Raw genomic sequence first — 144,179 nt, forward strand, 5'->3', positions numbered from 1 at the left:
TTTCACCATCACAAACTTCATTTTAAGTAGTATAGGTTATATTGCGTAATACTCTCTTCGATTACTTTTGAAAGCATTAAATTGTATATAGTATATATTTCAATGCTTCTTTTTTAGAGATTACTTTAATTTTTTTTTTTTTTTTGAAAGAAAAAGTAAAATTTAGCATATTATTAAAAAAAAATCTTTTCTGTTTTTAAAATATTTCAGATTGCCCAAATCTGGGTAATATGTTTTATTTTATTCAAAGTATGTCTAATATGTAATATAATATTTAAGCTTATATTTTCCATTCTTTTTTCATCTTCAGTCTAAGCGTTACGTATGTCTTATCATACGTAGCACTGTTTCAGCTGAAAACAATGCTAAGAAGAATCTTTTTATTTTTTAGTACTTCTAAAGGTTTTAATGTAGCTTTTCTAAAAAAAACTTACACTTCGATATAATAAAATCAGAAAAGCTTAAAAATATTTTGTGAACAAGTTTTTAGTTCCTGCTCTTCTATTTTGGTCTTCATTTAAATTTCTGCACCCTGTATAAAGTATTACTTAAATTATTGCGTTGATTTTTCAGAATAGATGAAACCTAATGTTAGAAATGAATTAAAATAACTTAACAGTAGTTACTTTTATTAGAAATAAGCTTGAAAGACGACGACTTTTTTAGCCAATTATCTAAGTTGAGTGTGATAAAATATTTATTTACTCATAACTATAATTCACAAACTGTTAAAAAAAATTTATATGCTGGAAAAAGAAAAAAATTAATTATCAGAGTTTACGTCGAAAATATTTTGCCCGGCGAAATCTTTTATAACTTCAAATAGATTCGAAAAACAAGTCCCCATGAAATACTGAAACAAAACAATTGCAATTTCAGATGATAAAAGCTTCAACTGAAACTCAATAAGTTAGTTCTTATTTTGTGGGAGAGAATGTCTTTTCCAATGTTGTTATACAGGTGATTCGTGTCAACAATAATAATGCTTTTGTAAAACAACTGCTATTAAAGCTGCGGATCTAACTAAAAATAATTTATTAGGATGAGAAATATTCCACATTAATTACGGTATATAATACTGGCACTTAGGGTGCATTATCCGTAAAATCCATTTTTGCCATACAATCCATTTCTACCATACAGTCCATTTATAACGTAACTTTTATAGTAATATTTATTTAATTAGAGTGATTCAGCGATTTTGCGGTAATTATTTATGTAAAAATTGCGGCATATCAGATTTTCATTGCGTAACACGTTCCGATGAAAATGGATTTTACGGTAAAATGTATCGGCCCTCTGAGGGCCGGTACTTTTTGCCGTCATTTGATCAAAATCTTTTTGCAATGTAGCTAATTATTTACTTAAGTTCCACATTGTAGCTACATCTTGCTGTACATATCAATCTGTGTTGTCAGTGTAATCATCTATTAACAATTATTTTAAAAAATAATAACTTAAAACGGAAATTTGGAAATAGACCTAAAAAGGAGATAATTGTATTTTTATCAGACCTGAAGTAAAAGAACGAAGAGTGGATTCGCATTCGAAATACGTGAAGTGATTTTTCCATGGTGATAGAGGTTTTTACGTGAATGATGTTTCGATTATTTTAATAAGATGTTGCAAAGAAAGAATTTTTTTCCTCTTTTCAGTTTACACGCTCAAATCATTTTATTTCATTATATTTAGTCTTGCATTTGTTAGTTAGTTTACACCAGAAAACAGTCAAAATTTTGATCGATTATAAATTTTGCTTACAAAAGTTAGGAAAAGTTTTAGCTTGTACTGTCATCAGACATTGAGCCCCATGAGAAATTTGAGCACTGAAGTTGTCGGGAAGGGGTTGAAGTTTTGATTGGCGATCATTACCCTACAAAGTGGTTGGAAAGTAGTTGAAACTTCGATTATAACATTCCATCTTTACTCACACGAAAGTGAATTAATAAAAACTTAGCTAAAAAAAATATTAAAATCGTTAGTAGTTTTCAATTTGTTTACTTGTTTCAAAAATCTCATTTGGGGTATTCAACGTTAATTATAGCAGATCACCACAATAACGTTTGATTTAATATGTATTTCCACGTATTTAAGGGTAAAACTTTTTATGCAAACGATATTTTAAGTTATTAAAACAGACATTAAAATCGTTCTTTCGGAGATTTTAAGAAAAAATTATGATGGTGCAGACGGAAATTCAAATTTATAGCTATAAAATTTTACAAAAAAACTTACTTTCTTTGAAAAAAAATATTTTTATTTCAATATCATCTTCTTCATCTTTAAAATACAGAGATGAGCGAAGTTTGAGTGCCTAAATGTTCTTTTCATATTTAACGTTTTTTGTTCTCTCTCTCTAAAGCTCTCTCAAAACTGCTGTTATTTGTATAATGAAATGAGAAACCAAGGAAAAAAAGGTGACAGTTTAGAAAGTTGTCAAAAATTTACGTGTTTTTATTGAGTAAAATTTAATCCTTTTCTTGTTTTGGAATTCTCAATTTTGATGATCAAAATGCGCCACCCATATCAATTTCACGTAACGAGATAACTTTTTAAGTTTAAATTTTATGCAACAAGCTCTCTAGAGTATTGTTTTTACTAAATTCAGCTACATTTACGCAATAAGTTCATCGAAATTTTCTACAGAAGAGTGCGTATATGTCAGCGATACCGTGGAGGCCATTTACGCTAAATGGTGACCCATTCATTCACCCTCGGAAATTCCGTGGAGTTCGTCATCAATTCATATGGTCATTATGTAATTCCGTAGTGTGCATCCTTTGCCTTGATGATATCGCGTCAGACAAGGGATAAGCAGTCCCAGATTCGAACTAGCCAGTGTCAAACATCATCATCATCACTCTCTCCACATTAATGATCGCGGACAAGGAACACGCATTTCTCCTTCTTCGTCAGAGGGTAGCACTACACTATTTCGTCTCGTTCCACGGTTCACCTTGATTTGACAAACAAATCGTCTGATTTTTCAAACAATGCTAAAGTTCCCACTGAAAATAATTTTTACGAGCATAAAGTTAATTTATGGTCAATGACTATATGAGAAAACTACCTAAAGGCAAATCTGTATTTTTATGGTCATAATAGCATAATGTGTATAAATTTATGTTTATAGTTTTTGACTGGAACATTTTTAAAAAGTTAGCCGCCGTAATCTAGAGGGGAATTTTTTTTGAATTTAACCCATTTGATATTGTTCAGAATAAATTAAAGAGTAATTTTTAATTAGAAACCTGCTCCTCGGGCATTTTAATGGACACCTTATGTTAACCTAAGAACTTATGAATTCAGAAATATTTAGCGTACACTTGTAGAACTTATTTAACAAAAATTAATATCACACCAAAAAAATAATTATTAACAACAGATATATATACTGCGTATTCCTATTTTTCGTCCTTTCAACCGTTACAGTTATGTATGTTAATTTTCGGAATTCTTCAAGCTCTTTTATACTTTAAACTTTATTCAAATAAAATTGTATCGATTTATCTTTTTTAACGATATAAAAGAAGTATTTATTGATCTAAAACTTTTCTATTGTGAGGAGAAGTTAAATTAGAATTCATTTCCTGCAAACAACTTACTTACAAAGAAGGAACAAGAAACTGAAAGAAGATATTTCCTTGAGAAAGGTAATAAAAGTTTCGGGAAAAGCTATCTTGTCCGGAAACTCTTAATTAATGGGTCTGCGGAGAGTATATTTGAATTCCACTTTGCAATTTTCTTTTAACAGAAAGGCTTGTTTGACGAGTTGTGTTTGCTCGGATCCCAGATGTACTTAAACTATGGAAGGGAACAAATATTTTCCATTTACTGTTTAGGCATTAGCTGCTGCATTTTTTTTAATCAAAAAATGTTTTAGTTAAAGTTTCTATATCCATACAAAGCTCAACCTTACAACAACAGCTGCGAAATAGTTTAAAATAAAGATTGCCAAAGAGAATTCCTGAAATCCTGATCAGGAAGAGAGGCTCACTTTTCTCACTCTATGCCAAAATCATATATGCATTCAACCATTCTCACTAGCTTAAGGTCAGCTTACGCCACAGATGCACAAAATAGTGATTAGTTCATTTCGTTTATCTAGTTTGTTTTGTTTTTTTTTTAAAAAGAAAAAAAACATGGTTTATTTGTAAACTTTTTCATTGAAAATTAATTTTTTGGTGAGAAATCTAACATTTCATCTGAACACTCACTAACTATTTATTTGGAATATCATGCTGATTATATAGGGAAATTCTTGTTTTGTCACTTCTCGATAAATTCTGGCACTTAATCAATCACATGCACCTAACAATTCACATAACAGTTTCTTTAGATACAAGATGAAATATCTATATCAATTAAGCTGTTGTTAAATTCGTATGATAACTCAAAATGTATAAAAGCTAAAGATATAACTCTATAACTGGAGCATAGATTTAAATAATGTTTTTTTTTCTACAGATTAAACATTTTTATGAGGTGGTTAAGAAATCGCCACTTTCCGGCCTCATTTAGCTCGGTCGCACTATCGCAAATACGAAACTCCATTGTTGAAAACCATTGTTACACTTTTGACTGGCAAGGTGTTTTTTGGTTATCAACCGCAAAATATTTTTGGATCATTTTGCGATATTTTCCATCCCTTTGCGTAGTGTAGTTCGCATGCAAGGCATGCGTGCATTGTTGCAACATTGTGCTGTCATGGAAATGGCATTGTTACAAAATGTTTAAAAAAAATAGAAGCAAGCAAATCTCAAGAAAAAAGGTTACCTAATTAAAATTCACTAAGCCCGTAGTTTAAATGCCGAAGTAAAAATGCCTGCTAGAAACAAATATACGGGCTAGTATAAGATATTAAAAATCAAAAAATGCATATTTAACCATCATAAACAATTTTAAACATAAATATGCTTGTTCTTATTTGACCAAACGGCATTTCAATTTCAAGACATTTATAGTTATTGAACAATACTAGTAAACATTTTTATGACCAAATATTAATAATGATTATTATTTTAACACCTTTTTATACTTTAAATGAAATATAACAAAGAAACCTATAAAAATAATCAACATTTTTAAAAGAGAGAGGTTGGTCACCAAAAACGACTAGATCTATTATATATATATATATATATGTATATATATATATATATATAGATAGATAGATAGATAGATAGATAGATATACATTATATGTCTGTGTAATGACATTTATGGCCTGAATCAGTTAAGTCTTAAATATTGTGACTTAATAACGAAAGAATAATTTTAACAGCAAAAAAAAATTTCATCTAGGCTTAAAAAGTTAAAGAGAACTCTTTGGCAATCAAAAGTCAATTTCATTTACCGATTAAACTTATATAAATGCAAAGACTAACTTTAATTTTTAACGTGAATATTCATTTACTTGGTTATCCTGTCTTTTAATTCTTGAAATATGACATTATGCTTAGTTATTTTTTAACTTATTTTTTGCTATAAAATGTATAGTTTATTGTTTTAGATCTGCGTTTCTTTTTCCTAGAGAAATTTGTAACAGTTAAAGCCTCATACCATACATCATATCATTAAGAATATCTTGCAAATATGCTCTTCTGTTCTGTTGCTGGAACAATATTATTTTAAATCCATGAAACTATAAAACAAACAACATGCAACTATATGAAACTGTAAGACAACCAGTTTCAACAGTTAATTTCAGTACGGGAAAGCATATCTCGTAAATATGCTGAATCATTGAAACTATAAGACAAATAACGTGCGAAACTATGAGACAACCAGTTTCAACGGTTAATTTCAGTATGGGAAAGCATATCTCGAAAATATGCTGAATCATTGAAACTATAAGACAAATAACGTGCGAAACTATAAGACAACCAGTTTCAACAGTTAATTTCAGTACGGGAAAGCATATCTCGTAAATATGCTGAATCATTGAAACTATAAGACAAATAACGTGCGAAACTATAAGACAACCAGTTTCAACAGTTAATTTCAGTACGGGAAAGCATATCTCGTAAATATGCTGAATCATTGAAACTATAAGACAAATAACGTGCGAAACTATAAGACAACCAGTTTCAACAGTTAATTTCAGTACGGGAAAGCATATCTCGTAAATATGCTGAATCATTGAAACTATAAGACAAATAACGTGCGAAACTATAAGACAACCAGTTTCAACAGTTAATTTCAGTACGGGAAAGCATATCTCGTAAATATGCTGAATCATTGAAACTATAAGACAAATAACGTGCGAAACTATAAGACAACCAGTTTCAACAGTTAATTTCAGTACGGGAAAGCATATCTCGTAAATATGCTGAATCATTAAAACTATAAAACAAATAACGTGCGAAACTATAAGACAACCAGTTTCAACAGTTAATTTCAGTACGGGAAAGCATATCTCGTAAATATGCTGAATCATTGAAACTGTAAGACAAATAACGTGCGAAACTATAAGACAACCAGTTTCAACAGCTAATATCAGTACAGAATGCATATCTTGCAAAATATGGTATTAAGTATTTGCTTTTTCTGAAAACACATTTGAAATATCATTATTTTCCTTGAAAAGTCTTTGATTTTACAGAAGAATCTTAAAAAGAGAAAAAACACTCGATTGAAATGTTTTTGAGTTAAGAAAAAAAAACTCTTTTCATTCCGGGGATTGCTTTGCACTGTCATCTCAAATGACAACTGTCATGAAAACTACTAAAAAAGATTAAGAGATTTTCTGATTTTTGCTAGGTACAAAAAACTAAAATTCAATCTTAAATAAATTGATAAGCGCAGGGCTCAAACAAATCCAATAGCTTTATAAAATGAAAACAGGCACTGAAGAGATATTACTTCACTTCCGTTCAATTTTGAAATGAAAGGAAAACAAAACAAAAAGTAGAATGTATCAAAATGTTTAGACATTTCAAAGCAAGTTTTAAAAAAATGTAGAGAAATTTGTAAATAAATATATATATTATAATATATATTATTGTAAATAAATACATACATAGTTTAAGGATAGGAGGGCAATTGCTTAAAGTATAAAAAAAAATTGAAATCTGATCGTATACAATTTGAAATGCAATTGAGTTGATTGTATGCAATTTGAAATGCAATTGGAATGTGTAGTGATAGGTTTTTTTTATTTATTTTTATAATTTTTAAAAAAATAAATTTCTCTATTTATTTCTAGTTTGTCCCTACTGAATATTTATTTGATTTTGTTAAAATGGATATAGGGGATTAGGTTCGATTTTCCTTTTCAAGATGCATTTCAATATTTGAAAATTAAATTAAGTTGTTTTGAACAAAACAAAGAACAAAAAATTGGTAAACCTAAAACGAAGGGGGAACTGAACACATAGAAGAAATTTTATACATCTCATTTTATAAAAATGCACAATCTAATATTCATATCAGTACATTGGAAAACCATCAGAGTATCATCTTTAAATCAATAGATTTGAAAACCATCAGTATCATCTATAAATTAGCACGTTTGAAAGCCATCATTCTATTTGATTTATGTGAAAGCACATAAAGAAACTTTAAATTGAATCAATTTTAAAAGTTATTTTAATTACATTGTTTTAATTTGATGAGGAAATAGTTCGAATTGATAACACAGGAAAAATGTAATTAGAGTTTGACTGGAGCGATGTAAACAAGTTGCAAAAAGAAGACGAATTCATCCACTTATGTCCTATTTTAGTTAAATGTATGACAAAAAATTAATAATTAATTTCAAAAATTTTCTTACTTTTTAAATTTATTTCTAATACTCCCTTTAAATTTTTTAAAACTCTTTAAGAAATAAATTAAAGTAAATGTTTCATAGTCAATTTTTTACTTTAGATTGAAATCACTACTTGTAAAGGTATAACATTCTACAAAACCATTGTAAAATAAATGTCGCCAAATGTGTTAAATTTGTAACCAATTCATATTCCTTCCATTAGAAATTAAATGGGGCAATGTAGACATGTTTACACTAACCCCAACATCATGTGTCTACACTTATCCCAGGTAGATATCTGTTTGCTCATGCTTAATCCTAGTTAATTGTAGCTCCAATGAGCAAAAGTTATTATCGAAATAGATGAAAAAAGCCGTATAATTTATGACATATCACATTTTTTTTAAATTCTGAAAATAAAAGATTAACGAGAAAATTTAGAAGTCACTTTTGCACCTTAAAAACCTTTTCTTACAAATTTCTATATAAGTATTAACAATGTTATTTTGAAACTGATCTCGGATGTGTATATCAGTGTTGCTAATTTAATCTGTTGATATCTCAGTGAGGAAATTTGACAAGTAAATAAAATAAAAAAGTTATTCAAGATGTCCCCTCTAGCCTCATGTCCACACCAGTCCCCTCTCCCCTATTTATTAGTATCAAAGACAAATTAATGAACCCTTAAGAACAGCATTAGCAGCACTGCTGACACTTTGTTTTTAAAAAAAGAAGAAAACTAAGACTGTGTTTTTAATAGATTTTTTCAATTTTGCTTTTAAAAAAAATTGTTGTATATGCATTTTAACAATTTTGAAATAAAAAAAAATTATAAAATAAAATTAAAATATTTAAAAGAAAATTTTAAAGCTTACAAAAATCATTACTTATAAAATAAATCATTTTGCTTAACAATTCAAAGTATCTATGTATATATTTCTCTTACACGGCGACAAAAGAAAGCCTCATTACAACTCCCCGAATGGCAACGCTAGAAAATCGACCAATGATTGCAGCTAAAATTGTCACATGCCAAATCTAGCTGAGATGGCTCAGCATATAACGCTTTTAAAAACGGAAACTGAAATATCCAGAGAGAGCGTAAGCTAGGCAGAAGTGAGTAGTCTTCGTCGATAGATCACTATTTTAGTATTTTTTCGAAAGCGCTTTTTTCACGAATTTATATATTGCGAATTTATTTGACGATTTTTGATTTATATCACGAATTTATTTGTTTATGCAGGTTTTTTCATTGCAATTCACTTATTTCAATTTCTAATAGACTTAATTATAGCCAAAATTTTAACCTTTTTAAAGAGATATCAGTTTTAGAAATTTTATCTTCAGATTTTATACTATAGCACATTTCTAATAGGTTTAACGAATTACATGTCATTTATTTGAATTCAAATTTATTTTAATGACTTAGTATTTACTAAAAAGATGTAATTTTTTTTTAAAAAAAAAGTTGTTATATGTATTTGAATGCTTGTTTTGAATTCTTAGAATGTTGTGCATTTGCAATGCACCTAAGTTAGTAGCGAGCGAAGCGAGCTTGGTTTGCGAAGAAAACCATATAAGATTGCGTAGCAATTTTCGGGGGTTGGCGAGCTTTAGCGAGCAGGGGGCGCAGTCCACTAGTATTGTTTATTTCTTATTAAAATTATTCTTTTGTCTACTGCAGTGCGTATTTTAATATAGCATAATTTATATGAAACCGTATTTTGCTTTGTTATACTAAATTAAAATTCAGTCATAATTTTAATATTTGTCATAGTGCATCAATTACTCATCAAAGTAGTACCTTTTTATTCGCGCAGAACAGAGTTTTCCATAATGCTTAAAGTGCAAAACTTTTAGGATTTCGCGAACAATTTCAATCGAAATATCAAACTGGCTGTTGATGCTCGTGCAGTGAAGAAAAATTTAAAAAAAAAGGAAAAAATGCAGAAACTCCATTCTGCTTCGGGGTCTTTTTAGCATAGGAGATTGAATTTCTTGATGTCTTGATTCAGCAAAAGAAGAGGTATAGTAAAAAAAATCTATACAGTTTCTTACCTAAGGATGGTACACTTTCAAAAAACCTGTACCGAAATCAGTCTAGTATAGGAAAGAAAGCTTTTTTTTTCTTCCTTTTTTGCCATCTCAAGCTTAGTTTCCTGCTGTACTGGTGACCTAGGGGAAAAGGGATTTTTTTTCCCTATCGAAGAGAGATGAGACAGAAAAACAAACATATCTGGAATTTTTTTTATTTTTATTAAATAAGATATCTTAAGAGGAGTTGAAATGGAGCTAGAAATCTATAGCTATAGCCTGAAGCGGGGACTTAAAACCACGGGAAATAAATAAAAATGCATATTAGTATCGGTTTTGGAAAAATGGAAAATGATATGTTAGCATAGAAAGCGAAAAAAAAGAACATATTTTGAACAGCGCCTCGTGGATTTTTTTATTTTATTTCAAACATATTTTTCTTTTATGAAATTTACAACATTCCTGAAAATGTTTTCTCTTTTTTTCGAAGTTCTTTTCCAAGTATTAAGTTCTATTTCGAATCATTAAAATTCTAAACTTCTACAAAAAAGCTATAAAAATCAAATAAGCTCTTCAGGTTTCATAAAAAAACGAAAATTCTTTAATCATAAACCTATCTTTCAAACCTGTTCAACTCTTTGTAATTCGGTGGAAAGTATGTTTCCAACCAACTTTGCTAGTGTTGATATGTCAACAGGAAGCTACTTAATCACCTTTAAATTGCGTAACCATCTGCCAATAACTTCAAAAAATATATCCAAAAAAAAGGAAAAACAGGAAAAGGCAAATGTGGATAACAGTAAAGGCTGCGTGAGAACAAGAAGCGAATTGGGGTCAAGTCTGTTGTGATTTATGCATTCGTTCATATAATCATTTCTCATCGAGTTTATTTTTAGTAATATACACAGAATTTATAAAATCAGTTATTAATAAGTACAGAAGTTCAAGTTTATAGTCGATTCTTTACAATAGATGAAATTTGGAAAAATTCTATCCACAATTTCACCATGAACAAAATGGTCTTTGAAATCTGATGAATTTTTGGTAACAAATTAAAGTAATTTTTTTTAATATATAAATCAATCTCAGCATCAAAAATATTTTAGCACAACATTACTAGAAAAAAATTACCTTATAAAGGGAAATTTTAGTTTTTAAATTTTTTTAATTCTGATCCTCCTAGTTTTACTCAGTTGCATAGTTTTAAAAGTTATAAATGAGAATAGATAGCATGTTATAAATGAGAATAGATATTGTTTGAAGTACCTACCTATTGTGCGTAGTGTTTTAATAAAAATAGAGCTCCTTTTTTTCAAAAACAAAATAGAAAAAAAATGGTAGCACAAGTGTTTTATATTTCGGATTTATTTCGCAGAAAAAAGATAATTTTGTCTACTACGATCGATTAATAATATTAATATTTATATTTTTTGCACAGGACTTCTTAAAAGCTAAAGTGATCTGTAGCAGGAAAATACTGCTCACTTGTTATAACAAACATAAACATAATACCACTTTTTTGTGCGGATTCTATTCTTAGATATTGAACTCTTTCTGGACGGGCATTTATTGGTTAAGGCTTGTAAAAATATCAACTTCTTTACTTAAACCGGAGGCTCCAATATCCGGCTTGCTTCGCTCTCCAATCCCATATAATTGCCTATCAATCACTTTTTCTCGTCAGACAGATTTTTTTTTTTTTTTTCAAAAACAAAATTTGTTCCATTTTACATACATTTTTAAAATTTTTGTGAAACAAAACATGCATTCCAGGTGGTAAATTGATATTTAAGCAAAGAAAAAACAAAAACGAAATCACAATCAAGAGAATCACAAAGAAATAAAGCGTGAGAGGCGCGGGGGCTCAGGGGATAGAGAGTTCGCCTTCCAATGAGTTGAACCGTATTAGAATCCCAGCGATGGCTGGTCAATACGAATTCTACACCAGGCTTGCACTCACAGTGCTGACGTAAAAATATCCTCAGTGATAGATGGATCGTGGGTTAGACAAAGATGGGTTAGAGTCCTCTTGCCGTTAGGCTAATCGCTAGAGATTTTCGTGGTTTTCCTCTCCGTATAACGCAAATACAGGTTAGTTCCATCAAAAGTCCTCCACGAAGATAAATTTCTTCTAATACTTGATCCAGAAGTTCTCTTGTCTTCTGGATTGAGTTCAAAACTACAAGGCTTTGGAGTTGAACATTAGTAAAACATAAGTAAAACATACGTATTAGTAAAACATAAACCCAAGATTGGGTCGCTGCTCAATGATGGTTATAAAAACAAAATAAAGCGTGTCTGAAAAGCTCAAAACCTGTTTTATCGCCGGAGAAAAGAGGGAGTATTTAAAATGTGATCTCCAAATTTCATCAGGTGTTTCATAAAGTGTTTTTTTTTATTTAATTTTTTTTTTCAGTTATATTTTCTTCAGTGACGATTCGTAGATTTGGACAATGTTTTATTAGTTCCTTGCTTAAATATTAATTTGAGATCCCTTATGTGTTAACTTTTCTCTCATTTTATTAACCAGTATTCCAAATATATATATATATATATATATATATATATATATATATATATATATATATATATATATATATATATATATATATATATATATATATATATATATATATATATATATATATATATATATATATATATATATATATTAAGAATAATGATTACGGAACACTCAGTATTTTATTGCTAATTACGCAATAACTTTTTATTTGTATACTTTTGAATTCAATTTAGAAGAAGGGTATTAAAAAAAGAAACAAACACATACGTGAAGAGTATTTTTTGAGTAAAACAAACAAGCTAAAATACAAATTACATGGCATAATCCTAAAACTATTTGTTTTATCAACTCAAGATTATGACTGCATATTACTCGAGCAAATGTTATATACTTTCAAGTGGCAGTTTAAATAGTGAAAAAAAAGTGTTAAAGAACTAATTATTCCTGTCACATTAATCCCTTTATCAGTAACAATCGTTCTTTTTCACTTATAATATTTTTTTTCACTCTGCAAATGGAAGGTTGCGAAATTTACATTTTCCAATAAGATTAACTAAAAAGTCAGAAAGTAATTTATTCTATCTGTGTGTAAGAATTTAATCATAGAAGGCTTTCTTTACTCAGCGTACATTTAACTGATTAGAATTTTTTTTTTATTTCCGTTAGTTTGAGAATGTAATATCATTGATTAAAAATATTCTAAAAGCATCTAAAAGGAAAATACTTTCAGTTCCAATTAACATTAGATATATTACTTTCTTTAACATATTTTTTTTCATAATTTTGATTTATTGTCTAATTGCTCCCATTTCATTAAACTATTATCCCATTTTAGTTGATGTTCTAAATTAATTTTTAATTTTCATTTTAATATTTTGCCTTTAGAACAAAGTTCTTGTGGTACACTTTATTCTTATTGCTGGTATTTTTTTAGTTGGTTTTTATCCTTTAAATTATGAGAGAAAATCTTGAAATTCGACCAATTTCCGACTTGCGGTGGTGTACTCAAATGTTTACTTTAACTCTATGCTTCTAACAATAAAAATTTCAATGGTTTTATTATTATTATTATTGTCACAAATGAGATTTGTTCTCATTTTAATGCCAAATATAACTTATCGTTTTGATTCCAGAAAACTAAAAACTAAATTCTCGTGGAGCCTGGAGGTTAACGATATTGTCAAAATTGTAGAATTTACTGTCATTCTATCACCACTTTAATTTTCATTTTAATATTTTGTATTAGTAACAAATTTTTTATGGTACGCTCGAAGCAAGACATCATAGTGGTAGCCATGCACTTAGAAGTCTTGTTCCGAGATTTTATATTGGTTTTAACTATAAATCCCTTCTAGAATTATTACGATTAATTTTTGATTTTATAAATCATATCGGGAATGCTGAACTATCTGTTCCTACAAGGGCACGTTTTGCGTTCATTTATAAACTTTGTATTTTTTACTTTGGCTTATTACATGGCTTACAATACTTCAATTATTGTTTTAAATTTATTCGTCGTTGATATTGTGACATTTTCTAACGTGCATCAATCTTTATTAGTTTTAATTTTACTTTCCTGTAATTTTGTAGTGTTTGGTTCTCACGTTTCATCAAACCCTCATCCTAAAACTCCTCCGAGGGTAGATCGGTCACTACCAATCTTATGGTACGCTTTATTCTTATTACTAATACTTTTTTGATTTTATCAACCTTCTTTAGCCTATGTGAAAGTGAAATCTTACAATAAAAAATTCTACTACTTTCTGACTTTCTAGAGCACTCAAATGTTTAATATTAGTCTATATTTCTGGTAATGCAAGCGACATCAATCATTTTCTGTTCGTAAGAAGAGGTATTTTTTCTCATTTTATTGGCAAATCGAACCTATCGACAAACTAAAAAGCTCTATTCTCATTTGGAGCCTTGCGCTTCAATATAGTGTCAGAATTGTAGAATTTAATGTCCTTCTATCACCGTAAGAAATTTATCATCAATCCAAATTTCAACCACTTTTCTGACTAATTATAGTAATAGCAATTTCAACTGGAATATAGCTATTCAATTTTCATTGTAGAGTGTAGCAATTTTCAACTGTAATTGCGACAATACAAATAACATTAATGTCCTTAAAGTTTCAAGCAAAATTTATCGAGAAATAAAATTTAATATTAATCAAAATTTCGACCGCTTTCCGGATCCTAGAGCACTAAAATCTTTACTATAATTCTTCATCTGATGATAAATGTTTTAGCATTTCCTCTTCACAGTAAGCTTAATTTATCGTCATTTTATAATCTAGATTAATTTATTGACAACCAAAGTTCCGACTAACTTAATTTTAAACTTATTCGCGAGACTTGTACTTGATGATGACTCAACTTTCAATGTTGGAGGAGGAGAACTTTGAAGGATGGAGTGTCTCCACTGTTCCCTTAAGGTTGAAATCGATTAAACATTTTGTCTCATTTCAAACGGCATTGATAGAACATCCGAAATCGGGTACCAAAATTCATCCAATACAATTTTGATTAATAACTAAAGCTCATCATGATTTTTTTAAGACGTAACTAAGAATAAAAACAATATTTAAGAGATAAAAATTTAAATACTTGTTTTAAAATCTTTCTTGAAAAAGATATGTAAGACAGCTCTCGAATCTAAATAATAAACGTAATATATTTATTTTAAAAGAAAAAAGTAGTACGAATCCAGTCGCCCAAAGACTCCATTTCCCCATAACAAATCAAAGCCTCTGAGGGTAGTGAATTGGAGATTAATCGTTCTCTGGTTCAGGTCAAAATTACGATCTGTGGATGAAAGATTGTTTTTTTTTTTTCAATGTCCACCTGTGTTAACATCCGTCAATTCAGGCATATACAGGGCGATTTTGTTGGCCTCTCTTTCAGGGGCACCATATTAGGTGGACCAACGTCGCTCCCACAGAGAGGACAGATAGTACAGAGAAGGAAAGAACATCCATGCCTTGCCAGGGATTTGAACCCAGAACCTTTCTGATGCAAGGACAGCTCCCTGCCCCTTACACAGGCCAGTCAGTATGGATGAATGAATGAATGTATGAATGGGTTGGCCCTATAAACGGGTGTGACGTATGGCAAAAGTCGAATTCTTGATCATAGATGGCGCCACTGAAAACAAGAACGATCACACACCCCGCCCCCTGCTTTCATGGCCAGCGACAACAACAACAAGAAAAAAGTTCATTAATGACACTTAAAAAATGAATTCAAGCAAATAAAATTTATAAAGTAGTTTGCTCAAGATTTTCATATTTTGATTCATTTTAAAATACAATTTTGTTTAAGTAAATAAAACGAGTCACGGTTCTTGTTTTAAGACATTAACTTACATCAAAATAGGATTTAAGTGATATAAAGTTATAGTACAAAAATTTTCTTAGAAAAATTATTAAGACACTGAGTTTTCTTGATTTTAACATCAGCGAGAACAAAATGCTTAAAAAACCATTGCCAGATATTTTTAAACGTCTGATAGCAAAACAGAAACAAAATATAACAGCAAAAAAATAAATTATTTGTGAAAAAGTAACATGAAAAAGAATCTGATAGGTTCAAGTCGTATAACTATTTTTAAAAATATATATTCGAAAAGTAAGTAAAAAATATATTCTGAGTACTTAGTGTTCCAGAGACCTAATAAAAATGAAACTGAAGACAGAAATGTTTCACTTTCGCAGTTTTATTGCCTTCTGTTCAAAGGCAATTTCTTTTGACTACATCTGTGTACGGTATGTTCGATACCTTTCTAAGAAAGATACTCCTTTCTGGAAATAGGTTCTAATTTTACTTCTTTTCCTTTAGAAAGTATAAAACTCTCTTTCTTCGCTACATGGAAAAAATTGGAAAAGAAATTGGAACTTCAAAGTGGCGACTTTTCCCAAATTAATATAAAACGTTTAAAAAGTTTCGCAAATTACTTAGCTGAAGGGTCTGATATCAACAATTTATTTCTAGTTTTTCATTCTTTCTTTCGATTGTTTTTTCATGTGATAGATCTTTTCTTTTGATAATTATTGAAAATTTGTTAAAATCTGGAAAATTTTAATAATTATAAATAAATAATTCCATTAACTATCGTTTAAAAATCCAAAATAGTTAACTTTTTATTATATAACCTAAAAGCGTTTTGGTGTCTCAAAGGCACACTTTTATCATCCGTACTAATGGAAGTATACAATATGCGAAATAAAAAAGTGCACACCCTGAATAACTTATGATCCTAATGATCTGATTTCTACGTAGTAGGAATCAATCTTAATGGTTCAAGGGCCAAACTTTAAATATGATTATTAATAAATGCAAACTATATTTTAAATTATGAAATCAGACACAAAAACGTATTTTCTCTGAATCAATATGCCTTTTCCCGGTGAATTCGAATTCTTGGCGAAATAACGGTTGGTAGAGACAATCTGGAAAATAAAATCACAATAATCTGTCAGAAGAGCGGTCAAAAGTTTGGACAACTTAATATTAAATTTACTTTTTGTGTATTTCACCATTTATAGTATATGTTTTGTATTTCCTTCTATCTTGTTCTGTATTTCACCATACAGATGGTATTTTATAATTATTTTATGCAAGTTAATGTTCAGGATGATCCTACATAACAAGCTAATATATTTTTTTCGACACAGTTTTACGATAACCGGTAATAAAGTGCATCCAGGATTATCTGAGGAACTTTTATCTCATATAACTGCTTTAGAATTCACAGATTCGTGATCTTAAGGCATTTAATAATCACTGTGTTAACAAGCAAATAGTATACTGTAAAAAATTCCGGTACTAATTACGTTAAGAACTACAGGCACCCTAAGTGCAGAATACGTAAAATCCATTTTACCGCAATATTCATGTTTATAGTTAGATTTCATACCTTAATATTAAAAGCAATATTTATTTAATTACAGTGATTCAGTGATTTTACAGTAAGCATCACTGTATAAAAATTATGATACATCAGAATTCGTTTTGTTCCATGAAGTTTTACAGTAAAAAATGACTTTAGGATAAAAAGTACCGCACTCAGGGTGCCAGTACTTTTTATTGCAATTTAATCCGGATTTTTTTGCAGTGCATCTAATGATAAAGATAAAAAATAAAATTTTTCTCCTCTTATCCCAAAATAACTTTTTCTTATTGCAAAGATATGGGAAAAAACAAGACCAAATAATTTATCATCTATGCCATTGCGTGTCTAAGTTGAAAAGGTAAAAGAAGTAGACTGACAATAGAGTTGAAATCGTCATGTGCAATGATTTCATAGCCAAATTGTGTGTATAATAAAGAATGTCCATTTTAAAAAATTCACAATCTTTTTAAAAACTTTCTGTGCAGATTTGACGGTTTAAGGCTGTTTTGTTAAAGAAACGGTTGTTCTCTATTTTTCATCACATTCGTAAACGTTTACAATACTTTTTTTCAAATCAATTTACGATTGTTTTCTTCACTTGCTCTTATTTTTCAGAAATTATTTTATGGTTTTGAACATCGATAAATCAAACTGCGATTTGACTTTATTGTCACATTGATAGTATGCCTAATTATTACATTTTTCTAAACATAATTTTTTTGTAAGTTAAGCAGCCAAACGTTTTTATTCGGATGAACCACTATAGCTTTAACGTTTTTGCGCTTAAATATTATTTCAATAAAAATGATTTAAGCGATAAAAATAGTTAAAGATTTTTCTTCATATTGAGACACTTGAGCTGCGGTAGCTTTGAGAACAGAGCTCTCGCTCCTCTAAGAATTGACACAGGTTCAAATCCCATCGTCGATTGGACGAACGAATACTGCTCTCAACACTCGGCAACCACAATGACATAGTTATTTTAAATTTTTTTTTCTTTTTACAGTTTTTCTTACTAATAGTATCTATCTATTTAAAAACAGGCCCCTTTTTTAAAAATATCAGTATGTCCGGGATAGAACCGTTGGTAGGACACTGGGCCCATGTCCAAGCGGTCGTGGGTTCGATCCCCGTCTGCCGAAGACTCTCAGTGTATTAAATGGTGACTGGTGCACGTTAAATTTGTCGGGTCACAAAGCCCTCCGTGTTCCCATAACAAATCATACTTCTGGAGATACTGATCCAGGAGTTTCATTGTCCTATGGGTTGGGTTCAAAATTACAAGGCTACGGAATTGAACATTAATAGTCATAAACCCAAAATTGGGTCGGCTGTTCAACGACGGTTATAAAAGATATATATATATATCAGTATGTTTGAGTGAATTAAACGATTTTATACTGGCACAACAGCTAACATTTTCCCCGTTAATTTAACAATTTTTTTTTACTGCGTAAGCTTGTCAATGTATTCAAGACCCGACCCTAAATGAGAAATACGAGTTCGCCATTGAGAAATAATTCCGAGTGAATCGCCTTACATACTGAAATTCATAGACTTTTAAGACACCTTTTCCCAACGGATGCAGTGTATTATTTATATGTTAAACAAACCCTACCTGATGCTATTCTGTTTCAAGAAAATCCATTTTACCACAGGCCATAAAAACAGACCCCAGTATCAATAATGGTGGAGGAAAAACGTGAACTTCGCGATAGATCTCGCCATTTCGGAAGAAATCGTAGTATTATCGTAAAATTGATTTATCTTATCGTTTGCGTTGCTATTTACGGACAGCTGCTATTGAACTGTGAGAGTGGAACGAATAATAGTTATTTGTGGAAAGTGGAAATTGTAGGTATGAACGCGAATAACGTTGTTTCGCTGTTTTTCTGACACACCTCTAAATTCAGAGGCGGAAAGATATTTAAAAAGTATATATCAAAAGAGTGAAGTTTTTATTAGGCTAAAAAATTGCTCGTATTTTCCTTTTCGAAAAAAAAAACCCCCGAAAAAAAAAACCCTAACCAGATCGCAGCTGCAATCTGGGAAATATAGTCCCCATAATTTGATCAGGACACCCAGTCCAAAGTTTGGACACGCCTTAATGAAAATTTTACTCTTTGCGTATGTCACCAAATCTTGAGAGCTTTTTAAGCGAAATGAAAAATTTTCGAACACAATTATAAAATTCATTTTTCCAAAAGATAATTTCAAATTCCAAAAGATAAGATGTCAAAAATAACTTTTAGTAAATATTTCTCATGTTTTATTAATTTATTTAATAATAGTCGAGATCTTTGAATCGTAAAAAGTATACAGCTTTTCAACATAATTTTAAAGAATGTAATTTTACGTGACAAAATACAAAATTTGAGCAAACTCGATCGAATATTTCCTGAGAAATCGAATTTTAAAAAATACGACATTTTTTAAATTTGATTTCTCAGGACTCAAAAGTGGTACACTGGTATACTGCGAGAGCAAGACCGGGTCGTTTTATTAGTTATAGAAAAAAAAATCATTTATTAAGAAAGTAGTGCATTTCATGACTAACCGAGAATGATATAATGAAAACTAAGCAATAAATATCTTTGTTAAATCTGTCAGTTTCTAGGTCGAGCTTCCCAACAGATCTTCGAATCTTAGCCACCCGGTATTACCCTACCTTCCCATGTATATATATATATATATAAAAACCATGCACATCCATATAATTTTATAAAAGTAGTTTTAAATCTTAAATATAGCAACATATCTTAAATCTTAATACATATCCATAATTCTCAAAATACATTCCTTTTTAATCTTTTATTCATATTCTCTCTCAACACCCCTGAGTTCAAGAACTCGTCTAGCATTTAAAAAAAAATGAAAACTAAATTTAATAACATTTTTCAAATGCTGTTTGTGAGCTAACTTTTGTTTAAAAAATGAAAAACAAAATGCAAATTTATGCAAAATTGGGAATATGTTTGGCAAATTTACATATGATAACAATTTCTTCGACATTCCTTTTTCGGTTTCTATTCTTGTTTTTTCGCACTCTAAAACCAATGCTGACATATGCTGCATAATTTACTTTCCTCTGTTATAAATACCAGCATCCGAAAATAGTTGTGTTTTTGTAGGTGTGGGTGTTATCGTTTCCTCCCGAATATTCATGTAAACTGGAGAGGAAGAAATACTACCAGCAAAAAATTTACTGAATTCAATTGCTCTACAAGTCACGAGAGATGCATATTTACACAAAAAATGTGCAAATAGTGAATATATTTCTCAAAATCAGTATTTATTTCTGTTCAAAATTGTTTGTAAGCATAACTTTACGGAACTAAACTAGAAATTCCAATTTTGTCAGAAAATATTGTTCTTCCCATACAAAAACTTATTCATTTTATTAATACAACTACTTAAAAGAAGAAAAAAATAATTTTGTTTTTGACACAATAAATAAGTTAATAAAAGTTTTTTGGTAAATATTTAAATTTGTCTTGCTGCTTTTAATTGCTCTACAAGTCACGAGAGATGCATATTTACACAAAAATGTGCAAATGGTGAATATATTTCTCAAAACCAGTCTTCATTTTTGTGTAAAATTGTTGGTAAGCATAGCTTTTCTGAACAAGAAATTCCAATTTTGTCAGAAAATATTGTTCTTCCCATACAAAAACTTATTTATTTTATTAATAAAACTAATTAGAAGAAGAAAAAATAATTTTGTTTATGACACAATAAATAAATTAATGAAATTTTTTGATAAATATTTAAATTTTTTCATTGCTTCTTGTATATATTAGGGGGGACCGCAAAGCAATGTCGTTTCGGTGCATTTGATATTTGTTATCAAGATTTTATTTTTAATCAATAATGTATTCACCCTCGTTAGCAGCAACCTCTCAATGGGGGATCGACAAAAATGAATTGATTTGTAAGAATAGCGAATATTTAATACGCCGAAACAACCCCTTAGGAAAATTTGCCATAGGTTTGCCATAAAAAATTGCCATAGGATATTCCTATGGGGTTTTGCCTATGACAAAATTTTGCCATACATGTATGGCAAAATTTTGCCATACGTATATGGCAAAAGTTTACCATAGGCAAAACCCCATAGGAATATCCTATGGCAAATTTTTGCCATACATGTATCGCAAAATTTTGCCATACGCATATGGCAAAATTTTGCCATAGGCAAAACGCCATAGGAATATCCTATGGCATTTTTTCATATGGCAAATTTTTGCCATACGTATATGGCAAAATTTTGCCATAGGCAAAACCACATAGGAATATCCAATGGCATTTTCTATGGCAAATTGTTGCCATACATGTATGGCATAATTTTGCCTTACGTATATAGCAAAAGTGTATGGCAAAATTTTACCATAGGCAAAACTCCATCTCCATAGGAATATGCTATGGCATTTTTTTATATCTCAAATTTTTGCCATAAAACTAAGATGTGCTAGAGTTTATGACGAAATATTTTTCCATAGGCAATGGTACACCTTTGCCATGCAGCATATGGCAACATTTCTGGTTGATATTTTATCATACATCAAAAAATAATTACTTACAAGAATCTTTCGCAATTGATATTAAAAATGCAAAACTTAATAATTGTAGAATAAATAAATATCCAGGAAGCTTTTTATAAAATTTCTTTGATAAACTTCCCCTGTTTTTCTTGCAGAATCCTTTCTGAATGCTGTTCTTATTCAAATAAATTTTAAACAGTTAGTACTAACTGTTAGAAAATGGGTCCGGTGGTCGGAGCGAATGGAAAAAATATTGGTTATGTTGATTAGGAACAAAATATATTGAGTACAGGCAACCAATATTTGTTAAAGCTGTAAGAAACAAGAAAATAGAAAGTGGGTCCGGAGGTCGGAGCGAGTATAAAAAACGTTAATCTGATTGATTGGTATCATAATTAGTTTGATAAGCGTCAGCCTGAAAGACCTAAACCTAAAAGAACCTAACCTAATCTGTCAACCTAAAAGAAAGCGAAGTAAAATAATGGTCCGATGGTCGGAGCGAGTATGAAAATTTTTAAAATTTTGATATGTGATACTAAGCTAAAAATTAAACAGACTACTGAAACAATAAAATATTATGAAAATTCAAAAGATAAAGAGTGGGGCCGGGGGTCGAAGCGGAATTAGTTTAAAATAGACCAAACGGGACAAAAGCCGAATATGTAACGGTGCAACCAGTGGTGGCATGTAAACAAAATTTTATCTATAAAAAAGATGGTATTAGACTATGAAAAGCTAAGAATAGAAAACAGGCTAAATTAGTTGATCCCCTACTAGTGAGGGATTTAAAACTCAGAATATTTATGTTGAGTTGTGTTAAGAACAGTTAGAAAAGAGAACGCAATATAGAAGCATTGGAAAATACAAAACATGTTTAAGACATGATTAAAATTGGTAGAATTAGTAATAGCTATTGACACTTGGTCAGGGATAGTAAATAAAAATTAATTGGGTATAAAGCATCGCTATGACGAAAAAGTTGTAAACTTAAGGAAAGATTGAATTGTTAAAAGCATTTTTGGTAACAGCAGCAGATAATATGGCCAGGGACTGTCCGTTGATGATATTGAAGCAAAATAATTGTTAACCAGTAATCTAGTTAAGTGATGACCCTAAGCTATGTATAAATATGTAACAGAACATTGTACAAATATATGTGGATTCTTAAGAAATATTAGTTGTAAGATAGTAAAGCACAGAGACATGATAAAAAACAATTTAATGGCAAACAAAAATTAAAAAACACAAAATAAAAATATAAAGCCCTAACGTATGTAAGATAATGTAAAAAAGCATTGCAAGAACCAAAGTGGAATTAAAATCAAAAGCTAATGAGAATGTAAACACTGACTTTGATATTGATATATGACAGCAGTAAAAATGAAATTATCATCGTACAAGTTAAAATAATTAAAACATTTTAATTATTAAAGAAATCATGACCTGACTTGATCATAAGCACTTAATGGAAATTAAATGCTGCGTTTTTCATCATGAAGATTGTTTACAAATTGTTATGGGGAATAGAACACCATTAATAATGGAAAAGTATTGTGACTTTAAAAATTTATATAAAATCAGAGGGAAGGGATAAAAAAAAAAGAAAGATGTCGTTTAATTAGAAACAGTTGGGAGAAAGAAATATAAAAATTTTAGATAAAAATATAAACAGCAGGATAATAATTAAAGTGTACAAGGTCAGCGTTAACAAATAGCAAAATAAAACATAGCGAAAACCTATACCCAATCGCGACACATTTTAAAAAGATACAGATAATAAAAGTACCAGATCGCCGAAAATAAAAAACTTAATAAATTCAGATAGATAATCGCATAGGCGTTTGCAATAAAGTGTTTTTGACCAAGAATGTGGTCGAAAAAATATTAAAATAAATCGCCAAAGTTTGCGAAAGATTCCACTTGTAGTGGATGACACGTTAATATGGCGGTCTGATACTCTAAGCCTAAAAGAATGGAACATCGGATTTCAAACACTCAAAAGTGGAAAAATTGGCCACCCGGAGGCCGGAAAAGACTCACCAGGAATGCTTTGTGGGATTACATGTTGAATTTAATTTACTTCGGGGTGAAAAAATGGATATTTATTTCTTTTAGAGGATGTTTTTGAGGACTCCATAGAAGTTGTTGTTTCGTTGGTGGGGATCTAGATCAGCTTTTCTCTATGGTATACTGCCATACAAATCTTTATGCCTACCATTGACCTATGGTATACTGCCATACGATTTTCTATGGTTGCCATAGGCCAATGGTGATGTGCCATACAAATCCTTATGATTACCATTGGTCTATGGTATAATGTCATACAAATCTTTATGGTTACCATTGGCCTATGGTATCTTGCCATACAAATTCCTACGGTAGCCATAGGCTTATGGGGTTGTGCCATACAAATCTCTATGGTAACCATAGGCGTATGGTATCCTGCCGTACAAATTTCTATGGTAGCCATAGGTTGCCATAGACTACCATAGGCTTCTCTATGGCAAATTTTCCTAAGGGACATTTCTTTCCGGTCCCCGTAATATTTACATCACAGTGTGAAGGTTTGAAGAATAAGACGAGTGAATTTCATCTAATAAATTTTTACAGACGCAAAAAAATAGGAACGAAAGCTATGTGTTACTCAGGTAACCCAAACATTGGGACGTCACAAATGTTAATTGTTATCACATCAACTAACAATTGTGACGTATATGACTATTTTATTTGTATTAATGTTTTCCTATATTTTTTTGTGCAAAATAGCATAATTGCTTTATTAATGAATATGATGATGTAGTTGTATACCCTTTAAATAAAAGGTAAAAGCAACCACCTAGACGTATAGTCGACATTAATAAACATTTATTTCGAATAGAGAGGGGGCGAATTGTTAAAACTAAAATATTTGAAGATCCGACCGGCCTGTGTAGGGGGCAGGGAACTCTCCTTGCATCAGAAAGGTACTGGGTTCGATTCCCGGGCAAGGCATGAATGTTCTTTCCTTCTTTGTACTATCTGTCCGCACTGTGGGAGCGATGTTGGCCCAGTTAATATGGTGCCCCTGAAAGAGAAGTTAACAAAATCGCCCTGTAAATTCCTGAATTGACGGATGTTAACACAGGTGGGCATTGGGGAAAAAAATAAAAATAATATTTGAAGAAATGAAATTAACTTTTCAACAAGAAAAAACATTATGAGAAACTAAATAACTATTTTTGATATACGAGTATCTTTCTTTAATTCGCAATAAAATCATTTTATAAACGAAATAAGGATAATTTATTTACGATTTTTGTTAAACGGAACTAATTAACATTAATGATTGTCAAATCTAAGTCTTTTTCATTTTCTTAAACATGATTTATTAACAAAATAATTTCAAAACTAATAAATTTTTCTAAAAAGGTTCAGAAAATATTATTTATTCAAATTGAGCTAGATTGAGAAGCATATTTGGAACAAAGTTCAAAAACATATTTAATTTTAATGAAGATAAAATTAAAATGATTCTTGGATATGCACTGCAATTTTTTTTTTTAAATTATAGTTGAAAGAAAAAAAAGAATTTATAAAATAAGTGTCAAACTTCGAAAATAAATCCCGTGTGTTTAGAAATATTTAAAATTTCAATTTTTAAAAATGAGCAAATATTACGAATGAGCAACTGAAATTTATTAAGAGTAGAGGCTCTAATTCTATTAATTTAGTGTTACCTACTTTAAAATGTACGGCAGTGCAGTGGTTAGAAAAAAAGCATTTGGACTTGATCTACGTGGCGTTTGACACGAAATAAATATTTTTTTCCTTTAAACCCGTGTCTTTATATTGCTTAATTTTATTAGTTTCAACGGATCATTATAAGTAAGATTATAAGCTCTCAGTTATAAAAAAAATGTATAACAAAATCTACAAATAATAATAATAATAAAAGTATAAAATTTACTGAGCAACGCAATGATAAAATGAAATCCTTACTCGAAAAAAAATCAAGGCAAACATTGAATATCACCAGATAAACCAGAATTATTAACATAAATAGCTGGACACTAAAAATGATTCATAATTTTTGTGAGAAGCGGGATTATATTTTTACCAGACTTAGTCAGTGCTTCAAAAAGAAGGAAAAAAAAACTTTGATTAAATCCGGGGGGAAAAAAAACAGATGTTTCTTTTCAGGGGGGTAACACTAGAATTTTGAGGAATTATTGAAAACAAAATTTACTTTTTGTATAAATTTTAAAGAAAACATTAGGAAAGTTCCGTATTTATTGAAAAGTACGAATTGTGCATAATTTGTCGGGGCGACAGTTTATCGTGGACGAAATTCGTCACGGATACAATACGTCGAAGGCGCAGTGATACAAATCGTAGTTGTGACAATTCGTCGAATGAGACTATGCACAACTCAATAGAACGAATAGCGAATAGTTGAAAATTTAAAAGGATTTTTATGATTATTAAGTACTTCTTTTGACTTGTATTTATGTGCACATCTTACATTGCTATGTAAAAGCTTGTAACGTATAGTTTTTGATGTAATTTTTCATGCTGAATTGAGATAAAACAGTAATTGGATAAGAAGAAGTTATAATTACGAAGTTATAATAATATGGTGTACTAGAAGTACAATCTAGATCTTTCACTTGTGTACGCATCTCATATAGCTATACAGAGAAGTGAGATATTGTTGCCTAAGAACGAAAGGAATAAGCTATTTAAATTTAAAATGTTGAACAGTTTTTTTTTTTTTTTTTTTTTTTTTTTGCATAAAAAGTACTATTTTTTGAATTGTACTTATTATAAAGACACTCTTTATAATTTCAAAGCTATTTATTCTATTGACTTGAATTATATCTCATTCCATCCAGCAAAAAAAAATTAATTCGGAAAATTTATTCAGAAATTTATATCGGAAAATGTACCTTACACGTTCTGACAGCCTCTAGATATCAATGTAAAAAGTTACATAAGTACATGTCAATAGAAGGCCCTTTTAAACCATAAAGCACTTTTAACTTTTAAACTATTAATTCTATAAATTGCTCTATAGTCTCATTCGATTCAACGTAAACCACATAGGAAACAATGCCTCACTTGTTTGGATATCAATGTCGGATGCGTGAATAAGCACAAATCCAAGTAAGCACTATTTGTACAAAGAGCCCATATGACTTTTTAACTATTCATCCGATTATCTCGTAATTGGTTTCATTCAATTCAACAGAAACAAAATGCGCCGGAAACAATACCTCGTTCCTCATTTTCCTAAAAGAGCAAGAAACGTACAGGGTAGTTTTCAGGTATCATTTATAATGACAAACAAAGTTTCCTGTTAAAAATAAATAAATACTTTTGATTTTGTTTTTTTTTTTTTGTTTTTTTAAGAAACAGCCTTTTATTGCTCTTGTTGCTGTAGTTCATGGCTCAACTTCCAGAAACATTAATGAAACACCCCTGGAGAGTCCAGGCAACATATTAAAGGGCAGCATAATTTCTAATATTTTGAGAGACTGTAATCAGATCTTATAAATTATTTTTTATTTGAAAAGTTTGAGGCATAATAAATCACTTTCAAATTGCTCAAGCGTTTTGAGAAGATTGTTGTTGTTGTTAATTTACGTCGTATTAGAGCTGCACAATGGGCTATTGACGACGGTCTGGGAAACATCCCTGAGGATGATCCGAAGACATGCTATCACAATTTTGATCCTCTGCGGAGGGGATGGCACCCCCGCTTCGGTAGCCCGACGACCTGCACGCGAAGTCAAGCACTTTACGGTAAAACAGTTTAACCAGGACCAATACCGCACAGCCTCGGTCCTACGCAGACTCATCCAAGTGGTCACTTACCAGCAAGCTGACCTCAGTCAGTAATGCTTAACTTCGGTGATCTGTAGGGAACCGTGTCTTAACGATCAGTCCACTGAGGGACTTCTATTGCTATAATTACTAAACTAAAATGTATTTAATCGAAACCGCAAGATATAGTGCTTGTGACGATGCAACAAGTTGTATCTACAAAAAATTTTTGCCCCGATGAATTGTGCCCACAGTGAATTGAACTCCTTATCTTGGCAAATAGTTCTACTCACAATTAATTGTGTTCGACAAATTGACGCAGAACCCGAATTAATAGATGATAATAAAGTTTTAAAATTATAGGTAGATATATCAGCAAAAAAAAAAAGTCCCGCAGTGGACTGATCGTTAAGACACGGTTCCCTGCAGATCACCGAAGTCAAGCATCCCTGACAACGGTCAGTGGGTGGGTGGGTGACCACTTAGATTAGTCTGCGTAGGGACCGAGGGTGTGTGGTATGGGTCCTCGTTAAACTGTGCAACCGTAAAGTGCTCGACTTCGCGTGCAGGTCGTCGGACTACCGAAGCGGGGGTGCCATCCCCTCTGCAGAGGATCGAAATTGTAATGGCATGTCTTCGGATCATCCTCAGGGATGTTTCCCAGACCGTCGCCAATAGCCCACTGTGTAGCTCTAGTGTGACGTAAATAAGATACCTACCTACCTACCTTTTCCTTCAAAAAGAGCGAAACGTACAAATGAGAATAGTTGAGAATGAGAATAGTCGAGAAGTTTTTAGGTATCATTTATAAGAGTGAACATAACAAAGCTGTCTACCAAAAAATATTTTTGATGTTAATTTTTCAGAAGAAACACCCATTTTATTACTATAATTAATATACTAAGATGCTTTTAATCGCAAACGCAAGTCTTGTGCTTATAACAGATTGTCGCTGAGAGACGTCGCGTCGAGTTTTATAATCGTCGTTGAACAGCCGACCCAATTTTTTTTATTTTGCAACTACTAATTCAACTCCATAGCCTTGTAATTTTGAACCCAAATAAGAAGACAAGAAATCTCCAGGATTAAATATTGATTGAAACTATAGCTTTCGTGGAGGACTTTTTGATCTTACCCGCATTTCCGTTACATGGAGAGTAAAACCACAAAAACCTCCTATGGTTAGCCTGATGGCATCCCACGAGGAGTTGTATGCTACGAATTGACAACGCTCCTAGAAATACCAACCCTGCAGTGCCGTAGCGAGCTTAACTCGCGCCCGGGGCACAATACCTTTTTAGCGCCCCCCCCCTCACTCGAAAACCACCTAATATTATAAGTAAAATATGCTCGCAAAGTAATAAATAAATTAAGTAAAATAAATAAAGTCATAGGCTCAAGCTAGGCATTAAATTTGAGACAAAAAATGTAGTTGAGAAAACAAGACTAAATTTTGAAATGTATATGATCATCTAGAATTAGTTCAAAAGATACCCATTATTTATTTTACATATTTATAAAGAAATATTTTAAAAACACGCAGTTTTAAAATAATAAAAAAGTAAATATTTATTATCTCTAAGGAGATACATATATTTAATAATATCATTATAATACATTAATAAAACTAATTACTATGTATAAATTTTCCGCTTTTGATGAAGCAAATTTATCAATAATATCATTTAAGTTGATCATTTCAAATTTTTCTCTTTCCACACTTAAAAATGCTAAGTCACTTAGGTGATCTTGTCCCATCGTTGATCATAGATATGTCAAAATTAATTTTAATTTGCTGAATGGCCATTCGCAGCTAGCAATTGATACTGAGAGAGTCAGGAGTATTTGAAGTGCCACTCTCAGGTTTGGAAAAACATCTTCTCCATACGGGATTATAAAAGTAAGAGATTCTAATGGAGTTTTAAGTTCAATTTCTTTTCTACTGCGGAGTAACATTTTGCAGTCACATACTTCGATAAAGATGAGTTCTATTCCATTGAAATCTGTATTATAAAATTCCCCCAAATTTTTTAAACAAATTTTCAAGGTCGTTATTAACATTATCCTTGTTTAATAAATTTTCAACGTCTGGTAGAAATCCAAATTTGAAATTAAGGTCACTTAATCGTGTAAATCCTGTATATATTTCTTGTTGGAGATGATCAAGAACGCTTTTCATAACGCGAGAAATTTCACTTTCTGCGGAAAGACTGACATCTCTAGCCAATTCTCCGGGCATTTTGCGGCGTCTTCTTACACGTATTGTTGCATCAATATCCCATTTTTCACAAAGAGACTTCGCTTTTTCTATTGCCTCTTCACAGAGCTTGTCTCGAATTTCGGCTAGTTCAGTCGCTAATGATTCAAGATCATGGAACGCTTCTCTAAAATTCATTCTAGGATCTTGTAATCTGAGCTGCACACGATCATTACTCCCTAAGATTTCATATCAGAAATGAACTGAAGTTATGAAACTAAAAGTTAGTATATTTCGCAACAGAATTGGAGCACCCTGCAAATATTTGGAGATAATATATGTAACCACACAGCGTAGATGCCATAAGGAAGTGCTGACAGACACAGGTCGAGTCAGCCCTGCCATTAGAAAAGACATGTCATTTCTATTATTAATATATTATTACAGTTTGATTAGTGTTCCTCTTTATTTACGAATTAACATTTATTATATTTCACTGGCACTAAATTTAAAATATATTTTCCAGAAATAAATTATAATAAAAATAAAAATTATCCAACGATTTGGTTTTGTTGACCATTTGGCGCCCCTTTGTGAGTAGCGCCCGGGGCATGATGCCCCCTCTTGCTCCCCCCTCGCTACGCCACTGCAACCCTGAACTCCTTGAAGTGTGTGGTCACCTAGTGGGTTGGCGGGTTTAGGGATAGAGACCACTGTATGCGATTGCCCTAGACGTGCACGCTAAAGTTTGGAAACTACATGTAAGACGCGATGCTCGCGTCTACGTGATTGTGACCTTAATAACCAAACCTAACCAAACGATACTTGACGTGAGAGCCCCAATAAAAAAGTTTTAAATGACCGAATGACCCAACAATGCCTGGCCGAAACTGTATGATTGTAGAAGACGCTACTGCCTACGCCTTGTCCTAATCGAGGTGGTCACTTTGAACAATTTTAAATTTTTTTTTTCTCTGTGGTATTGTTTTGAAAATAGACAATACCGACCGGGAAAATATTAGCTAAGATTAAGATTACATTAAATAAAAACTCATTAGTGAGCAACTATTGGGCAAGGAAATAATTAAACCTTAAAATAGTTCAAACTTGCTTGTTTAGTGTGTCCTGTTATGGTTGGGTCCTGATTTCTAATGACGATGTAAGTTTCGTTACTTTTAATAGCGATAGATGGCAGTCACAGAAGTGGGCGTTTCCCAGATCCTGTTGTGCGATGTGTTTTGTTTATGTTTATAATTAAAGAACTTCTGTCACAGATGTTGATTAGATTAATGTGAACTTTTTATTTAATTTTTCCTTTATGTGTCTCCACATTTAAACATACTGTTCAAGTAATTTTTAGAAATTAAATATTTTATTTACAATTGTTTTGTACAACCATCATTAATTCGTATTAGGCTTACTGTGTTTCGGTATTCTTTTACAATCTGACTTAGTATGTAATAACTAATAAAAAAAATATCCTAGCATGTAATAACATTAAAATATGACAATCCCACTTGACACTATTAATTAAATTAATTTGTACAATTTGCTTCAATTATGTGGTGCTTTTATTTTGAAATCTGTATGCATTTGTTTCGTATATGTTCTTGAATGTGTTTCTAAAATTCAGAATGCTGTTTTAAAACATGCTATCATACGTATCGAATTTAATTTTTTTAAAAATTAAATTCGATATGCGATTCAAAATCTGTATGCATTTATTTCGTATATGTTCTGGAATGTGTTTCTAAAATTCAGAGTGCTGTTCAAAAACATTGCTATCATACATATCGAATTTAATTTTTTACAAAATAATTAAGGCTGAAAATTTTTGCATTTATATACAGAAATAGAGCTGCAATATTTGGAAATGATCGTCTCATTTCAAATGTTTAATTATTTAACAGCTCTTTTGCCTAAGTTCTGGTTGGTCCAATATTTTACATAAGCATTATTTGTAAAAACAAAATTTTGACAAAGTATTTCTGGGACAAATTTTAAAAGATTTAATAAAGAATAGTCTAAAATCAATGTCTTACTACTATACTACTCATTATTAGAAATAGTTTTTAAACATATTTGTTAAGTTATAACAATTGTTAACTTATGTTCTGAAAGCGAAATTTGAAAAATTGAAACTAAATTACTTTATACTGAACCATGAGTTTTATAATGCTGATTTTTATTTTTTTAAATTATATTCGAGTCAATTTCATCATTTTTTGAACACTTAGTTTTAAAAATTGAGAACTTTTTTTTGTTTCATTTGTGCTTGTTTTTCAATTTTAACTAAAGCTAAGCATTAACTTAACTAAGCTTCTAATAGACTTTATTCTTTTACTGTCCTTTTCTTCCAGTAAAAAAGTAAATTAAATTGTAAAAAAGTTAAATTAAGATTTTTAGCCTTGAAATCTTTTATTTCGTTTTTTTCTTTTTCAAAAATTTTTTTATGATTTTATAGACTGTTTTATTATGAAATAGCAACTAAAAGGGTTTCTATTAGGCTGTAATGTTTATTTTTTATTGAAAATACATTAGTGGGAAAGCTAAAATGTTTAGCTTTAAAATTTTCTTCCAAAAATTTAAATCAATTTTTATTTTTTCTGTTTTGCTTTTGTATATAATCTTTGTTTTTATAATAGTGCTGTACTTCAAAAACATTTCCGATAGACATCTCTTTTAATGTTTTATGGCTAATTATTTATTATTATTATTTTTTGTAAAATATTATATTAAGCATCTAAGTTTTGTTGTAAGAATTAAGATGATTTTTTTTCTTTTTTTTATTTTTTTATTTTACATTTTTAGTATTTTTTAATAGCTGTTAGTCAGCTCTTTGTATCTTAAATATTTCTAATTATTTTTATTATCAAAAGATTTCTATTCAAGTTATTTTCCCTTTACCCATACTAATAATACTGCTATGTTTTGATTATTTTTCTTAAACTTATTTTGATTTTAAAAATAACACTTAATAAGGATTTTTTAGAAGGAAAAAAAATTCTATTCAGTTGCCGACTATTTGCTATTTGGGCCCATTTTTTCTGGCGAATATTCGGTTTTTATCTATCTGGCAAAAACACTATTTGTTACATCCCTAATTTATATTCAGTCATGCCTATCTGTTTATGTATAGTTTTTCCGAGCTATTGTATTCTTTGCTCTACATTCAACCAATATTAATTCAATTTCTTTTGTCACAAAACAGGTTAGTTTCAAGTTGTTGATTCTCCTGCTATAGCTATTTATATAGCAGTAGCCACAGAATTACATATTTGTTTTCTTAAACTTCTAATAAAACTATTTTAAATAATTTTTCAAATTGCTAAAATGCTAGAACAATATTACTATTATGAAACCCTCTTATTTTAACACCTTTTCCATTAATTTCAGATGGCTTCCAAAATCTGCTGGCTTCTATTAGTGATGTTATTAAGTGTTTCAACATTTGGATTATCAATGTGTTGTATCATAATAGTATCTGTATTCTCTTCAATTACTGGGTAAGATTGTTATTATTTGTGATTACTATGATGTGATGATTTTTAATGGTGATTACAATTTTAGAAAATTTTAAGATCAAATACTGATTGAAAAATCCAATTGTTGAATCAAAATTCTCTAGTTGAATGACTTTTTTGAAACATTAAATTTGTCTTTAACATGTACTACATACTACCTTTATAAGTTGATAAGAAAATTTAAGTAGTAGTTTCATAATAATCTTTACTTACCAGAGATCAGTCCAGGCCAAATTTACTACTGTTTAGCGATACCTTCACAAATTCAACTTTAGGGAAAACGGTAGTTTCACAAAATACTTTTTCTTAAAATTTTAAAGTACCTCTCAGAAAAACCAAGACAGACCCCTGCTTACATGTTTTCACTGATCAGCCTACCTATATGAGTTTAACTATAACCCAAAATTACATGTTGCTATTAAATGAATAATTCCAAGAAACTAAAGCAGTGAAATATTATTTATAAAACTTTAGTGGCTTTACAAATATGTGAATGGAAGAAAAGGTAGAGCTGTTTCAAGCGCTCAAAGATAAGCACCTATTCTCAAGACATGACAGATGATCATACATGGCAACGTTACTTTTAAAAAGTAACGAGTAAAAGTACAAGTAATTTTTAAAAAAGTAACGAGTAAAAAGTAAAAAGTTCGTATTTTAAAAAGTAACGAGTAAAAAGTAAAAGTACAAGTACTAAACAAAAAAAGTAACGATTTAAAAGTACATTTCTAGGAAATTGAAAATTCAAAGTAAACTAAATTTTATTGAATAATATTCTTATGTTCTTTAATGTTTTTGCAAAATTGTTGTTATTTATTTTATTATTTTTAATTTTGAAAGTTATGGACATTAATTTATTTTTTAATTTGGAAGAATATTATAATATAATTTTATAATATAATCGTATAATATAATTTTAAAATCAAATATAATTTTAATATCAAACTTTTTATGGATTTGCGCGAAAATTTTTTTTTATCTATTGATTTTAATTTTTAGTTTATTATTTTTATTTATTTAAATTACCATTGATTTAAAATTGTTTTACTCTATATAAACGCGTTTTAAAAGCACAAACATAAACAAAGCAAACACGGGGTTTCAGATAGCTTTGTGATCTTTGAGCTGGTAAAAAATAATTGAATGTCCAGTATAAGTTGAAACAGAACAGTCTACAGTTTTATTTGTAACAATGGCTAATGCTGAAGTCATGCGAGAAAATCATTTTCTAAACATTAGACTTAGGCACCTAAGCTTAGAGATTTGACTGGGCGTTGTTTGACAAGGTCGGGCATAAACATAATTTCAGTAAAAAATGTACTAGGTAAAAATGTATTTAGTAAAAAATGTATTAAGACATAAATGTATTATTAGTGAGTTCAAAAAGAAAATTGAAAAACGTAATAACAAAATCAAACATTTTTTATTTAAAATGTATTATATAAATGCATAAAACTCGAAAATGAATGAAAATAACTTGCTAATTAATATTTTTATTCAATTTGCAAAATAATTGCATTTCGAAAGTGGTGTCACTGAGTCTGCTGCGAGAATTTCTCAGAACGTGCATAACCACGCTGAATAAGCGCTCCACGGGAGGTCAAGGTATTTAAACACACGAAGTTAGCTGTGAATGCATATATATTGCACATTAATTTTATAAATTTAAAAAACATAAGCATTTTTTCTTCAAATTTAATTTATTTTTTAAATTTTTTTTTAGAAAGATTTTCGAGTTTCAGAAAAAAGTAACGATTTCATTCGACATTTCCGTTACAAATACTTGTACTTTTTCCCTAAAAAAGTAACGAAAGTACAAGTAAAAGTATTAAATTTAAAAAGTAACGAAGTACAAGTAAAAGTACGTACTTTTTACTTGTACCGGCGGTACAAGTAACGAAAGTAAAAGTACTGCCATATATGCAGATGATCCATCAAATCATCCAACTTGCCAAACAGGAATGTCATTCACGCTTGAGAATGAGCATCTGTTTTTGAGCGCTTGGAACGTGTCTACTTTCGTTTCCATCTGTGTATTTTTATATTTTACTTCATTTGAATATTTCCCTATAATGTGAGTGTCAGTGCTGTGATCTCTATCTTATCCTAGGTGGCAAAATATGTTTTGAAAGAAAGCACAGAAACTAAATTCACCAGCAAAATGATTGATTATATTTGGCTGTGCAACTCTCTATGTTAGAGTGTGTCCGTAGATATCTATGTATTGTTAACTATGTGTGTTGTAAATATGCATGTAAATGTTATTAAGAGATAAGCATTTGCTGTAGTTAATATGCAGAAACTATCTATGTTCATTAAAAAAAACATTAATTTACTTCAGTATGATATTTCAGGGTTGTTACGCTACCTGGATAAATGTAAAAACCTGGAAAAGTCAGTAAATTTGTAAATTATAAAAAAGTCTGGGCATTCTACATTTCTGAGCAAAAATCTGGAAATGTCAGATAGTTTGATTTGGCAAATTCCAAGCACGCGATGTTGACATCAAAATTTTTAAGAAAAGAATTTCCTGTTCAGGAACTTCTTTTTTCCATTTTACTTTAAGTAAAATAAAATTTAAAATATAATCTATACATGGCAAACATTTATTCTTTGTGGTTCACTATATGTTTTGTTCACTGCACTGCTAGTGAATTCTGCTACATTAGATTGGAATTTTTTTTAATGTATCTAAAAATTCCGGAAAAGTCATAGAATTTTATTCTTCCAATTGCATAGGAACCTTTATATTTGCTCTAATACCCAAATCAATAGTCTTGTAAAAACTTTTATAATTGTAAAATTTTCAAGTTATGTAAATATTGTATACAAGAATCACAATGCTTCTTGAAAATGTATTTCCCTCACTCAGGATCGTTGTGATGGAAATCAATGATTTTATTTCAAATCTTTGATTTAAATCAATTTGCAAGGACTTATTCATATTTGTTTAAGTCGAATTATAATCTCTCTTTTTTCATTCAACTTCTACAAAGGCTTTAATTTTTGATGCAAAGTTAAAAAATCTAGGATTTGCGAACTGCGTATATATTAATTCCATTAAATGACTAGAATACATTGAAGAGATTTCAGTTTAACCTGTTATGATCAGCAAACTAAAACTGAGAATTTTTTTGAAAATTTGAAATAGCTCTTTATTGTTTTAAATCTGAAGAAAATATTAGGGAGACCTGAAAGTAATGTCATTTCAGTGCATTAAATATTCGTTAGTCTTAAAAGCCAATGTATTTTTTTCGATTCATTTTCGATCCGGCATTGAAAGGTTGTTGCTAACAAGGGTGAATACACTGTTGATTAAAAATAAGATCCTAATAACAAATATCAAATGCATCGAAATGACATTACTTTCTGGTCCACTTATACAATATGTATTCGTCAAAGGTTTGACACTGTAATATATTTAATCATTTATAAAATTTTCATGCCTTATTACTATTGCTTGAAATATTTAAATAAGTAAGTTTTTTAAATCTAGAATTCTCGTTATGACTTATATGGAAAAACTGGTAAAAGTCAAACCAGTTCGCAAATCATCCCTTTCAAGCAGAGGACGTTCCTACAGCCTGTTTGAAGGAATACCAAAAGTAAATATTAATACATTTTAATCATACATGACAGTAGAAGTATCTAATCCTCCAAATAAGTTTGCTTAATCTATTAAAAAAATGAAAAGTGAATATTATTTTATGTGCTGTTTTGTGTTAAACATTTTTAAATTCTAAGATATATGTTTACCTTACTTATCAATTTTGTGATGTATAAGTAAGCTCTGCTTTTCAATTTTAAGATAAGTGAAAATGTTAGCTAAGCTTTTTAATTATGATGTACATGTTAACTTAAACTCATTTTGTTTGGTCTTACTTTATTGTAATTTAAAATAATTGTGTTCATATTTCTTACAATGTTTCTGTTTATGATATTTACATAATGAGTGTTAAAATAACATACTCAATATTTTAATGAAATTATAGCAATTTTTAATCAAAACTAAGTCAGTTAAAATTTCAAGATTATTTATAAATTAAGTGCAAAATTATGTATCATTCAAGTGATAACAATCTTTGTAATTTCTAATTTTATAAGATTTATTTTATTTGGTTATTAGATATACTTCAGCTTTTATTTTAAGTTATGAAATGAAGTTTTCCAATTTATTTTTAGAATGACATTTCATGTAATGTAGTTAAACAAGTAATCTATTTTAATGATAAGGTGTTTTTACAATGATAAATTGTTTTTACGAATCGTAAAACTCAATACAGAACCATTTATCCAGTGTCCAGAAAACCGGGAAATTTTTGCTTGGTTTTCTTGCCATTTTGAATTTAATAGAATAATTGAGTCTTCCTTGAAACTGAAGAGAGTAGATTGAAAGATGGGTGGAATTCTTTTTCGCCGCATGCATAGAGAGAAAAATTCGATATTTCTTTGACCTTGAAGATCTTGCCCTGTAAATAAAATGAATCCAAAATCTCTAAAGTTACTGAATTTATTAAAAGCATTTTAATTTATCTTTTATAAAGTATTTGAATTATTTTTAATGAAGCTGAACTGCAGAATACGCAAGTTTTAACTAAATTGCGATTTAGCAAGACATTGACAGAGTTTATGCTTAAATTTATGAGATTGATTCCCAAATAAATCACCGGCAGATTGATTGCTTGGTAGAATGGAGAAATCTTGACTTTTTTTTTTTTTTGCTTATAATTTTTGAAAACTAAAACAGCATCTTGTATACGAAATCTTATGAAACAAGTGATTTTGTTTATTGCTTCGATTTATGAGGGGGAAATATCATCAAAATACTTGCTTTACTATACTATGCTATACTATATGAATAGCTTTAATAGTGGAGTGAAAACATAGAATTTTTAATATGTATACTAAAATGGCTAAATTAGGGCTATTTTATTCAGTAATGAAGTAGGAACATAATAAAGCTGTGTTGAATTATTTTTCAGCTATCCAGAAAACCATATTCAGACATCCGGGATAGCGATGATCTTGAGCATTCTGAATAATTGGTTCTCTACTGTATATTATTAATAACAGTTTGAATTACTGCCACTAGAAATACTTTCATGTTTTTTAGTTGTAATTAAAACTTATTTACAGAATTGTTATAGAACTTTTAAGAAGAACTTACAGGTTGACGGCACAAAACATTCTTTTTTTCCTTAAATTTTTAGTTGCATGGTTAAAAGCACTATTTGGCAACTGAGATTTTCATGGTGCTGAGCTGTTTTTTCAAATAATTATAATCACAAAAAGTCTATCTAATTACAATTAATACTAATTTCATTTCTTTCAATTGTAATTCAAGTAATGTGAGCATGCAAGAAAACTGTGAGGGTGTGTGGGAAAAAAATAGTTGGTGTCATCTGTTACCTCTTTACCATCAGCCTAAATTATTTTTATTTTTTATTCGTTTATTCTTGAAATCAATAATAAAAATTTAAACTTTTCAACATCCTCACAAGAAAAAGACTCTTTGAGATCAGAAATGAGACAGAATTAAAACATTAAAAATAAAATTTATATTGAAGCAGGGAAAATAATCAGAGAAATTTAATTAAAACAAGCATTATTTTCTTCTTTTCTGAATGCTTGTGGTCACTGTGGGTATATAATTGTCTTTCTTTTTTTCTTCAGATTGCTTATCAAATGAAAGATTCATCTGATCTGCCAAAAGTTGACCAACGACTTACTGGTTCTAAAGAGATTGATGATCAGTTAAGACAGGTATTCATTTTTTACTTTATGTGTTATTCGGTTTTTAGAGGTTCAATGGTTTATTTTTTAAACTTTATGCTCTAACTTATTAAATAAACCTTTTTAAAAAAATGCATTATGATAATGAATCAAATATTTATTTAACAATAAGTTAGGAAAAACTCAAAAAACATTTCCAATTTTTTTTCAAGAATTTGAAAGTTTAATTTTTTTTTTTTTTTAAAGTTATAATTTGAAACATTTGAGAATTAAGTTCAAACTATATCTTGGTAGTGCTACAAATTTAATTATAAATATAAAAGTTTACAAATGTTAAGTTTTTTGTTTAACTTTACAATTTTTATCTGCTGTTAGTTGTATCAAAAAATGCATAAATTATACAGCGATTTATACTTTATAAGAACTCCCTCCAATCACACAATCGACGTGAAAATAAAAATATATAAAGAACATGTTCAGAAGTCGGTTTTACTATTTTTTTTCAAGATAAAAATTTTTGTTTTAAAGATAAAATTAAAAATATTTCTTATGTACAGGGATGAGATTTTTCCACTTTTTAGTGGAAATCCGCCTTTTTCGCTTTTGTCTCTCAAATTTCAGCCTTTTTATCAAAAACTCCAATTTTCAGTTTTTTTATGAATATTCCGTTTTTCTGAAAATTCAGCCGTTGAAGTAAAATAATTATATTTCTTTCCGATTTATAAAGATAAACACAGAAAATTCAAATTATGTAGCTGCCAACCCTTTCACATTTTTAATAATTTTAACTATTTTCTCCACTTTTACGTTCAGAAAATAAGATTTTCCGTATTTTTACCCGCCCGCGAGGTACTTTATATTTTCGTATTTCAGACGTCGCTGCATTTTAATATCAAACAGTGATTTTCTTATTTACCTGATTTAAAAGTTGTTCATTGTGATTCTTATTCATGCAATTATTGCAATTCTTATTTACAAGGTTTATATCGCTGTTTTTTTTTTTTTTAAATCTATGTAGCAATTCGTATTCGTGTGAGTTGAAATCCAATGTCATGCGATTCCTTTATGCGGTTGTAATAACAAGCATTGATTTTCGTATTTACGCATGATTTAAAAATTAGGCTTTGGATTGGTATTCACGGGATTTAGAAATTATGCATTGTGATTCGTATTTACGCGATCTAAAAATTAGGCACCGTGATTTGTATTTTCACATTTTTGAAATTCAATATGGAGTTTCATACTCACGTGATTTCAAAAAAATTGTGATTCATATTCACGCAATTTTAAAATCCTTTATTGCAATTCTTATACGGAGTAAGTTTTTTTTCTTCTTGAATTAGTTACTATGAAGACGCCCGGTGGCTGAGCGGTAACGCTGTCGTGCCACAGGTCCCTCGCCAACCATACAGCCACAGGTTCGATCCTCGGGCCGGACAAGGTTGACTCAGCCTTTCATCCCTTCAGTGGGTCGATAAATGAGTACCAAGCATGCTTGGGAACTAAACACTGAGGGTTCCTCGTTTGGCTAACCACCTGGTCGGAACATCTGCTCCTGCACCCCAGAGCCCAAGGTCAGGAAAACTGAGATGGGCGCAGTAGGCCTTGGCCCTCTTGGGCTGTCGCGCCGCTGAGTTTAGTTTTATATGATACGATATTATATATTATATGATATGATTTATATGATATGATATATTATATATTATATTATATGATAAGATACGATATATTATATGATAAGATACGATATATTATATGATATGATATGATATATTATATTATATTATATGATAAGATACGATATATTATATGATATGATATATTATATTATATGATATATTATATTATATGATATGATATATTATATGATAAATTATACATTATATTATAGGTCTAGATTAGATAATGAACTTGATAATGAAGAATAGATAATAAAGAAAACTGAGATGGGCACAGTAGGCCTTGGCCCTCTATGGGCTGTCGCGCTGCTGAGTTTAGTTTAGTTACTATAAATGTGGCATTTTTTCTATCAACTATTATTGGTATATATATATATATATAGGCTTTACAACATCAGCGAAACTGGATGAAAATATGTTACTGATATTTTTGCTGTAAATCACGTAATAGTATTTATTAAAAAAAATGAAATGTTAATGTATGTTCTCAGTAGTTTAGTGTTCTAAACTAGGCAGTAATAATTGACTCCTTTGTGACTGAAGAAAAATTTCCAGCTTTATCTTTTCACTTTTTACTAAATGTTAAGTGTCGATGTAATTGTTCATCTATTAATAAATTAGTACACAACTAATTTTATATCAACACATAGTTATTTATTATCTTAAATCGTCTGGATTTTATTATGGAATAATTGCACGTACATAAGATTTAGTCCCGTGAAAATTCAGCTTTTTTGCCTTTTGGCCAATCTCATCCCTGTATGTAGTAAACATAATAAAAGAAATAGCTGTTCTTAATGCCAAAACATATATTAGAACTATTCCAATTCATTCCAATTCATATTTATTAAAATTAAATCTATGAAATCAACCCTCACTAGAACTAAATCTCATACCAAAAACATAGAGATATAATAATTCATCTATATTTCATTTAATTTATCTATTTACCAATTATTTTTAGTATTTAGGTTCAGTCTATTTACTAAACAAATCTGATCATTGTATATAATATTGATAGTTTTAACTGTCGCTTGTTTCACTTTATTTATTTGATCTGTTTAATCTGATAGAATACCATAAAATTTAACACAGGGTTTAAATTTTTATTATTGTTAAGTGTTGTGTTGATGTTTTTCATTTTTTTAAAGCATTTTAATCTATTCTTTCTCAATGTTATATTTTTAGATTTTGTCCAATATTGTTAGAGATTTTATACAAACTTGGTATCAAGAAATATCTCTCAATGAAGAATTCCTTGATGGTTTCAATGAAATGTGTAAAACTATCATCAATAATTTTTCCAAAAGGTAAAATATAAAATTTTTGTATATTTAATAATTTGTAAGCTAAGTTTTTTCTCTACTAAATGCAATTAAACTTTTATTGGTATTTAGTTGATTTTATTGGTATAATGGTGATTGATATCAGTCAAGAATATTTTTAAAAAAATTACAAATCTAAATTTATTTTACGTTATTAAAATGACACTTCTGGCTTTATCAAAATATGTTTGTTCTGTGAAACTTTCCAAATAGAACATCCTTATAACCCACCTCATGTCTCTCTTAAATGTTGGCTAATAAATCAAATATGTCTAAGAGTGTTATTGATTGATACTCTGAACATTTCATAAATTCTCTAAAAGATGAAGAAAAAAAACTTCTTTTAGGAATACTATCATGCAATTAGATTATCTATTAAAATTTCACTGAATTAGTCAAATAGTGTTAAAAAGGAACCAAAACCTAATATAAACCCTTTATAAGTTGACCATATGAAGAAAAATTTAAAAGCTTTTGTTCTTTTGTAATAAGCTACAAATTTATTGCCTAAATGTAACAAAATTAATTTTGAAATGTTGGAGGGAATATAATAAATTTTCTAGTTGAACAAGCTCTTGTGTATAGATATTTTACAAAAATTTTTATTACTAATAACCGACATGCTTATAAAAGAACAAAGATGCATAGATATTTGCTCTGAACAAATTAATTTAATAATAAGTTAGTGTAACAAATAATAATTCCTTCTAGTGATTAGCCTCTTTTTAATGCTGTATAAAATTTTGAAGTCTTGTTTTAAAACTTTAATTACATTTGTCTATTTGAATTGGTTATATTAATGCTACGATGTAAAAAATTATTAAAAAAATCCTCTCCATAAGTTGATCAGAAAAGCAATGCACCGCAAGTTGACAACTTATAAAGGTTCCCCCTGTAATCTCCATAGCAATAAATACCTTGAAAATGAATTAATTCATCTGTCTAAAGAAAATTCTTCTGTATAGGTAATAATGCTAAAGTATGTCGTCAATTCTGAAACAAACAAAAAATATTGTGAATATTTTGAGCAATTCAACATATTTGTATTAGTTTTCCAATGTTTTTTCCTTTCATTTTATAAATTTTTTCTTACGTTGTTTCATATTTTTAGTGCTAAAGAAGTCAATTGGGTTTCTTTTATAACTCACCAAGTTGTTGAAAGTTTTACTAGTCATTTGCGGTTATATCGCCATGCCGAGACTTCATTTCGTCGAAGGCAACGAGAAAGTGAGTTTCAGTTTTATTTTAAACAGATTATGAAAGGTATGTTGTGCGACTTGTGACACAAATATTCTTTATTTCTTCTAGATCCTAATAGAAATTTAAGTATAGAAGCACTATTTTTTGAAAAAGAATTTAATCATGGAGAAAATATATGCAGAGAAAATGTGTGTTGCTCTCCAGAGCATGAAATGGGTAAGCTTGATTTAACTTTTTTGATATTTTAGCCAGCTACATAATATTAACCTCAACAACAGGAAATAGAATTATCCGATCAATTTGAAACACCTAGGGAAAAAAAACATAGTTTAGTTGCATTACTTGTAATGAATCCTTGTCGTTTTATTTATATGTATAGGTGTTGCTCTGCATATGTATGTATTTATATCAATTTTAATTCTTGATTTACATATTGTCTTCTTTTTATAAAATGTTGTCTTTTCACAACAAAAAAAAAACTGTTTTACTGTAACACTTACAAGCAATGTAATTATATTATTTTCTCTGTCTTATTGTATATTAGTCTTAATAAAACAGATTCAATAAACCAGTATGATTTTGCATTTTGACTTTACTTTTTGATTTGATTGAATTTGTACCATTTTTCCATTGAATAACATAATGTAAATTATTTGCTTGGTAGAAAAATAATTAAGAACTAAAGTCTTTTCCACAGTTTAAAAGTTATTAAAATAGGCAGAAAATTCTTTCATTATATTTATTGATTTAATTGTGAGTTGTTCTTATTATGCTTGTCTATACTTTGATTTGAAGTCTAATTAATCTAAATATGCTTCAGTTTTTTTATTTTTCTATCAGCTCATCTTTAAATCGTAAATATCTCTATAATATTAAAAGTTAGAAAGGTTCTTGAATTATTGTGATTTTTTTACTCATTATTTCGATGTTTTTTTTTTCTAATCCCACTAATTATTTTGTGGGATTACTAAAGTGTTGCTTGTTTTATTAAATAATTCGCAGGGGTCTGCCCAGGCCAAATTTACTACCATTTAGCTGTACATTCACAAATTCAACTTTAGGAAAAATAATTTTTCTTGAAATATAATTTTTTTTTCTCGTAAGAATATCTCGTATTTTTGTAAACTCATATTTTTACCATATTTTTGTGTTCATTTTTTTAATATAATTTTTAATATTCACAAATTATGTCTAAATTTTCACAAAATAGGTACCTCTTAGAAAAACCTAAACAGACCCCTGATTGGTATAAAAAAAACATTGAGGTCCTAATTAAAGCAATCTATCACAAATACAGTGGTTACTTTTTGTTAAACAAAAATTCAAGTTGTGGTTAGCAGAATCTTATTCCTGTTTATTCTATATCTTCTATCCTGTTTATTCTATATTATCTTCTGTTTTTTCTATATTTTAAAATTCATATTGAATAAATATTTATTTTATATACTAATTCAATATGAATAATAACTATTGTTCCTATTGATTAAATTATATAGTTGTAAATATTATTCTTGGAGATGTTATTGTTAAATCTTTTTACTATCCCTCTTAATTAAATAAAGTGATTTGTTTTAAACATTTCAGAATACCTTCAAAATGTATGTGATACTGTGTTATATTTATTACTACCTCCTGAAGCCTTTGATAATAATCTTTTGAGAAAAATGATCAGGGTAAATATGTTTCTCTAAATATCATTCTTAATTTTTTTATATTCCTTGAAAAAAATCTTTATTTTTTAACTAATTTTTTTAAATCTTTTTTTTTTTGTTTGTTTGTTTAAACCATCTCCCTATATTTATTAAAAAATTCATAAGAAGCAAATGATTTATTTCGAAAAGAACTATTGGATTCAGTTTTAAAATGAATAAAATTTAAAGCACCATTAAAAAATTTTCATTTTTGTGTTTGTAATTAAATGCTTAGGAAACAAGCTCTCATTTTGGTTTGCTCCTATATGCTGAATACATCGCCTGTGTCCTATTAAAAATATTACATTGGATTTTTATAACCTCTACTTCAAAATAATTCGAGACATTAAAGTAGTTGATTAAACCTTATGCATGCATAAATAGTATATTTGCTTTATCCAATATTTTGATTTATTCATATTTTAAACGTTTTATTTGATAGTGTGTATAAAAATTAAAAAGAACTTGATTCATGCTACCTTATCAATTAATGACTGAAACAAATTATTTTCAGGAAATACTTGTTTCTTCAGTATTAAGGCCTTTAATTTACCAGTTTTCTGATCCAGATGAAATTAATCAGAACTTAATATACTTAGTAAGTTAATGTTTGCAAGATTTTCTGCTTGTTAATTCTGAGTTTTGTTTTTAATGTTTAGTTTGTTTGTTTTTTTAGTGTAAAGATTACATTGTAACTAGTAAAACACTTTTGAATGTTTTAAGAAAAACAGACAATCAAGATGAACTTAAAGCTTTCATTCAGATATCAAAGCATGAGCACAAAGTGCAAAATGCCCAAGATGCTGGGGATAAAGATGGTAAAGTATTATAATTTTAATTGCAATTTTTTAGAACTATTAAAACAAAATTTTATGCTCAATTGCATCCATTATCTTTTACAATGAATTTTCAAGCTATTGATATTTTTAGATTTTCTCTGAATATGTTTCTTTAGTTGAATTTTTATTAATACATTTTGGTGCAACATAATTATAAATGTGAAGATTCTCTCTGTGTTTTGTTTGTTGAATTCTTATTGATGCATTCTGTAATGTAAGTCTGCCATGCACAATCATTATGGGGTACAAAATGCTGTGTTGGGGGCCGATATTAACAAAATGCTGTAATTATTAACATAGTGTGGTATTGCAATTTCTAACTCTTGTGCTAAAAACACCAACTAACTAACTATTTTAGTCCATAAGAAAAATGTGGTTTTGTAAATTTATGGTCTTTATTGTAATAAATTACGTAGTCTACATATGGGAAAAGGGATGCTAAAATTAACTCTTGCTCCAGATGCAAAATAGCCTGTTAGAAATTGTCTTCTTTTTTCAATTTATTTGCACAATTTAAAAGTAACTGCAGCAATAAACCCATTGCGTACTTTCTTAATGAAATGATTACATTCTAATAAAGGCTGAGAATTAGATCAGTTGCAGACATTGCTGAAAAAAATCTGTCTGCTATTTATTTCTATTTTTATCAATATTCTTCTACTTTTATATTTTTATTAATATTTAAGGGAGTTCAGAGGCAAAGCTAAAAGGCTTTGTGGGCTACTTTTGACTTAGTCTGTGAACCCCTCAGCCTTGTTTAGATTTTCTCTGAATATATTTTGCTAATTCAATTTACATTAATGCATTATGATGTAATATGATTTTTGGATTCATTTTATTTTGCTAAGGTCCTGATGAAGTTTATTAAATATATATTTTGAGATGCGTTCTTGAAACAAAGTTTCTAGTACTAATTTTTGTCTTACACAGAGAAAAAAGAGTTAATTAGCATAAATAAAAAGTAATAATTTTATTTCTTGAACTTATTAAGAAATTATTGATTCCTTTTTTTTTCTATAATTTTTTTTATCTCTTATTTATTTTGTTATGTTTGAACAACATCACAGTGATTGAGGAATTGAGCTACCCTTATAAAAGATATCCAGATATCCTGAGAAGTAAAAGTGACAGGTATGCAATGTCAACTACATTGCCACTATCATACAGTCGGTCTTAAAATTGTGGAGTCTTTATCTCAATGACCCTCTTTGCCAATGACAGAATATTGCGAGTGTGTTTTACTGTTTATGAGCATTGCGCAAGTTAAAATTTGCATTTTCCAGGAGTTGAAAACTGATTTAAAAATACAATGTCATGTACCTTTTTATGTTTATTTCTAAGAAATAAGAACAATGGTATTTTCGATGGAACTATGATTTTTAATGTTGTGTAAAAAACATGTGGGAAATAAAATGTAATTTTAAAGAAATATATTAAAATTTTATAGTTATTTGGTATATAATATTGTTATGTGTTCTCCATCGCATATATTAACTAGCTGTAAAAATTCCTTGCAGAAATTAAAAAGTACCTGAAAAGCATTTCTTACATTGAATCAGTTGCTCAACATAGACTTGAAAAATTATTAGGCCACTCCAAACAAGCAGAAAATGACTCTACTGAGTTTTATTTAGTAAGTGTATAATTTTTTGTTTGTGGCATGTTTTCAAAAACATAATTATTTGATTATGTTTAGGTTTTTCTCAGAAATACTTTCTAATAATTCATTTTAATTTTTTCATCAAAATTCATGAATTCTTTGATATTAAGAGGGTTTCTGTTAACATATAATACTCGAATTCGATTTATAGACAAATTTAGCAATTTATACTAAATTGAAACTATATATACTATCTGTCATAGCATGTTTTTTCATTTAAAAAACCAGCTGCTGAAATGGTTATGTACAGTGTAGACTTTGCATAGGAAAAAAATTCATACAACTTTCTATCTAGTAACCTGCATGTCATGCTGAAATATAATTTACATATTTCTTAACATTCAAAAACTGAATTATTATCTCATTTAATCTTTTTCTCAGTAAATTAAAATACATTTTATAAAACTCTTTATACCACAACCTTGAATTGAGTGCTGATTAAAATCTTTTTTTAGATATGTACATCTTCCTAATACATCAGCATGGTATTCAAAAATGGGTTTTCTATGACTTGTATTTTGATTTCTTGGTGGACAGAGGTGTCCTGTTGGGCTTGTCTCTGCTGGCTATTAATTGCTTTTAATTTATTGCCAAGGCTCTTTTTATTAGCCTTGCGCATTCAAATGAGTTGGCAGAAAAGAAAGTGTGAGAAATATTAATGATTTTTAATAAAATCGAAACATTTAGAAGCCATGTGATTTTTAAATTTTATTCTAATGGGTTAGGAAGATTTAGATCTCTAAAAATAGAGTTTTCTGCACTCACTTAATTCAGAAATGGGGTTTAAAGAAATTACGAATTATACGAATGATTTTTATTTACAGAGAAAAAGATTAAATGAGTTAATGATAACAATTGAGAAAATGATAATTTAGTTAAACGACAAAAAATATGCATACTTCAGCAAGACGTAGCCCGTTTTCCATGATGCATTACAAATAGGTGACATAGTTACTTTTTGCCACTTTTTTATTTATATTTTCAAACATTTTAACTTAATTTTCCTCCTAATTAAATTAATACTCCATAGTTCTCTATTTACATACTGTTTTACTCAAATTCTAATGATAATTAAAACAATCCTGCAATTATCCCATATTTTTTTAATACTCCCTATTTATTTATTTTTAATCCTAGGTTAGTGATGTAACTGATTCACCAATTTTAGAAAATAAGAGAAAGCTTGTATCTCTTCCATTTGATGTGATATTAAATAACAATATTGCCTTGCACTACTTCACTCGTAAGTTCTCTCTGTACTACTAACTTCATCCTCTTTTTTGCACCATTTTGTTCCCATTACTCATCTTATAGAAGTAGTAACTGTCTTCTTTTTTCCTACCAAAATAATAATTTAATATGACTTTAAAGTAATTTTATTTCATAAAATTCTATTGTTTATAAAAGATGATTTTATATTAAAGGTACTTCCACTCAGTATTCACTATATCACAAATTTAGAATCTTATTTTAGTCTTATTTAACTATATAATTTATTTATTTTAGTTTTAATTAACTATGTAATTTATTTTGCTAATTTCTTTAATTTAGCAGATCACGATGAATGAAGACAATATTTGATTGTTTTTGAAGTGAAAGAAAATTCCAAGAAAACTCCAATATTGTTTACAAACAATAAATGAGTAGTCATAGAAAGCTTGCCATTTGGACAGAAAATTCAATTGAAATTTGAAAACACTATTACACAAACATTTTAAATATGTGTTAGGGATCTATAGATTTTTTAATTGTAAACTTGCAAATAAGAAATGAGGATTTTATTACCTTTTGTCAACCTTTAAAGCTAATTTACTCTAATTCACTAAAATGGCATTTAAAACTTCATCTATTCAGTTCTTCAATTAAGACATATTGTAATAATGGAGGAAAGTTGTAAAAATATAGTTATAGCCTTAAAAAGAAGGTTATGGCTTCTCTTCTTATAGCATTAATATGTTACAAATCCTTTTGGTTTTTAAATTACATTTTGAAAATAGTTTTGTAAATGTCTTCTGTTCTTGTGCGTTGAAAGTCACATTTCACCATGAACTTATCACCACGTTGGAAAATCAGTCTCTCCATATAGTGAGATTGAAAAACAAAATATATGAGCGAAATACTCTTTAAATTTGTGCATTTGCTTAACTACTTGATTGTTAACAATGTTTATACATGTATAGAGGTAAATATTGCTTTTACTTTAACCTTAGGAGAATAAATATATTGATATGTATTAATATGGTATATGAATTTTTATATTGCATTGCAGTCTTAAATGAAATGAAACTTTCTGCAAAAAACGCAAAATCTCAAATAAAAAACAAACTGCAAGAAATTTATTGACTCTTGTAGCTAATTTTAACCTTTTAGCTAATCTAACTTTAACAAAATTTTTTCGAAAATCACTGATTTTCTAATTTGTTAAAACTCCATATTGATTATTATACCTACCAGGATATATTTCTTGAAATTTAGCAGTTTTTTTACTGTATAAAGCCAGTTGTTTGCTTGTTTTGCCTTAAACTTCTTTGTATATCTAAAGTCTAAGTGAATCAAAAACATTTAATGACTATTTTTATAACAGTCTACGCTTTCCATTCAATTTTTGATGCCTGAATGTCGAATACGATTTGAAACAATTTTTTCAATGTATTTGGTAATGACAAATTTTCTGTTTACAACTTTTGCACTTTTGTGTCCATTATGTTATATGATTGCATGCATGCTATGTAATTTATTAAATATTTTTTAATTACTGCTTGTTAGCTTTTTTGACATTTGCAATAACAATTATGTTTTTTCAGAATACTTGGTTAACCTTAATACTGAAGGTTATGTATTTTTTTACCATAATGTTGAGGTGAGTAATCCATTAATTTTTGCTTTACTTATTATCCATTACTAAAAATCTTTGAAGCTCATTTTAATTTTTTATTTAAAGAATTAAAAATTGGCAAAATTGTTTTGTTATTTTATTATTATTATATTGAAGAAAATTTAAATTTAACTAATTGCCGCCATTTTTCTATTTAAAGAAAAAATGCAAGACCAAAATCTGCATTAGTTTAAGGTTAACCCATATCAAATTTGAAAATTGTTTATTAGCGTATAAAAAATTTATGACAATAGCCTACAAATAGCTAGACAATTATTCTTTTAATATATTTATTTCATATATTGTTATACTATTATAATTGTATGTTATAATGCAATACATGATACTCTAGAAGCTTATAAAATTGTCCTGATTATTATGTTTTGTAGAGGTGCACAACCTACAACCCAGGTGCGAAATGTGTCCTTCAAATAGTATATATACAACTCCCTGCTTTGCACCCAAAATAAAAAATAGTTTAAAAATTGCTTAAGAAAGTTTTGCATTTGTATAAAAATAACTTTTTAATGAATTGAGAAAAAACATCAAAATTAAAACAAGTTAACCCTGATTTTATTCAAAAATTAGATTTTTTAAATAAAATCTGTTTAAAGTTTTTTTAAAAAAAAAAAGCTTTTTTTAAACTTTATTTAAAAATTTATTTTAAAGCTTTTAAAAAAATTGTTTATATATCTGGAATTTTTCAAGCAAGTCAGAAAATTTTTACTGACAATTATAAAATTATTTTATCCAAATAATAGTTACAAATGCAAAATGTAATTTTTAATAATTATTTACCATTTTTTATTGTTTTGTTAATAATAGTTAAAAAAGTTTGAAATGTAAAGTATGCAAATGTTTACATAATTTTAAAGAATGTTATTTTATTCAACATAATACAAAATTGAATGAAATTGGTCAAATAATTCATGAGAATTTTAAGAAATTGTATATTTAAAATTAATTTTCTCAGGAACTGTTGGACAGATTTCATTCAAATTTTATATTTTGCTTTATAAAATTACTTTCTTGAAAATAATGTAAAAATTTTTAAACTTTACAACAAATAATAATAATAACAACTAATTATAAAAAGTAATATTTTTTTCTTTCTTGGGATTATTTTTGGTTAAACGAATTTTCTAATTGTGTGTAAAAAGAAATTCGATTTATTCAAAAATTCCCACAAAATTATGAAATATGCAAAAAGTAGAATCAACGCAGGAGGACCACTGTTTTGACCCAATCATTGGACAGCATTTCCCTGATTGCAACTACCCTTATATTTTGAAGGTCAGAAATCCACATTCGTCAGAGAAAGTTGTTTGTTCCAAGAAAATACATTTTTGTGTCTGATTTTGTAATTGAAAATATCATCTGCACAAATTAATCGCTATATTTGAGGTTACCCCCTTGAATCATTAAGATTAAGTGCAAATATGTGAATGCCTGATCATTAGATAGAGTTATTCTGAGTGTTGTTTTTTTTTTAATTTTATTTTATTCATTTTACTTCAGGTGGATATAATAGAGAATATATATAATAGAGACTATAATAGTTAGATATAATGGAGAGTAGATATAATAGACACTATAATAGAGAATGAATGGAAACCATAATGTTTGACCTATCAAAATAAAATCTCTAAATGTATTCTGGTTTAAATTTTACCAACTTTTTGCTTCATTTTTTTTTTCGCTATTATAATACAAAACTATAATAAGTACATTGACGGTAAATAAATCAGATTTGTCTTTTATTTAATATCTAACTCTTAATTTATTTTAGCTAAAACTTTTAAAAATATTATCTGTGTACCTCATGCTATTAAAAATCATTTCATCTAAATTTTCATATATTTTATAGGGATTTAGAACCACTGTCCAATTGATGAAAGCTGAAAATACGAGTATTGGAGATGAATCAATAGAAAAACTTAGAGTTTTAGCAATACAGCTTTATGACTCATATTTGGGACCAGACGTGAGTTGAGTTTACATGAATTGAAATGATTTTTTCTATTAATAAAATAATTTGTGTTTCAATTTTTTATATATGTTATTATTTTAATAAGAAACTAATATTAAGAGCATGAATTGAAATGATTTTTTACAATTTCTAATTAAGTATGTCTATTAATTTAATAATTTGTGTTTCATTTTTTATATTTTGTTATTTCTTTAATAAGAAACTAATATTAAGATCTGTATTAAAATTTATTAAGTTCTGTCAATATTTAATATATACTTTCCTGTTTAACTATATTTTTAAGGGTTATAACGATTATTTTATGTGTATTTTTAAGGTTTCTTCAAAAATAACTCTAGATGAAAATATACTTAAGAAGCTAAGATCTAGATTAAAGACTGAAACTATCAATGAAAACTGCTTTGATGAAGTTCAAGAGAAGGTAAACAAAAACATGCTTGAAATTGATTTCATAAATCAATGCATTAATGATACTTTTTCTGCTATTTAAATAATATTATATGAAAAAGGTTGTAATGGTGGACATTTTTATTTTGTTCTAATATCAATACAGGAAAGCAGAAATCAAACATTTTCTTTTTTTATTTTAGCTCTTTATTTTTATAAAACAAATTGTAGGCGATCTCCAGATAAGTTTTTTTCTTCCTAATGAAAGATAAATCTTTACTATTTTTAAAAATCGTGCTTCACACTTGAAAAAAATGCATCTTTTGTTGTTAACATGTTGAAAACTGACTATTAAAAATTAATGTATACTTTTCACTATTATTCAAAATGAAAAAAAAAAAGGTCAATATGTCTATTACAATTTTTATTCCTTTTATAACTATTTTAACATTAAATATGAGTATTTGCTTGAAATGTGTGATTAAATATGTAAAATAAATGAACGATAATTTCATATGCTGTTATGAATTGTTGTTATAACCGATTTTAACTACCTTTCATAATTATATTAACATTAAATATGAATATTTGTTTGAAATGTATGATTAAATATGTAAAATAATTAAGCAACAATTTCATCTGTTATAAATTGTTATAACAGATTTTTACTGTCTTTGTATCATAAATTAAACGTTGCTCTTAGCTGTCTGATATTTTATGAATCTGTTAAAAGATTTTGTAAAAAAAAACTATTTAAATTTTTTATAGGTGTATGAATCTTTAGAAAATGAATTTTATCTGTCTGGCTTTAAAGATTCTACATTGTACATAAAATTACTCGCTGAATTAGATTTATTGCATGAATCAAGCTCCAGTGGAGATTTAGGTTAGTTCCAAATATTATCATTTTCTAAAATTGTTCAGAAATACATATCTATTTTAAAATATTATTTTTCTTTTTAATATTATTCATCACAATAACTTATATATATGATCCTTCTACTACTTTTATTTGAGATTTAAGCAGAAATAGTGTCCTAAGACTTTTGTACTAAAGTGAAGGTTCCAATTTTTCTGGTTTTAATGGTTCTCATAAATTTAATTGTTGAAATTTACTATTGCATTTTGTATCCATCTAAATTACAATAAGTTTGTATTTAGTGCCTGAGAAACTTTTCTATCCTAGTTCTTTCTTTTTTAAAAATCTGTCATTAGAAACAATATTTAAACATTAAAAGTTTTTAAAGTTATTGTTGTAATACAAAGTAACTTGTTTAAAACGGACTCAAATCATCAGGATTTTTTCAATGATATAAAATTGAATTGCATAGATGAGAGTAAATCGCAAAAAAAACAGTGTTAGCAATAAAACTATACTTATGTTTGGAAATATTTTTAAATCTGATTTGCTATTAAATTAAATGTAAAATAATTTATTCTACTTTTATTACTCTTACAAAATTTATTAGATTGAACTATTTACATAGTTTACTTCTACAAGTTTCATATTATATAGGATTTTTATCCAAAATTATGCAAACATGTTTGTAAAATAAAAAAATTCAGTAGACTTTTGATAATTTGTATTGTGTATTGTCTGAGATGCAAAAATGCAAGTCATCCCTCTCAAAACACTGTTTTTTTTTCATCTGCTTTTTAAATAATTGTAAAACTAATTATAACAAACTAAAAATAACCTTAAATTTCTTTTCATTTTATGCTATCATTTATATTATTAAACTCCTATTCTGTATTTTTTTTAAATAAAATTTATCAAAATTTAACAAATCTAATTGACTGGAATCTTTATCCCCTTTCAAAGCATTTCTTGATCATCCAATTTAATGAAAAGTCTAATGTATTCAACACATTTTACAAAGAAGAAAAACTGTTAAGGGATTACATAATTAACCATTTTGATATTTATGTTATCTCTGTGGAACAAATAAGAATTTCTAATGTCATAAAAAGTTTTGAATTATTTTAATGAGATTTTTTTGTTGTAGTAAAATAAAATCTACTAATTTAAGGAACTGGAAACAGAAATTTAAGCTGTCAGAATATTTTATTCAGTTTTATGAAATGCAAAATCTGACCAAAATTTCTTTATTACATTCAAAGGCATTATTGTGCCAGAAATTCACACCTTCTTTATAGAGTTAGCATTTGCTAACTAATTGGCTTTGTATCAGTCATTAATCTCACTAAAATCATTTCATGACTTTTTTTTTTATCAAAATTTTAAAATTTCTATATCCAGTTAGCATTGGCCTTGGCACATTCATTCCCCTTAAATTATCAATCTTAATGTGACATTAGTTTATAACTGTAAGTTATAAACTATATTATTATTTGATATTTATGTTATCTCTGTTGAACAAATAAGAATTTCTAATGTCATAAAAAATTTTGAATTATTTTAATGAGATTTTTTTGTTGTAGTAAAATAAAATCTACTAATTTAAGGAATTGGAAGCAGAAATTTAAGCTGTCAGAATATTTTATTCAGTTATATGTAGGACTGGGCTATAAATCGATGTATCGCGACATATCGATTTAACGCCTATATCGGCAAACCGATACAGCAACTTTCATTCCAAGCGATGCATCTGAAAACTGATTTAAGCCGTCGAGTGAAGAAGACGATATAACGATATAGCGATACACGCAAGGACTTTCTCTTACGTTCCGATGCCAACTCGCGCTGTGGAAGACGATATTGTTTCGTTATGTTGAGACGGCCTTGACTGATGAGCGGTAGAATCAGAATCACTTTTGAGACTTTATATCGTTATATCACATGTTCGTTTTTGCACCTTCGCGATTTGAAATCGTTTCTTGTAGATTATTTTCAATGGGATTAACTTCGTGATCGCCGTCGTAACCTTGTTCTGAACGCAATCTATTATTGAAAAGAATTTATAAAGAAAAGTTTCTTCATTAATTAGATAAGTTTTTTATTTATTTTCTGACAAAACTTTTTTTATATTTTTAAATGTGAAAATTATCGGAAATCTAATTTAAGGCACCCATAAGGAATTAAATTACAAAGTAAATAAATTTGTTAGGTTATTTTTTTACTTTCTTTTAATTTATTAAAAACCTTTCGGATAAAACTTCTAATAATTTAATGAGCTTCTATTACTGATTTTAAATTTATAAATCTTGAGTTGTTTTTATTTTTAGAAATAAAGTTAAAACAAAACTTATTTTTTGGACATAAGTCAATAAACTTTATTTGTTCAAAAGAATTTGAAAAGTTTGCGAATTTTATTCATTTCTTTTTTTTTTATCAATTACTACTTCGTTTTATTAGAGAGTAAAATCATTATTTTTTTTTTAATTTTCGTTTTATATTATTAGTTAATTAGCTAAATATATTACCGAATATCACAATTCTTTTGTTTCTATTTTTAAGAATTTAATTAAGAAACTTTGCCTTACTTTGTTTTTCGTTCGTTCATTATTTAATTTAATTTAATTATTTATATGAAATAATAATAAAAATAGTGTTTAAGAAGCATTTTTTTTCTAAAATTTATTTAGCTCTTTGTTTTAAGCATACAAATAATTTTTTAACGAACTTATTTTTTAAATTTTGTTCCTATGCTGTTAGGTAAATATATTGATAAATTTCACTTTTATTTATTTTTTTATTTTTAAACTAAGAAACCTTTTGTTATTTGCGTGATCATTTTTAGAAAATATAACAAAACTTGTGTTTACTTCTTTATTAAGAATTTGAACATTACGATCGAACTTAATAATTCTGTAATTATTTACGCATAATAGTACAAGCAAATATTGATTTGTTAAAAAAAGTTTCTTTTTTTAAAAAAAAAAAAAATATTTTTAACACTTTGTTTTAAGTGTATAATGAATTTCTTAACAAACTTTTTTTTTAATTTTTTAAATTTTCTTTCACTAAATTCAGCTAGATATCTTTATAAAATTCCCTTTTTATTTTTAAACTGAGAAATCTTTCAGAGAACGAAAATTTTAAGAAATTATTACAATTCTTATGTTTACTTTTTAGTTTAAAATTCGAACATTTTTAATTTTAAACTTCGGCTTTTAGTCAATCTAACTTTTATTTTAATTAAAATATATTTTGAAATTTTAAAATCAGCTTTTGTTTAATAACAATATTTTTTTTCATTAAGGGTGTTTTAAGGGTTAACTTAAATTAAGACTGCTTATACCTTATAAACGATAAAGAAGTGCAAATATTTCATTCTGTATCTACACACATTTTTTCAATAAATATTTTAAGTAAGATTTGTACATCTTTGTCAATTTATTTAATATCTTTCTTTAGCAAAACATATATATTTTCAAATTTATAAATTGATTTAAATCAATATGCGTATGAAGTCTTGATAGTGTAACGTAACAGTGTGACAACTGAGCTAAAAGCATCAATTCCTCGAGAGGTAATGCTAAAATGATGTTGCTTGAGAGACACACACGAGAAGTGATGTTCTTTTTTTTTTGTTGTTGAAGAAGAGAGTTTTTTGCTGAGAGATATTTCGTTTGGGTAATATTTTGTGATTTTTCGTGTGAATGTTTAAATAAATTGTTTGATACAACTCACGTCTTATTTCTGGTTGTTGTGACACAACAGAATTTTACTGGTGGCAGCGGCGGGATATAGTAAGAGTAGTTGATTTAAGGTAGTCAGTGATTGTATATGTAGTTTTTTATCAGTTGTAAATTATGGCTTTTCTTAATAAAGCGAAAAAAGTGGATTTGATAGAATTGGCCGACGAATTAGGTGAATCTGTTCCACCTCAAGCAAATGTTTGTGAAATTAAAAAAATAATTCAAACTAGTAAACATTATGAGGTTGAGGATGTAAAGATGTGTTTGACTCGTATAACGGAGGAGAGAATTAGGCGAGAAGAACTTGAAAGACAAGAACGGCGAGAAGAACTTGAAAGAGAAAGACAAGAACGGCGAGAAGAACTTGAAAGACAAGAACGGCGAGAAGAACTTGAACGGCAACATCAATTGGAATTGCGTAAACTCGAATTAGAAGCAAATTCTCAAATTCAGCACCAAAACAGACCGGTATCAGGTGAAACAAATCATAAAATACAGATTTTACAAATAACACCAAAATTTAATGAAGGTAAAGATGAAATGTCGTTGTATCTGATAAATTTTGAACGTCGAGCAGAAATTGCACAAATTCCTAAAGATGAATGGGTGCCTTATCTATTGAGCGTAGTACCACCCGACATTTCAAATATGTTGGCGAGAGAGTCTCCTAAGGATGCCAATAACTACGACTTTGTAAAAGAATTGATTCTTAAACAATATAAGCTTAATGCAGAGGAACTCAAACAAAATTTTTATCGACATTTTAAATCACCTGAAAAATCCTGGCGAAATTTTGCACAAGAATTAAATTGCTATTTTAGCGAATGGGTTTCGGAAGTAAAAATTACCACTTTCGATGATCTTAAGAGTTTGATGGTTACCGAGCAAATGAAACGTCATGTACCAAATGACATGAGAGATCATTTTCTTGAAGATTGGATGGAATTGAATTCTTATTCCAAATTAGCCGGAAAATTGGACGACTATGAAAGTTTAAAAAACAGTTTCAAGGAAAAGTCTGTGTCTTATAATCGAAGTAACCAAGATGATTCTTGGCGATCTCTAAACCAAAGTGATACCAGAACTGAAGAAAAGTTGACTTGGCAGAAAAATAATGTTAAAGAAAATGTTCGCGAAAGAGAATTTGAAAGAAGAAGACAGCTTAGATGCTATGAATGTGGTTCTTATGATCATCTACGCCCTCAATGTCCCAAGGCGAAAACAAATTCTGAAACTGTGGCTTCGCTTCACGTTTCGGAATCTAGGTTTCCTGATATAATGACACCATACACGAGCATTGGCGTGGTAAATGGCGTTGGCATTTCAATACTACGAGACACTGGCGCAACCTTGGATTTAATTCCTAGGAGATTTGTAAAACCTGAAATGTACACGGGTGAATCTGTTTGGATAAAAACTCCAATACAGGAAGAATCATTTTGTTTTCCATTAGCCGTAGTTGAATTAAACTGTAAGTTAGGAAAAGTGGTTACTAAGGCAGCTGTATTAGGTGATTCTCTTGATAAAGGGTATTATTTATTGGGTAACAAAACGGCTGCTCTATTGGACAATTCGTTTGAAGTCCCAATGATAAGTGCTGTAATGACTCGAAAACAAGAAAATATGAATGAAAGGAGGGAAGTAGAAAATAAAGATAATGTACAGCTCGGTATAGTCGATTCCAATGAACACATCGTTACTTCTGATCAAACGGCGAAAAACGATGACTTACTCACTGAAAAGATTCGTGACTCCAATTTTCCTGTTTATTTTAATATTTATTTTCCTGTTTATTTTCCTTTACTGTTTTATTTTCCTATATACCGATAAACAAAACAGTTTTATGTCAACCGATATAGATCAGTTTTGACAAGATTTTATGTATGTTTTTTTGCCATTTCCTACTTTTGCAAAGAAAACTCTGTGGAAGGGAGGAGTTAGACTGTAACGTAACAGTGTGACAACTGAGCTAAAAGCATCAATTCCTCGAGAGGTAATGCTAAAATGATGTTGCTTGAGAGACACACACGAGAAGTGATGTTCTTTTTTTTTTGTTGTTGAAGAAGAGAGTTTTTTGCTGAGAGATATTGCGTTTGGGTAATATTTTGTGATTTTTCGTGTGAATGTTTAAATAAATTGTTTGATACAACTCACGTCTTATTTCTGGTTGTTGTGACACAACAATAGAAATCTGACTTTCTGTGCCTTAAAGTAAATGAAATTCAAAAATACTATATCGCGATACATCGCTATATCGCGATGCAAAACTGACGATATATCACAATATATAATTTCTAATATCGCCCAGTCCTAGTTATATGAAATACAAAATCTGACCAAAATTTCTTTATTACATTCAAAGGCATTATTGTGCCGGAAATTCGCACCTTCTTTATAGAATTAGCATTTGCTAACTAATTGGCTTTGTATCAGTCATTAATCTCACTAAAATCATTTCATGACTTTTTTTTTTATCAAAATTTTAAAATTTCTATATCCAGTTAGCATTGGCCTTGGCACATTCATTCCCCTTAAATTATCAATCTTAATGTGACATTAGTTTATAACTGTAAGTTATAAACTAATGTCACATTAGGATTCACGGTAATATTGCTTACTTAAAATCATTCTATACAATGAAACTTGAAATGATGAGGTCTCTTGATTTCTTAAGCATAATTTTTAGAAACATGAGTCTAAAAAGACAGACATTAAAATTTACAAGTAGTTGAATATACATACATGATAAACTAAGACTCGTATACACAGCAGGAATTCAATGACGTATTTAAAGTAATTCAAAAAATTATCTTATTGAATTGTTGAAGTTGCAAACTTTACAGAAAAATGTTTTTACTGAAGTTTATAATATTTCAAAGTTTTTATTAATAAACACTAATTCAAACAAATTATAATTCATTAAAAGAAAGTTTGATTTCTTAGTAAATGAATTTTTTTTTAAAATTAAGTGCAACACTGTTGAATAAATGAGAAAAGAGACGACAGACTAAGAATATTATATAAAGCAAGTATTCAATAATTTATTTAAAATTATTCAACAAATTACAATTTTGAATTCTTGAATTTACAAATATTACAGAAAAATGTTTTAACTGAGGCTTATAATATTTCAAAATTTTTGTTAATAAGCGCTGTTATTAACAAATCATGATTTATTAAAATATTGAGGGAAAAAAACGTTTGATTGTTATTGAATAAAAAAAATTTTTAAGAAAATAAAGTATATTTTTATCATACTAACTCATTGCTTATTAAACAAATCATTCAGTCAGCCCTTCAATGTACTAAATGGCTTTTAAAAATGTAGTTATCATGCATTGCATGACTAAAAAGGTGTTATATGTTCTATTATAAAAATCATGAATTTTTTTTTTATATCTACAGATCAGAAGTTCTAGCTGTTCTGTAGTGTGTGGTTCTTGGAACACTACTGCCCACAGTAATAGAGTAACACTAAACATATAAAATAACACTAAACAGACCATAGCTGGTCCAAAAACCAGTTATTGTATTGTAAAGTGTTGGTTCATTTAGGGTTAAGTCTATCATTGTGTCAAACTACAAAATTTCACTAACATATTTTACTTTTGTCATGTTTCATTATTTAGAGAAATACCTTTCCAAAATTTATCCTTTTATTTTTATCAATCGAAGATCAATTAGAATCGCTCAAAAATATGTATTCCATTTTTCATTATTATCATCATCTTTTGTAGAACAACAACACAGGTCAGCATAACTCAGCATTTTGTTAAGATGGGAACATTACTCATTTTAATAGTCATGTGTAATTCTAATAATTTATCTAAAAATGATCTTATGATGACGATGCAAATCTAATGCATAGTTAACAGCCATTAAATTTTTTTTAATTCCATTGCCATTTAAGTAATTTAAACAATTTGATTGTTTTCAGATAGTTTGTCATCTTCAAAATCTGAGGAAGAAGAAAAGGTAATAAAATTCTACTTTAAAAATAAAATATTTTTTTCCTCACCTATTTAGTTTACTAGTTTTAATATTCACTGCTACATTTGAAGTTTATCTGTGTGATAGTGTATCCATGCCAAGGTCTGCATTTTTTCCAGACTATGGGAAAAAAATTTTAAAAAATTGACAAAAGTAAAGAACTAAAAAAGATAAATCTAATCATTTGATAATAAGTATTATACAAAAATAAATTTAATACATTACCAAAAAGTTTCTCTCTTCTATTTTTAAAAAAAATAGCTATTTTTATATCTACTTAGCATTCTGTGGAATTTTATAATATATAAATCATATTATTTAGGAATTAGTTTGAGTATTCATATTTAACTGCATTTGATAAAGATAATATGCTGTTAAGAATTCAGTATGTGATTTGCAGAAGTGTAAATGTCTTGTATGTAATTTAGTACTGTAAAAAATGCAAAATTCTGTTTTGGCTTTCTGATTTTGGTGTGTCCGGAAAACGAGTCAAGTAAACTAACATCATATCAAGTAAACTAACATCATATCATCAAAGTAAACTAACATCATATCATGAATTATTCAATAAAAAATGACAAGCCAATGATAAATAACATATATTGATATATATGTATATGTTTTAATCTTGCTATTTTTAGTTTACCTAGAGGAAACGAAGGAAATAAAAATATGACCACTGAAGCCGACGTCTTCAGGGGGTACCTGCTCCGGTAGTCATAAAACAAAACCATTTCTAATTGAAGGAGAAGCAAATGCCTAAATTAACTCCCTCAGTACCTCAATGGTTTTTGTGACATTAAGTCACAGCCTAATTTCTAAATATCCCGTTTTATTAATCAAAATACTTATTTTTCGGCTTAATTTATAATTTTTGATACAGTTTTTATTGTCTTCATCTTTTTTCTTCTCGCCCCTTAACGCGTTAGCGCAATGAGGACATTTTCCCCAGGAAGCTCCTTGCACATTCCTCAGACACTCCTTTTCTTGGAAAAAAAAGCTGTCGGCGACCTTTGATGTCAACACATGTTTTTAGTTACGGTACGGTCGCCGTTAGTATTTAATTCTGAATAAAAACTGTATCAAAAATTATAAATTAAGCCGAAAAATAAGTATTTTGATTAATAAAACGGGATATTTAGAAAAGAACATTCCATTTTCTACAGGTATTTTTGGGAGCATTCCGTTAGTTGTTGATCACATTAGGCGAGTGGAACTGGAGACAGCCAAATTATTAGCCAAACCATCAGGATGCATGGGATTCGAGATTCCCATTTTTTTGAACTGAAAGTTCCCATTATTTTTAGAACCAAGGAAGAAAACAAAACAAGGCCATTTCGAAGGAAAAAATCACTGCTGAGCCGGACCGCCAAGAGCACCCATGGGGGGGTGGAAGAAAAGAATGTCTAACATCTCCGTCTCTCAAAAAGAGGAGGGGTAAAAGAATGAAGAATAAAAAATCCCTGTTAAGGGTTCGTGCGTTTGTTTTGACAACTAAATTTCGAATGTGTCCGCTCCCAGAAAATGGGCGGTATTTAAAGAAATAGCTAGAAGTGGAAGTTAAACTTCCTAAAAAGCCAAAAAAATCGAGCTTAAGGAGCGAACTGAACTGAGTTAACTAACCCCTTAAATTTTAGCAGAATTAAATACTAACGGCGACCATACCGTAACTAAAAACATGTGTTGACATCAAAGGTCGCCGACAGCTTTTTTTTCCAAGAAAAGGAGTGTCTGAGGAATGTGCAAGGAGCTTCCTGGGGAAAATGTCCTCATTGCGCTAACGCGTTAAGGGGCGAGAAGAAAAAAGATGAAGACAATAAAAACTGTATCAAAAATTATAAATTAAGCCGAAAAATAAGTATTTTGATTAATAAAACGGGATATTTAGAAATTAGGCTGTGACTTAATGTCACAGTTTTGTATAGAAGTCCAGGAAAAAACATGAAATACAAATAACCAATTTAGAAAAGTTTGAGTTTCTTTTCTTCCCCCTCAATTAGAAATGGATTTGTTTTATGGCTACCGGGGCCGGTACCCCCTGAAGACGTCGGCTTCGGTGGTCATATATTTATTTTTATTTCCTTCATTTCCTTTATTGCTACATTTTTTTTAATTTCTGCTCCTTTTTAGCGTGTTTTTTTTCAAAGAAATTTTATCTATTTAGAATTAAAAATATTTTTGTTTTCTTTTAGTATTTAGTTTACCTAGTTTATTTTTATGTAATATTAAATATTACATCTAGCACTAGTTTATTATCTTCAATAAGATATAGAGAAGGCTGTATCCCCATCCTTTATATAGAGTTATTGATCGTTTGCTATTGATTATATAGAGCTTTTGATTGTTTGTTTTTTTCAGGGATCAGATTTTTTTTTTTTTTTTTTCAGATTTTTTATGTAGATCAAAAATTTTATCAAATGGCGGAGTGAAAATTGTCAGTTTAGTCATTAATAAACAACAGAGCACTTAATATATTTCTATTGTGATAATAATTTGTTTTGCCTGACTGTAGCTATGTTAGTTTTAATGTGACTTTTTACTTCTTTTTTACAGTTTAACTGTGATACTGTTGTCCCAACTGATGAAGAAATGCTGAATGAGTTTTTAACCACCGAAATTTCTCAGTGTGATTATGTATTTCCAGAAATGTCGTCAGGCCCATTATCAGAGGATGTAAAAGAACTTGGTTTGTTAGTTGCAGAAGTGCACAGTACTGGTAAATATGTGAGCATATGAATTTTAGTATGTTTGTATGCATTTAATTTACTTTGAATTATTCTTTATCGCATTGCAAAATCACCAAGTCCCTGAGAAATTGAATTTTCAAAAAAGTACTGTATATAAACCAGGTATCTGTCTTAGACTTTTTTATTTATTATTATTATTACTAGCCGCCTTTGGCGAACAGCTTAGTCTCTTTTCATAATTATCTTGTACAAGATCTAAATAAGAATGGTCACCAAACCGGTGTCACTGCACAACTGTGCAGCGAATTCACAACAACCGGATTCACAGCACATATTGTAATTCTTTTACCCCTCTTTCAATCCTAACACTTTAATTAGTTTCAAAAATACATTAACCAATTGTTTTGACAGTCTTGTCGTTGCTTGTGCGTACTTTGGTTTCAATTATAACTATTTTTAAGAGATATTCACGATATTATCAAAATTCTTTATGTATTAAATTTTAGTAAATTAATGTTTGTTCAACGGTGACTGGGTGGCGCAGTTGGTTTGTCGTCGACCTTCTGAGCCCAAATCTGCGGGTTCAATTCCTGGGCCAGACACCGGATTTTCGGGATGCAGAAAATCCTCAGTGGCCATGTCGTATGATTATGCGGCATGTAAAAAATCCCTGGAGTGCCTTATTGGCTCTTGGCATTTCCGGCAAAATTAAATTCCTATTGCACTTTAGCATCCAAATAGAGTCTCGGTGCTGCCATCTAGTGTGGCAGAAACTAGACGTCCAAATTAACATAGCCAACAGTATCTCACCCATTGTAGTGGTCCTGAAAGAGTAGATACCACTTCTGAAGAATGCACTAGGTCTGCTCATCGGGAAGACTGATTGTGCAGCTCATTGGAAATTAAAAAAATTTTGTTCAACAGTCATTGAATCACACAAACCTTCATGAGTCTGGGACATTTCAGCCTAGTATGCAGCAGAATAATTAAAATTATTTCCGTCTGTGTTGTGAGATAAGATGGAAAACTCATCTGAATGCTCCATTACGTACTGTACTACTTCCTCACACACTTCTAGAGAAATAACTTGAATATCGTATAATATATATGCTATTGCTCGAAAATGAATGCTCACAAATAATTGATTTGACAGTTTGTAACATTATAATCCATGTTTGAAATTTCTACTACCATTATAGCAAGGATCAAAAATAAATCTAAGTAATTGCTTCAAGAAAAAGTTTTTATTTAATCAATGTATAAAATTATTCTAATTAATAACTTTTCAACACTTCTTAAACTATTGTTCAAGGCAACCTAACTAAATGAATAATAACTATGTTGCCAATAGATAAAGAGACACCCAAGTTTATGGTGCCATATAAGATAAATGTGTGTGTGTATACAGTGGTGGCCAAAAGTGTGGACATTTTTTGAAAGTTTCATGTTTTTCAACTTTGGGTGCTTGTAGAATATATTAATTTTCACTTAAATACAAACGTTTATATATCAAATTGAAGGTAATTTAATGTAGAATTTAATAATAAATACAGTATTACAATATCTGTATTAATATGTTCTACAAGCACACAAAGTTGAAAAACATGAAACTTTCAAAAAATGTCCACACTTTTGGCCACCACTGTGTATATATATATATATGTCTTATTATTCGAACTCACCTCATGAGTACATAATATAACAACTTCAATACTCCTCGACAGCTGTACTTTAAATTGAAAATTTAGTAACATTTTGGAAAACTATCTTTTCATTTAAATTATACTAGTTTCTTCCCCTATTATTTTGTTGTATTTACGTATAATTATCTGAATTAAAATTGCTCTAAAAATGTTGACTTCATAACTTTAACATATTTAATATTTTAAAACTTTTTTTAATGTAATTAAATAAAATGTGAAAAATATTTATTTTGCTTTTTATTGTATTTTTTTCATTGGTGTACAATTTTTTTTCACTGGAAAAAGGTCATTTTTTCATTTTAATTTTTTTTTTAAATTTCTAATGCTAAATGCTTTAAATGTTTTTGAATTAGGTATTACTCATCATGCTGGGCGAACATTTGCAGTCTATGCGATTTCCGTGATTCACTATGGGTTAGATGGATCCGAAGAGAAATGGTTTGTGGTTCGTCGATATAGTGAATTTTATGATTTCCATGAAGCTATTACAAATAAGGTTAAAACTTTTCCCCATATTTTATTTTATTTAATATTTTTAGTAGTTTTATAAAATAATTTTACAAAATGATATGAAACACTGTTATACAAAAAACCACTTTCAGTTTTTAAACAGCTTCTAACCAAGAATTAAATAAACTAAAACTTAAAAAATTAAAGCATCATTTGACACATATGCATTTTTTATTGATTTGCATGCTGTAATGGCTAGATTTTTAAGTTGATTAAAAATATTTTTGTCTAAAGTTTTTTTTTTTTTTTTAATATCTTGAATTATGTATACAAAATTAAATCCTGCCTGATTCCAATATTAATTCATGTGCTCATATGGTTTATAAAAACTGTTAAGAATTTTGTTGCATCTTGATGTTTGTAAACCAATCTATCTACTTGTCACTTGATTAAAAAAAAAAAAAAATATGTATTATTTTGAGTTTATTTTGTTTTTCATGTTAATTTTAATATTTTCAGTGTGTTATAATGGTTTAAGTGTAAACAAATAATTGATTGAAAATTTTTAATTTCTGAATAAAATTTTAAAAATTAAAATCTCACGTAAATTACAAATAATTCATCATTAGAAAATTTTTATTCATTATAAAGGAGATATATAAATGAAAAAAGTAGAAATAAATTTTAACTCAATCGAGTTATTAACTATTTGAACCTATTTAACATTCTCTGTAATACCTAGCTTTTTCTAAAATATTTTTGACTCTTTTTAAAGTTTAATGAAACAGGGTAAACTCACATTTTGTTTAAATTAGATGCTAGTTGAACTTGCTAATAATGAGCCCTGATATAATGAAAGCCTGGATTTAATGAAAAAAATTTGAAATATTTGTTTGGTACATCGTCTATTAGAGTATAGCTCGCTTTTATTGGACAAACCTCTGTTTTAGTGAGCAATATTGTTATGATTCATAAAATTACTTTGTAATTTCACTTTTACAGTTCAGTTAATCTCTTCTTAGAAAAGTTTCTTTTTAATGTTTTTTGGGTCAAAAATTTCCTTTTTGGAGTTGAAAATGATTTTTGGGCCATTAATCTCATCCGAAGTACAATAATACAACAATGAAACAGTTCAAAGCAAATTATCTAACTTTATTTTACTGAAATAAAAAATTTAATTGTTATTTATAATTTAGTATGTATGAACGAACTTCATTTTTTCACGAGCCCATTTCTTAGGAATACTCAGTTGTAACAAGCTAATATTGTAATTCCTTCACACTCGTAATAAGTAAGTTTTACTATATAACATTTTTGACCTTCAAACTATTTGTTTAAATTTCAAACTGAATTAAAGTTTAAATAGGTATGCTCTTTTTGTAGAAAAGCTATTAAATAATTTTCATTTTAATTTTGTTTTGTTGTAAATTTTTGTATTTTGTTTCTTAAAAATACATCAAATTTTCAGAAAAAAGAAAAAACTTCTTTATATGAATAGTGTATGGTTGAACTCTCAATAATCACTTGCTAAGTTAAGTTTACAAGATCTTCTAAAATTCTTTTGTTTAAAGAATTTTTAAAGTGGCTCATAAATGTTTGGTTTCATTGAAAATTTTAATTTAAATTCTGATCTCTGCAATTGGAGATTTGTGGTAATCTATATATATTGAATTAAGCAAGAATAAAATATTTTTTAAAGCTGAAGTTCTGTTCTTGTGTCTAGCGAAATCTGATTCCTTTGTAAGTAGATTGCACACCTAGGATATGTGTGTTTATAACCTAGTTTGTACCTGTACACCAAGTATACAGTTATTAATATAATGATATTAGCTGTTAATAACTAGAAAAAATATGTATATTTAATAAATTTGATTTTGTTTTAGTATCCTGTTTTATCATCCTTTAATTTTCCATCCAAAAAGCCATTTAATAACCTAACAAGACAGTTGATGGAGAAGCGTCGCTACATGCTAAATGAATTCATGCAGTTTATTCTATCAAATGAAATTCTAGCTGTTTGCGATGGCTTAAAACTTATGGTATACAATTTTCTACAACCTAATATGCCTGAAAAGGGAAAGAAGTCATTCATCCGCAGTGTAAGTGTTGATAATTTAACAATCTAAAAGATAACAAAATTATAGTTCTTAGACCCTTACAATTTAGATTATCAACTCACCTAAATTTACAAAACAAATATATTATTAAGAGATCATATTTGAGCTTCTTGTTTTATAATTTAACTTTTTTAACCTTAACAGCAAAACAACTTGCGCCCCCATTGAACCAATATTCACGAATCTTGGCTCAACAAGGGGACAAAGGGCCGATTCTTTTCCGATGTGGGCCCTATATAGAATTGTCCGATTCACCCGAAATTTTACTCCCACATTCCAACCAATATTTGTTTCATACTGAATTGTCAGATTCGCCGATCTTTTATAATTATTATTCAATCAATATAAACGCTATCTATATAGGACCCTATATGGGCCAATATTGCCACTACGTAAGCCCAATGTTAAAAAATCTAGGCATCCCAATATTGGTCCCTCAGAGCGTGTTCATATAGGACCCATATTGAGCCCAATTTGAGCCCAACTCCAGCCAAGGTATAATTGTTGCTAGGAAAGTATTTTCATCTTTTTCAAAATTAAATATTTTGTATTGATTTTTATTTTAATATTTTTTAATAGTGTAAAACTTGATTAAAATACTCATACCAAAATGGATTATTCATTTGCTGATATCTAAATTCCAACAGTTTAATTTCAAGTATGGGAATTTAATTTCTAAAATTTAATTGCAGTTAATATTTCTTGGAATTTTTAATGCTTATACTAATAAAAAATCTTCAAGGAAATATTTATTTTATTTAAATTTAAAGAATTATTTTGTATAAAAATTACAAATATGGCATTTCAATTTCTAAATTTTAATGGTGATCAATAATTAAAGGTGATATTTTAAATTTTTTATAGTCTGATGGCTTATCTTTGAAAAGTATATATTTTATATTTGACTTAAATTTATAGAATTACTTAGTATGAACATTACAAATATAGCAGTTTAATTTATAAATTTCTAAAGGCAGTAAATATCACCTAAAATTGAAGACCTGTAGAATTAAAAGTGATATTTCACAATTTTTTATGTCATGGTCCATCTTAGAAAAAATATAAAGTTTATATTTGATACAAATTTAAATTTAAGGAATTAATTTGTATGAAAATTACAAATATAACAGTTTAATTTCCAAATTATAATGATAGAAAACATTTCTCAAAATTAAAAATCTGTTTAATTAAAAGTGATTTTTTGCATTTTTTAATTTAAAAATAAACAGTTTATTGTAATGATCCGGTGTAGGTTTTCTCTTGCATGTAAATCTGTATAGTGTTGGCATTTCTCTACAGCCAATCATGACTTAAGCTGAATCAAAGTTCTTGTTGTTTATAATCATTTAGAGTAGGAAAATTTATTTAAGAATTACATTTATTGGAGGAATAAAATTTTTATCAATAAATTATTCTCAGCTTTACATATATATTTTATTAATATTTTTTTATTTTTAGGTGGGCACATTTGTGACTCCTATAAAGACTTCAGTTAAATCAGTAGGGCAGTTTGCTCGTTTAGTGCCTGATACTTTCCTTGAACTGAAGGATGGTTTTAAGAAAGCTTTCCTAAAGAATAGCATCATGGATAATTCATCTGAAGAAAACCCAACAATCCCTAAAGATACACGTGTTAGTGCATATAATTTTTCCTTGTATGTTTTTTGCAAGTCAATCTCCAATTTATGCCATTAACAAACAAAAATGTTGTGCCCTTTGTAATATGGTGCAGAACTTTAAAAAAAAGCATTTCAAATCCTTTTTAAATTTTAGATTATGTAAAAATTTAATTTCAATCGCACTTCGCATTGCTTTAAAAAAAATGCATTGAATAAGAATCTGCAACGTATGTAAAAAATTTTAAGTTCACATGACTTGATAACTTCTAAAATGTTCCTTCGTTTGTTTTAAAGTTTAACAGTGTAAGTTTATATTATATTTAGATGTTTTCCATTGCTTTATTATATTTAGATTTTTTCCTTTACATATCGCCAATTTGTGAGAAATGATAATTAAAAACACCCATTAGCAAATCACACTACAATATGAATAGACATTCAGTTCCATTTTTAGATCAATCTAATAAAAATGTGAAAAAGTTATGAGGCCTACAATTAGCGAATGAAGCTGTGGTTATTTAAAATAGATAAAGATTTTTACCCTGTAACTTATATTTTATTATTTTTCATGACTTTGGTGCTCTTCTACTTCTAAAACAAAGCTGCTTCTAGTGACAGATGTCCCTTCTTGCCCTCCGCTAGCTTTGCCACTGGTGTAAGGTCTAGAGCTAGTTTTTTTCAAAAATTCTCTGATTCAAAAAGAGTTTACAGCAGAGTTACAGAGTAAACAGCAATATTGCAAAAGAGAATGAATGAATGAGCTGCCACTCCTAGTTAACTCATGATAGTCATAATTTGCAACAAACAAGCAAATTTTCCTGCAAGGCGCCTCTGTTTAAGGGGTTAAAAAGCTATTGTATCTTTAATACATATTATGTAACCTATACTATTATATTTCATATCACTTGAAACATCTATTACTACAATATCAGTAGTACCTATTACCAAATTAATTAAGCACCATTGGCATCAACAAGGGCAATTTTTTAGAATTGCCCTAAACAAATATGTAACTTTTCCTCATTAATTTTGCTACCATTATGTAATTTGTATTTCAATTAGCATTCATTTATAAACTATTACATTTTGTAGAAATATGTTTCAAATGCACTACCAGGGGTCTGTCTAGGTTTTTCTGAAAGGTACCTATTTTGTGAAAATTTAGACATAATTTGTGAAAAATTAAAAATTATATTACAAAATCAATACAAAAACATGGTAAAAATATAGATTTATCGTTTCTTAAGGGATACAAAAATAACATTTTAAGAAAAAGTATTTTGTGAAACTACCGTTTTTCCTAAAGTTGAATTTGTGAAACTACCGTTTCACCTAAAATTGAATTTGTGAAGGTACCGCTAAACGGTAGTAAATTTGGCCTGGATAGACCCCTGACTACCAAAACCAAACATGTAGTTTCAGATAACTTTAAGAATACTGATTAAGTGATGTAGCCCTGGCATGCCATCCACAATGATCATTGAGCTTAGCAGCTGAAATAACGAATAAAAAATAATTAAGCATTAAAGAAAAGGGAATAAACTCTTTTTTTTTTATTAAAAAGAGCTGTAAGCTAACAAACATAGATATTATCTTTTAAATATTTGAATGAACAGAATCGTTAGTGGTTTATTTATAACAATGGCTAATTCTAACCCAGGGAGAAAATTCATTTAAGTCTCTCCTGAACAGATAAGTTGAAAGTTTTAAAGACCGGAAGCTAAAATTACCCTTTTCACATGCTATCCGAAATTCAGGACAATGGTTCTGGAATCAATCGTTTATTAATTTTTTTCACTATTATGGATTCGTTTATTTAATCCTAAAATTTTTAAAGAAAACTATTTTTTTCTTTGTTTTATCCAATAATTATTCTTCATAGAACTTCTGTCATTTTATTAACAGGGCTCTATGTATTTCTTAGAATCATTTATGAGTTAAAACAGCTGCTATTTAGTAGAATCATTTATGATTTCAATGACAGGGATCAACAACAAAAAATATCGCTTATTAAAATTAGTTGAAAGATTACTAGATTCTATTTTCTACTAATTTGGTCAATTAATAAGCATTTTTTTTAATTATTATTTTGTGAAATGTAAAATGCTCAATGATTTATTGTTTTATTTTTGAATAGGCAGATGATATACCATTTAGAATTATTCTACTTCTTATGGATGAGGTTTTTAACTTGAGGAACAAAGACCTGTGGTTCCGTAGGCGAATAATGACTTTATTACGTCAAATTATCAAAACTATGCAAGGAGGTGCCATTAATAGGTAAATTTTTATAATTTATATTTTCTTCTCTTAACATTTATGCATTGATTCAATTAAAGCTTGTTCAAATGAAATAGGTGTTCATAAAACCTTCTATCGATTGCATAATTATGAAAATTATTAACTTTTAATTGAAAGAACAGCACAATATATTAGTGTAAACAAAAACTTTATTCTCTATATTTTCCCCACTTTAACTTTTTAATTTAAAAAAACTTAAAAAGTAATAGTTATAAATGTAGTAATAATCAATAATTGTTCCTTGTGGGTTTTTTTTATTTGATTTTGTTTTTGATAAGTCTTGTTTTCATTCGTCTCTTTTTCTTCCATACTTTAATGCGGAAATAATCAACACTGTTGCAAAAGATATGAAATATTTTTCAAAACTACCTACTCTTGTTGGTATACACTAGTGATTCATCAAAGTGATCTATAACAGCATGGAAAAAAAATTCTGTTCATGTTAAAAGTAAATTTTTTCCATTGCATATTGATATTATAAATACTTAAAACCTTCATCTTTAAAGATCAAAAGGAAAGAGCAGTTTGTGTCCATTTATCACAAAGAAATGACAATTTGATCATCATTAGTTGTATTTTGAGGATTACTAAATTTTTCTTATCAATAACATGGAAAATCGGTTTGCTACGAGAGTGAAGATGGGCCGTGCTTGTCGGAAAGTTTCTGCATGCCTTGAAATTTGTTTTTTCTTAGAATCAGCTTTTATGAACATTAATCTTTCTTCCCCCTTAATCTTCATTTATATACAATATTAAAGCTAGTTATTTTAAAATAAATTATTGTTAAATGTGTTACGGTAAATAAAGTTAGACTGTATACCTAAAATATCAAAAGGTTTTATCCTATTTTTTTTCTTTTAGGAAAATTAAAGAATATGTGCAAGGCCTGACTAGTACATCTCAAATTGCTGAATGGTTGAAAACTATATGGTAATATTTACTAAAAAACTAGTAGCCATTTGCAAAAATCGTAGCATTCATAATTTTCTTCCTAAAAACATGTTATTTATCTTACAGCCAAAGTATATGGCCTGATGGACATCTTAGAAATCCAGCTGCTGAAAGAGATTACAGTACAAAAATGCGAACCCGTATTGTAACGAAAATGGCCATGATTAGTGCCATTCCTGGTAATTCTCCTAAATCATTTATTTACTGTACCAAAATAAATTGTTTAGTATTTTTACCAATGCAGGGATACAACAACTGTTCTAATATTCCACAAAAGAAAGTGTTTTTCACAAAATTGCCAAATTGGTTTTAAAATCAATATTTTTCACAAAATAGATTTTTGATGGAAAAAAAATTGTATTTGTTTAAACATGCTCAATGGTTACTCTTAGGTTTAATATGTATTTTTCTAAATTATTTATGTTAGGTAGTTATGTTCTACTAACTTTTAAAACTATAAAATTAACTAAAGTATAGAATAAAAAGTTTATTTTCTGTACTTCCTGCTATGTATTAGAATTTAATAATTTAGTTTTAAACCTCTGATTTTTAAATTATACCAATTTGTTACCTTCTTATCGAGGGTTAATCCAAAATAACTTATTTGGTAACAGATTTCGCACAAAGATCCAAAACCTTAAAAAAGAAAATTTAAACTGAACCTCAAAAATTAACCCTTTATTAAAAACCAAGCCCCAAAAATTACTCTTGTTAACTACAAATGAACCTTTAACAAAGGTATAAATTTTGATAATGATCATTTCAAAAAGCGATTTTTGTATTATGCATAAATAATGTTCAATTTTATTTTTATGCTTATATTTCAAAAGTTAATTTTCATTTACATGGAAATATCTATTCTTGTGTGAATTATTCATAAAACTGTATTTAAAACTACCAAAAAAACTTGCAGTAAAAATATGTGATGTCTTCTAACAATCGTCAAATTAGTTTGTTTCAGATTTTCAGTATTTAAATGTTTATAAAATCTTATAATGTGGTTTTTGTAAAAATATATATTTCACAAGATTTAACCTAAGTTTTTTACAAAAATAATTTTCGTAAAATATGTTTCTTACAAATTTTCAAGAACAGGACCCTGGGAAAGTACTGGATTTACCCCAGCATGTATGAGATCGAGCACTTGATAAAGTAATGAAATTGAATATATTTTCTTTTTTTTCATTTTGATGCAATGTGCATAAATATGTACATCTAAATTTCCAAATAATCTTGAAACAACATATTTCTTAACATCTTTTATCAAAGTAAATTTTTTTTAAAAAAGCAAGATTTAAATCATTTGGTATTTTGAATAAGTAAAATTTCTTGTACATAAAATAATCATCTCCTGATTTTAATGTTTCTATTGCAGATGAACTTAAACCCATAATTGGATACGAAACTTCTTTCAAGGGTGCCATGTTAGTTTTCAATGTATTTCAACACCCCTCTTTAAACCGTCGTCTAATTCTTGTTATATTTGAGAGCTTCTTAAAAATTTTATTCCCTCACACTAAAATACCAGAAATTTTGCGAAAGCTGCACGCAAACTCAACTTCCCTGGCAAACAGTCCATCTCCTTCCACAGACAGATTAAGTGAGGACCAGCAACCAATCCAGGACCGTCCAGGAACTCCAGATGTCCGAGTTGAGAATGCTGAAGTGAAACCAAAAGACACCTTAAGAGAGAAACCCATCAAGGGACCAAAGGACACACCAAATGAGAAACCAACCAAAGAATCAAAAAGTAAACTATCCTTCCAGTGCCTATCTCCAAATACTGTCTCTAGTCCAAAGGTGAAAAAAAGAAAAAAGTCTGTAGAATCAGCTGTATTCTACATGGATTTGCCAAAAGAGGATGATAAGGTTATTCTTCCACTAGATAGATGACGATTAATTTATTCGAAGTACCATCTATTTTATACGCTATCAGTAGGGACCAATTTTATTTACTCTGGCAATTATTTTCTATGTATACATCGTTTGCAGTTATAGTGGTTCCTATTTATGTATGTGTCATGCTCTTCCACAATTTAAGGATTACAACATATTTGATTTTTTAAAGCTTTTTTTGGGGGGGGAGGAGCTTTTTTTTAAATTTTATTTTTACCCTTGAGCTTATTTAAGGATGTTTGAAATAATTTTATTTTAATGCTGGCTTTTAGATTAATTATTTTTGTTTAAAACCAGATGTTTCAATGTACATATAATTCAAACTGAGAATTATTAAATTTTCTCTTCGACATTATTCTACTGTCAAATTACTAATGTTGTTTTCCATTATCAAAATAATATGCTTTTTTTACATTCCTTTTTGCAGATTTTTCTTATGAGATTTTTCTATGCAGCATTAAACTAAATCAGTTTAATTGTGCATTTAGATTTTGGAGTACACATATTTTTCTTAAGGACTGTATACTACTGTATTCTAACTTTATACTTATTTCAATATCTATAAAATTACTATTATTATTCTTACTAACAAAAACAATGCTTATTTTTTCTCTTCTTATTTTGGTGAGTACTTGCTTATGTGGATATTAGGCTACTTTTTTATTTAAGACTTTGTTCAAGGTATATATTTATATATTCTTAAAGTATTTTTGTCTAAACCTATATACTTTTTCAAAAAAGTGTTTTTTTTTTATATATATATCTAGGGAGTCCATGTCAAAAATTGTACCATTTTTAAAACATGCTCTTTTGTCATATTGTTTATATTATTTTAGCAAACAGAATGGTATATTTATTCTTTCTTGGTAGTGGACATTTTGTAATTTTTTTACCAATGACGTTGTTTATGGTATTTTATTTATTTGTAACCCTGTTTTTTGTATACTTTTTAGGTATTTTTGATTAAAACTAATTTTTTTTCTTAAATTTAAACAGCAAGTTTTAATTTTGTTCTTTTTTTAAAATTAGTATTTTTGTCTTGTTATTTAGTGAATAGTAAAAAAAAAATTTTAAATAACTTTTTCATATTTTATTTCTTCTGTTTTTTTAATTAAGCAAATATGCTTTTAATGTTATATAAAAATTTCCTGCTCCGCTTTTTTTTTATTTTTTTTTTATTTAACTAATATAATTAGTAATTTTTTTTCAATATCTTAAAAAAATGTATGTAATTCCCTAACTATACAATAAAATCAAAAATAGCTTTAAATCAAATTATCAAAGTTCTAACTATGTATTGCTATAAATAAAAGACAGGAGCAAATTTTTAAAAAAAACATTATTGCATTTCAGTAATAAGAAAATTTGAGATTATTAAATTTTAAAGGTTTTTGTAAGTTGTTAAATATTTTTAAATGTTCTGTTTAAATATGCTTAAGAATTTTAGCAATTGTTGGCAGCTTGTTTATTTAATTTGTTTAAGAATGTAAAATAATTATTTAGCTTTATCTTTCTGCATTTTTTTTCCTTCTTCAAAATATATGCATGAAGAAAAATGATCAAAAAAACATGCTAAGTTTATAATGTTAAATATTTGTTTTAAACTCACATTTGAAATTATTTAAAAGACCAAAAATGTTTGTTTATTGTTATGAAAAGTAGAGTGATTAAACATGCTGTGATAATAAAATCATTTTTACTACTGATTTATTCTTATCTTTTTAGTTAAAAAGGTTCATTATCTATGGTTATCATTAAGTTAGATTATTACAAAAGTATGCATTTTATTTTATAATGTTTTAATTGAACATATTTATTTTTTTAACTCAAGTCTACGGAAAAGAATGATTTGGAGTGAAAATTTACATTAGCATAACCCTTTTTTTGATTCATTTCAAGGAAAGTCATTATAATAGCAACAAGTAACATTTTGTTTCAGTTAATTGTTTTGGAGATTTTAAGACTGCACAAATCAAAGGAGGAAATTAAAATCAAATTAATTACTTGTTTAATTAAATGGTTTTGCACTGTAAAATGTAATATAGTGATTTTGGATGATGCACCAGTAAAATTCTCCAAATTTGCATATTAGTGTATCCAAGTTTTTTATCTTTAGCATGTTGCTTTCAGTTATTTTTACATTCAGTTTCAGTTAATTGTAAACATTCCTGTAAAAATAATGTTTAGAATTTTTCTAAGCTTGAAAATTAAGAATCCGAGAAATTTTTTATTTCGGATGTCTAAATCTTAATCAGTAAAACAAAAATCTTGTTTTTTGAACCTACTGATTATACTAGGGTTTGCAACTGGTTAAAATTTGTTATTAATTCAATTAAAAATTATCACCGGTTTTTTTGTTGATACAGTTTAAAATTGTATTGTAGAAAAACACATTTTTTGAGTTGTAAAGCAACAAGCTTTACAACTCAAAATTAATTACTTTAATTTTCAAACTTTTAACCCTTTGAACTTGTTTATAAACTTTTCAATATATTAAAATGAATATTTTCTTTTTTTCTTAAAAATACTGCAACATAATGACTGCATTTTTGACCAAAATGAGTTATTCTTAACATCTGACTCTGTAATTTGTTGTAAACTATCTACATTATTCTGAATTCGTCCATGAATTCTGAAATTCCAATATTCTGAATTTATGGTTTTATGAGCATGTGTATGCAAAAAAAAAATTTTAAAAAAATAATAATTATAATTACAACTTTTGCAGGATTTCTAAGGTCAACTCTAAGAAGTTGTAATTCATAGCTATGGTAATTTTAAACTATCAATTGCAGGTGAAATACAACTTCTGTGCTGACAACAAGAGTATACCCAACTGGAAATAGCTCTCACGTTTTGAATATTTATTATTTTATTTGATATTTTATTTCTTTTCATTTAAAAATTTCAATTTCGCTTACACCTTCTATCGGCATGTCAGTCTAGTATAAGCCAGAGCTGTCCCTACTAATGATTTCTATCTTGCTCAATCAGACAAAAAAAGAGAGATAATGCCCATGGATCTATGATCTTTTTCCACAGAATTTCTCATACATCAAGATAAATAAATTTGCTAAATATTTTTAATAGTATAAATCGAGTATTTCTGTGATTTGTCAAAGAATTCAATGAGCTGAATTTTTTTTTAAATTTCCAGAATTCGATTTGTATATTTTTTATTTCAATGTAAAAAATATATTCTTTAAATATTTAATAATTGTCAAGAAATACATGTCACACTTTAACTACTAAAACGTTCATCTTTACAGTTTTTCTCAGATCTTTTTAACTGATATTCACGTTTGCTCTCTGCTAAGCAAAAAGTACATATCTTTCTATGGTGGGAGAACTGTTCATATGTAACTCGATGACAGACTTGACTTCCATTATATCCTTCTGCTCTAGCTGATATTAAACTTGAGAGATGATTTATGTACGAAGTGGCCAATCTTAAAGTCTCTATCTTTGATAACTTTCGATCCTTTGGCTCCGTAGGAATTCTTGTCCTCAAAATTGAAAATGCTACATTGACATTTGTTGTCCTGTCTCGTTCTCTCTCATTTGCCACAGTTCTTTGAGCAATCATGGACATAGACTCTGAAGATTCGAATTGATCCATCGTCTTTTACCTAAAAAAATTAATATATTCTTTTACACGAGCGTTTTGGTTTGCTAAACTTCTTGTTAAAATTAAATTAATTTTTTCTTCCCTCGCTTTATCATTACTGTGTTGTGATTTATTCCTGTTATCTCTAAATTAGGGTTTTGAAAGTGAAAAGTGGTCATTTTCGATTATTTTTTATGAAATTTTCCACCTTTAAAAAGGACCTGAGAATATACTAAATGATATTCATATCGGTAACCTCTGTATATACTAATATAATGCAGCTGTTAGACGTTTTTTTTTTTTTTTTTTTTTAAGTAAAGCATTCCTGCAGAACCTTGATGTTGGCTAAAGGTCAAGAGTCATCAATTTTAAGACTATTGGCTTAATGGTGGTAAAAGGTAGGCTCTGCGAACTAGCCACTTTTACTTCCAAAACACAGATTCCGCCAGTCTGTGTTAAAAATTGTTAATTCCTTTAATAGTAGATTTTTTTATTCTGAATTTTGGCTCTATTTTTCCTACTGAAAATATAATTACATTTGTTTTAACTATGCTTAGTTAACGTTTCATGCAGTATCTACAACATAAAAAACAAATATGTTAAATAGTTTTGACACAGAGACTATTTTTTTTATTTTTATAACAGCTGACCCAATTTTTTAGGTTTCATCATCATCAATGGCTTGACAGCCCAATTTTTGGGTTTACGACTACAAATGTTCAACTCTGTAACCTTGTAATTTTGAACCGTATCCAGAAAACAAGAGTGATCCAGTGTTGGGCGAAATTTGCCTTCGTGGTGGACTTAGTGAGGAAACTAACCCACATTTGCGTTACTTGGAAAACCCGCCATAGTTAGCCTGACGGCAAGGGGACTGTAACCCATGATCCATCAGTGGTAGCACTGAGAATATTTTTTTATATCAGCACTGTCGTCAGTGCGAACCGGTTACGGAATTCGTACCTTCCAGCCATCACTAGGAATTGAACCCAGTTCACCTCATTGGATTGATTTGTTCATTTACGTCGCACTAGAGTTGCACAATGGGCTATTGGCGACGGTCTGGGAAACATCCCTGAGGATGATCCGAAGACATGTCATCACAATTTTGATCCCCTGCAGAGGGGATGGCAGTTGGCACCCCCGCTTCGGTAGCCCGACAACCTGCACGCGAAGTCGAGCACTTTACGCTAGCACAGTTTAACGAGGACCAATACCGCACACCCTCGGTCCCTACGCAGACTGATCCAAGTGGTCACCCACCCGCACACTGACCGCAGTCAGTGATGCTTGACTTCGGTGATCTGCTGGGAACCGTGTCTTAACGATCAGTCCACTGCGGGACTTCACCTCATTGGAGGGCAAACGCTCTATGCCAACAACGCTCGCAGTGATTAGTTAAAATTGTATCGTTTTCCTTTCTTTAAGACGAAAATTTTTGTTTAATTTTAAACAAACTGCTGAATTAATTTTAAAAAAAATTACGTCAAATCCTTTAGGAATATTTCATAAAACCAATATTAGTAGCTACCATATTTATTTTTAAAAAAAGTAGGAGGTGGTCACCTGACATACCCTGCCTGATTTGAGAAGAAATGTATCTATAATGTTTTGTTAGATTATTAAATAATTAGTGACTTTGAACTCCGGTTAGTGATCATTAGCATCACATCGCACCCCTGATATTCTGACAAGCTCTGTGGGTGTTGCGTAATTCAAAGCAATTTATTATTGATTTTTTTTTTATAATTTCCTTAACGCCCTTGAATAGGTTTGGGAATTTAATTAAAGATCTCAAGTTTATTAGTAAAAAACACGATGTGGAGTGACGGGGGGGGGGGGAGAGAGTGAGATGAGAATTCATTGACCATGGGGGTCTTGTGGACACCGTAATGAGGAAACTGATTAGTTATGTTCTGTCGCCATATATTGATGGTTTTAATGAAAGTGAATGATCGCTAAACAGGCCTTTTTCGAATGTTTGGGAGAATTCTTGGGGGCCAAATCAAACACCAAATGTTCTTAAAATGAAAGGGGGCGGCTAAAAGAAAAAATCTTGACAAACTACTAAAGATTTTAAAATTTTGCATAGCTTACGAAATATTGTTTGAACATTATCGTATAACCTCAAAAGCATCCTAGTCCTATTTTATGCAAACTATTCTTAAAATGGCGCTTTTCCCATATTTTCATTTTCAAAGTTACGTTTTGAAAATAAAATAATGCGTTTACGAGTATACTTTTTAGATTAAAAATTGGTCTAGATCAATATTTTGTAAGTAGTATAAAAATAAGCTAATTTAGCATATTTTTTATGGAAACCATATTATAAAATAGTTATAACAAAGGTAAAATATTAACGAAATTACAATTTACTTTCAGAATTTCCCTTATGAAAGCAGTCTTCCTTCATGTATTTCAACTTCAGTTAAAAGTAATTGTTGAATAGATGAATAAATGCATAATGGATAAACATCTTTACTTTTAAAGTGGCACACTTTATAGTTACTTTTTTTACATACCATATGTATAATATAAAAATGGTTTCATAATATATAACATCGTATGTATATAGATAAATTACTAATTCGTAGCATTTATACTCGTTAAAATTCATAGGTATTTTAAGGCGTGACGAATTAGTCTAATTAGGATTGGTTATTAATGAATTAAGAAAAATCGATTACTAAACATTTTTATTTGTTATCAACGTTTATACGATCATTAAATTTAAGAACATGGTTGCCATTATGAAAAGGAATAAAATCCGGTAGATTTTACGAATTGATAAAAAGTTTAATGGTTGTGGAATATCTAAAATATTTTAAACAGAGAATTTTGGGGGGTTAACTGCATTACACGCATAACTATTTATATTAACTGCAATATTTTTCATTTATGATTTACATTAAATGGACTTCAATTACGTTTATTTATTTTCCTATTCACAATTATGAATAATAATGCGTATTTATTTCATTTCAGATAGTTAGATTTATATCAAGATAGATAGATATATATAGATAGATTTATATCAAGCTTTAATATTTGTTTTTAATCAATTTGAAAATCTGAAAATTTTAGAGTAGTTAAAAAAAAAACGGTTCAAACGATTATTATAAATGAGGCATACTTCATTATTTAGCAGTAATATGTACTTAATTCAGCAAACAGTACACTGAGTTTATTTTAATAAATATATTTTCCAGAAATTTTAGCGAATTTTATAAAAATTACGAGACACTGCACGGACAAAAAATAAGAGAAATAGGGAAAATCTAGTAATGTACAAGTAAAATGTAGCAAAATTGGTTGCTAAAAGTCTCTGGAGAGGCAAGGTAGTGAGTAGTGACATAAATAAAATAAATTGGGGAAAAAAATTTCTTTGTATAGTTACAATATCTATGAATCTACCTTGAACGAAAGAATGGCAGATATTCGAAATCGATGTTTATACTTTTTTTTTTTATTGTTAAAAAAATTAGAATATTGATTCGTATTTTCAAAAACTAGAGCATTATTTAATTTATTCTGAAACTTTAAACCTTTTATAGGTTTTAAAATATTAAAATAAATAATCAATTTACAAAGTGTATTTTTAAAACAGTTTTTACCAATTTTTTTTTCTAATGTTCTACATATTTTATGATTATGTTTTTCCCCTCCTTTTCATATTATTATTATTTAAACGTTTCTCTGGAATCGTTTTTTCTGTTCTTGGAAAACTTTCGGCACATGAAGTGACTCTTGTTTGTGGTGAATCAATTAAATTAATACTTTATTTTTTTAATATTTATTAAGTAAACATTTTATTTATTTTTTTCTGTGTTCTTCGAAGACTCTTTCATCACTTCAGTAATGCTTTTTAGCGAATCAAATAAATTAGTACTTTATTCTTAATTAAGCAAACAATTATTTTTTTGGCAGTTTTCTGAAATCGTTTCGTCTCTTCTTAAAGGACTCTTCCTCTTATAAAGTAAAGCCTTTTAGCAAATAATTAGCTAATTTTAATACTGCAACTAGAACACAGGGGATTGAGCGTTCGCTTTCCAATGGGGCGAACCGGGTTCGAATCCCAGTCGATACGAATTCTGCATCCGGCTTGCACCGACCACAGTGCTGACGTGAAATATCCTCAGTGGCATGGGTTAGAGTCCCCTTGCCGTCAGGTTAATCGTGGGAGGTTCGTGTGGTCTTCTTCTCCGTGTAACGCAAATGCGGGTTAGCTCCATCAAAAAGTCCACCACTCACCCAATACTCGATCCAGGAGTTCCCTTGTCTTCTGTAATGGGTTCAAAATTACAAGGGTACGGAGTTGAACATTAGTAGTCGTAAACCCAAAATTGGGTCGGCTGTTCAACGACGGTTATAAAATAAAATAAAAATACTGCTACTAATACGTAATAGTTATTCAGAACTGGCAGGTTACGTTTTGTACATCACTAACCAGCACCTACAAGACCTTAAAAAAATTGTTCCAATCAGTTAATTTACGTAACAAACATTTTGTTACTTCAAAAATTTAAGCAAAGTGTGCATGTATACTGATCCGATATAGCAGGGAATTTTATTCCTCATTTGAAATAGAACATTACACCTTATTTACGGAATAAGAAAATATTTTTAAGATTTTGCTTAAAATATGCAAACATGTGCGCTTATAAATACTTTCCAATAATTAAAAAATTACAATCTGAAATTTTTATGATTTTGTAACACTACAAGTGGGGTATGAATTTCGTATCTTTCCTTCATCTACGCCGCTAGGGGTGTTGATGTTTTAATGTGTTATGCCAGTAATGGTTTAATATTATAGTTTAATGGTTATAGTTTACAGCACCAATAACAAACCATTGTACTGCATTTATTAAAAGTATAATTAATTTTACTGTTTTCAAATTGACTTTTAAACCAGACATTTTGACAAGAGCTTAAAAAAAGGAGGTAAAAACTAAGTTTAATAAAATTATAAAAAAAACACTGTATTTTTATTTTATTTTTTTTAAGTTAAAGGTAGAGACTGGATTCTGGAGTCTTAAAAAATCCTTAAAATTGCCCTTAGAAACATCAAAAAAATGTCCATTGAAAATAAAAAGTTTCCCTTATAATTAAATAAAAGTTTCAATCTGAAAGAATATTTCTTTCAAAAATTTGCAAATTATTGTATTAAATTAAGCATATTAATCAAAATCGGTAAGTTATTTTCATTCAAGTTTGAAATAAATATTATTCGTGAAGAAAAGTAACAGATGAAGGAAAACAAAGTCAAGAGATATTCTCAGATACTCAGAGATTCAAGAGATATTCAGAGAAACTATGTAGAAAGAAAAATTTCACAAAAAAAAAAAAAAAAAAAAAAAAAGAATAAGTAAAAAAAAATAACCTAATTTTTAAAAAAAAAAAATCGTAAGCAGTAAAAAAAATTTTTTTAAATGTTAAAAAATAAGTGCGCTAAAATGTAAAAAAAAATTTCTGAATGTCATAAAAAAGTGTAAAGAAAAGAAATTGCTGATGAACGAAAATTATCCGCGGCTTATTCATAATTTTCTTTTTTTTTTTACAATATTATTTCTAATACAAGCTGCAATTTAACATCAGAATCAAATTACACTTACCATTGCTGAAGTTTTACTTCAATTAATGTGACTATTAAATCGTTCTATCCCAACGCAGCCATCTTTGAAGAAGTTATGGACTTTTGTTTCCCCGCCACTTGAAGGAATTTGAGAAAGATGGGAGAATTGAAGATGAGGGGATTTCTTTTCAGTTATTTGGATTGGATGACTGATGACAAAGTGTGACATTACATTTGACCTATAACACTGAGGGATTTGCACCTTTCTTTCCAAGTTTTTCACCCTCTACTGATGTTTGTTGTCTTTATTGTGCCTCGCTTGTTTTGGGTTCGAATTTATGCCATTTGGGAAAGGAAGAATTTAGAGAGGGAATGGGAGTAATGATCAAAAAAAGAAGTCGGATCATAAACGGATTGAAATTTTTTAAATTTTCAACCAATTACTCATAAAGAAATTGAAATTTTTAACCAGTTCTTTTACATAATAAATGTGAAAATATTAAAAAAAAAAACACCGGATAATTTTTTTTTTTTTTTTTTAAGATTGCAAATCAAAAATGTGAAACACAAACTGCTGTACAAATAACGTGAATTTAATGACCGAAATAAATATAATTAAACATGTCTCATTGTTATTATATAATTTTAATTAATTAGGCTAAATATATAGTTTACATATAGGAAGGAACTTTTCAGATTTTATACTTTTTGACTTTTATATCTCTTACAATGCTATTATCATAGTTTTTAAGAGTCCTAAACCGCAGAACCCTAGGGTTCCGTGGAAGGGTTACGGGGGTTCTGATGATCAGGATTTTTTTTAATCAGTCATGATTTTCTAAACCTGTAATTAAACTTATATCCCATTAATAATCTATTTCTTTAAATTCAATATTTCCGTTTTCTATGAAATTATTTAATTGAAATATTTTAAAAGAACGAAATTTCTAAACAATGCTTTTCTATTAACAATGTAATGAATGGATTATGAAAAGGTTATGTATTCATAAAAAAATTCCATTAGTATTTCGCATTAAATAAAAATAACCAAATTCAACAACGAAGAAATATGTTAACCTCATAGCCATGTTCAACGTTTATCTTGTTCCTTTTCCTATTTTGTTTTAATGAAATCATATTTCAGTTAATTCGTTTTCAGTTTATGCATGCATTAATATCAAATTAAGAGCTAGACAATAAAGCAGACCAATCAATTCAACTTCTGATGTAAAACCCAATTCTAAGACTAGTATTGATAAAACAATATGATGAAACAACTTCAATTTCATTAGCCAATTCACTTTAATTTTATTAGAATAAATTCGATTGAGTAGTTACAATGCAATCTATTTAACTTTTAACAAATTTTATTTGTTGAAATATTTAAAATTGATTTTATTTCAATTTTGGTTTACAATTATTACAAGGTTATGTAAAAACTTTAATACTTATCAATTCATAATTTTTTTTTACCATATTGAAATTAAATAATCAATAATTTTTAAAATTTTTTGCATGAAATAACAATTGGATAAATGAGTTTTAAAAAAAATCTTTTTCTGTCATTTAATAATTTTAATGTTATAATGAAAAAAATGGAGGGGGGGGATTTTTTTGTCAATAATTTCAGTGCAATGTAAAAAGTGCAAAAAAAAAAAATTATTTTACTCAATTTCGGTTATATAATGGAAATAATATAAAAAAATTATTTTAGTCAGTAATTTCAGTGTTATAATAAAAAAAAAGGGCAAAAATATTCTTTAGTCATTTCATAATTTCAGTGATATAATGAAAATAATGCGAAATTTTTTTTTAGCCATTTCATAATTTTAGTGACATAATAGAAATAGTGCAAACAAACTTTAGTCATTTAATAATTAAATTATAGTGATATTATGGGAAACTGAAGTAAGTGCTACAAAATAAACGGGAGCAAACTTGTATTCTTCTGACTTAATTACCGAGATCACACTTTCAAGTCTTCAACTCCCTACTATTTTAATTGTCGAAAATCTTAACCTATTGAGAGAAAACAATTTCAACTTAGATAAAGCACATTTTTGTGTCAGATTTTATAACTTAATTAGAAACAGTAATTAGAAATTTAATCAGAATCACTTATTTCCACCTTTCGAACCATTAAATTGAACTTTAGTACTTAAAAATATGATCATGAGATCGAAATTTATTCAGAGGGGTATATTTATTTTTTAGTTTACTGCGTTACTTTATTTTATAACCGGCGTCGTACAGCCGACCCAATTCTGAGTTTACAACTGCCAAAATTCAACTCCGTAGTCTAGTAATTTCGAACCCAAACTAGAAGACAAGGGAACTCCTAGATTAAGTATTGGAAGAAGTTTGCTTTCGTAGAGGACTTTTTAATGGAACTAGCGCGCATTTGTGTCACATGGAGTAGAAAACCACGACAACCTCCAGCGGTTAGCCTGACAGCAAGGGGACTCTAACCCATGATCCATCTACCACGGGGGATATTTTACGTCAGCACTGTGGTCGGCTCTAACATTACAATCTGAAGTGAGTACGAAATGCGGGTTTCTCTTAAAGCATATTTATTTCATGAACACAAACATCAATATAACATAAACTAAATTAAACATTATGGGTCGTCCTGCGACCAAGCTAGCTAGTGAAAAAGTTGAAAAGGTAAGTGGCTGTTCTTCCTCTGAAGGACAGAATATATATCACTAGGATCACAGGGTTGCTTTTACCTGAAGATCTTAAATCGCCAAGCTGGCGGTAAGACGGTGAGAGTGGCGAGCACCGCACACTCCCCCCGCAGTGTATCACTTACTATACTTTTTTGGAAAACGCACAGTTCTTCCAAACCTATTTTTGGTCTCCCGCATTACAGGAGTACACGGTATTTCAAACTTTAGAGTCTTAGTTATTTCAGAAGGTTGTAATAATTCACTTTCAATGAAGGCAGGTTTCACACGATCTATGGAGATTGTCGACTTCCGACCTCTAATATCAACTTCAAAAGTTTTATCAGTTCTCTGAATCACTTTAAAAGGGCCTTCGTAAGGGGCTTGCAAGGGTTTCTTCACAGCATCATTCCTAATGAAGACGTGACTACATTCTTTTAAGGCTGGATGCACAAACACTGACTTTGTAAAGTGGCAGGAAGCTGGAGATGGTCTGATAGTAGAGAAATGTTTCTTTAAATCCTCGACTAGTTGAATTGGGGACGAGTCCATTGTTGTTGAGTCAAAAAATTCTCCTGGAAGACGAAGTGTTGTCCCGTACACGAGCTCTGCTGATGATGACTGTAGATCTTCCTTATATGCTGCTCGAAAACCCAACAGGATAGCTGGTAAGGCGTCTGACCAATGGTCTGTACTGTAGGCCTTGAGTGCAGCTTTCAAGGGTCGGTGCAATTGTTCTATCATCCCATTACTTTGAGGATGGTAAGGTGAGGATCGAACTCTTTTGATGCCCAGAAGTTGTGCTAGCGCTTTGAAGAGTCTACTTTCGAACTGGCGACCCTGGTCGGTCGTTATCACTGAAGGTGATCCAAAGCGAGCAATCCAGGTCTTAAGGAAAGCTTCCGCTACTGTCTCCGCTGTAATGTCAGGAATTGGACCACCCATCTAGTGTATCTGTCGATCATTGTCAAGCAGTATGAAAATCCTTTAGATGGTGGTAATGGGCCAACGATATCAAGATGTATATGGTCAAAGCGTTTGGACTGTATTGGAAAATTAAAAATAGGCGATTTAGTATGCCTTATTATTTTAGATTTCTGGCATGGAATGCAGTGTCTAGACCACACATTACAATCTCTATTCAAATTAGGCCAAATAAATCTATTACTAATCAATTTATTAGTTGCTTTTATTCCTGGGTGTGATAAGTTATGAATAGTATCAAATATTTGTTTACGAAATTGTTTTGGAATAAAAGGTCTAACGTTTTTAGTAGAAATATCACAATATAAAATAGTGTTCGAATCTGGCATATTTACTTTTTTTAAATCCAAACTTTGAGAATTTTTGATTAAATAGTTCAATTCTTTGTCATTTTCCTGAGCTTTTGCAATTTCGCTGTAATCTATAGGATTTGGCATATTTATAGATGCTATTCTTGATAACGCATCTGCAGTTATATTGTCAGAACCATTTAGGTGTCTTAGATCTGTTGTAAACTGCGATATAAAATCTAATTGACGAGCTTGACGTGGTGAAAATTTATCTAACTTTTGCTTAAATGCATAGGTGAGTGGTTTGTGATCTGTGAACAAAACGAAATTTCGTGCTTCGAGCATATACCTGAATTGTTTGATTGAAGCGTATGCAGCAAGCAACTCCCTATCATATGCGCTATAGCGTTTTTCAGTTTCGGATAACTTGCGCGAAAAAAATGCTAACGGCTGAAGATGTTCATTTTCTGTTTGAAATAATGCTCCCCCAATAGCAAAATCCGAGGCATCTACTTGCAGTACTAAATTTGCATCGGGGTTAGGATGAGCAAGCAGCGTAGCGTTCGCTAAAAGAGTTTTACAGTTTTGGAATTCGCTTATTGCTTGTTCTGACCAGTTAATCATACGATTATCATTGCGCTTTGAGCCTTTTAAAAAATCATTTAAGTGAGTTTGGTTATGAGCTGCGCGAGGTAGAAAACGACGAAAAAAATTTAGAAGTCCGAGAAATCTTCTCAATTCCTTAATTGATTTTGGTTGTGGGTAATTTAAAATAGGGTCTACTTTATTGGGTAATGGTTTGGTGCCATCCTTAGTTATTAAGTGGCCTAAAAATGAAATCTCTGGCACACCAAACAGACATTTTGATACATTTACCGTTAAACCGTATTCATTTAATTTTTGAAACACGGTTTGAACATGCATTTTATGCTGTTCTTCTGATTCACTAAAAATAAGGATATCATCGAGGTAAATATAGCAAAAAGGCAAATCTCCCAGAATTTCATTCATGAACCTCTGAAAAGTTTGCGCGGCTCCACATAGACCGAAATTTAAGAAGGGAAACTCAAAAAGCCCAAAAGGCGTACACACAGCAGTTTTTTGTATGTCATCTGGGTGTACTGGGATATGAAAATAAGCACGGACTATATCAATCTTAGAAAAAATATTTTTGTTATTCAGCGCGTGTGTGAAATCTTGTATATGGGGAATAGGGTACCGATCCGGAGTTGTCACGGCGTTTAATTTCCTATAGTCTCCAACTGGTCGAATACTTCCCGAGCTTTTAGTAACGACATGGAGTGGAGATGACCATGGTGACTTCGAAGGCCGGCAAATGCCTTGCTCTAACATAAACTGAAATTCTTGTTTTACAACATCGTATATTTTTGGACTTAATCGCCTAGGTTTATTGTGTATAGGCGGACCAGTTGTATCGATGTAATGCACAGTATTATGACACGCCTGCTTAATTTTTGGTGTTAATTTAGTTAATTCCGGAAAATTTGATAATAATCTATTATAATATGTGTCACCTGAAATTAATTTTACTGAAAAAACATTAGTTTTGGCAGTTATGCCCAATAAAGAAAGATTAGTGACACCATCAATTAATTTACGACGTTTTAGGTCTATCAACAGTCCAAAGTGCTCTAAAAAATCTGCTCCTATAATTGGAATAGGCACCGTAGCAACTAAAAATTTCCATTTAAAGTCTCTTCGTAATCCTAAATTAATGTTCAATAATTTACTTCCGTAGGTAAAAATTTTTGAATTATTAGCTGCAGTTAACTGTAAGGGACCAGGATGTAAATTTTTAATCATTTTTGGGACGGGCAAGCAGCTCACATCTGAACCTGAGTCCACTAAAAATTTTAAATGAGTTTTTTTATCATATACAAATAAGCGACACGAACGTACGGCTGTCGGATCTTTTGTCGCTGTAATAGCGACAGCCGGTTTTAGTTTTCCTGGTTATTGTTGTATGAACACGGTGAACAACATTTTCTAGCTTTTTGGCCGAATTTCGAATGATAAAAACAGATTTCAGACGATCTTTTCCGATCCCTAGAGCTAGATGTATATCTACGAAAATTATTATATCTTGTTCGAGAACGATTGCGTGATCTCTCGCGAGAAAATTTTTCAACTTGCTGGCTAAGTGCAGCTATTTGCTGGCGAAGTGCACATACTTCCTGATATAGCGGGTTCGATGTTGACGGATTTTCTCGTGTTTTTGCTGAGAGTAAGGGATTCGAACTCGTGGCGTTATTCGTTGCACAAACATTTGGAAGGGAATCCGTTCTAACTTCGGCTATTTTATCCGCTAGCTTAGCTAAATTTTCTAGCGACTCTGAGCTAACGGAAAGAATTGTTTGTATCTCTGATGGTAAACGCTGCAGCCATAAGGTTTTCAAAAAATCTTCATTCAAAGATGTACCTGCCAGCGTTTGCATTTTCCTCAATAAATGGGACGGTTTGTCGTCTCCTAATTGTAATTCAGAAAGAAGTTTACGGATTTGCTTACTTTCAGAGTCTGTAAATTCCGCGATAAGTCTTTCTTTAAGAGTATTGTATTTATTTGCAATTGGAGGATTAAACAAAATATCTGAAACTGCTGATAAAGTCTCTGGGTCTATTGCTGCAATGATATTGTTATATTTAGTTTGGTCGTTAGTAATTCCTGATAAATCAAAATTGCTTTCTGCCTGAACAAACCAAAGTTTGATATTATTTCTCCATATTGGTGGTAGTTTAACAGCTATACGAGCAATTTGTGCTTCGGCAAGATTCTGCTCACTTTCATTTGGCATTTTGAACTTTAAATAGAAGCAAGTTTAAACAGCTAAAACTAATTCATGTATTAACGTAATTTGACAAGTATTTTAAGTTTAGAATTGACTAGTTACCTAAATATAAATACTACCACTGATAACTTAATGACTAAGAGGGAGAAATTGCATACCTAAACCAAGCGAATGACCATAAAAACATACTTGAATCGTCGCCAGCTAGCTTTGTAATGCCATAATTCATACAGTATAATCCAAGGGTTCTTCCATGAAAGTTGATTTTAGCATGTTACGAAGTCCGGGTCACCACTGAAGTGAGTACGAAATGCGGGTTTCTCTTAAAGCATATTTATTTCATGAACACAAACATCAATATAACATAAACTAAATTAAACATTATGGGTCGTCCTGCGACCAAGCTAGCTAGTGAAAAGGTTGAAAAGGTAAGTGGCTGTTCTTCCTCTGAAGGACAGAATATATATCACTAGGATCACAGGGTTGCTTTTACCTGAAGATCTTAAATCGCCAAGCTGGCGGTAAGACTGGTGAGAGTGGCGAGCACCGCCAGTAGATAGATAAAGCACAATATAATTTAGATAAAGCACATTTTTGTGTCAGATTTTATAACTTAATTAGAAACAGTAATTAGAAATTTAATCAGAATCACTTATTTCCACCTTTCGAACCATTAAATTGAACTTTAGTACTTAAAAATATGATCATGAGATCGAAATTTATTCAGAGGGGTATATTTATTTTTTAGTTTACTGCGTTACTTTATTTTATAACCGGCGTCGTACAGCCGACCCAATTCTGAGTTTACAACTGCCAAAATTCAACTCCGTAGTCTAGTAATTTCGAACCCAAACTAGAAGACAAGGGAACTCCTAGATTAAGTATTGGAAGAAGTTTGCTTTCGTAGAGGACTTTTTAATGGAACTAGCGCGCATTTGTGTCACATGGAGTAGAAAACCACGACAACCTCCAGCGGTTAGCCTGACAGCAAGGGGACTCTAACCCATGATCCATCTACCACGGGGGATATTTTACGTCAGCACTGTGGTCGGCTCTAACATTACAATCCATTCAGTGGAAAGAAGTGGGGTCCTACATGTATCGCGTGACAGGTTTGCAAAACTTTAAACATTTGGCGCGCGGCTTTGAAATTGTGAAATTATGGCAATCAAAGCTCTACCTCGTTTTTTGCTTTCTCCTCTGTCAATTAAGTCTGAATGTACAAATATTTTTGATTTATAATTATTGGTTTAAGAGTGTAAGGCAGTTTTTTTTTTTTTTTTGTCTGAATTAATAAGTATGTAAGGCTGGACTGGAAATAAAAATTAAGTATTAAATAAACTGTTTTATTTGAAAAAGAAAAATACATTTCTAAAAACAAAAAACATTTCTGTTTAAAAAGTAGTTTAATTAGACAAAATAAAAAAAGTTAAGAATATAGATATAATAGATAACTAATTTAATATTCATTATCTTTTTTTTTTTTTTTAATTTTAAGATGATATGAACTAAAACAATTTAAATAAAATAACGTTCCTAAATATTTTTATGGATTATTCATCCCCAGTTTAATTAAGATCAATTATTTAAATTCGCAGTGAAAATCGCCAGTTTCGAAAGGAAGAAAAAATGAAATACGTATAAACTAAAAATAATAAAGAAATAGATTTTACAGTGAAACGTCACATATCATGAAATGAATTTTTATTTTGAAGGCAGAGCAGTATATTTAACCATTTTTAAGCGAGGCTTGTAATTAAATACCATAGAACCATGTAAAATCTTATCACAGTCAAAAGAAGTGCCTCCCAACGACGTTATCAAAACTAGTTCGGCGATTTGAGGTGTAGAAACTGTCTCTTTCGGAAACGGATGCTCCCTCTTAACTTCTTTATATGTAGTCTAGTAATTTTGAACCTAACCCAGAAGACATTGGGACTTTTGGCTCAAGCAATGAACAAACTAGTCTTCATGAAGGACTTTTTGATGAAATAAATCTCCATTTGCGTTAGAAGAGGCAAGGGGATTTTAACTAAAGATCAGCCCATCACCAACATTTTAAATATGCTAGTTACATGACTCAGCATTGTACCCTATTTCAGAAAATGAACTAAGTATTCCCTCTTCAAAGGAAGAAACTAATGCCTCTAAGCACCACCTATCCTTGCACACATGAAAAGACAAAATACATAAGTGCTTTCGGTCTGGGTTACGGGTAGAGAAATGTCTCGTTCTGGCATATAGAGTAGATTATGTAACCAGATCAAACTCGTTCGAAACGTTGAATCGGTAATTAGTGAAGATGGTACACGCGATCGCAACACTCGAACATGCCAACTAGGGAGAAGACCGATTCCATGCCTTGACCCTCCTTTCTTCTCAAGTTGTATTGGAAAATATCACATTTCCTCATTCCATAATAATTTCTCGAATTTAATTATCATTAATATTTTCTAAAATTTCCACAACGCTTTCTTTTAGGACAATGTTTAATGCAGCTTTTAGTTCCAAGAAGTTTTTAATCTACTTGAAAATGATGACAAAAACTAACGTACTCCTTTCTCCTGACTATCCACACGCTAATGGCGAAAAAATGCGACGTGGTATTATAGGTAGAAAAATCAGCTCTGCACCAACTGTAGCCCATTCGATCATCAACAGTACAATAAAACTTGAAAGATGGTCAAATCTTGGAAATTTAAAAAGTTCCGACGCGAGGCCTTATACATTGAATCAAATTAGACCTAATAATTAATAGTTTAGAAGTTGAAGTTATTTTGATTTTATATACTAAGATCACAATTAGCAATTTTACTACTCAAACTGTTTGTTACCAGAATTGGTATGATTATTTTGCATGGAATATGTATTACGCAAAAATTCTTTTTCTGAGGTACATCATAACTAATGTCCTTTTTTAAGAAAACGCATGTAGTGAATCAAAATTCTAACAACTAAATAAATAAAAATACACAATCTCCCAAAACATAATTAAAATCACCAAAAGAATTAGTTTTTTACTTTTTATTATATCACAGCAACCTTAGATCTGACATATAAACATTGACAGATCCTCAAAACAATTTGTTTTGCAACTTAATTGCACTGATTATCACAAACAATCACACATAAGATTAAGAAGCTAAATAAAAACAATTTAATGGGTGATGTTACATATCTCAGCACATAGTAAATGTTTCGTAAGCAACTGTTTAAAAGATGTTAAACAACTTGAATTGCACAAGCATACACATTACATAAGACTGCTTTAAAAAAGTTAAGATAAATTTTATGAAGTTTAGCGCAATATAATTGTTCCATAAGCAGTCAGTTGAAAGAAATGTTGTATAATACTATGGTACCTGCACTTTAAAAACCATAACTATTTTTTTAAAGTAAAGAAGCAGCAAATATAGATCAGTTTTTTTTAGATTCAATCATGGGTGCAAGTTGGAAAAAAGGCCAAGACTGAAAATTTTTTGACTGAAATACCTAACATACGCAATACCCCCTCGACATATGCAAACTATCTAAGAAAGCTTTACCATAATACATCAAGTTTAAATACTGTACAAAAAATATTTATTCATCTGTCTTTTGATAAAATAACAACAGGACATAAGAAAGTAAACCTAAAATATAATTTTAAGGACATAAAAAAAAAATCTGATTTCCGTCTTCGAGTCAGTTTTGTTTCTGTCTTACTTCCGTCCACGGACATTTTCGAAAGACAGAAATCCGTCCTGGGGACGGAAGACTTGCACCCATGGATTCAATAGATATCAAATCTCTTAAATATATCATTTTTATGCATACTGACAAGTCAAAATATACATAATTACAGGGTGTTCAGTACTGATCCCCCTTAATATATATAAAATATCCTTGTCAAAAATGAAATGGAAAAATAAAAGCATATGCGGGGGAATTTTTTTTTTTTTTATTGTAATCTGACAAATGTTCAGTAAGAAAGGCAAACTATTACAAAAATTAGGCAAATTTTGAAAAAGAAATAAGAATGAGTTGATAACACACTTCCAATTGTCGCAACTAAACCAAACAGTTCAATTTATTAATTTTGAAATAGAGAGAATAAGCGATGTAGAAGTTAATGCAAAGTAGACCACAATAATAATAATAATTTAAAAACCAAAGTAAAAAAAAAATGTGACAGTCCTTAAATGAAATTTTTTGTGCAAAAGAGGAAAAATTTCCAAAAAAAATATCCTCTTTAGATAGACACCATTATCTAACAGACTGTTAAACGGCGATTCGCCTTAAAATCACTGAAATTATTTTATTAAAACTATTGATGATCTTAACAAGTGATAAAAATGAGAAAAACTGTGCAAAGTAATCGAGAGATACTGTATAAATATCGATACATTGTAATTGTTTTATAAGCAAACATCTCTAACATAAATAATAATAAAAAAAAGATAAGATTAAAGTATTTTGCAGGTGATATACTTGATATTTCTTCTGACTTAAAAGATAGACAAAACTGTTTGACATCAGAATATTAAAAAATTTCCAACAACTATAATACTCCAGAATAAACATAATCTTACACAGGTATAACAATATTTCAGCAATCAGTAAGAGCATGATTTAATAATTAAGGAAAAAAAAATGCTGACTACTTGTTAATTTGACTTTCAAATATTTAAAAATTAAGCTGTAGAAAAACAACAAAAACTCTAGAATAAATATAATTTTTCACAGTATGTTAACAACCAGCAGAAATATATTTCTATAATTCTGAGTTAAAAAAAAAAATCCTGTTTATATATTGTTAATTATTTACATTCATTCAATTTTTAAACTTTTAAAAACTCCACATTAGATAACAAATACACCAGAATAAGCATAATTATACACTAGTAATCAATATTAAAACAAAAACTTTCAAACATTTAAAAAATATACTTCCTAATGAAAACAAATATTCCAGAATAAATCTTTTTTTTTTTTTTTTCAGGTATAAACACAAAATTAAGTACAAATGTATTTTAACGATTTTGAATAAAATATCCTGACTACATTTTGTTAAATATATACATAGAACAAAAATCATATTTTAAATAACAATAAATACTCCAGAATATGCATAATTATACACTAGTAAATCAACATTTCTACAACCAATACTATAAGATTCAATAAATTCTGCACTAAACAATTATAATGGTTGAAAGTATATGCATTTGACTTTCAAGCATCTGAGTGCATTATTTTATACTTTAGATAGCAAAAATAGACTAAGCATAATTTAATATTACTACTTCAAAATACTGTACATTTATATAATATTATTGAAAAGTTTTTAATAAACAGCTATGAGCTGCATACAAAAGAAAAAAATACTACTTATAGTATGAGAAAATGTTTTATTTTCAAAAACAAATAAGCACAGACTGTAATGAAACTTTGAAATACTCATAAAAATATAGAATGGGGGAAAAAAAGGAGAGGGGTGTTAATTTAAACTTCGCAAGTTGCATTGTGGTAATGAAATTGGGAAATTTAAAGTATAATTATAAATTTCAAGATTTATGTTATTTGAAATTTTTAAAACAGAGCTAAAACAACACTTACATTGTTGTAATGATTTTGAACATAGAAAGTAAATTAAATCAAATAACTGGAGATACTTTTAAAAAATGACTACATAAAGATCAAATTATAAAGAGTAAAAGCAATTTTGTAATAAAATATTGAAAGAAATTTTTTTTTAAAGTATACAATATATTAATAGTCAAGTATAAACGTAATGTATTCAAAATTAGATTAGTCAACTAATTTAAACAAAATGATATAAGATGATAAATGTGAGATTAAACTTAAAAAAATCTCTAATTAATAATTAAGACAATGACCAACTAAAAAATAAATAAAAAATAATAAAGAATAAATAAAAAAATACTGAAAAATATAAAATTAAGTATAAGATATTTAGTAAAGCTGATTGTAGATACACAACATATAGATAAACAAATCTCAAATTTTGTAAATGATACTAGCCGATGATATCTTAAAATTTAAAGCAAATGACAAATTTTCAGTTAAAAATAATAATTCATTACACAAAAATGTATAATATGTATCTTTATGAAGCAACTTTATTTCTAGACTATCAACTTTAATAATCCGAAGGGGAAAAAATAACCTTTCTAAAATGTTATTATATTTGTTTAGGAATTTTCTGATTAAAAAAAAAACCCAAGCTTCAGTTTGGTCAATCTGCAGTGGTGACACATGAAATGTTAGTGAAAATGTAACAGTTAAAACATTAAATAAAAAGTGGTATTTAAAGTTATTTTAATACAAGACATTTTAGAGACTAAATGGAAGATGTTAAGGATTTCAACAGTGTGCCAAGGAATATGAAAAGAATTGTTTTTTTTATTAGTTCCAGCAGCTGGACAATCTATGACAAAAGTTAATTATGGCTAATGATGATAACTTTGAATGACAGTAAAGGTATTTTATGTGTGTCCTTGTATTTACTTCACAAGACCCAACAATGCAATTACAAAAGTAAAGTAATGCAAAACTATCATTCATTCCTGAATATACCTGTATCACAATATAATGTATAAAAATGCAAAAAACAATAAAAATAAAAATAGGCTTAAGTTATAAAATAACAATACAAGTAGAAATCCACCATGATGTCAAGCAAAATACTGAACTATGCCAAACCTTATCGGCAATGAAGTTATTGGAAGATATAGCTAGATTAAAATCAATCAGTCAATCAGAAGGATCTACAAGACAGGTTCCAATGAGAAGATCAGGTACAACTTCCAACACTGTTATTGGAAGATATAGCTAGATTAAAATCAATCAGTCAATCAGAAGGATCTACAAGACAGGTTCCAATGAGAAGATCAGGTACAACTTCCAACACTGAACTTGAGAGAGGTAAATCACCATTTGAATCATAGGAAAACTTTGATGGCACTATAAAATCAGTATTGCATTTAATAGCAAAGTCCTCTTGTTTCATGTATTCTTGAAAAGAGATTGTGTCGGTGGTAAGTTTCCTAAAGGAATTATCACATATCTGTAAATCATGTCCACTTGAGGAAGAATCTGAAGCAACATCACTTAAATGTTGAAGTTCTTCACCAAATCCAGAAAACAGCAATGGTTGACTAGAAGCATTTTTTACTGTTATCTGTTTTGTACCAGCTACTTTTTTATTCATCATTAAGCAGTGTGAGGAAAAAGGCACATATTTGTGTGACGAGGAACGACTAGAAGTACTGGAATCAGAATCACTATTTACCTTATTTGCACTTTGTTTTGCACATTCATTCATTACTGAGGATAAAGGCACATATTTTTGTGACAATGAACGACTAGAGGTACTGGAATCTGAATCTTCATGTACCTTCATTGCCCTATGTTTCGAGTTAAATGCACATTCATTCATTACTGAAGATAATGACGGATTTTTGTCTAGAAATGAATGACTAGAATTTTCCACTTGTGCTGTCATCTGTTTTGAGTTAAATGCACCAGCATATTCTTTATTCATTGCATAGTTAGATGACAATGGCATATATTTGGCTGCAGACGAGTAGTAAGTATCACAATATCGAGGTTCTTCACTACATTCAGACAACAATGAATGAGTCGATGAGAATATTTGTTCTGTACCAACTGCTTCTTTATTCCTTATCCTGCAGTCGGAGGACAAAGACACATATTTGGGTGACGATGAATGACTAGCAGTACTGGAATCGAAATCTTTGCTTATCTTCATATCCTTATCTTTTAAGTTAAAAATACAAGCAGATTCATTCCTTACAGAGGATAATGGCACTTGTTTGTCTGTTAATGAATGACTAACATATAAAGGTGCACATTTGGTTGAGCACGAGTAGTAAGTATCACATTTGCTTAAAGGCTGAGTCTGTTTGTACATATTTTTATCATAGTCGATTTCAGAATTAGAAATTTGATGTACATCGTTAGAATGATTAGTATTAGTGTACTTTTGTTCAAGACATTCTAATGAAGAACTTTTCAGCTGCCTAAGTGAACTTTTTGATATAGTTACTGCAGTTTTAGAACTCTGAGACTCTGGATAAATTATCTCATTTAAGGGACTAGAATAACTTTTCAAGGTCATTGGATTAATCTTATGAGAAGCATCATTCTCAAAATGCTGAACAGAGCCTTTCGTTGAATCTACAGTATATTTTTTAAATGAATGATATTTTGAAGGATTTCTTAAGCATAGAGGAACAGAATAGGATGAACAAAAATCTGTTTTCTGCGGTACAGACACTTTTTCCTTTTTGCAGTTATTAGAAAGAAGCTCATCAGACAAAGCATTGCAATACTTATTGTTAACAGTGACTATATCTTTTTGAACAATATCTTGTTTACATTTTAAATTGTCTTGAAAACTATCAACAGGCTTTTCTAAAAAACTATTGTCAAAATTTTGTGGTGGACCAAATATTTCACTCAAGAGGACATGGTGTCCTTTGGATGACACACTATCACACTTTTTTCCCAATGTCTCGTCAGAAAGTTCTTCGAATTCAATTTCTTTTCTGTAGTTGAAAATTTGGTTTGTTGCAGGAGCTTTACCGGCAAAACATTTATGATTATTTGATAAACCAGAATTGCCTTGTTTCACATTACTTTTATAAAAATGCTTAGGGAGTATAGTGGATAGGGAAGAATTTTTGATCAGACTATTTTTAGAAACATTCTGAGTAGATAATAAATGTGAAGTATCTTTAGAATGATGAACAGGAAAATCATAAATTTTACCCAAAAAGTTTTGGGGTACAAAATATTTGCTTTTATTTACTGATACATGCTTGACCCCGGGTTTGGAAGGCTCCTTATGTTCTTTGCGAGTACACAGTTCATTTAGAGATAAGGTGTGTTGTTTTGAAACCGATGAACTGTCTTTAAATATTTTATTACATTCATAGGCATTAGAACAGTGTATTTGTGAGCTACAGTCTTCATCAGAAGAAAAAATATCTTTATGACTTTCATTCTCCCTAAACATGGAGATGCTTTTATTACTATTATTTACATTTTCCCTAAAAAAATCAATTTTATCATTGTTTTGTTCCTCATTATATATTGAGTTGCTATTACCAGTATTGCTTTCCTTTTCCCAAAATATCGATCTACCCCCATCATTATTGTTTTTATCTTTTCCGAAAGATTGTTTAGTCTGATATGATTTAAAATATGTCGCTTGTCTGTTTTCTTCTTCTGACTTGATTTGAGTTTCAAAAGTTAAATTTGAGTCATTCTCACAATTATAATTTTTGTCAATTAAAGAAAGCTCATTAAGCCTTGAAACTTGCAATTCAATTTCCTTATTTGAAGAAGGATATTCGGTATCAAATGTTTGGTATAATCTATCTTTTGATTTAGGATCAGAATCCAAAGATTCATTTGGTGCAATGCTATGTTTGGGGTGCAATCTATTTTTGGATTGAGCACCATAAGTTACTTTTCTATTTGCAGCTTTTTGTTGGTCTAAAGAGTCAGAAGTAACCTGCAAATAATTAACAAATGTAAAATTGAAAAATGGCTATTAGTTTGTTATAAATGGCATGATTCATTTTGTAAGGTTCATGTTTAAAAATAATAAATTGAGCTTTCTTAACAGAATACCAGCATTTAAAATTTATCTAATTAAAGTATTTTTCCATTACAATTTAAAATTGATGTTTCACAGTTAATGAAAGAAACTTTCAGAGAGAAAATTCCACACTTAAAGTTTGTGAAAAAAATATGTTGTAAACATTTTTTTTTAATTGCATATTTAAGTATCAGTTTTTTTTATTATTATTAATAAAATCCAGTTAGAATTATAAATTTCAGAAAATTTTTGGAACCAGAAAATATTCTGAAATTCATAACTCTAACTGGATAATAATAAGATCAATTTTTTCTTAGAACAATTTATTTTAAAATGTTACAATGAAATAACAATAAATGGCAAAAACTTTTTTTTTCAAAGCTAAAATTTTTTTTTTAAAAAATCAGATTTTTTGCTTTACTTTGCAGTAAGGCAAAAGAGTGCTTACAACATTTTTTAGGCTCATCTAAAGATACTGAGAATTACATATAAGTTCGAATTTTAAAAACTAAGTAAATATACATAGTAAAAAATGCACTTCTTTACAAACAAAACAAAAGAGAAACCAAAGTTCATATAACAAAATAAACAAATCAACAAAATAAGACAGACAAATGATTAGCCAAGTTAAAACAAAACTTCTGCCTCAGCTATAACTTAGAATAAAGTTTTGTTTTGTAAGTAGTAGAATATATTTTATCAATATATATATATGGTGAATATATAAACATAACATGAATGATATATTTAATGAATAAATATATCAGTTCATAAAGCTTCACAAAAACTTTTTTTACCTCAATGATTTCTAGATTATCCGGTAGATTTAGTGAGGCTGAAATAAAAATGAAAAAATTATTACAGGGATAAACGCTTTATATGAACAATTACTTTAGAAAAATGCAGAATTAAATAAAATGTATAAAAAGATTTTTTTTGCTTGGAAAATACATGTTTATTAGGAAGCGTTTCTAAGCAAAAGAGTAACTACGGCGAAAATTTCATGCGTGATGGGAGAAGTTCAACCTATTTCCCAAACCAAAACATATTTAATTTTTCTTTTTACAATGTAACAAAATACTTTTTTCTTCATACTTTCCTGTATAAATCATAACCAAAACATTTCTGTATGATTTTAAATACAAACATTTTATATATCAAATGCTAAAAATAATTAAAGTTGAAATTAATTTATTTTAAACTTTGGACATCTTTAAAGTGCCATACTTAAAAATTTCTCCCTTACGTGCCTTAGTAACCAAAATTTTGAGTTTTCAATAATTATAAAAATTACAAAAAGGCTGAGTAGAAAATAGAAACCATTAAAAGTAATAGTAAAAAAACAGCCATGAACATTAAATATTTCTTGAAAACAATAACTTTTACTATTTTTTCAGTAATAATTAGTAGTTTTAAATAGTATTTGTAAACATTATCAATGAGAAATTAAAAAAATATATTAATTTATTAATTAAGCTAATTATTTTAATGCACACTACACTAACTACATTATTCTTTTAAATACTACTATATATACAGCGCAGTTTTACCCCTGCAAAATAAAATGTAGGTTATGATCTCAATTCACTTTCATAAGCTCCGATATCAAATAATTGCAATTTTTCTGAAGTTGCAACACCTTTAAGGGATTAGAAATTGCACCATGGCACCCATTCATATAATGATTGTTTGGAGTATAATAATGCTGAACAGTTCTTGCATTTTTCAATTTCTTTAATGTATCGTCTAGTGGTAATTGGTCCATCACAAAATGCTATTTTTGTAATGTTGCTAATATGTGTTTAGATTGTTTTTGAGGGTAGAAAATTCCGGGTTCTATTGTTCAGAAATGTTACCACATTTTAATAGTAATTGTAGTGATTTTATTTTGAAAAGAAAAATGATAACTCCTGACGATAAATAAAGAAAATGTGGATCGAATATAGCTTGGTTATTATGCCTCAGGTATTATCCTTGATGTTCATGCATCAGTTGATAAAAATAGTGAAATTTATAATATGTTGATTGAAAATACGGTTGCAGAAAGTCAAAAAGTGCTAACGATAATGATGAAGATAGTGAAGCAAAACCTTAATCACTGCCATCTTTCATAAGATGCCTTAAAGCCTTAGAAACAACAATGAGCAACTTTCTACATTCACACAGCAATCTGTAACAAACGTTGAAAATTTATCGCTTGCATTTAGAAGGGGGGAGGAGTATGTTTAAACTAAAATTTCTAGATATATTTTAGCAGTAACAGCATTATTTTTTAAATAAAATTTTTAATACTTTTGGTAAAAATTTGCTAGTCTTTCATTATTTATATAAATTAATAACTTTTCACACTTTTTCAAGTAATTATTTGATAAAAAATTTATGTTGACCTGCATTCGTGGTCTTAATGTCTCCATCGTTTGTAACGAATGATCCCATAAGAAACGATCGATCGAGGTCTTACTGTATTAACATGCATATTCAAATAAGTAAGACAATGAAACACTAACTATAGTATAATAAATTCATTGAGTGCAATAGGTGAGTTTGCTGTTCATCACATAATTTATCCAATCGCGGAATAAAGTTTGATATAGTTACTCGCATTTCCTTTTCAATTCTTAATTTTGAGTGATATATGCTCTTTTGCTAAAATAACTACTAAAAAACCAGCATTAGGCTAATATGAAGTAGCAAAGCAATTAAGAATCCTCACAACTTTTTCAATTCACATATAAATAGTAAAATTTATACGTGAAAATAGCGGTCTGAATTTTATAATCCAGAACTGTATTTTGAATTTTTTCCCCCCTTTTAAAAAGATGCAGTTATATATCATTAAAGAATTAATATAATACAAAGCTATGGAACCCTTTGCCTCAATACATGGAACCCAAGGGTATAGTGGCAATCAATTTGGGAAAATACTTTATACCAAATACAGTACACGTGAATAAAAAACACACATAATTTTTATTGTTGTAAAATTTTGTCAACAATTTTAATTTTCTTTGAGAAGGAAAAATATTTTTTGAATAATTTTAATTTCCATATCAAAATAAATTAAAAATAAAATACAATAAAAAGGTAAATTGAAATCCTCAAGCATAGCACACAAAAACAACTTGAAACATACTCAATCTTTAAAAAAGTTTATGTTGCATTTCAGTTCTTAACATAAGTTCAGAAATAAAATTTCTCAACTATACCAGAAAATATCAACAAAATTCTAAATCACATTTCTGATATCCACTGCAATAGTTCATCGGGTACATAATGAAATTTTATTTAATAAGCGATGAAACTTACTTTTTAAATAGAAAATATGTTGCTCATTACATTTTGTAACAATAGAATTTCACTAGGCAAAGGTTGTGCATGTAGATTTTATAATACACAAATAATTTTATAAATTAAACAATATTTTGAATAAGAACTTAATTTAAAAAATCACAATGTATTATTATTAATAAAATCCATGCATTAATAAATTAAAATAATGTCACAGCAATCGCATAGCCATCACATGAAGTTGCGATTAAGAACCAAAACTTACAAAAACAATTAAAGCAATTTAGCCTTGAGAATAGCTTTGTTTAACAGAATAAACGGTTACATTTAAGAAAAAAGTTATAATTAGAAATTATTAAAGAAGGGTTTTTGAACCACATTATATTTTAATAAATAATGTATTTTATTGCAATTATATGTTAGATTTATTTACTTTGAACCACACTGGCTGCTTATTATATTACTATGAATTTTAAGATAGGTTATTTTCCTGATCTGTCTCATATTTCTAGAAAATTCTCAAATTTTATTTTGAAACTAAGATTCCTGTAACAAAGTTTCAAATTAAAAAAAAATAAATTAATAAATAAAAATAGTGATGGTTGATAATTTTCATTAAAAATTAGCATCCTTTATCTTCTTCATATTAGAAAAAAAGAATGATACAAACATATCCTTTTCAATTGCCTATGAAGCAAACATAAAATAAACACTACCGCAACAGGCAGTTGTTGGTCATGGGGAGGAGTGTCATTGAGGTTATGGTTTCACAATTTCAATGGTGACAATGTGATGCAGTAATTTTCAAGGACTAACTGACACCTTTATATCTGAAGCTCTCATTAGGGATTATCAGGGTTGATTGTGAGCCCAAGTCAAAATTCTGGAAAATTTCTTGAGTTAAAAAAGAAAAGTTTAAATTGAAAAAAAATTTTAACATGTTTTTTTTCTTCCTTTTTCTCAATATTTCTTAGTTTACTTAAAATATTTTTAAAATTTTACACATACCTATATCATTTACACATACCTACGATGACCTGGAGAAGTAATTAAAATTTACAAATATGTCTTTCTTTCTCGATTTTATGATTATAACAATTATTTACTGATAAAAAATGAATATTAATCATGAATATAAGCTTATAAAGTATATATCTGGCTCTCCCTTACAAACAAATAAAATAAACTGTGTTTTTAAGTTCCACCTTTGAAAATTTGATTTCCGAAAACTTCTGTGATCAATGGTTTTTTGAAACGTCTGAACCTTCGATCTCCGGAAACTTCTGGATCACTAGTAGCGAAAAATCCAGATTTTTCCGGAGCTTAATCAGCCCTGGAACCCCAGTTTTGAAAAAGAAAAGCTTAGGGCCACCACAGCTATATGCACACAACTCCACAAATAATCATTCAAAACTTGGAAGAAATACTAGTTTTTATTAAAGAGGTTCATATAATATATTAAACAATTCTAGTATACTCAAAATTTATTCATTTCCAACTAAGAGTTATTATACCTTTATTTTCAAGGCTTCCATCATTTGATCTAATGGAGGAACTTGCGCTGGGCTTCACATTTCTAGAAGTCCGAATTTGTCTAAGAGCTAAAATTTAAAAGTAAAATTTGTCAAAACAAAAATGAGTAGAATAGCAATTTATGAGCAAATAAAAAAAATCTACCTATTTAGAAATATATAGTTCAATAACTAAAAATGTTAAAGAGGAAAGTGGGTTAAGACTAGATAACTAAGATTTGAAGGCTTGTGGAGCTGAAATGACAGATTTAATCAAGATATTTTTTGTTAGTTTAGTTTTATACAGTACAAACTACAAAACCAATCTTTTTTTTTTTTTTTGTACAGAATAAAAAAACTAAACACCATAAATAACTTTTGATCCTATAGATCAGATTTTCATGTACAAGGATTCAATCTTAATGGTTTAAATGTGTGACCTTAAATATGATAATTAGTGCAGACAATATTTTAAGTTTTCAAAACAGATCCAAAAGTTCGGTCACGAGAGCAGTCGTGGACCTCTTAATGTCACTTTAAGCTCATATAGTCATTTCTCGTGAAATTTAAAGTACGATGAAAAATTTTTGACAAAAATTATAAAACTAAAAACAAAAATATAAAACTTTTTTATTTAAAGACAATTATGGATGCAAAACATTATTTTTAGTAATTAAAAGCCTTAATTACTTGATTTAATATTCCGGAAAACTTTGAATTGTAAGAAATATAAATTCTGCCATTATTATAAAGAATGTATTTTTATATTACAAAATTTGAACAAAATCAGTTAAAGAGATCTTAAGAAGTCAAATTTTAAAAAAGTCAGATGCTTAAAATTTGATTTTTCAGGAACTATTTGCTGATTTTATTCAAATTTGATATTTTGGTACATAGAATCACATTCTTCAAAGTGATGCAAAAATTTGTATACTTTGCAATTACAAAAAAAAAAAAAAAAATTATTTATTGCATACTTCTTTAGATAAATGAATTTTATAAATAAGAGCAAAAATGCTTCATATCGTTTAAAAATTATCGAAATATGGCAAAATATGAAATAAGTAAAATTAGCATTAAGAAGTACCAACCTTGGACTGCTTTCATAAACAAAACTATTGGGACCATATATCTTGTTTCTTCATTTATTAGTTGATATATAAAGGAAGATATAAGGCTCCAGACATTTAGAAGACATATACAAAGAAACTTCCCATATTGATAAAATTAATACAGTAGAATTAGACAGTACATAACATATAAAAATTAAACTATGAAGGAAAAAAATATGTTCACTATTATAAATTAGATTAAGAAAACAAACATTTAATATAAATAGGGACAAAAACCTGGGACTCTCATTTTCCTAAAACCACTGGAGAAAAACACTGAGTAGGTGGTTTCAACAAAAATTGAAGGTCTCAAAGGTCCACAAAATCTTTGACTTAGTATTCAGTTAAATGCAGCAATAGTTCTGATAAACATGCACATGAACGAAGTAAAAATAAGGAGGGGGTGGGGGGGAACTCATATCCCATACCTGCCAACTTTTAATCCCTTCCATTATCATTTTTCCCAGTGGTACTAAAATGGAATTAAAACTTCAATTTTATGCAAACAAATACGTTGTATTTGAGAAAACGCATATTAATATCTGTGCTTAATATTTGTAAGAATAGTGGTGATCAATATCATTTAAAAATTAAGATTATAAAAGAAAAAATAGTATATAATTACTACCACTTTAAATATGAAAATAAAATCTTCCGGAAAATCCGGAAGAGTTGGCAGGTATGATATCCACCATACCTTATTGAATGGGGAGGTTTGGTTATGGTTAATTTTTAGTAGTTTTTTTCTCAGAAGATTCTATCTAAACTGATAACAAGCTTCACATTAGAAGTGATAACACAATTAAAAAATCACAAAACTAAATGAAAAAATACTACTATAAATACGCCAAGCAACAATACACAAAAAATAATTACAGAATTTGTGAAAACAGATATAATTTGGCCAAAAAGTTCCCATAGGTATTAAATTTAAAAAAGAAAAGATAGCCACATAATGCTAAGATGACATTAAGAAATAATAACATTATGAAAAATTCACGAGAAAAGAAAAAAATATCAATTTTAATTAATTAAATTAATACTTACCTTCACCAAACATTTTAGCTCCTGCACAAAGTCTTGGTCTAGCATGTTTCTCTTTAGAGCTAAAAAAAAAACGTATGATTAAAAACATGCATCAAAATAAAACTATATATTTATAAGTAGAAAGTAATTAAATTTACTTACGTTGAACTAATATATGACATATTGACAAAGAGAAATAAATGTTTCGCATAATACCGTAGTCAAAAGCATGTATTTCAATTTGAAAGTAGAACGAGATGGAACATGTGCATTGTTCATAAACTAATTCCGATGATAAAAACGTAATAAACTGCATCAGTGCTTTTTGTGTATAATTTGTATTACATATTGAACTAACTTGCAATAAACGGTGAAAACAGAACAAACGGAAAGTTCAAGTAAGTTTCGATTACGTCATAGTTTCAGTTCGCTTTTAGCTCTTTTTACTTTTTTTTTCTATGGATGGTTGACCATGTAAAAAAAAGCGTAGATGTCGCTAGTGTCAAAATTCACCTTGAGACTTTCGGGGTACTATTTCCGACTGATTTTTACGATTAAGCTTGAAAAAAACATGCCATCTGCCATCTAATATTATTATACTTGTAGTGTTTTCAATGCAACGCGTTCTCGCAATTTAACTTTCAACGAAACAAACAACAAACGAATTTGGAAGATTCCGCAAGCTTGCTATAATGCTGACCCAAAATAAAACAAACGACACAATTTTACACAAATATAGCCGAATAAGGGATAACGCTCAAAATATGGCAAACCTTACACCTTATTTATGCTATGATATCAATTTTGTTAAATTTCTTTTAGGCTCACTACCTGTTAGAATTAATAAATTATAGTAAACTCTTATGAAAAGTAAAATTGCGCATAAATTTAAACACAAATCACTATAATAAAACTTCCTTGGAAATTAAGCTTGTTCCTCATCGTACGCAAAACGCAAGGAGAGGGATACATCGAAAGTTTTCTAAATTTCTTCCTGTTTCAGAAAACTTGTTATTGCTTACATTCAGTCAACCATCCATGTTTCTTTTCTTTAGCCATTTTGGTAACTAAAACTACTTCATAAATTCGAGATCGCAACGCCCGAATACGCTATCTGGAATTAAGACCTGTTCCATGTCTTGACTGGCCACCCCTCCCTCTCCTCCTCTTCTCAGATCTATAGGAATGTTCGACAATATTTTTCCCTTTTTTAATATTTTTTGTATTTAATTGTCATAACTATTTTTAAAAATTTTCAAGACACTTCCTTTCAGAGCTATGTTCAAGTATGTAGTTTTCAGTTCCATATTGTTTCCTCACTTAAAAAATTTTAATCTATATAAAAATCAAGACAGAAACTAGCTTACTTCCTTATCCTATGACTTTCCACACGCTAATAGTGAAAGCACGCGAGCTTCGAAGTGTTGAAATTGGTAGAGAGTTCTGCTCTACGCCACCTGTAGCTCAATTTGATCGTCAATAGCAACTTCGTTCATTAAAAATATCTTTTTTTGCCCTTAAATGGTTATAAATTTAGAATTTAAAAAGTTTTTTTCATGCAACATATTATTTTCTGTCCTTCTTTTTCTCACTAATAGAAAGTAAATATATATGCTTTCTATTTATAATGAATTATTGGTCATTTAAATCAGATTAAAGAGAATAGAAGATCGAAATTATATTTCGTTAAAAAACTTTATCCCTACTTTTAACTTCGTTAAAACTTTATCCAAAAAGTTATAAGCTTATTTTAACTTCTTTCCGCGATTACATCCATTATAATATGAACTAGATAATTTAATTGTGTAATTCTTAGATTTGTGACGCTTATGAAAATTAGTAACGTGACAATGTTCAAGTCTTATGAAACTGATTTAAAATAATTTGAATCACTTTCTGTTCAAAGATTGAACACAAATAGATCACTATTTTAAAACTAATTAGTAATAAAAAAAAGGTATCCATCGTTATAGATGAAATTTATTGCAAAAATAATTTAAAAATAATAAAAATGTAAAACATTAGTCTATCAAAAATCAATAAATGCTTGCTGTATGCTGCAAACGAATCTAAAAATTAATTTCGAATACGAAATATGCTGTTAATTCCAAGTATGAGAAAAAAATAAAAATAACGCTAGAAAGTTTGACAGAAAAAAAATTGAGTGCAAAAATTAGAACATTATATTTTATAGCAGTCGTTGAACAACCGACCCAATTTTTGAGTTTACGACTACCATTGTTCAACTCTGTAGCATTCTCATTTTGAAGCTAGTCCAGAACACAATGGAACTCCTGGATCAAATATTGGGAGAAATTTGTCTTCGTGGAAGATTTTTTTGATTGGACTTATCCGCATTTGCGTCACAGTGAGAGGAAAACCACGAAGACCCCTCTATTGCTAGCACGACAGCAAGGGGACTCTAACCCATGATCCGCCTACCACTGAGGGTATTTTACGTCACTTCCGTGGTCGGTGTGAACCGAGTGCGGAATTTTAGTATATTATATAGAAGAAATTATTATGATGAATAAAAGTTTATATTGTTTAATAAATCAATGATCACCAAACCGTCGATCACGAGCTGTTAAGAGCTTGCAGGGATATAACCTTAAAATTGTTGGCTAAAAATTTGTAAATTTTCCTTAATGATTTTTAAGATACCACGTTCACAAAAGTGATTACTATAAAATGCCGTTATATAATAAAAGATGTCATTTTTTTTTAAAAAATTTATAAATAGTTTATTTTACTCAATTATATGTAAGATATTTAAACATTTTAATTAATAAAAAACAAAATTTGATGTTCTTTTTTGAAGAAATAAAAAAAAACATGACATTGAAAATGAAATAACATTGCTGAGGGGAACATGCGCTGCCTAGCTCCCGACCTCTGACACGGCTAAGTTTCAGAATCTGTTTTTTATGGAGAGTTATATGAGTATAAAAGCCCTTATCTATTAAGTCATTAATTAATATTTTCGGATAATTTTTGTTAAATTTTGATCATCAAAAATTATTTTAATGAAATTCGACGCAAAGATTTATTTTTAAAGTTTTAAGCATTTTTTTCCTTCGAAAATGGTCAAGTTGGACAGAATTTAAAAAATACTTCAAACTTTAAAAATCAAAACTTAACAACTAAATCTCAGGAAATACATTTTCAGGAATTAAATGAAACAAACTCTTCCAAAACTCTAATTAGTGTATTAATAAATAGGTAATTGACATTCAAACAACTCTCAATCCCTAATATCATTGAAATTAGACAAATCTCACTTTCCTCAATAGTCATTCGTCAGATTTTGTTAAAGTTTTTACTAACCCACTTAAAGGATCTGACAAGTATTAGCAAAGAAGTAGGCATACCAAAATAATTTTTTTTTTCAATTTCATACTATTAACAGAATTCTTAATGCAGCACTATAGTTTTCCGAATTTTGCAGAAAAAGCAGTTAAGCCAAGAAGTTAGAAAATAATATACTGTTTCGTCAAAAACTAAATAAATACATAAATGACTAAATAAATTTTTACTATTTATTCCAGAACAGGCTCAGAACAGCCTAAATTTACGGCTATCAATGTTGAAGACCGTAGCCTTGTAATTTTGAGCCCAACCCAGCAACCTTCATATCAGTACATCTGGTAATTTAAATCGTATTAAAAGAATCTGATAGTATATAACTGAATAAGGTGACTTACCGATAATTCATATACAATACAAACCCAATATTATCAAACTTTCCTAATTTAATAAGTATCACCTGTTACTTAAATTTATGAATACATTTCCTAACTTCTCCTACAACGATATTGTTGTAACTCACTTTCAGAAATTAATTGCCCAAACTTTTCCATGAACTATGTACAAAATTTCAGATCATATTTTTGCTATAAAAATGTACTTCATTAAAAATATATACACACCACACATATATATTTCGTTCAGTGGTAGCAAAATTTACTTCTTGATAGAAAATATGCCAAACATTATATACATATATATATATATATATATATATATATATATATATATATATATATATATATATATATATATATATATATATATATATATATATATATATATATATATATATAGAGAGAGAGAGAGAGAGAGAGAGAGAGAGAAAGAGATTTATAGATATATAGAGATGATATCCATGTATATAAGCAAAACCAATATTATACATGATAAATGAAAAGTTTTAAAAACTCACGTTGTCGCATAATTTGCACAACAGTTATCAGACAGTTATACGGCTACAGTGTGCTACTTGTGTTTTAGAATTAGCCATTAATTAATAATTATTAAATTTGATTTTTGAATTTTCTTATAGCTAGCATAGTGAATAATATTGTTTTTAAACCGTAAATATGGTTATGTATACAAAAAACTTCGAAACAACAAATTCCTAAGAAAAAGCATTGGGATCAAAATTGTGATACAATTTAAATAAATCTAAAAAAGTAATCCATGTTGCAATGGAATTTTATCAAAAAATATTGCGAGAAGTTTTAGATTTAGCTACATTGAAACTCATCTGCTACTTATTTTCATCATGAATGAAAAGATTGATTATTTGCTAACTTTAAAGGAAGGAATTTTTCAGGGGTTTAAGAAATACAATATTTTCTCATATTTTCAGCCAAAATTGAGTTCGCTGACAATTCTTTTTTTTCACTTGTCATATGTGAATACTTTTACCTTCATATATAAATAGTGATGAGCAGTTTTTTGTGAAATGTCATTTGAGATTAGTCTTATTATATGTGAATAGTGAGTTGCTGCTCATTTATCAATGTGATACATTTTCACTTCTAATCTCTCAGAAGAATTCTTAATTTGCTTATAAAGATAGGTAATTTCCAAATACCCTAAAAGCAAAAAGGCAAAAAATAGCATAGATCTGAGCTTTTGTTTCAGTTGAAGTGGTCTGTCATGTAACAGAAAACTCTTTTTTTTGCAGTTTTTCCTTTAAGGAGCATCATCCGTTAACAAATTTTGTGCCGAAACTCCAAACTTTGTCAGAATAAATATCTGGTTTCTTAAGCAAAATTCAGCGCTATATACATTTTTATTTTCTGGGTCATCCAGTCTACTCAATAATAACAGTAAGAAGAATGTTTATTTTATGACATTGCATGCTTAGGAAATGATGAAAAAAATCGTATTAGCATATAAAAACAAGGTATTTATTCTCAACTAATTTTGAATTTAGTTACAAATTTCTGTAATATTTAGCGCTGCTGAGAAAAATTATAGACAATGTTTTCAAAACAACCACCATTTACAGCACACGCAACCATCTTCAAACACCTATAGTCCATTTCAGATCTCCCGCTTTTAACAACCATGGTAGGATAAGCACCTAATTTCGACCCCGAGCTGACGACAAAGGCAGATCCTGAATTGGTAGTTGGTACCCTTCTCTACAAATATCCACAACATGAGTATTTTCAGTCACAACACATTTAACGTTCATCTTGCTGCCTGTACGCGCTGATTGTATAGTTAGCATCCAGGATCAAATTCATAACCACCATCTAAATCTTCCCTAGGAATAGTCTGACATGCAGAATAAAAGGTTGTTTTATTGTTTTAAATCTTGTTTTTTTGCAATTGTTTCTTAGCAAATCATCCATACATTTCTATTTCTTTTCGTTTTTCTTAAATTGATTTTCCAGTTCGTCGGACATTTTTGAGACACTGCATATTTTGTTATTGATATTTTATGACTTCAAGGGTTTAGGAAATGATAAAAGATAACACATAACATTCACGAGCAGGTCTCGAAGATTATATGGCATTAACTCAAATGCATCGACAAACACACCCATTAAATAATTTCGGCAAGGCTTATACACAATTTTCGGATATTTTGAGCATACGGCTGTTTCTAGATCATCTATGACACGGACAGTTTCAGTTGAACAGCATACATTCAGATAACGTAAAGTAGCGATCCTTAACTCTTCGAAATACTCGCCACCGTATTGTTTTTTCAAATCACGAGAAACACTATCATTTTCAAGTCTCATCTTTGTTCCAACCATTTCATCGTCTGTGAGAAGTGTTCTGAAATGAAATGTAAGTTTTTACAAATTAATGTGTAAGTGCAATATCCAAGATAAGTCTATGATTAAGAAAAAAAACGTTAAATAAAAATATTTTTTGCAATTAAAAATTTAATGATATTCAATGGGGTACTTGCCTTTCAAGAAGAAGAAGATAACCAATACCCATACACGTGACCTATGATATCAACGCCAGCTGATTGCTTATCAGCAAAATGGCGTGTTAAATGAGGATATAGAATGTGTCACTTAAGCGAATTGATACTTGACGGGTTTGGCTTACTCGAAATAGAATTAAATCATAATATACCATTTGGTAAAGTATATACCATATACCTTACCATTATATTTAAAATGAAAGGAAAGAACAGTTTTTAAAGTAAACAAATGCCACGTTTCAACAACCAATCAGGATCGAGATAACCACACTACGCCACTTGCAGGTGTCCTATTGGATAGTAAATGACTTCCTCGTAGGCAAATCGTGTCAAATCTTAGTAAATTTCGAAGCCAGTCAGGTTCGACACACATGCGTGACGTTCGTTTTATAGATATACAATTAAATCTGATTTCAATCACCTGGTTAAGCACAACTACTTGACTTCTTCTCGAGTTTTAAGTACCTAATTGACAAGCTTTGTAGAAAAATAATATTTTTGAAAAAAATTGGGGTCTTACAACATAAATTTTTATGGGAAGTCATTAAATTTCCAATATTTCAGTAGATGAATGTACTAAATTACTGTCGTTAGATATTTTTGACTTGAACGAAGATTCCAAATGTACTTAACACCAAGTAGTTAGTAACAGATTAATGCGTTTAGTAACAGATTAATGAACCGAAGGAGTGCACGTTTGACGCGACAAGTTTAAATGAGTATTAGGGTTACATAGATTATGTCAGTTAAAAGCTTGCAGGCAAATAATAAAGGAAAGGGCAGAATAGGCAGAAACGAAAACATAAAAACCCGTTTAATTGCCAGAGGGAATAGAAAAGAGTTGAAATAATATTTTTAGAAACACCACCTAGTTTCATCCGACAACCAACTGGTTTTGATGTTTATCATACTGCCTTCCTCACCACTGATGCGACGAATTTCAATTACATTTTATTTGTGACCCCTAATGCGTACATTTTTTTAAAATTCGTTTTTAACAAGGATTCCAGAAATATAATTAAAGAGTATCTTCATTTTTGTCAGATCACTCTTTAAGGGCGTCTATTAGAGAACACCCTGTGTGTAAATAGATTTCTGGATGTAATTTCGGCATCTAGTTTTATTCAGTGTCGAATACATATCATTTGGATAATTATAAAAGCATAACCTACCGGTATAATTCCGGTTCTACTTGGATGACAGGAATTTTCCATTCATTCATTTCAAGTCGCAGGCAATCACTGAAACCGGATGCGGCATACTTGCTCATAACATAAGGACTATTATGTGGTGCAGGAATCCTTCCTAAAAAAAGGAAAAATTATATATAACAAAATTTTTCTTAACGCTTTATTAGTATTGTTCAGTTTTGTAAGCGAGCAGCGCCCTCTGTGTAAGCAACGAGACCTAGTGAGTGTATTAACAACCTCGAAAGAGGTAAGTGTGTGAATTTGATGTGTGAAGCAAATAAAATAAAAGTTCACTGCATCAATATGTGTTTTGAGTCCCGTGTTCTTAAGAGAAATAACAAGTAGTATTACATTAAAATAGTAACGTAATATAAAAATCAAATTATTTTATTGGTATTTGATTTCTTAGATGTAATATAATATGTTCTATTAACTCTAATTTTAAATAATTTTTAATCATTAAAGTTTGACATCGTTTTAATCTTTAGAATTGAAGTATGCATACATAGGATGTCCCTAAATTCATACAACAAGTAGTTGTTATATTTCATTTTATTTTTTACCGTCGTTGTACAGCCAACCCAATTCTGAGTTAACGACTATCAATGTTTAATTCCGTAACCTTGTAATTTTGAATCCAATCCAAAGAACAAGGGAGCTCCTGATTCAGGCATGCGAGCTAACTAGCATTCGTGAAGGACTTTTTGATGGAACTTACCCGCATTTGTGATGCAGGGAAAGGAAAACCGTGAGAACCTCTTACGGTTAGGGATTCTAGCCTATGATCCATCTACCACTGATGATATTTTAAGTCAGCACTGTCGTTGGTGCGAACCGTGAGCTGAATTCTTATCAACCAGCCACAGGTGGGAAACGATCCCAAGTCACATCATCGAGAGGCGAATACTCTATTCCCTGACCCACCGCGGCTCAAGTAGTCATAATGGAAAACACAGGCTTTTAATTAAAAATTGGAAAATTTTTTAATGATTCCAAAAATATACATAGGATTATGTATACAATAATTGGCCACCGCTGTTTCGCTGGTAAATATGCATTCATTTCTCCATGATCGCGCAAAAATAAGACTGGATTGTTGATCAGAACTTAGTTTCTTCATTGAAGGAATAGTTTTCTACATGACTTGTTGGCATAAACATATGAGTTAATTGGCCTATACCTTATTCTTACAAAGAATAAAAAAGAGTCTTGGGTTATTAAATTGCATGATCTAGTGTCGAACTAAGATCCCCAAAATGGAAAACTGCACGACTCCACTAGAAACACTGGACATTAATGAGGAATGAAAACGGTTTTTTTTCCAATTTTTAACAGCCCGAAACTGCCGCTGTCTTTTTATTTTTCTCGGTAATTACGTGGCAATTATTGCGGTAAATTCATCCTTTTATGACTAACGCGACGTCATCAGGCATGATATGTTTATTTTCTTAAAATATAAATAAGTAAAAATAGTTTTGATTCATTTTTGAGTATTTATGATGCCAGCAGAGATTATGTATTCAATTGAAAAAAAAATATTGCTGTTTTTTTCATCAGTTATTAATAGGAATTCTCCCAAATTAGTTATTACTTTCTTGTTTCTAATGATACTTACATGCAAAGCTCGCTAGCCAATGGCCTTTTGCAAAGTAAGTCAGGGTGCGCTTTTCGTTTGACAAGAGAATACTGCAACAGTGAAAGTAGGATTTAGCTTAGAAAACCACGGATAGGTGGCAGCACCACTTATTCGTAAAGTCACTTCCTCAATTTAGACTAGATCTAAAGGGGAAGGAAATTTTTTCCAGATCCCTGTGTCCATAGTACTGCTCAGCGTCCGACCACAGGACTTTTGATTCCATTAGGAGCACGTATATCGCATGTACTAGGTTGGACTTGTGTAGTCGAGGATCTAATCCCGGCCCCTTTGGACGGCCATTGGAGGCTGAATCCCAAGCCACTGGCTACCAATTCCCTTCAAAATTAGTATGAGGAATAACACAACGTTTTAACACAAAAATGTTACGTTCGTTACATTTTGGAGAATTTATTATTGATTTAAAAAAATTGCATCATTTTGTGTCAGTTGGATACACAATTATTGTTCGCATCATAACAGCTCAAGAATTGTACAAAATTATTTTTATTCATTTAAATGTTAAGAAAAAAAACGTGTTAAAAAAATGTTAAAATGTTACATTTCTTACGGAGGTAGAGATCTCTAAGACCTATTGCATTTTTTCGTTGATACTGAATTACTCGATCTTTTCACACCAGCTTTCAAAAAGTAAAAAAAAATTTTAATCACATTTCAATTGTGTTTTGATTTATATTTTTTTCTACTAATATTTTGACTAAATTATGCTTTTAAAAAATTTAAATAAATTGTCAAGAATTGTACAAAATTATTTTGTCAAGAATTGTACAAAATTATTTTTATTCATTTAAATGTTAAGAAAAAAAACATGTTAAAAAAGTCTTGAAATGTTATATTAGTTACGGCGGTAGAAATCTCTTAGACCTATTTCGTTGATACTAAATTACTCGATCTTTTCGCACCAGCTTTCAAAAAGTAAAAAAAAAATAATATAATTTACATTTCAATTGTTTATTGATTAATATTTTTTCCACTAATATTTTGACTAAATTATGCTTTTAAAAAATTTAAATAAATTGTCAAGAATTGTACAAAATTATTTTGTCAAGAATTGTACAAAATTATTTTTATTCATTTAAATGTTAAGAAAAAAAACATGTTAAAAAAGTCTTGAAATGTTATATTAGTTACGGCGGTAGAAATCTCTAAGACCTATTTCGTTGATACTAAATTACTCGATCTTTTCGCACCAGCTTTCAAAAAGTAAAAAAAAATAATATAATTTACATTTCAATTGTTTATTGATTAATATTTTTTCTACTAATATTTTGACTAAATTATGCTTTTAAAAAATTTAAATAAATTGTCAAGAATTGTACAAAATTATTTTGTCAAGAATTGTACAAAATTATTTTTATTCATTTAAATGTTAAGAAAAAAAACATGTTAAAAAAGTCTTGAAATGTTATATTAGTTACAGCGGTAGAAATCTCTAAGACCTATTTCGTTGATACTAAATTACTCGATCTTTTCGCACCAGCTTTCAAAAAGTAAAAAAAAATAATATAATTTACATTTCAATTGTTTATTGATTAATATTTTTTCTACTAATATTTTGACTAAATTATGCATTTAAAAAATTAAAATAAATAGTTAATAAGAAATGTAAACGTACCATGCAAACTTGTTAAGGTGATTATTCGTCCTTTGAAATGTTTTACTAAAGGCAAAAATGTTTTAGTTACTCTCAATATTCCAAAAGCATTAACTTCCATTGTGTCTTTGAAATCTTGAACGCTAGCGAAATCAATGGTAAATCCTTTTTGCGTGCCTGCATTGTTTATCAAGGCCCAGAATTCTGAAATGAAAAATATGTTTTAATAAAAGTTTGAATTTATTATTTGATTTTTATATAATTAAAATTATAAAATTTCCCGCTCGATCATAACTGCATCTGATGCGGAGCCTGATTTACCGAAAGGCACAAGAGACCTAGGCCAATGGTCTCCACATTTCAAAAGGCCTCTAAAACTCAAACTCAAATAAAAAAAAAATAAGTTTTAAGTGAAAAAAAATTCAAACACATTTTAAATTCTACACAAAAACTATAATTGAAAGAATAATTATACATTATGCTTAATAAAAAATTGAAATTCTCTAGAATTTTGCATATAAAAAGCGTTAGGGTTACTTTTCTTGATAGCTCCTGAATTTGTAAATCGGTAATGATCCAATTAAGTAACGTGTTTAATCAGATTGTTAAGGAATAGTACTTAATTCTTATGGTTAAAAAATAACAAAATTGTGAAATATAAGAGAAACGTTCCAAATTTAATCAAACAAAAAGACACCTTTCGCCATAACAATAATGCAACACGCGTCGCTCAACTGCCCTATTGGAAAAAAGTCGAAAAACCAGAATTAAAAACCAGTAAAAATGATACCAGAACCAGTATGACCATACCGGAAATGTAAAACCTGGTATGAAACTATACCGGAAATTTTAAAGCCTGTTATGGCACCACAGTGGAAAATTTAAAACCAGTATAGCACCATACTAGAAATTTTAAAACCAGTATGCATCATACTGGAAATCTTGATACCAGATTTTAAATATGCTGGAAATTTTGAAACCGGTTAGCATCCATGCTGGAAATTTTAAAATAGTTTTAAAATATACTGGCTTAAATTCTCAGTAAGTACATATTTTTTCGGAAATCGAACAGATTTTAATGTTTTTAAAACTAGTTTACCTCCTTAATAATTCTTCATTATTTCTCACTGCAGAAATTTAACGAAGCTTTAATCAGGAAATTTCCAGCACCCATTTTTTTTTCCGACCTTACCTCATTAGAATTTTCTAAGATTAAGTTTTTCAAGGTAATTTAATAATTAAAGGATAATTAAATTCTGTGCATTGTAATTTATTAAATAATTAAATGAATCGAAATATTGATAAATTGATTACCCTAATGACTTCAAAAACTTCTTCATGATATGTCTTTTAAGATTCTTACAATTTAATTTAAAATCGGGTAGAACTTTTGCAATCTCCAATCAATTAAATTGTTTAAAAAAAAATGAAAGGAAATAATATGTAATATGTATTATAGTAATACAATAATACAAAGTAGATAATAATAATAATACAAAGAAGAAAAAGAAAATAAAGAAATCTGAAGCTGTCAAAAGTAGCATCGAAAAAAAGTGATTTGTGCTAAAATTACTGAATTTCAGAACGAAGACTGATTTTTTTGATAAATTGATTGTTGTTGTTGTTGTTAATTTACGTCGCACTAGAGCTGCACAATGGGCTATTGGTGACGGTCTGGGAAACATCCCGGAGGATGATCCGAAGACATGCCATCACAATTTTGATCTTCTGCGGAGGGGATGGCACCCCCGCTTCGGTAGCCCGACGACCTGCGCGCGAAATCAAGCACTTTACGGTAGCACAGTTTAACGGGGACCAATACCGCACACCCTCGGTCCCTACACAGACTGATCCAAGTGGTCACCCACCCGCAAACTGACCGTAGCCAGTGATGCTTGACTTCGGTGATCTGCTGGGAACCGCGTCTTAACGATCAGTCCACTGCGGGACTTGATAAATTGAATAAATAAATCTGATATTTTAAGAAATAGTTGAGGAAACAAGTATGAGTGTAACAAGCAGAAGAAAATAAATGCAAGTACCTAAATTTTCTAGACTCTTCTCTACAAATTTAAAAGCGTTTTTTACACTTTCATCGCTGGCAACATTCATTTCCAAAATCTGCAATCGAGTAGAGCATTCATTTTTAAGCCTTTCAGCACCGGACCCTGAAGGATACAGGCAGGTAGCATAAACATGGAAACCTATATCATCTAGGCGCTTTGCTAAGTCATGTCCAAATCCACTATCACAACCTAAAAAATATATTATTATTATGATACCATGAATCAACGTTTTTTGCCGGAAGTAGAACCAAATATATAGGTACCTAACTAAAGTCAATAGTCACTGGAGAACAATTTTTTTTTTTTTTTTTTGCATTTATACAAATACTTGACCTACTTGCCTAAATCGGGTGTGGGGATTTCAAACCTAAGATTAGTTTTTATCCTAAAGCTACAATTTTTTTCCAATGACATTTTTAGTGCAATTTTTGTCAAAATATACAATTTTAAAAACGGTTTATATAACAGGAAGTCGAATAAATGTTGCGAAAAAATTCTAGAGGAGTTAGGGCACATCATTAAGATTAAAAGTGCATAAGATTCAAATTGCCCGGAAATGACGTCGTACGTGGGGTGGGACACCACACTGTTATGATCTTTGCAGAAGCACATGAAGAAACATGTCACGAATCATGTGTTAGATTACGTGTTCCGGATCATGTGTTAGATTACGTGTTTCGGATCATGTGTTAGAAACTCCTTTCCGTTAGGCAAATCGCGTAAGATTTTGGTGATTTGGCAATTTTTGTCAAAATATACAATTTTAAAAACGGTTTATATAACAGGAAGTCGAATAAATGTTGCGAAAAACTTCTAGAGGAGTTAAGGCACATCATTAAGATTAAACGTGCATAAGATTCAAATTGCCCGGAAATGACGTCGTATGTGGGGTGGGACACCACACTGTTATGACCTTTGCAGAAGCACATGAAGAAACATGTCACGAATCATGTGTTAGATTACGTGTTCCGGATCATGTGTTAGATTACGTGTTCCGGATCATGTGTTAGAAACTCCTTTCCGTTAGGCGAATCGCGTAAGATTTTGGTAATTTTCGTATGATGCAAATGCGGATTAGTTCCATCAAAATGTCTGTAGTCAAATGTTCCATCAAAATGGCAGTAGTATCAGCCTGAGCCGTGATGGCTCAGGGGATATAGCGTTCGCCTTACATTGAGGTGAACCGGGTTCTAATCCCAGCGAATTCCGCATTCCACGAGTTCCGAATTACGAATTCCGCATCGGGCTTGCACCGACCGCAATGCTGACGTAAAATATCCTCACTGGCGATCATGGGTTAAAGTCCTCTTAACGTCAGGCTAACAGTGGGAGGTTTTCGTGGTTTTCCTCTCCACGTAACGCAAATGCTGGTTAGTTTCACCAAAATGTTTTCAATGAAGGTTGGTGCCTCGCAATTCTTGATCCAGGAGTTCCTATTGTCTTCTGAATTGATCTCACAATAACAAGGCTACCTAATTGAACATTGATAGTTGTATCTCAGAGTCGACTGCTCAACACCGGTTATTAAATAAAAGTATAATATAAAGGTATTTTAGTCAATGCTATCAGGATTCGATATGAGAGTGTCCTCGTGAACAAATAGAAAAAAAATCCTATGAATATAGTTTATAGAAAAAGAAAATGTTTTACCTGAAATTAGAACAGCTTTCCCCTTCGGACAAATCCTCTCATTTAGAAATTTTCGTACAGTGAATTCAAAAGTATAGTAAGAAATAATTAAACATACCACTAAGTAATTAAAATTTATTATCCTCTTCAACAGATAATTTGGTATAATATAAATAAACGCATTAACCACAAAAAACACGCATACAAAATGTAACAAACATGCAAGTATCAATTTGCTAAAACGAATCATATTTTACCAGAAGTTTGAAGCATCAATGAAAAAAAAAAGTTAAGAACAATACTAAATTAAACAATGAAAGTCACGGTTGAGGAAAATTTTTTAGAGAATTAAATTAATGAAAGTAAATCAAAGAGATAAGTCTGCGAAGTAAGAGACGATTATTTTAAATGATTTAGCTATCATTGTTGATTGCAATTGATATCGTTTTAATTTACTATTTTTTTCGTTCTTTCTTGGTGTGTAGTCGTGTAATGTTTAATGGAAATTCTACATTAATATTTTCCATAAGAAATATCGTCTGAAAACTATTTTTACGTTTCGTACTCAAAATGTGAGTTTGAAAAAACTAACATTGGGCAAATTTTTTTCGTTCTTTCTTAAGGTTTGTAGTCGTGTAATGTTAAATGGAAATTCTACATTAATATTTTCCATAAGATATATCGTCTGCAAACTATTTTTACGTTTCGTACTCAAAATGTGAGTTTGAAAAAACTAATATTGGGCAATTTTTTTCGATCTTTCTTAAGGTTTGTAGTCGTGTAATGTTAAATGGAAATTCTACATTAATATTTTCCATAAGAAATATCGTCTGCAAACTATTTTTATGCAAAATGAAAAATAAAAAAAACGACTTAATAACTTTTGATCTAATGATCGGATTACACGTACTATGACTCAATCCTTTAATGATGAGGACAGTCCTGAAATCAAGCACTAAGTCATACTTTCTCTTAGATTTTTTCGACAAATATGTATTTTTGACCCTCAAAATATGGAAAGTAATCGCAATTTTGAAAATAAGGTTAAAATAGTTAAGCCAGGAAATGGTCTAAAGTTTGAGCCTTTTAACGCTAAATTCTTTTTTTTTTTCGGAGGAAGCGAATCAAAATTTTTGCATGCACTAATAAAATGCGTTTTTCCAAAGATAATCTCATGTAAAAATTATTTTTTTTTATAATTATTTATCATTTTTTATTATTTTATTTACTAATGATTAAATTTTTTTTAAATAGTAAGGCACTTAAGATCTTACACCACTTTAATACAGATAATTTTGAGTGAAGAAATCTAAAATTGGAAGAAAATCGGCAAATAGGTCATAAAAAATTTGAAAAGTACTACTTTGTTGCGATGTGAAGATATGAGATACGTATGCCGATTTTTTCAAATACAGATTTCAAGCAATTTTTTATTTTCTTCAGTGCACAGTTTGAGTTCTATTTATTTTTTAAACGTGTGTATAAAGCTAGTTTAATTTTTTTAAGCGCACTTATTTTAAGTAAAATCCATTTCTTTAAACGCGCAATTTAAGTAAATATATTTCTTCAAACGCATATATAATAATAAAATAGTAAATATATTTCTTTAAGTAAAATCTAGTTCTTCAAATTAGAATTTTGAGTAAAATTTATTAAAAAAAGACACATTTCAAGTTATGTTCCTTTTCTTATTCGCACATTTTAAACAATATCTAATAAATAGTTGACCGATAATATGTTAAATGATCTTCCAAACTTTGTACTCACTACACTGTGTTTCTATGGAATAAATTGTTATTTAAAAAGTGTGTTTTCTTATAGCATCTAGTATTTCTATTATTCCTATGTATAATATATATTTTTCATTTGTCCTAAAAAATATGTGTTTACACGCGTAAAATCTAAAAGTTCTGAAAAAAAAGGACACAACGACAGTTTCTGAGCTAAAAATTATATAAAAAAAACATCTAATTACATGTTGCTCAAAATTTGAAAATAATGGCAATTGTATAAAATGATATCTTTTAATGTTGATGATGATTGATATTCTTATATAATTACCTTTTTGTTTTCTTCCCCAAGGTTGTTGCCTCGTAATCTTAAAGGAAAATAATATATAAATATTTTCCTTAACAAAAATGCTGCAATAAACTTAAAATTATGAATAAACTTACTGTCTCTTTTTGTTGTATAAATTACAGCTTAAAAAGTGTATTTGTGTCAAAAAGTGTACTAACGCGGTTATTTGCCTTTAACTACCCCTAAAAATGGTGTTTTTGGTCATTTAACATATATTTTGACAGAAGCAATGCATATCATAAAATATTTAAGCTGCTAAGTATTTTACAGTAATGGATTCCGCAACACAGGGTATTACATAACGACTGCCCTGAATATATAATTTCAGTATCTGAAAAGATTACTAAAAATAGATATGTAAGTGATCAAAAATTAAGGTGAGGAAAAACAAAAATAATTTTGAAATCGAAGCACTGATGAGGAAAGGTGGAGTGGGAAATAGTTTTGATATTTTCCTCATTAGCAAATCGTCAGATTTATGTAGCGTTTTTTTTATTTCTTTTTTTTTCACCCTGCATAATTTTTTTTCTTCTCCAAGCTAAAGTTTTTTTTTTCCTTAAATAATATTTTTAGTCTATTTTTTGTTGAAATATGCGACTTTAAAGATGTTATATATACCAGGGGGTTTCTAAAATGTTACGGCAAACTTCTAAGGTAGTTAGGACACAACATTATGATTAAAATGTATAGGAACTCTTGCCCGGAAGTGTCACCTTAAGCAGCTACATTCGTTTTCCCATTAATAGCTGTTTCTTTGTGAACTTCTGAAGAGGTCGTAATAGAGAAGCGTCTCTAGCCGCTGATGACGATTTTGACGTGAAAAGTTGTTTATCATAAAATTTTCATCCTGATGAAACATCCTGATGAAACTGGTGCCCTAACTTCCATAAAAGTTAATCGCAGCATTTACGCGACCCAATGTTACATATAAAGTTTCAAAAATACTGAAAATTATTTGCACACAATTATAAAATTCATTTATCTAAAGATAATTTTACCCGATTGCTACCTTTAATATTTATTTAATATTTCCAATTATTTAATTAAATAATTATCGGAAATATTTTGAATCGTAAGGCGTGTAATTTTTTACATCAATTTAAAGAATGAATTTTATATGACGAAAGACAAAATTAAAACAAAATCGGTCGAATAGTTCTTGAAAAATAAATTTTTTAAATATTCGACTTTTTGGAAATTCGAAACTATTCGACCGATTGCTCTCAAATTTTGTAATTGGCCATTTAAGATTACATTCTTTAAAATGATGTAAAAATCTGCAAACTTTACAATTTAAAATCTTTTTTTACTATTTATTTTTACTATTATTAAATAAAGTATATGATAGTAAAAATATTTTTTGCATGGAGTTATCTCTCAATAAACGAGTTTTTATAACAGAATGAAAAAATTCTTCAAATACCTTGAAAAATTCTAGAGGAAAGGCGAAATATGTAAAGTTTAAAATTAACATGAAGGGGTCCGAATTTTCATCCCCTCAACTGGCCAAACTATTGAGACTATATTTTCACGTAGCGGCTATTCCCTTCCATATTTTGAGGGCTAAAAATCCGTCGTAAATAAAAATATGTTTATTCAGAGAAAGTATGATTTATGTGTCTGATTTCGTAACTTAAATATCGTTGGCACAAATTAGTTAGCATATGTGAGATCATCCTCTTAAACCATTAAGTTTGAGTCCCAGTACGTGAAAATCAGATTATTAGAGAAAAAATTATTCAGGTTCTTTTTTTGCACATCATGCATGTGACCAAACATGCATTCATTTCATATACAAATATGCATGAAGTGTATATAAACACGTACATACATTGCATTTAAACATATTTTCTACATTGTATATAAGTACAATGTATAGATGCTGATAAGTATACAATGTTTATGCTTACTTCTGAACATGTAATATATGCATGTATGTGTCTACAGTGCGCAAAAAAAAAACGAGCACCCTGAATAACGTTTGAGCAAATGATAGTTTTAAGATACCTACAATTAATAACATTCGTAATTGATTACTGAAATCGGTGAACTGACATGACATTAATTAAAAATGACATAATATTGCATTTTGCTCCCATTATTCAAAATATTATTTAAAAAATTAGTTAAGGTTAATAAATTTATTCATCAATCATTATTCAGTAAGTTCCATAATAATTGATGAATAATGACTAAATTTACAAATAGAAAATCATCATTCAGAATAAATTTATTCTGACTAAATTTAGCCATGGACCAAAATTTCCATGAATGATGCTCACTCATCACTGTTAAAGGGGCAGTTCCTTGACTTGGCATTTTTGGAGCTCGGTCCAAAACGTTGTGACTAGCTCTTATGATTCCGTTCGAAAACAGACAAAAAGATTAAATCAGTTGCTTTAATCTTCAGGCAATAGTGGGTATATTCTATTCTGTACTGAATTAAACTGTACTGAATAGACTCTACTTATAAAAAGAAAAGATTTATTTAAAACATCAACAAAACATAAAAAAAGCTTATGTCACTTTTAATTCCCACAATGAATTAATACTTTGAAGGGAAAAAAAAGCAATCTTAACAAAAAATCGACTAACTCTCTATCTAATGTTTTAACATTGTCTACTTCTTTTAATTTTTTCTTGATTTCATTGTGCTGTTTTTCCAATAATGCTTGAGTTAACTGGATATATTAAGGACTCTATAATCCTTTCCCCCCCCCCTTCACTTTTTTTTTTTTGTTGCTATAAGCAAACGATTTTGTGTTGAATCAAAATGTTTTTGAAAACAAACTTTTCACTTTAATGCAAAATATTTTCCAACGCTGAAACCGAGATTTTTTTATCGTATTGAAAGTTTATAAGAAATACACATTTAGAAACTGAGAATTTGATTGGTGTATTTTAAGCAGAACGATCAAACCAGATTCAGTAAGAATGTTCCCTAAGCTTCTAAATATTCGAGAATTTTATTTTATTATTCTTTGAGAATTTAATATTTTTCAAATTGTAATTTGTTTTTCTGTTAAAACTAATTCAAATATTAATAAAATAAAGAATAAATGAAAAACTATGAACTGGATCGTTTGAAAAGTCGACCGTCAAACGATTGCTTGCTTTTCATAAGTTGAATAAAAAAGCACTGTGTCGTGAAAGTGATCTAAGAATGTTATTCAAATATTCATCTATAAGAAAACTATGGAATAACTGTTTGGTACCTCACTCTTAATTATTCGATAAATTATTTTATAAATTTAAATGTATAAAATTTTTTTTGTCCCTCACAAACGATAAACGAACAATGATTTTTAATATTTTTATTCTTTGCATATACCGGCACAGTAAAGTATACTTCAGTGAGAAAAATTTTACTATCAACTGAATTAAAACTATACCTCGATCGATTTTCAGACCATTTCAGTTTTACTAACTTTCAGAAATAAGAGCTTATCATTCATATTTCTACAAATTTATGACTTTTATAATGGATGGTTATGATATGAATATTAATTGGTACTTAGGTTCCTCAAGCTACTTAAATCCTCTATATGTTAAATATCCTCTTCATCTATCAAGAATAAGCAATAAAACCAAGAATAAGTGTAGCTACTTGCGAATCAGAATAAATGTAAGTAGAGAATATTGATTTATATTTGACTAATATTTAGTAAAATTGCTATATTCTAATTAGGTACATTCAACATACATTATTTTTAGTTATAACAAATTGCCGATTTGAACGATAAAAAACATTTTTCTGTAAAACCATAAGAAATTATATAAACAGGCTATCGTAATCTTGGATATATTTAAAAGTTTGCTTTGTTGCAAATATAATAGAATTAATAAAGTTCTTATTCAGTATTTTTCTTATTCAGTATTTCATGACTGATTCAGTATTTGATTTATTATTAGGTCAGCGAAACAAATTCTCAAAATAGGCTTAGTTTTCCGCCAACAGAGTGGTTTAATTGTTCAGAGGCCTCTACTCTCTCCATCTTTGATTTTTGGCTAAATTTTTGACTTGGGGATTTCTGATATTTTTTTTCGTACTTATCAAACTTTGGATGATATAATTTTATTCGAAAGCACATTACAAACTTACTTTAAAAAAAGGTGGAAAATAAAGCGGTTGCTTTATTTGATTAAAAAGAACATGGCATTCGATAATTTTTAGTACAGACATGACTCTTTCCACAAAATTTTAAGGAAGCAAAATTATGCAACTTGTGGTTTTGAATACGTAAATTAAAACTGCCCATTTTTTAGCTTTTAGATTTTTAAATTTTTTTTTTTAGAGTCTAAACTGATTTTAACCTATTTAGATTATACTAAAAAATTCTTGTAACGTTAATTGCACCGAAACAAATATATTTATTAAGAATCAAGACAACTGTATACAACTTAAATAATTTTCAAAATCTACTGCTTGCAGAATTGTATTATCATAATTTTGTCAGGGAAAATTAAAAGATAATATTAACTAAAGCGTGCTTTATATCTAAAATTCTGCCGGCCAGGTGGCCGAGCGGTTAGCGTGCCTGACTGCGAAGCCATAGGCTGCGGGTTCGAATCCCGCTCTGGCCATGGATGTTTCTCTCTCTCTTTGTGCTGTCCTCTGTTGTGTATGTATGATGTGTGAATGTGGCCCACCCTATAAACGGGTTTGTGGCAGTGTGGCGTGGGCAATGTTGCTCGCCTCCGTGACTTTGGTTCGCAGGTGCCCACTGGGTAACGCGAAATGAGCAACAATTCTGGCATAGTATAGGCAAAGATTCAAATTCGGTGCCTGCCATTGGAAAAAAAAATATCTAAAATTCTTATTGGGTGACGGCCTGGCAGATGAATCGAAACATACTGCCGAACAGAATAAATATTCAGTTGTGAAATTTAAATAAAAAAAAGGAATAAAAGAATAGTTAGATTCCCCTCTTCTCCACCCCTTCGACAGTTGAATTCGCGAGTATAGATGCTTCTTAAGAAAAGAGAAATAGCTATTATTTTTTTAAAAAAAGAAACAGAAATATTTATTTAAACAATTTATTTTAAGCTGCCTTAGGTTTAGGATAAGACAAATAACATGACACTATCATGTAAAGTTGCTCTCTCAATGCATACGGGAGCATTTCAACTAAGCGTATGACAAATTTTACATAATAAGCTCGGCATGGCTTGTACACCATATCAGGATAGATTGCACAAATAGCATGTTCTAAATCATCAATGACGCAGGTGATGTCACTTGTACTATATTTTGTCACTCCTCCCAACACGGCTAAATATAAATCTGCAAAAAATTTGTCACCGTACTGAGCTTTTACTTCAGGATCGATGGCCTTTACTTCCGAGTCTAAGCGTTTTTCAATTTCACTACGATTGGTCAGTTGTGTCCTGAAACGAGATAATTAATAAAATAGGTAAATAATATTTTTAATTAAAAAAGATATAACAAAATAATACTCATTGTTTAAGATGAAATCTTTGTGCTGGAGTATAAAGTAGATTATATATAACTATGTACGATTGAGCGTAACAGTTATCAATGACATTCCGGCTGACTATGTAGAAATTATTGACTAGTGTCAGTCGAATTTGAAGCTGTGCGGGATGATGGCAGTAGTATCTGCCTGAGCCGTGATTGCTCAGGGGATAGAACGTTCGCCTTCCAATGAGATGAACCGGGTTTGAATCCCAGCGATGGCTGGTCGATACGAATTCCACATCCCTCTTGCGCCGACCACAACGCTGACGTAAAATATCCTCAGTGGTAGATGGATCATGGATTAGAGTCCAATTGCAGTCAGGCTTATCGTGGGAGGTTTTCGTGGTTGTTCTCTCCATCTAACGCAAATTCGGATAAGTTCCATCAAAAAGTCCTCTACTACGGCAAATTTCTCCCAATACTTGATCCAGGCTTTCTCTTGTCTTCTGGATTGGGTTCAAAATTACAAGGCTGTGGAGTTGAACTTTAGTGATCGTAAACCCGAAAATTGGGTCGAATGTTTAACAATGGTAATAAAATAAAATAAAAAGTAGTACCAGCCTTCAGCTCAAAAATGCTTTCAAACTGTACGGAGGGGGGAAATAAATACAAAATACCGGATGATAATCGTTTCACCCCCGTTCTCGAGTTATTTGAGATGAAACATTCTGGTAGCTTAACATTTTTTACAAAAGTAGAAAAAAAAGAAGGTCAGTTACTAATTAGAAAAAAAAAATCTTGATTAACGTCTTAAACTTACGATATTATGTGGATGATGAAAAGTTGATTAAGGTACTTTACAATTTTGAATAAACAAGTTTTTTCCCCAAAACGTTGCCGTAACATCTTCTAAACGATGCACCCAAAGGTGTATGAAACATCCAAACACTGTATTCTAATCAATATCTAAGCATCAAATATCAAAACACTGTAAAGCCCTTAGCACTCCACTGCATGCATGCAAAACATTTTCGGGAAGTTACATTTTACAATTCGGTTTTAACAAACCTCGACCGATAATTATTAAAATTAAACTATATACAGTCAGTCACAAAAACTTACATACACTGATCAAAATAAAGGTTTCTCAAAAAGCAATTAAATTTCAATTTTAAAAATCATATCACTCCTTCAGTTTTTTCTAAAAAATTTGCTTTCCATAATAAAAATATTGAGAAATAATAATTTCTAGGTAATTTTGTGTTTTGTATAGTAATTATCAAGTCGCAAAAGTCTGCATACACCTGATTGGCGGACAGAAAAAAAATTTGCATACGAAGTTATTTTGGAAGATTGTCTTAGTTTGAGGTTACATGTTTCGTTATCTATTCTAATCTTCATTTCCCGAGATTTTTTGACATTGTAACTTCAACAAAATGAGTCAGGGAAAGGAAACATCTTTAGAACTTCGAAATATGATAGTAAGAGTGAAATGTGAAAAGAAATCTTATGCAGAAATTGTAAAAAAAAGTCGGTCAACTGTTCAAACAATCTACAGAAATGACTGTATGTTATGCGTGGAAATGTGCTTAACAAATATCGATGTGGTCGTGTAAGGAAGCTTAATGATCGTGATGCAAGAACCATAGCAAGAAAAGTGAAGAAAAATCCGAAAATTAGTGCTCCAAAATTAGCGAATCAAATTGCAACAGCTAGTGGAAAGAAAGTGCATCCAGAAACTGTTCGTAAAATTCTTCGATCAGCCGGCTACAATGTTAGAGTTTCTAGACGAAAGCCGTTCATTTCATCTACTAACAAACAAAAGAGATTTGATTTTGCTTCTGCACATATTGACCAAGATTTTAATTTTTGGAAAACAGTTGTTTTTACAGACGAGAGTAAGTTCAACGTGTTCGGGAGTGATGGCCGCGGAAAAATCTGGAGGAAAAAAAACACAGAAATGAATCCCGAGAATTTGACTCCAACTGTGAAACACGGTGGAGGCAGTGTTATGGTTTGGGGAGCAATGGCGGCCGCTGGAGTTGGCAATTTAGTGTTTATCGATGGCATAATGAATCGATTTGAATACCTGAAGATTTTGCAAGACAATCTATTTCCATCGGTTCGAAAATTGGGACTTGGGAGCAACTTTGTCTCCCAGCAAGACAACGACCCAAAACATACAGCTAAGATTGTTAAGGAATGGCTACTCTATAAAACGCCTAAACAGCTCCATTCGCCACCACAGTCCCCAGACCTTAATCCCATCGAGTACCTTTGGGAGGAAGTTGGTAGGAGAGTTCGGGAGCAATCGGTAACAAGCAAGGAAACCCTAAAGGAGGCAATACAGCTTGCATGGTCTCAAATTACACCTGAGACGACAAAAAATCTGGTTATGTCGATGCCAAACCGAATTCAGGCAGTTGTTACTTCAAAGGGAGGTCCTACAATGTATTAATGTTACATTTTTTGGCATTTAATTCTGAAAGTTTGTATTGTTCTGTCTCTGTATGTAGACTTTTGCGACTATATAATTTAATGCGTTGTTAATTTTTGTTATATTTTAACGAATTTGTTCATAATTTTTTTTTGTTAGATATGAGTTTTTATCCAAGATGTTAACGAAAATAAAGTTGTATATTTAAAAATATGAGTAAAGTGCTAGATCTGCGAATATTAGCGGGTGTATGTAGACTTTTGTGACTGACTGTACTTAAAATTATATTCGTTACTAAGGGTAATATAGTACGTAGAATCATATTTCCCTGTGTATTGTTTAAAGGAGTTTTGTCTTAAACAATTTTCTATAAACTGTTTCAGGATTTTCTAATTAAAAATAAAGCTTAATTTTTTCAAAAAAACTACGCATTAAAATAATTTTAACATATATCTTTTACTACTTTCAAAATAAGTCGAAAAATGGGGGTTTCCTCTTATTTTAAGAGCAAAAACTGCAAAGGACAACCCCTTCAGTTTACATTTTCTTCAGTTTACTAATCCTTTTTCAAATTTCAACTAAGGAACCCTTTTTCGAATTTTGATTTATTTAATTGTCTTTGTTTAAAAATTCCCATAGTATACTTATTTTTTTTTCACCTCCGAAATTGCCAAACTTTTAAACCCTAAACAAGGCTTGCACACTAGCACAGTTTTTTTAGTCTTATTTTTCACCTAGATTTAGTTTTCCTGCGTTTCGTTTGAAGCTTTACGTTTTACCAATCTGTTTTGTCTTCTTTGTTTTCATGGGATGAGTCTTGTAATAGACGCCTATTTCTGATCGGTCAAAACATGATGGCTTTTTTCACCTTTATAATTTATAAAATAAATGAAGTGTTTAGATTTCAAGCATATTAAATAAGGTGCTACAGCATGGAGCTGTTGCGTGAAATAAATGAAAAACTTCCAAGAAGCTATATTATACATTTTATTTAAATAAAGCAGGCATATTTTTTAATACTAATTTTTACAGTTTACTACTCCTAAAGAAAAATTTTCCGAATTTGGAATTATTCTATTGTCTTGCTGAAAAGAATCCCATAGTATATTTGTTTCATCTCCTTAATCTACAACAGGATGTAGAAGGGAAATCTAACGATACATATGGAATGCTCGCATTAAATAACCTAACCTAAATATTATAATTAAGAAAAATAATAATGGTTAAGGATTAGCCAGATGAAAACCGAACACCCGTTACAAAGGGACAATAGAATTTGTTTTATTCCAAAGTAATAGCCAAATTAGCCCACTGGAAGATGGAACGATCAATTCCAGTTTTGTAGAAAATGGTAGGTCGACTACAATCATCTTTCTTCAGGTAACCGAAAATTTGAAAATCACATGGGGTAAATTCAGGTGCAGAAGTGTTTCTTAGACAAATAGCTGAAAACCCATCCCTCATCATAATACCAGTATGAGAATGGGTGATATGATACAAAATGATTCCGTCTGACATCCTTACAGACATTTTGATTTTTATGCACGTTGCGGACTCTTCTATCCATATCCCTTTGGTATGCCATATACAGAGACATGCGATGAGGAATTTTGCCGATTCATCACTTTCAGCCACCTAAAAACTAGTCACTCCTTTCTGCCTACCTTTCTTCGTAACAACAATAGCCAATGCTTCAGCAATATTACATGTTGTAACAGCAATGTCCAATGTTGTCATGACATTGTGCAATGCTCGCCAACAACGATGAATCTTATAGTGTTTGCAGCAAAAATGTCCAATGTTTTAATAACAATATCCAATGTTTGTAACAATGCGCAATGTTCATCAACAACAATATTTTTGATCTCCAGTTCAATGCTGGATGAACTTATTTTTCACTATGCTCAACACTCCAGAGCAATAATGAAACAACTCTATAGACCATTGTGTTTTAACTATGCACATCTTCTGTCCTATTGATTCCAACGTAACAAGCGAACAATGTTTAACAGTATCGATTCCTAACAACAGATTGCTAATTTTGGCGAGGAATGTGTTTTATGGCGGGTGTTTGATTTTCATTTGTTGGCTCCATATGTACTGCAAATGATATAAATTGTTATCAGTTAAGAAAAGTATATAAATAGTTTAAAATAAATTTACCGTAACAATTCAGGTTCCAGTTGAATGACAGGAATATTCCAGGGAATCATTTCTAGTCGAAGACTTTCACTGAATCCCGCAGCAGCATATTTACTCATATTATAAGGAGTATTATGAGCTATAGGCAGCTTGGCTATAAAAAAAAGTTAACTAAATCTAATTAAGTTTAAGTTTTTAATTTTTCGCTTAAAGTAATTTGCTATTAATAGAATAATGAAATATGGTATGCAGTGATTAGACATCATATGAACTTTTTTTTAATAAAAATGAAATATTCTTTTTTTTTAAATATATTTATGTCGATTTGAGCAATCTCTCTATTAATCACCCATTTTATTTTTAAACGCTAGCGCAAATTAATGAGAAAAAGGCTCATCAGGGAAAAAAAATTTTTTTTAATCAGTAACAGTAAAATTTATAATTGCAATAAAATATGAAATACATAAGGATCAGTAAAGTTATTTTTACGATACAGCATAAAGTAAATATCATTAATTTAGAATACATGTTCAAAATTTTATTACTATTTTTAATAAAATTATTAAACACAGCCATGGAATAGAGGAAATAATATGAATTCGAACTAAGCTGGACAAAACCGAAAGCTGAAAGAAATGTAATATTATAAATATTTAATAGATTTATGTAAATCCTCTTATGATAACATAATTATCATTATTATACATTTAAAAGCATATATGCTTTTTATAAGAATTTTCTACTGTACATCAGATTGTTCAACATCGTGCGAGGCGAAAACAAATTTTTACTTTCTTGTTCTCGAATCGTAAACAAAAACTAATGTCGTCTGATGGTTTCCACTTAGGTGTATGGTTTCCACTTCGGTGTAAGGTTTCCATTTTTGCCAATTTTGGCGTAAGTTAGCACGCCAAAATTGGCGAAAATAATTCATGATATAAAGTAAGCGTACATGATCTTGGTGTAAGCTTTCTCATTTATTGGAGTTTAAATAAATCCATACACTTTTAAGTGTGTATGAACGATTGAGTCGATATAAACTGGAAATAACACACAATTTGTGAAGCTTTTCAGCATCGAATTGAGATAGGTATTAAGACACAGTTTTTACAAGCAGCTTTAACAGCTTCTCTGAATATCCCGAGCTAACTCGGGCTTGTACATATTGCAAATATTTATTATCCCGAGAAAACTCGGGCGTAACAAAATTTGTCAGTACGTTTTGTTTTATCACGTTCTTACTCGGCGGAAAAAAAAAAATCTGGTGTGATTCTAATTTGCCGAGATTTGTTAGGAAGTTTTGATGTTGGATTGTGGGACTGCACACGAGTTTTGTGCAATTGTATATACGATGGTTGCTGAATTTACATAGCAAGAAGTAAAATTTCAGCTTAAAATTTGTGGATCATGTTTCGTTTTAGTTGCTTCAATTTAATAATAAAATAAATAAAAAATATCTTAATTTTTTTTCTGTTTTTTTCTTCAAAAAAACTGGTAAGGGAAGCTGTTGATATAATTTTTTTATAATTATAACGAATTTTTTAAAGATTAGCATTAGTGTTTGATTACGTGCCTAATGCTGATAACAAATCTATAATTATTATCTTATATATTTATTTATTTATTTACTTACCATTTGAGCTTGTTACATTAACTACTCGTCCTCTAGATTGCTTCAGCAGTGGTAAAAAAGCTTTAGTTACTCTCACCATTCCAAATCCATTCACTTCCATTGTATCCTTGAAGTCTTGGATGGATGCGAAATCTGTTGTAAATCCTTTTTGAATCCCGGCATTGTTTACGATTGCCCAGAGGTCTATAGGTAAGATAAAAATTAGAATTAAAATTCAACTCATATACCTAAAATAAAAAGTTTTTTTTTTTTTTTAAAAAATAAGAAAAAAATATAATGAGATTTCATTAAAAAAACAACTTATAATTTTTGCTTGATTTTAAACGTTGCCAATCCATCACTACGATTTTCCTTACTTTCTCCAAATTTTTAAATTGGATTGTCAGAATGAAGTTTATCTCTAAAGCTAGCCTAAACCACGTATTTAGACAAAGACTCAATGTAATGAAAACATGGTTGAAGATTTGGATCAGCCTGCTTAAAGTTAAACCCTATCATTGCCAGATTTAAACACAGACGAAAGTTTTGCTTGCGATCGAAGTAACAAAAACACCGCTTATATCGACGGTTTTTTGTTTAGATTTTCGGTTCTTGTCTTACAATTTTTAAATCAGACGTATATATATATATATATATTTGCATTAATAATAAAACATGATTTACACTCTAAAACCTGTGGTATGTTATCTCTCCGATCCACAGCGCTTGAAAAATCCTAAAAATTGTGTGAAGTAACACTGGTGTATGTAATGATGTGTGAAAGCTCTAAGCAGCTAAAAGGCGTAAAGTTTCGCCAACATTACTCGCTTTCACACCATAAGTTAAATATTTTCGCTTAAAACTACCCTATCGCCTTAGCGCGTTTTGAACATCGACTGTAATTGTTTACAATCGATAACGAGTTAGCGAGTGTTTGTGGTTGTCTTCATTGCTGCTTTTCATCGACAGAAACTAAAATTCACAGTTAAAATAAATATGTATGTTTTAAGTTGTTGTTGTAGGCCATTGAGGCACTGGGAGTACGATTGCTCCTGCTTTCCGGTGGCGCAATCTATGGCCAAGAATTCGATTTCTTCCACACCCATACGTCAACCCCACTTATAGGGAGAACCGATTCATTTATCCATTCATTCATCCACAGATCTGTTAAGCCTAGTTCCAATTCATCTCATTCCCTCTGTGCTTGTATGTTTCATTTATGAACTGATTTTATTTGAAGATGTAGTGTATACATGCTACATAAATTACTGATTCTTACTTTACATTGTTTCGTAAAAATAACTTCAGTGTTTCTTATGAGAATCATATCTTACTGTAATTATAAATGTTAGTGTTACTAAATAACAAACAAGGGGGGGGGGCTACTTTATACCAAGTAATATAACGGAACATTTTAGGTACTACACTGCATCAGGTCTTATCCTTAGTTCTTGGTACAGTGAAACACCACCTTGGAGTAAAATAGTTGCCACCATCTTTGGCACACGAAAATTACTTAAAATGTAATTGTTCTAGATTGTAACTAGAAAATAAACCTTTGACTTTTTTATACCTTATTTTTAGTCATTTTGTTTAGCATTGTTAGATGTACAAAGGATGACAATCTTTTATGTCGGACATTGAGTCTGATTCAACAGTGCAGTGTTAAAACTGTAAATTTTGCCACCTTTTAAACATTTTGGAATCACACTTATCGTTAGTTGCTGAAAAAAAAAATAATTGTGTTATTTTGAAGCAGATGGTTATGTTAGTTGTTCAACCAATTGAAAAGGATTGAAGGTTACTTTCTATCCATAACAAAGTTCAATTGCTTTAGAAATAATTATAAAAGTTTAATTTTTGTTTTTATGTTATCCCAAATTGACCCAACAGTTATTTCTTCAGTTTGCTAAATCAATAACTAATAAAAATATAACATCAATGTGTAAAATAGAATACTTACCTAAATTTCCTAAATTGCTTTTTACAAACTCAAAGGCTCGATTGACGCTTTCGTCTTTAGTAACATCCAGCTCTAAAACACGTAATTTTTCAGAACATTCTGAGAGCAATTTTTGGGCCCCGGGGCCATTTGGCATCAAACAACTTGCAAACACATAAAAACCTTTACTGTCAAGACGCTTTGCTATACCATGTCCGAATCCACTATCACAACCTTCAAATAAAGAAAAATAATTTGTAAATATATAGTATCATATTTTGTTGGTTGTAAAATATTTTTGTTTGATAAATTAAGTAAATCCGTAAACTGAATCAGAAGTGTATAGTGAGGGAAAAAAGGATCACATTGGATTACTTTTGATCTAATGATTGGATCATCACTTTCGCTGACTCAATCCTAAAGTTCGAGTAGGTGATCTCAAATGTGCTAATTAATTAGTATACACGATATTTTAAGTTGAGAAATCAAACACAAAAACACACTTTCTCTGAATTAACATATCTTTTATTTGCAACGGATACGGATTTCTGATCTCCAAAATATAGAGGATTGCCGTTATCTGAGAATTAGAGTATCAATAGTTTGATAATGAGTGCGATTCAAATTTTTTTACCTCTTAATGTTATATTTATTTTTTGAGTATTTTACTGCATTTTAAGAAATTTTTAAGCGAATTGAAAAATTTTTGCTCTCAATCATAAAATTCATTTATCCAAAAATAATTTAATGTAAAAATATTAGTATTTTGTTGTTATTTCATTATTATTACTTTTATAAATTTTGAATTTAAAGGTATATAATTTTTTACATCATTGTAAAGAATGTAATTTTAAATGGCAAAATGCAAAACTTGAGCGAAATCGGTCGAGTAGTTTTTGAGAAATTGAATTTTGAAAAAGTCGTATTTTTAACAGACGTATTTCCATACGATTTTATTGCTGGAATACGTTTTTCACATACTATTCCAGATCTCTTCTTTCCCTCCCAGTTTTACAGAAATACAACAATTTCAAAATACAACAAGTTTTACAGAACACCAATTTTAATTTCATGTGGTCTTAGCAGCAAATAAATTTTTTTATAATTTTGACATTTAGCAAATTTTATTTAGTTTGAAAGAATAAAATCAGATTGTAAAACAATGAAATGGAACAATAAGGTAAACAAATTCTTACCTGTTATGAATATAGCTTTTCCCTGCGGCTTAATTCGTTCATTTAAAAATTTTCGTTTGGTGAATTCGAAAGAAAAAAATCCAATAATCAGACATACAAACAAATATAAAAAATTCGTAAAGCAACAGCAAAAAGAATGAGGAATAATTAAGCTAGAAAATTTAAAAATTATTAAAATAATCGCATAATGTATGAAACCTACAAATAAATATTTGGCTGTACGAATCATTGCTGTTAAAATACAGCACTACAGGCGAACACTAATCGCTGGATGAGTTAATATCTACTTAAATCTAGAGGAAAAATTCGGAGAGATAATTTTGATAACATCGTTGTTTGAATAGCTGAAAAAGAACTATCGACAAAAAAAGAACTAATTTTGATGCTAGCGTTGATATGATTTCATATTTAGATAAAACTTCCTGTTATTGTTACTATTCTCTCAATTTTAATATGCGTCCCGAAAATTACCTTAATTAACTATTATAGTGCGGTATATTAATACACCGTGTGTGTATATATACATATATAAGTTAAAAATATAGAGAAAACGTGGAAAAAATATAATAAAGATTTCTAAAACGAGAAGAGGAAACGTTATGGAAATGAAATATCTATTATATATAATTCTCTTACGTGGCTCCCAAATTTTGACTGTATTTCTTTTCCGCCGGTGGCAACGTTTGCTTTGTTTTGAAAACACCAAAGCATTCTGCCTTTTAATGATGTGTTTCTGATCTAATATATATAATCCCAAATTTTGGCTGAAGTACTTTGTACAACTAAATAAAATTCTTTTCACAACAGTTAAATATTTACTTTATTTTCTTCATTCATAGAGAAAACAGTCGGCAAAGGATTCTGTTAGGTTAAAAAACATTTCGCTAAAAAAATAACGAATTCTAAAAGAAATAAGAATAAACAACTTAAAAAATAAAAATGCTGTTGCCAGCCATAGAATTTTTTGAAAGTTAACTTAGCAACATAAATCAAAATAACATAGAAGCGCAACTAGATCAAAATTATGATACCTGAGCGCTTGACGTAACAAATCCTTCAATTCTAAAAGTGTTGTATCACCAAATGCCCAAATTAACAATTGTGTTCTTAAAAAAATTCTATAAAAAGTTTTAAATAAAAAACCTTCTTCTACAATACTGAAAGAAAACACAAATAATTAAGATCAAAAGGAAAAAACTTCTTTGAAAAAAACGGTACCCCTGAAGACGTCGGCTTCGGTGGTCGTATTTTTGTTTTATTTCATTTGTTTTGTATTGTACTTCTTCTACAACTAATTCTGGAAGAACTTGGCTCATTGATTAAAAATATTGTTTTAATTTTACAGTACTAACTTTACTTCTACTTTCATTATTGCTATGACCTTCTATCATTACATTTTACAACTTTATGCTAAATTTGAGGACTTTAAGTTGTTTTGTGGTTGAATACTGATATTTAGAAATACTTAGAGGTTAAAATAATACTTAGAGGTTAAGAGTTGCCTCAGAAAAATTTGAATTGTTGTCATTGAACTTAACAATGGAAACAATCGTTTTTGTGAAAAATTTAATTGTATTGTTGACATCAAAACTAAAAATATTGTGTTTCAACTTAACTACCTTAATTTATACTTTAGAATTGCCTCGGAGAAATTTGAATTGTTAGCAATGACTTAAACAAAAAGTTTTATTTTAACTAACAAATACTATATTATAATTTTAACTTTTTCTATGACTATACTCATTCTCTTACTCCTTTCTTTGTTTTTTATACATTTTATTTTTTTGTGATAAAATAAAAAAACTTATAGTTGTTCTGCTTCTGAACACTGATGAAAACACAAAATGATGGGCTTCATCAACAATCAAAAATATATACATTTATTTTACAAATTCCATATTATTAAGGTGGCGTCCTTCAGAGAATTAAAAATACAAAATTATCTTCATCAAAGCCGATGCTTTACATCCGGCGTTCAGTGGCAGACTACTATTTCATATTGTTTTACAACACATGGCTTTAGCCCTCTGGTGGGAAAGACTTTAAAACAAAACTTACAACAGTTACTTCTCTCAACAACTGAAATTTAGAATAGTGTGATTAAGAAAAATATGTGAACTGTTTGCAATTTCAAATTAATATTGAAATGTACAGGTTTAGAATTTTCTACAGTGAAAAGTTTTCGGAACTTCAGTATTTAAAAAAGTATACAAAAACTAGACGTTAAGAACGTATCCAATGAGCGAGCAAAGCGAGCATTGGATTGCGAAGCAATCCGAAATGAACTATGAAAGCAGTTCCGGGGGTTGGTGAGCGCCAGCGAGCAGGGGGCGAAGCCTCCTAGTTTTAAAAATTTCTTTAACAGTTGTGGCCCTAGTTAGATTTCGGGGGTTAAAATAAAGAAAAGCTTACAAGGGAAACGAGGGAAGTGTGACTCGCCAATTTTGAAATAAACTAGTGGGATGTATGCCTTATGAGGAATAATTTTAGGGGGTAACATTCGTTTCTGCCCATAGAAGGTCCTGTGAGAGATAAAAAATATTTCAAAATATAGAAAAATTGATATTTTATTACTTCAATGCAGACTATTAGTTATTGTAATTGTCTCATAATCCAATTAATTCGTAATTAATTGGATAATTAATTAATTTGCTACTTAATAAATTAATTAACATTCGTTTCGGCCCATAGAAGGTCCTGTGAGAGATAAAAAATAATTAAATATACAGAAAAATCGATATTTTATTACTTGCAGACTATTAGTTATTGTAATTGTCTCATAATCCAATTAATTTGTAATTAATTGGATAATTAATTTATTTGCTAATTAATAAATTAATCAGAAAATTAATTATTAATTAGTTGTTAATTAATTATTAATTTTTTATTAATTAATTGTTAATTAATTATTAATTTTTTTATTAATTAATTGTTAATTAATTATTAATTTTTTATTAATTAATTGTTAATTAATTATTAATTAATTAATTGATTTGCAATTACATCATACTCCAATTAATTTGGAAAGTTTTTTGGAAAAAAAAATTTAAAAAAATTTCATGTCAATTTTTTTTTAAAATTAACCTAACGGGTTTTTCTGAAAAACTACAGATACATAAAATTTATGAAATCAATTTTGACAATAAATATCCATTATATAGTACGTGAATATACCACAAAACTGATTGGAGTATGAGACAATTACAATAACTAATAGTCTGCATTGAAATAATAAAATACCGATTTTTCTATATATTGAATTATTTTTTATCTCTCATAGGACCTTCTATGGGCCGAAACGAATGTTGCCTCCTAAAATTATTCCTCATAAGACATACATCGTGCTAGTTTATTTCAAAATTGACAAGTCACACTTCCCTAGTTTCCCTTGTTAGTGCCAAATATTTTTATTAATAACAAATAGCACGCGGACAAACATAAATTTGAGTAAATATGAGAAGGAGAAAAAAAGAAGGCTCATTCTGTCTGAGCATCTACTGCCTGTTCAGATGGCGCTGTTGTTGCTTGGCGATGTGGTTGCAACAGAGTTTTATTCATAAAAAACTTAGAAATTAAAAGGACGGAAAACAAAGTATTGAAAATATATAATCTCATCATCAGCTCACACGATTATATCCGAAAAAAGGAGTACTTTCTAACTTTGCATTAGCCAAAGCACTACAATAGTGATAGGAGAAGCCAAAAAAATTTTTTTAAACGAAAATAGAGCATAATAAGTAAAAATACAAAATGAAACATATTTAGCAAAAAATAGAAAGTAAAAAGCAAAAAAAAAATATCTAGAATAAAATACAAAATGTAATATGTAAACTAGTAACGAATTCAAACAAAATTAAATAAAAAAAATTTTAATAAAATTTTTAAATATTTTTAAAGCATTTTATTCTTATAATGTTTCTTCTCCTCCTTTTATAAATTTTTATTATATTTTTTTCCATGTTAATTCTATATTTTTAACTTATTTTATTAATTCCACATACTTGCAGCATATATGCACAGTAAATAAAACTTATTATTTTTTTAAATTGTTTTTCTTAATTTTTTTCGTTATTCTCTCTTTTCTTTTTTCCGTTTTGTTTTCATTATATTATATTATATTATATTATATTATATTATATTATATTATATTATATTATATTATATTATATTATATTACATTACATTACATTACATTACATTACATTACATTACATTACATTACATTATATTATATTATATTATATTATATTATATTATATTATATTATATTATGTTATGTTATGTTATGTTATGTTATGTTATGTTATGGACCGCAAAATGTGTAGATATAATGAAATAAAGCAAACTTTAGTAGGGGATGGTTCTGCATGATGCCGATGTCATTTTTAATAACTCTTAGTTAATAATACAAAATATCATTTGTGGAAGATCCCTTACCATTCACAACTTTCCATTCACAACAGATCCCTACCATTTGAAAGTTTGAAAGAGTTATGTTTTCTATCGACATGAAAAATAGAGTTTCGAGAAAAAGGCTTAAAAGGTTTTTATGTATACACCAGTAAACTTTGAGAGGCAGGCGGAAAATTCTAAATTCTAGAACTTACTTATTCCTTTTGTTTTTTAACTTTTGATTATTAAGAAACCACTTACTTCCGCGTCTTAGATCTTAAAAGTTATGTATTTAATATTTTTTTTATTTTCATTTACAGGGTTGTTTTTTTTCTTTCTTTTTCCTTTTTTTTTCTTCTTGTTCTTAAACTTTGACAGAATACCACTATCTTTGTACTTCGTATCATTGGCAGAATACCTTTCAATTAAAAAAAGAAAAACTGAAGGGAAAAAAATGATGCTTCTCTTTATTAGATTAGGAGAAACGGCACTTACACTTAGAATTACAAGCAATAAAAATATGCGGTTTTCAATTCAGGGTAAATAATTTAACGCGGCACCTTTAGCTGCATTGAGAAAAAAGTACAATGCAAAATTCTTTTACTATAAATGCTGCTTTGCATGATTCTTTTAGCATAGTTTTTGCAGGAAAAGTCAATTAAAAATCTATTACCTATATTTTTTTCCATCTTTATTAGGTACTTTGTATTTTACAAAATTCCAAAGGTACAATTGAGAAGGAAAAATGTTCATCATCAGTTTATTTGGAAAAATTGAATTAAAGTTATTAAAAATGGCGGTAAAAATTAAGAATATCATATTTATATCCCGTATACATTTTCACTGATCCATTTATACAATTTTTAAAAAAAAGTTAATTAATTCAAAATTAATTAATTAAATTTTTTCATTAAAAAATTATCTTATTGATATCTTTTATGGAAATTATGATGAACTGAACTATTTTTTGACGAAAATACAGACCAAAATATGAAACCGAAGGGAAAAAAAAACAAAAAAAAAAAACTATTCCTTTGCACCCATTATGCGAAACAGCTTGAAAGATGAAAAAAGAGGAATAAGGTGGAATTTCACAACTACTTTAGAAGACCTTGATTTTGCTGATAACATCG

General features: G+C 29.3%; 3 protein-coding genes across 6 annotated transcripts; 1 reads left to right on the forward strand and 2 right to left on the reverse strand.

Moving 5' to 3' along the window:
* The first annotated feature begins 30,921 nt into the window (after window positions 1-30,921).
* Window positions 30,922-76,662, forward strand: LOC107438879 (sorting nexin-13). Of its 3 annotated transcripts, none has more exons than XM_043038850.3 (25): window positions 30,922-31,089; window positions 33,137-33,246; window positions 36,758-36,866; window positions 38,935-39,024; window positions 41,862-41,983; window positions 43,110-43,225; window positions 43,307-43,414; window positions 44,783-44,871; window positions 45,404-45,487; window positions 45,566-45,707; window positions 47,246-47,361; window positions 48,526-48,631; window positions 50,193-50,248; window positions 52,131-52,247; window positions 52,570-52,674; window positions 53,409-53,526; window positions 61,180-61,217; window positions 63,786-63,948; window positions 65,976-66,118; window positions 67,956-68,171; window positions 69,648-69,821; window positions 71,946-72,088; window positions 72,971-73,039; window positions 73,127-73,239; window positions 74,436-76,662. In XM_043038850.3, the coding sequence occupies exons 2-25, from the start codon at window positions 33,137-33,139 to the stop codon at window positions 74,951-74,953; spliced, it is 3,165 nt and encodes a 1,054-aa protein (XP_042894784.2). In that variant the 5' UTR covers window positions 30,922-31,089; the 3' UTR covers window positions 74,954-76,662. The 3 variants fall into 3 exon arrangements, with proteins under 3 accessions (XP_042894784.2, XP_087013727.1, XP_042894786.2); XM_087157601.1 differs by having other exon boundaries at window positions 30,962-31,031; XM_043038852.3 differs by having other exon boundaries at window positions 31,071-31,193.
* Window positions 76,663-97,559: 20,897 nt separating this feature from the next.
* Window positions 97,560-107,812, reverse strand: LOC107438905 (uncharacterized). Of its 2 annotated transcripts, XM_016051334.4 has the most exons (6): window positions 107,619-107,812; window positions 107,478-107,536; window positions 106,410-106,527; window positions 105,322-105,408; window positions 101,317-101,354; window positions 97,560-100,432 (listed from the first exon to the last, which is right to left on the reverse strand). In XM_016051334.4, exons 1-6 carry the CDS (start codon window positions 107,770-107,772, stop codon window positions 97,742-97,744), a joined length of 3,147 nt encoding a protein of 1,048 aa, XP_015906820.3. In that variant the 5' UTR covers window positions 107,773-107,812; the 3' UTR covers window positions 97,560-97,741. The 2 variants fall into 2 exon arrangements, with proteins under 2 accessions (XP_015906820.3, XP_042894782.2); XM_043038848.3 differs by lacking the exon at window positions 106,410-106,527 and having other exon boundaries at window positions 107,619-107,778.
* Window positions 107,813-113,067: 5,255 nt separating this feature from the next.
* On the reverse strand, window positions 113,068-139,011 carry LOC107438871 (uncharacterized). Its single transcript, XM_087155211.1, has 10 exons — window positions 138,655-139,011; window positions 137,480-137,692; window positions 135,538-135,720; window positions 133,926-134,058; window positions 128,958-129,294; window positions 121,849-122,074; window positions 120,175-120,387; window positions 118,154-118,336; window positions 114,867-114,999; window positions 113,068-113,537 (listed from the first exon to the last, which is right to left on the reverse strand). The coding sequence occupies exons 1-10, from the start codon at window positions 138,881-138,883 to the stop codon at window positions 113,192-113,194; spliced, it is 2,196 nt and encodes a 731-aa protein (XP_087011337.1). The 5' UTR covers window positions 138,884-139,011; the 3' UTR covers window positions 113,068-113,191.
* Window positions 139,012-144,179: the final 5,168 nt, after the last annotated feature.

This window comes from Parasteatoda tepidariorum, chromosome 2 (assembly GCF_982258835.1).
Source record: "Parasteatoda tepidariorum strain Cologne lab strain chromosome 2, Ptep-v5.0, whole genome shotgun sequence".
NCBI lineage: Eukaryota > Metazoa > Arthropoda > Arachnida > Araneae > Theridiidae > Parasteatoda > Parasteatoda tepidariorum.

Bases quoted from the DNA above. Each gene is read 5' to 3' on its own strand.
- LOC107438879 (XM_043038850.3), top strand. From the start codon at position 33,137: ATGGCTTCCAAAATCTGCTGGCTTCTATTAGTGATGTTATTAAGTGTT. The intron at 63,949-65,975 runs GTAAATATGTGA...TTTTTGAATTAG, and splicing joins TGCAGAAGTGCACAGTACTG to GTATTACTCATCATGCTGGG. The intron at 73,040-73,126 runs GTAATATTTACT...TTTATCTTACAG, and splicing joins GAATGGTTGAAAACTATATG to CCAAAGTATATGGCCTGATG.
- LOC107438871 (XM_087155211.1), bottom strand. From the start codon at position 138,883: ATGATTCGTACAGCCAAATATTTATTTGTAGGTTTCATACATTATGCG. The intron at 137,693-138,654 runs GTAAGAATTTGT...CTTTATTTGAAG, and splicing joins AAAAGCTATATTCATAACAG to GTTGTGATAGTGGATTCGGA. The intron at 118,337-120,174 runs GTACTTGCATTT...TTTTCATTTCAG, and splicing joins GAAGAGTCTAGAAAATTTAG to AATTCTGGGCCTTGATAAAC.
- LOC107438905 (XM_016051334.4), bottom strand. From the start codon at position 107,772: ATGCAGTTTATTACGTTTTTATCATCGGAATTAGTTTATGAACAATGC. The intron at 107,537-107,618 runs GTAAGTAAATTT...TTTTTTTTTTAG, and splicing joins ATGTCATATATTAGTTCAAC to CTCTAAAGAGAAACATGCTA. The intron at 105,409-106,409 runs GTTGGTACTTCT...TTTAAATTTTAG, and splicing joins GTTTATGAAAGCAGTCCAAG to CTCTTAGACAAATTCGGACT.